The sequence below is a fragment of the Cololabis saira genome, chromosome 14 (assembly GCF_033807715.1).
Source record: "Cololabis saira isolate AMF1-May2022 chromosome 14, fColSai1.1, whole genome shotgun sequence".
In the NCBI taxonomy this organism is placed as follows: domain Eukaryota; kingdom Metazoa; phylum Chordata; class Actinopteri; order Beloniformes; family Belonidae; genus Cololabis; species Cololabis saira.
Genome location: NC_084600.1, coordinates 18,138,965 through 18,283,143, shown reverse-complemented (window position 1 = coordinate 18,283,143; position 144,179 = coordinate 18,138,965). Strand labels below are relative to the sequence as shown.

Below are 144,179 nucleotides of genomic sequence, written 5' to 3'. Positions count from 1 at the left end.
ATGATGACAGTGATGATAAGAATAACAATATCTTTCTTCCACTCCCCTTTCCCTTGCTTTTCAGAGTTTACTTTGCAATTGCAAAATGCTAATTTGTTATGAACTTATGTGCTACACATGATCATTTCTTGACTTTCTTTCTTATCCATTTCTTCTGTGTGAAACAGCTCTCTCGCCATCCCATGTGTCCCTTGTCCCTGTGCACTACCGGTGTTCGTTGTCAGGTAGGCGTGGAACCACATCAGTTACTGCTTTCCAAAAACTACTTAGAACCTTGATGATGATGAGAATTAAGCTGAAGTTCATACTACTTACTGAAATGGATCTACAACTCTGAATTTAGTGGCATAGACCTGCCTATGTGAAGTTTCACCTGCAATGATGTAGGGAAGCTGCTCCAAACTGCAGCTACCTGGCTGCCAGTCATTTTTAACTTAAGTGAGTATAAAGTTTACATACATGCATCAGTTTCATAGGTACCCAAATACCCGATGGCCGGCATGAATGGGTATGATAGAGATCTAGAGTTTTTTTTTTTTTTAATCTTTTTTTTATTGAATTTTTGGCACAACAAACATTAACAGTGGAAATGTACATATGATTTATAATGCCTAGAAAAAGAGAACAAAAAAAAAAACAAAAAAAAAACACACATAACAAAAAAAAAGAAAAGAAAAAAACAGCACAACAATACGCCTTGATGAGTAACCTACAGTACGACCAGATAAAATAACGGAATCCTCCCAGCCAGACTATTCGCCATTTAGATGTATATCACGACATTTATTAGACTGTCTAATCCTCACATCCATCCGGCAGAGTGAAAGCAAGTAAAACATATACATATGTAAATAAAAAATTAAATACTAATAAAAAATAAAATAAAATAAACAAAAATATCCGCGCACAGCTAGGAGAAATAAGATCTAGAGTTTTTTAGACATATGCCATTTATGGTAGAGTGGTCAAACAGAAGGCACACATCAGTCAACGGGAGTTTGTCAAAATGGACCTCAGTGATTCACAAACTTTAAGAAAGGATATATATTGATCTGATGAAACAAATATTCAGAATTTGGTCCAAAACACCCAACAGTGTATTGGGACAAAATCAGGTACTGAGTGTACTGACTGATGTACAGTATGGTGAAGCAGCACAGTTCCTGCAACGTCATGAAAAAAATACTCTACATAGCAATTATTGAGCGAAAACCTTTTTCAGAGTTTTCTGTATTCAGCGCCGGGGCAATATTTTACATTTCAATACACTGACCCAAAGCATATGCGCAAGAAAAAAGAGAGACTTCAAGAAGAGTGACCCAGCCCCAGTGTGGACCTCCACGTAAGTGAATGTCTCCATAGACCGTAAAAGGGCTCTACACTCACAGGGCACAGCTAATCTGATTGAACTTGAATAACAAGAAAAGGAGGACTCTTTAAAACGGGTTATAGGGTCTAAATACTTCAGCGCTTTAACTCACTTATAGCAAATACACTGGATTTAAATACAAATCTGAATAATTTACTATATTTATACGGTTTTAATGCATTAAAGACACTCCAAAGAACAGCTTTTACTTCATCATTGTGGATAGTACTTTTAATTCAAGTTTAAAGCCATCAAAATGACTCATGATTAATTGTGAGATCCATCTTTCTCTCTTTGGAAGGGTAACCGATACAACCGTGGCTCAGGTTTTACACCTGCTTTTCCCTGACATGAGATGTCAGAAACAATTTCCTCTGTCACAGTGGTCTGTCTGCATTAATAAATGAGCTCTCTTGACAGGAATGCCTTAAGCTACATATTGTAAGAGACCAAAGATGTGTTTTCAGAGGTGATGTCCTATTTCAGTATCACCAGTGCCAAACCTCAATAGCCTTTTTGTAAATATAATAAAACAAATTAAATCGGACTTGTTAGTCCTTTGAGGTTATTATCTTGATTTTAAGTCACTCATTAGTTTTATAACCCCTGGTATTACTTCAAATTATTAATGATGATGCTTTTGTTGAATACAACTCTTATTCATAAATACAACTTAGGAATTAGCCTTAACTACATTGGAATCTAATTTAATTCTGTTCCCATATTAGTTCACATATTATGCTGATTTTCCTTTTTTTTAGCTTAGCACCGAGCATATCTTCAAAAGCTTGTAATTATTTCCAGTGTTTTTCTGCACACAGACCTCTCTTGACTGTTGGCAGTCAGACACAGATGTTTTCATCTTACATCTATATTATCAGCTCCAAGTCTTCAATATTTCCTGTAAAACAGTTCAGTCAACCAGATACAGACAGCCCGATGTCTCTGTTCAGTAATTACTGTGCTCATCGTCTGTTACCAAGTAACAGCAGCTAACGTCGTCTTTCAGTCACTCATCACCTCATCACCTATATTTTTTTTCTGGATATGCTCCTGTGAAAGGGTGCAGATGTAGGAAGTGTTGTGAAACGCACATCTGAAAATGTCTCCAACCCGGAAAGAGAAAAGCTAACAATGCTGTCACCAAACTATTCCACACAGTTGCCAACAATCCAGGCTGTCATGGTGTGATAATCACAGAAATTGATTGTTTAGTTTTTTCTTTTTTTCTTTTTTCTTGCATGAGACAAGACATAAAAATAAAAACTACTTGTGGTTCAGACTCAGAAGCTTCTAGTGTTGGAACAACACCAGCGTTCAGCTTTAAACTTTCTGCAAATCCAGAAGTACACTGGGCTTTGTTCATTTAACAGTCACATGAAAAGTACCACAAAAATTAAACAAAAGAATAAATACAAAATAAATAAGAAAATACATTCACCTTGTGAATTGTTCAAAAGTTCAAAAACAAACTGAATCCAATTAGCTATGGTTAGCCAACTTTCCCTCACAACATAGGGGGAAAAAAAAAATCCACATTTCTTTGGAGATACTGTATCTGGGAAGCAAAAGTGCTTAGTAAGATATTCTAGGACTTTTGGAATGGAAAACACACTCGATCCTTGCCGGGCAGTTGTAAACTTCTGCTGAATTGCAAATGGATTCTTAAAACGACCACCGAAGCTCTGGAGAATTTGACCACATGTCCTCTGATGTCCTCAAGTTGCAGTACAACACACACTCCACAGAAGGAAGTCCACTAGAAAGTGAATAGTCTGTACATGGAAATAATAATTTTTTTAAACCTCCAGCAACGTCTGTGGGGATGATTCATCCTCATAATTGTAGTAGTCAAAAAACATGGACATGCACATAATGGCCACTTTAAATAACTGGAAGCTCAGACGTACAGTTCATTCTTCTAATAACACAAAATCCGGTTTCATTTGTGAACATTTGGTGGAGGATCTATTACGATAATGGTTGTCTCAAGGCGCTTTCCAAAGATCCAGAACATGGCCCCCGAGCAATTAAAAAAAACTCTCCTTGCGGGAGAAAAACCTTAAAGCCAAACAGTGGCAGGTAAAAACTCCCCTTTAAGAGGGAAGAAACCTTGAGGGGGGAGTTCTGGTCTGGTCTATTGTCAATATTACATAAGACAAAATAAATTAGCAGTAATTATCTGTTAGCTGGAAAACTGCTGGAGTTTTATGTACGTATGAGGGATACATGGTTAGTTGGTGTACTATGTAGACGGCAGACACTGAGGTGGTCAGAGGGTGAGACTACATGTCAGCATGTCAATAATATTCTAGAGAGGAGGATTTTCCTACACAGATAGATCTTTGAACAAAGGTTACAATATCATTTGAAAATACTGACGTTAAAATATACATGTCTGTTAAATAAAACATTTTTGGATTCAGTTATTTGAAAAATCGTGTTGTGGTTAAGCGAGATGCGCCTGGTTGTCTCAAAAAATCCCAGAGTATATGGGGTCCTTAAAGAAAGCTTCTCATTTTATCAGTCCTTATAAGACTGGTCCTGTTAGGCAAACCTTGCTGCTCTTTCATGCCTCGCTCATATCACCATGGCAACACACCAGCCCCTGCAGGCGTCTGCCAAATTGACAGTGTAAAACAGGGTGCACACATCCACCCATTCATCCAACCCCCTCTCTTTCTTTAGCACTGAGACATTGCTTACACAGTTAATTAGTTTATATATCTATGTGAATCCTACTGATCACTTATCAGATAAACTGCCATATGTTTGCTGTAAAATCAGTGTTTGCTTTGTTCCTTTTTCAAGGGCTAATTTGTTGGAATTCAAGAGAAGCAAATTGTAATAGGTGTTACTGACCAGAAGCCTTACAGGTTGAGATGGAATCAGGCGTGGGAGCAAGATCACAGTGTAGGCGGATTTAATAGACCCTTACCTGCAGGGTACACAGGCATTTTCAGCAATTGAGCTGTAATGTTGGTAAGCTGTTGTAAAGCTGAAGATGACATAAACTCTCTCAGTTCAGCGTTGTTTCTTCACATAAAGACCATCCATGTGCTTACAGCAAAAAGCATGCATCAAATGATATGCTTTTTAACCATTTGAAATCTATTAGTGTTGACGTTTTGCATCTTGGAAAAAAAGGAAAAGTACATTTCATGTGCGTAATTAGTATGACTAAAATACAGAGTTACATGCAAAAGAGAGAGAGAGAGAGAGAGAGAAAACGCAAACGGTGAAAAGCCAAGTGAACGGCACAACCTTTTCTGAATAAATATTTAACCAGATCTGTAAACTGTGAACTGATAGCCTCCAGTCTACGAGGTCCTTCTTGAGAGACACTCTCAGAAGACCATGGTAAGTTAAAATGTTCTGAGGCTACTTGTTTTCAGTGCTGGAAATGTAAATGAATAGAATTAAAATGTCCCTTTTTTTTATAAAAGCTTTTTAAATCAGTGGTGCAAAAGGCACACACTTTCAACTTCCTTTTTCTTTCTTCTTCATAAACGAGAACTAATCAGCAAAGTAAAGACGATCGATAAGTTCAATCAAGCAGCGCAGACACACTTCGAGCTTGCACACAGGGAAGCAGTAATAAAGTCATCCCTTTTAATACATATAAAAAGAGAGAGATTTCACATACATGGTCACAAGCATTTGGTGAGGGGGCTATCAGTGCTAAAGATGAAATGATCTATGCTCATTAACAGTCCCTAGTGCAGTCTAATTAGCATGTAATAGGACACCAAATCCAGCACAGGAGGCTTGTTATTTAAGGGTAAAGCTCATCTCTCATTTGAATGCATTTTTCATAAGCTGCTCTAATTAAGTTTCATTAGCATTATTAATTAAACATGAAAAGCTTCTCATTTCCTTCATATCATGGTGTCTACTTCAAAACAGCATAAAGTGACAGTTCTCATAATAAAAGAAAATCAATCATGATAGTGTCTTAAAAGATGATATCCAATTATTAAATACTTGGCTTGGAAAATCCAGCAAACTTGTTTGTGACATGATTGAGTTTTTAAAATCGACTATTTCAGATTCTAATACACAGAACAACCTTGTGACCGTCTTCCTGAATGTGACCCTGCTGAATGCACTTGTGCTTTAAAACATTTTCACAATGGGTGGCTGACGACTGCAGCAATGGATTTCAAAAGCCTGCTGCTCACAAAACTGCTGATCTCTATCCTCCAAGTTCACCAAGGATACGTCTGAAACTGGCGGTTATGCCTTCTCAGTCAAAAGCTGAAGTATTTGTATTAATTCAAAAGGAGAAAAAAGCCTGTCAGATGCTAATCATATATTTACAGTATGAGTTGCAGAGCCCACCTGGTTTGACCTTGGTTTCAAACTTTTTATTTATTCATTCATTTGTTTACTTCCACCATTAAATACCAGGTGTTATTTAATGAGCAGCGGTGTCAGGTGGCAGACTATATTGGCTTCTTGTTTGCTTTGTTGAACCCTCATATCCTCCACCAGTGTGCTTTCAAAACATGGTAACATTTATCCAAATATAAAAATAATGTAAGATAAAACAACAAAATGATTTGGTTGTCCTAATGTATATGATTCACCCCAGCTCCGCCAGCTGAGCCACCCTCCAGGTTGGCCTCCACCCATTTTTGACTCACTAACTTTGACTGGACCTCTGCCGGTACCGAGCTGTGATGAATCCCTGGGGACTCTGAGGCCATGGTCATTTCGCCGACCGTTGGGTCCTAGCGGTGCTTAAACGGAAAGCCGCCGGTCTTTGTTTTAACTCCATACTCATTTTAGATGTTTTGGTAGGAATTTTCTAGATACTTCAGAAATTGTTTTGGAAAGTTCAAGCCATCTTTTTATTGAGCCCACCATAATTTGTTGCAGCATTCAGTTAGCGAAAAAGGTGAAAAAAAACTATCCTTTAAATACAGACCAGTGTTGCCATATGTACGATAATTAGAGTATTTGTAGAATAATTTCCGTACAATGTACGATCAATAGTCGGAAGCATAATTTACAATCCCTCTCAAAAAGCGAGTATTTCTTCTACCTTTTATTATTAGTGTACTTTGGAATCCGATTCAGCACAGTAATTTGTTCATAATTAATCTGGTGTTTTGTCAAATTGTATTTATTTTATCTTCACTTTTTCTTTCACAAAGCAACACCTTCTTAGCTCCACATCATCAGCAAATTTCTCATTCGGCGTTGTTGTAGTGTGCAATAATTTTATGCAAAATACGATCATTTCGGGCTCTTTGTGCGATAATTTGGGTTTGGGTATTTGACAACACTGATACAGACAGATTCAGTGTAGAATGTGGAATGGGGTTTTTTTGTCTGCTTGATCATATGATGGTATGTTTTTTGATATGTCTTTACACCGATTTCTTGTTTCGTAGTTGACTTGATGCACATGAACAGAAACCATCCCCTGATACTGATTGGCTGATCGGCTTGTTATGGTTTGGTGGACAGGCTACTCCCACTCTATTTCCAGTTTACGTGGCCAGGTCTGTGTATGAAGCCTTTTTTGTCATTGTTTTTTACAGTGTACTTGCTAAAAGGTGCAACTAGCAGATGGTGTCAAGATGCTCTAGTGCTTAAGTGACAAAACATGTATTGTATTAGAATCGTTTACCCTGCCTTTAGTGCATCAAAAAAGTGGGGTATTGTTTTTTTTTTTTACTTGACCAAGAAAGGGATGCAGTGTACACAGGAGGAGCAGAAGAAACACATATCTTCTCTTGTATTAACATAATCCAAGCCTCATTTTGGTAAAAGGTCACCACATTGTTTCTGTCCCAAAAAGATGACTAACAAATACAATACAAGTATAGACGGGACAGAAACACAATGGGCAAGCATAGAAGAAACAGGAACAGATAAGAGCGGGAGGCAAGAGTAAACCCAGAAAATTACTCTATTTTTATGGAGAAATTGTTTTTTGCATTTGGGTGTTGTATTTGATAAGAATATAGTGGGCGCATTGAAAATTACATGAAAAGAACGTTCTTGAAATGAAATGACCCCTGGGAATTATTTCAGGCAGTCAGTCTCTGCAGTGCGTGCGCCTGCTTACATTTGCCATTTTTTAATGGTTCATTGCAATTACTTCATTGGCTCTTTGACCTATATAAGGAACAGTATGTGTTCTCTGCTTTCAGATGACTCACCGACCAAGCTCGCTGTTCTACACAAAGCCCGCTTTTGTTCGTTGCACGTGATACCTGTTTACCTCTTTATTCTTTTCTTTGCGGTGTCCATCGCCAATTTCTTTCTGGAAAGCGACCATCTTCCATCATCTAATGATGTGACTGGTATTATTCCTGATATTCCCCAACCTGTCAACTCTCCTGGCAGTAATAACGCTGTTACTCCACGTCCCCGACGCTGCAGCTTCCACATTTCTTTCAAACATTTCTCTGATTGGCCCGTGCATCACCTGGATCCTGGGTGATCCTGGGTGATCTATACTACAACAGTATTCCTGTTCCTACCGGTTTGTTGATTAATTATCTCCTCCTTACTCACAATACCTCCACCGAGATTCTGTACCTCATCTCAGTACCACCTGCCCTAAAGGAAAAGTAGACGCCACGGCCAAGAAACAAGCCTCCAGTCATTTACGATGTTGGAGTTCCCCCTAAAAAGTTGAGGCAAGTTCATCACGAGTCCTCAGCCGAGACTTCCATCATCTTCCATTAAAACCTCCCTGGATGCAAGGATCTCGGCATTTGAAAGCACAGTTTTGTCTTCCTCTTCATCTCTTGCTGTGCCAGGCCTGCTTACTCTCGGTTCTGCATATTAAATACATTTATTTCATGAAGTACTTTCCTTCCTGGTCATAGAAATAATATAGGTGATGTTCTCTCCCACATCAAATTTCAGGAGTTCAAAACCATGTGTCCACAAGCCAAGCGATTCAGCCAACCCTACCCCACTTTCAAACGACACTAGACAAAGCTCATCTACACATGGAGTTGTTGCAGTCCACTTTCAAATATATTACACTAGGTTTAGCAAAAAGCTGCATTAAATTTTATGACCTTTCATACATTTTCTATTGTTTTTTTTTGTGCCGGCATCCTGGTGCCCCCTTTGCCAGCCAATATTTCAGTAGTCTGTGCTTTCATTGTTCACTTATTAGGGCCCGAGCACTGACAGTGCGAAGGCCGTTAATGCAGCCCGAACCGTAACGTGCACCCAGGTGTGTTATACATCAAAATGTGCGTCTCGATGCTGCGACGACGGGAATTACTTTTCTCAGTCAAAAGCGTTGGCGACGATAGACGCCAAAAAGCGCCAAAAAGCGCGTCATCTGACTCTGTTTTGAGTACTTGACCTTCCTTGGCATGAATTAGCCCCACCCCTTTTTCTGATTGGTCGATATTTGATAGATCCTATTTTCTGCCATAACTTTTGAATGGTATGTCATACTGTACAGCAGGGGTAGGCAACCCTGGTCCTCGAGTGCCACTGTCCTGCATGTCTTAGATGCTACCCTGCTTTAAAACACCTGATTCTAATTAATCATCGTCATCAGCTTGTCATCCAGGGCTGTGCAGCCCTGGACAGTCATTCTGTTGATGACACAGGTACTTTTATCACGGTGGCAGGGTAGCATCTAAGACATGCAGGACAGTGACAATCGAGGACCAGGGTTGCCTGAAGACATCTACATGCAAGTCATACAAGCGCTTCCACTGCAGCACGCCTGAACGTGCACAAGGGTACGAGGGCCCGTTCGTCGCTGCTTGCAGCTTTCATTTTTTTTTAAAACGCTGTTATAAAATTCAAAGCATCAAAACAAACCTAGCAGCAGTCCTTTGATGAGATGTCAAGATCCCTCTTCTGCAAGTCTACTTGGAAACCTTTCCATCCACCTGCTTTTGATGGCTTTCTTAAATTCAATGAATACACTAGTAGAACTCTATTCCTCATGAGCATGAGCATGATCTCACTTTCTCTGATCTTTCATTTTGAGTACTTTTACTCTATCAACCTAAAGCACTCAAAGACTGACCAGTTTTGCAGAGGTACTCAAATATTCATTGCCAGGACTGATACTGCTTTCTGCTGTTTCTCTTCCTTTGAAAATGTCCTGAGTCATCGGCCCCTAAACCTTCTTGGTTCGTGGTCGATGGCTTCAAAACCATGATAAGATCATGGTTGGCTTCCAATTTCCATGACCTCTGCTTATCCTGTGGTCTTCCATTTGACCGTTATTCTCCTCATTCACTGAGAATTGGTGCAGCAACAACAGTGGCTCTTCACATACCCATCTCTACGCTAAAATCTATGGGATGGTATTCTTCTACTTTCTAACGATACATCAGACTCTGTTTGAACGATGTTTTAGATACCCAGAGGTGTATGAGCTCCTGTTACCTTGATTAGCTTGTGCAAATTCAATCCCAGGTGGATAACTGGGATTATATTGTCTATTCTCAGCATCTGTCTGGTTTGTGGTTATTTATTCGACCATCTTATAGCTCAAACTAGTCAGTATGTTTGCTTGGTGTTACGGTTATTGTTGGAAAGCCACAAATGGCAGGTGTCGTCATTAGATGTTATCTTCCCTCTTGACGTTATGCTCGTTGGGAACAGCCTTATGGACAAAAGGTGCCAGGCCACACATAGCAGTTCCCCTAGATACATACTATCTAGGGCCTAGATAGTATGTGCCATTCGTGAAGCTTGGGTTTGGCCTTGGAAGGTAACCCAACCAGCTTGAGTTTCTCTTTGAGTGCCATGCTAAATCCTATTCCTTACATTTACATCTCATTCTGAAATCTTGTTATTCCTATATTTTGTGGCTTTATTTCTACATCCCTGCATTTCTGTGCAAGTCTGATAAACAACAATTTAACTGAGTCAAAACAACAAATCCAAATATGTTTTGCAATTAAAAGTGTTTCCAAACTTTACTGTGTGAGTTGTCTGCCTGATTTTCCATAGAAAGGTTTACACAGATTTTTATGTCATGCATTATATATGTATGTATGTATGTATGTATGTATACATATATATGTATATGTATGTATGTATGTATGTATGTATGTATGTATGTATGTATGTATATGTATGTATGTATGTATGTATGTATGTATGTATGTATGTATGTATGTATGTATGTATATGTATGTAGCCATACATACATACATACATACATACACACACACACACACACACACACACACACACACACACACACACACACACACACACACACACACACACACACACACACACACACACACACACACACAACTATACTATATAACTATATACAACTCCATATATAACAACTCCATTGGCCTCTTCAAACTCAGGCCCTCGACCAGGGGCCTGGGGGCTTCAGGATCCTGCAGCATCTTTGCTCTGTGAAGTACTGCGCTCTTTTGGACAGAGCTCGCTGAAGCTTCTCCTGGGAGCTGCTGGAGCCACTCTCCCAGCTTGGAGGTCAGAGCTCCAAGTGCTCCAATTACCACTGGCACTACTGTTACAGACATAGACAAATTTGTTGGTACCCATCCATTAAAGTAATCAAATTCAACAGTGGTCTCTGAAATAAATTAAAACTGCAAGTCATTTAAAAAAAATACAAATTAGGCACTACTTTTGAATAATGATGCAACAGAATCAAGAAAAAAAGATAAAAATGGCAAATTAGTTGGTACCACAACTTAATATGTTTGTCTAGAATTTTCTTTCTGATCTCCTCAAACAACTCTCCTGTGCTTTTTAGTCTAGGGCTAATCCATGTTTACTGTGGGGAAAAATATGATACCAAACAGCAGAATAACTACTTCTAATCCTTTGAATAGTCAAACTGAAGTGTGAGATTAAAGAAACTTGTGGTGTTAATCATAGGACACACTTTAGTTTAACATGTCACAATGGTCAAATTATTGTCAATCTTTTCTTGGGGTATCAACTAATTTGTCTGTTTAATTTTTTGGGGGTTACAAATGGTTTTGTTGAGCTGCGATTCAAAACCAATGTCTAATTCTGTCAATTTTCAGTAATTTATTACAGTATGTAATTTAACGTTTGCAAGTTTCAAATTATTTCACCAGAAAAAGAAGTTGATTTTGGCTACATAACCCTTTCCTTAGCTGTAGGAGCTTGAAGACATACTGTGAAAGAGGAAAATTTAGTCCCTACCACAATTGAGACCAAACCTACACCCACATGTATTTACACACACTCACATTTTTTAGTCAGGAAATATGAAGCTTATCAGCAGCTGACAAAAAAGGAAATTTATAAAACATAAATTAGCATATTTGTTTTCATAAAAAGCTGAAAAATGGTTATAGAGAATTATCTCTATCCATTTTGTCTGAGAGCACTGCCATGATGCATTTTGCAGATAGAGTTTAAATGATGTCTGGGTGTTGGAGTAGAGGTCCTGCCCACAGCTGGCTGATTCACATAAAGTTAGTGTGAAGCATTCGAGTGGATTTATTTAACCTGCTAATTTCAAATGTCATGAGTGCCTTTTTTCTGTGGATAAGTAGGATTTGAAGGTAACAGTCCAGAGCATTTTATTTTCAGGCTGCCTGTTATGTCATTCACCGCCGCTTTGTGTGACTATTTTATGTCAGTTTTGTTTTTAATAAAAAACTAGGGATATTTTCCAATAGAGTACCTTTTATTTCCGTTACATACATATTATTAAACAGATATTAAACAATATAATTTAAGGCAGAAAGGGGGATAAGCTAAAAGCCATTGCTTATTGCTACATATCCTGCAAAGCCCAGGAGAATAAACTCCCAAATAAAATACTTCAATATAATAAAGATGCACGTTATACAGTACATTCAGAAAGTGTCTCATTCATATCATGCCGGATATTACCAGGGTAGTTACTATTTACAAAATATAAAGTTTCAAACAATGAAACAGAAATGTAGTGATGTGCAATAATAGCATAAATGCATAAAAAGAGATAAGGGGAAATGCATCATGAAGGCACAGGGGGAGCTTATAACAGTGTAACTAATCAATTTATCTGCAACTGAAGGAGGAGATGATTCCCAATGTGTTCATTGACCAAATCCATTGTATGTAGAAATATCACAACATCTAGAATTTGATGCTGACATCATGTTTAAATAAAAATAATGATAATAAAAAAGATAAAAAGAAGCAAACAAATAATATGCAACCAATAATATTCCAGAAAAGTTTTTGTTACAGATTGGGTATCCTTTAAATATTCAGTCTTGTAATGGTGTGTTGTGGGTTTTCAGGAGTGGTTCTAGAATTTTGGTGGCCCTAAAAAAATGTGTTTGTGGCCTTAAAAACCGTAAAAGCACACCAAATCACACACACCGCTTACAGCCGAATGAACAGACATATAAAATATGGACAAATTAATTATCACTAAATCCCGTACTTTATTTGGATATATAATAATTATAACATTATTTACATCTACTTTCCTAAGGAGAGGGATTAAATTAAGTGACCTGAACCCCAGGCAGGATCCTTTTGATCATTTGCCCCCTCTTAGCAGTCGTGGCCCTAAACAACGGGAGCATCTGTTTGGAGAGTTCTCCAAACAGATGGACATAAAGACAATGGACACATATTCGTCAACATTTCAGTTTGTTTGTAGAAAAAACTGACGTCAGTCTCTTTTTGGCTAAAATGAGAAATATAATCCAGATTGGTACGAGCAAAAGGTGCATACATTGAGATTTAGAGATATATGCTACTTACATTGCAACGTCCTTCTCTGTGATGTCTATTGTCATTTTTGAAGAATAAATTCAGACTTCATTATGTTTAATTCCAACGTTGTGGCTTCATATAAACATAGCAACATTTCTTGTGTGGTTTACTTATACAGTAATCTCGATCAGTCTCTAAGGATGGTTGGACAATCGTGAAGATAAGAAAGAGATGATGACAACAAACTCCTGAACAGCTGACATGTGGTATTTTTGTTTTTGTTTTGAATAATTAAAATAATATTTCAACCATTATGCCGATTAAACTCCTTGATGGTTCTTTTCTTGAAGTGGGATATTGCATACCACACAGTTTACTATCAGAGCTCTGATTAAAACTATTAATATTCTACAGCTCGATGCTAATATACCCTTTTTTTCTTCGTGTGAGTCACAGATGTCATCAGTCTCAGCTCACAGATTGGTATTAAGATATTGGAAATGTATGTGGCCTTGAAAAGAGGTGCTTAAACGAGTTACACCACCAGATCTGCTTCAAATGTCTATGGTGTCTATGGTTTTGGTGAGTTTAACTGTCCCACTTTGAAATGGAGCTAACGCTGAAGTTTGTTTCTGAATCACCACAAGAGTAAAACACACAACACTGAAGTTCGTTTCTGAATCTCAGCAAGACCAAAGAACTGTTAGACTAGAACCAGAACCAGTTCAGAAGCCACAATTTATACGTAAACTAGGATTAAATTAAAACTCTAGGACACGTTAAATTTATTTTATTATTCGGTTTTTGAAAAATCAGTTCAATTTCACTGTTTTCATTGATCCCAATATTAAATATTTTGTAAAACCTGATTTAAAAGAAAACCTAACATACAAAAAAACTAACACTTTCAAATTTATATTATCTTAATTGTTTTGCCAGTTTAGACTTCATATATTTGAGGTAGTAGATCTGTTGGTTTGTGGTGTTGAAGTAATCTGATCAAAACCTTCTAAAAAAAGTATTAGTCATATTATTAGTAGTCTGTATATTGGATTTACTGGCTAAATTAAAAACAAAGACGCCTAGTCTTTGGAAGAATATTTTATACTAAATGTATATAATATTCTTTTAGTTTTAAAATCATCAATTAGGTTTTATCGAAGAAAAAAAAGTTGCATATTTTCGCAATCACAATATTGGGGGAAGAAAAAAAACGCAAATTAGATTATTTTCCAAAATCGTTCAGCCCTACTATTAAATTATTATTGATTCTGATAGATTCCTTATAAGAAAACTTCCCCTATTGTTAACGTCACTTCCTAAAGGATTACAAAGTGTTAAAAGTAGGGGTGTCAAAGATTCAAATTAATTTTCAAATGACAGTTTTAAAGTTTTGAAGAGAAGCTTGAATAAGAGAAATATCAGATTCCCTCTTTTTCTAAATTGCACCTCCTACTCTCTTCTCTCCTGTCCCTCTTCTGACTGTGACCTGCAAATTAGGATCAGCAGAATGATGTCTCATTTTTATAAATGCCTTTTCAAAAGTAAGAAGGAAATGGAATGGCAGCTAAAAGGATGTTTTGTAGAGCTATGCGACATGTAGGCGGAGGAGAGGGATGATTACATCCAAAATAGCATACTTTGTTGAACACATGTTCACCATCTTTCTGTCCATCTAAGATGGCTTTAAACATTTACTTTAAATAGGAAAACTGTTGTGAGTTCATGACCTATAACATACTTCAAACATCACAGGAAGACCACGTGAATATGATTATGAGTGGGTTTGTTTACAGCTTAAGACAAGCTTGTTGAGTCTATTGTGAATGAAAGTCAACACTTAGGGCATAATTTTCAACACCTTCAGGAATATTGTGGTCAAACTAGTGAATGTCTGCGTATTGCTCTTTAGCTGGAGTTGAAGATGTCATCATCTTGCTGTTTCAGTGAGTACACTCTCATGTGGTCCAAGGAGGAAGCGCTGTGAGGATCATGTTCTTTCTCCAGTGCATTTAACACAATTGAGTCTGCACTCCTATGTGTGAAGCTCCAGAAAATGCAATGGATGCCTCCACAGCCGCCTGGATTATTGATTACCTGACAAAAAGACCACAGTTTGCAAGCCTTAAGGGATGGTTGTCTGAGAGGGTGGTCAGCAGCAGATGAGCACAGCAGAAGACAAGAGTGCTGCCCTACAAAGAAAAGTGGAGGAAGTATTCAAATAGCATGCAAATGAAAAAAAAAAAAAACAAAACAAAAAGTGCCTTTAAAGTTTTTATACCAGTTAAATTACGTAGCCGGAATACATTCATGAAATGTCTTCTTGGGAAGAAATTATGTATAGCGAAAGCAAAAAGACCACTGATTTGGCCCTTTAATATTAGTCTTAACTCAGTTTTGACCAAATGTCTAACTGCTACACTCTGTCTTTGTTGGTCTTTACAATTTTCACAATGAGCGGGAATAGTTGAACACTCTTAAAAGAAGGGTTGGAAGGAGTCAAAAATTATAGCCACTTGGATGTCCACTTGGACAATAAAGTAGACACAAAATCCAACATGGAGTGTGTTTAAAAGTAGGAACTAAACAGACCTTGTGTTTTTGAACTGTCAGGTCCTTTAAAGCAACATTTTCAATCCAGGTCCTCAGGAACCACTGACCTGCATGTTTTAGATGCTTCCCTGCTTTGAAACACCTAGCTGTAATTAATGAGTCATCAACAGGCTTGTGTTGGTGACAAGTTGATAGTAATCCAATACTTGAATCAGGTTTGTTGGAGCAGAGCAACCTCTAAGATGAGTGGGCGAGTGGGCACTAAGGACTAAGATTGAAGAACCCTGTTTAACAGGAATACTGTAGGTCTATTACTGGATAGTAATGACAGTAAACCTTTGTCAGGGAGCAAAATGAGATGAATCAATGAAGAGTTTGAGTCAGAACAGAAAACATATTTGAGGCAGAATAGAATAGTGATTTATTTATTTTTTTTCCTTGTCTGCACACATATTAATGATTGATACCATGACGGTAGAAACCAAAAGTATATATATGCGCCTGTATATATATGCGCCTGCGAGCCCCCCCCCCCCCCACGGCGCGGGAAGAAGCAGCCAGGGATCCCGCGGCCACCCGGTCCAGGCCGGACACGCGGCCAGGAGGCCCTCACCCTTCAGGCCAACGACCCCCACCTGGCAGGGGGCCAGCCTGCCCGGAGAGACAGACCCGCCCCGGCCGCCGCCGCGGGCAGGCGCACCCGCCCCCCACGAAAGTGGCCCTCCAAGACCAGAGGGGCGCCCCGCCGCGGAGGCAGCGGGGGGGACCGGAGACGAGCCCGGAGAGAGGGAACCCCCCAACAAGGCGACACCCGTGCAGGCCCGACAACAGAGGGCCCCAGACCCAGGCATCCCATTCATTCATCCATTCAACTATCCGGTATCTATACTAATACTAATAATAATATGATATACTATACATAATAGCCTCGGTGTGAATATGGTATCTCACATGAACCAAGGTAATTTTACAGAAATGGTACACTCTCGCTGCTGCGTTGCCACAAGGCTGTACAAGTTGACTACAGAATGTTGGCTTCTGTCAATAAACATCATATATGGCCACCGAGAGGGTAGAACTTCATCACTTTAAGGACATATACAGTATGTGTGCATGTGTGTGATTGTGCATGGTTGATAGTCTTATGTTTTCCTGTGATCCCTTATTTACCTGGTCAGAGTGTACCTTTCTTTTTTGTGATGACAGCTGAGATACCGGGATAGGCCCCAGCCCTCCCAAGACCCTGAAATGCTCCACTGTTAACATGAAACTAATTTCACATTTCAACGAGCAATTAATATTAGACCCCGTCCACACGTAGCCGGGTATTTTTAAAAACGAATATTTCCCTCCTCCGTTTATAAAAAGATTTGCATCCACACATAACCGAAGATCTGCGTTTTCGACCACTTCATAAGCATTCTAACCTGTAGATCATCTGCAGCTCCCGGGGAAGCTGCACCTCCACGGCTCCGCGGCTCTGCGTCTCTGCGTGCTCCGCGGCTCTGCGGCTCTGCGGAGCCGCGGGCCCTACACCTAGGGTGCGCGTCGCCGCGTACCCTAGGTGTAGGGTACGGCGGAGCCTCTGCGTCGGTGTAACGCAGTAAACGGTGGTCAAGAGCAGAGACCATTTATTTAATAAATAGCTTGGAGAACAGATGCTGGATCATCTGTAGTTCTGTAGTAAACAAAAGGCGCACGTCAGAGCAGATTTGTTGTTGTTTTGGCGCATAATGTGACGTTCGAAAACGCAAAACTCCGGTTGTGTGTGTCTACACGCATCTACATAAACGGAGTTTTCAAAAATCTTCACTTTGCCCGGAGTTTTTTTAAACCTTCGTTTATTTGCGTTTTCGTGTGGATGACAGGTCAAAACGGAGGAAAATATCTCCGGTTTAGCAGATATCCGCAGATATCCGGCTACGTGTGGACGGGGTCTTAGATGTCTCTCTTTTGTATGCCCAGTATTGGTGAAAAATCAATGCCCTCAAACTTAGACTTAGACTTAGACATGAATAAACCGAGGGAAGGCTCAAATCACAGAGGGAACACGAAACATGTTAAATAACTCAATTTCCCAGCTGAATACCTGCCAGTTTGGCTGTTGGAAATAAAGTGGTTTTCCAAAATTATTTTTAGTGTCAGTTCTAATATCAAGATCGTCAGTAAGAACCAAAAAACCTACTTTGAACACCACAGGCTCCTATTCCTGCTGGCAACTTGATCAAATTTTACATTCCATGCCCATTACTGTGGCTAAGAGTATAAAAATAAATAAATAAAAACCCAGTGCAAAGAAAATATATTGTTTTAGCAAACATGTAACTGTACATTTATCCTTTTTCATGAATGTATTTCTTTATTTATTTTTTTTTCAATAAAAAATCCTTTATCTTAAGTATCAGGCGCTATGAAATGGCCAGGGACAGAATAAAAGAAACATATTTTATTGTATATCAAAGCATAGTCAGCAAAATAAGAAAGGAGCAGGAAAATGTACATGCCTTTATTCTGCTGACCCACTCATCTTAGCCGAATAATGGTCAGAAAAGTGCTCCCTGTTAAATTTAAAAGCTATTGACTCCTGAGCTCATGCAGATGAAATCATGGCCAATTTTAAGATGAAGGATTACAACCCAAAAAGAAAAAAAAAGGGATGGTTCCACTTAGTAATTTTGCTTTTTTTTAGGACTTTGTTCTTCCAGACAAAAGATCTCTGATGTTCATGGAATCTTCTGGAGCCACTTCCCAGTTTGAGCATCGCAGCCTAGGGAGCTCCCCATACCTCTGGCACCGCTGTTGTCTTCACTTTCCACATCTGTTCCTCTTTCAACCCTTAGGGCCCGATTTACTAAGATCCTAAATAAAGAGTACTAAATTGCGTGTGCACTGAAAAAGTTTGCGCGTGCTGTTGTTGCGTGGTTTGCGGGTGATCAACTAAGATTGCGTGCGCAATTGATAACAGGTGCAAACAGCAGTATTTAAATGAGGTGTTGCGTGTCTTAAGGTTTGCGAGCGCAGATCTGCGCCATGGAGAGTGGATGGAAAGCACAGTCACAAGTCACAAGCGCAAAATGAAATTTGACGAGTTGGAGTTAGAGATATTAGTGGAAGAGGCAAATAAACACATTCATGAACTACAGCAAAGAAATTTAAACATTACCAAAAGAAACGCAATATCGGAGAAAACCTGCGATAGAATAAATGCAGTTGGTAACACAAAAAACGGAAAAACGTCTGGTTTTTCATATTTCAATTTTAGGCACAGATCAAAAATACGAAATAGAAAAACGGGCCACAGGACTGAATTTGATTTTAATATTTAATTGGTCGGGTTTGCGTGACCCGGCGGTGCTCGGCATGATCTGAGGAGAAAAAGACATCAGACACAGAGCTGGAGAGCGCTTTGATTCAATCTATTTATGAGTTAAGTTTTTATTCAGATGTCCACAGTATATTGCAAATATTATATATTATATAGCAAACACTGACAGTAAATGTGTGACAGACGGGACCATATGGCCGTCGATTTAACGCAGAACCATAATTCAGGTGAAGCTGCAGTCTGTCTGCGCTGATCCTGACACAGCGGGTCGGAGCGGATTTGGTCATGATGTTTTGTGATTAATAAGCACGGGTTTTAATTAAATGTAATTTACGAAGGATGATTTCACGTTCAATAAGATAAGTAATCAATAAAATACAAAGTTTTGGCACAAAGGCTTGGCCTGCTTGTGGGCGAGTGGAGGGGGGCACAATAAGAGAAGGTGGCAAGATATAAGGCGAAGAACTAAAGAAAAAGTGGCCTTTAATAAAACTTGTGCAACCATTTTTAAAATAGCATGCAGCAGAATAAAGACTATCTCTCTGCGTATTCTTTGATTTTGGATGTCGCCTCCTTGCCACAATAACGGGAGCAGCAGATTAGCACCTTCCTTTCGAACGTATTAAATACAGACGCAATCACAATACGCGCAATTACTTTCAGGCTTGGTAAATCTCATTGCGCGTGGTAAATGGAGCAATTTGCATCTTCCCCTCCCAGTATTTAGCGCTCTCTGGCGGTTACGCCCCATATTGATTATTCATCAGGGCAAAAGTACTAACTGAATTGCGTGTGCAATTTAGCGCATTTCAGAGACGCAATCCTCTTTGCACGCTGTTAGTAGATCAGCTGGCACTTTGGTTTGCGGGTGCTGTCAAGTTTGCACAGGTTTTAACACACGCAAACCTTTAGTAAATCGGGCCCTTAGTCTTTTTTTTTTTTCTCTAACTTCTCATGCACCTTCTTTATACTACTGTCACTTGGGATTCCTATGCCTATCTTTACTGGGTTAGTCACCACCAGTTTAACAGTCCGGATTTGGTATTCTAACATTATCTTATTTTCTCGAGTATCCTTGGAGGAATCTCCCGTTTTGACTTCCAACCCACACTGTTTATAGTTGTGTATAACTTCAATTATACCACTGTGCAATTAGATGGAGCAACACTTTGTTCATCTCGTGGAGTAAACTTAACTTAAGAGGCCTGATGTTCTGTTTCTTCATTTTTGGTATATACTTTGAGTGTGTAAATGTAATTTGTTGTGCTATTTTCATCTAGAATGTTCCTCAAGATCTCGCTGATTCCCATTCCCAGCTGACACAGGGACGCTGTATTAAAGTCGGTACTTGGTTGGATACGGGTTGCAACGTCAGACGCCGTTAGATAACTAAGTATGTAGTGCTGGCAAGCAACAATCATCCATCATCTAGTCAATGTTACCTTACTATAATTACACGCCAAGCTAACGTTAGATCTTTAGAGTAAACCAAATTTTCAAATCTATATCATAATCCACTTATAATCAAATGTTGGAATACAACATTGCTCCAACCTCACACTAACTTCCAGTGTCTGGTATCGCTAGCAATGATGAACCAATCAGAGAACAGGATGTGATACGATGCTTACCTCCGCCACTTTTTATTTGACCGCAGTCATCAACCAAAACATTTGACCCATGACGGGATATTTGATAAATGTGTATTTTCTTTGGAGTAGTAGTAGTGCCTAAATGAGATCATGTTTTCAACAATGACCAGACCAAAAATCCATACATGGAACATTAGCAATCCAGCTAAAGCTAGAGAACGTTGCATGCTCACAATCAGTTACACATTTCTTCTAAAACATTATGGAAACATAAAACAAACAGTTTGTATGAAGTAGACGTTGACCACCTTCCTTGGTGTGCAGATTTGTTTTTGAAATTAATGCGGATCCATATTTCCATATTATACTACCTACACTGCCATTTTCCATTGGCAGTGCTGGTGACATCATGGCTCAAAGCTGGATGCTGCTCTTTTCCTTTTACTCTAAGATGACCAACCAAAGCAGTGGCCTCTTATAGTATAGTAAGTTACAGTCCTGCAATCAATTATTGTACAGTTAAGTTTGCAATACAGGATCACTTCATACATGATGTTTTTATTTATATCAGCTTAGAATGACATTTGAAAAAGGTTTTATAATTGCAAAACTTTAGATAAACTGTAAGGTACCATACCATAAAAGGATTAGGACATTTTACATGTGTATTATTTGGGGTGATAATTAATTAAGTATCCATTCTTACATACTCTTGTATGGGATTTGTTTCTGCATATCAAACGTTCATTAGGCATAGCTTTTTAAAGTCCTGCCCTGTTGTACAGTAGGAAATATTGCATTGTCTATCCTAATTGGAAAATTAAAGTAAATGAAAGTTACAGGTACGGTGTAAATGTAAATGCAAAGTGTCAGGTATTCTCATCATGCTGGGAACTGAGAGTGTTTCTGTTCTCTGTTCTCATTTAGACAACGTTCCTGAGCCTTAAATTCACTTCTGTCTCATCAGCACTGTTACTTTGACCGGTGAAGTTGATTTTATTTGATTATTAGTATTATTATAATTACCTAAGATAATGTGCATATTTTAGATGCACATGTCACATGTTAGTTTACAGTGGTGTCAGACAAGAACAAAAGCTCCACCTAATAGCAAACAAAAAGGTGGATGTCAGGCACATGTAGAAAAAAAAGGAGCTTTAAGTAAAACTTAAACAAAAGTAAGAGAAAACGCTCCAGGGTGGGCAATCCAAGAGAACAAAGTCAAGACAGGTTGGCAGCTAACTGGAGGACGAACCGAAACAGGACAGGTAGCTACAACATGGTTCTGACAACGAACAAAGACAACTGTATAGAATAATGGCAGCATAAAATAAGAAGAATAGAAACAATGAGCTGCTGTTGAAGTAACCAGTCTGTCGGCTAGCTTTTTCCTCCATTTTGTGAATGTTTAATGGGTGTCTTTGAGGAAGACACAAGAAATGATCATTCTCTGTCATTGGTTTATGCACATCGTGTTTGTCACCTCCTTTTCTACCCAACATCCAGTGCCTTTGTGGTCTGCAACACTGACTTTGAAAATACATAGTATTGCTTCAATAAAGTTGTGTTGCTATTATTATAATGTGTGCGTTGTTGTGTCAACCGATCACAGTATTTATCAGTGACTGTTATGTTGACTTAAACTGAATTGCCTCACTTCAGTATGCAAATTAGCTTTATCGTGATTGAGGTTACCTTGACGTGCCTGTCTGGTCATATTCTGTTTTTCCTGCTATTATTAAATGAGCAGTTCTTTAGTATCTCTAGTGAAAATGTGCAAGATTAAGCAAAATTGATAAAACTATGATGATTTGTTGTCTTTTGTCTAAATACAACAGTTAAACAACAACAAGTGATCATCCAGGTCAAAGCAGCTCTGGGGAAATTCTTGCTTGAATAACTTGGGTCTTCACTCAGGTGCTGGTGACAAAAAAAGTACTGCTTAGGTACAGTATGCCAAGTTTGAGATTTTTATTTTTTGATCGCACTGGTTGTATTTAATTTTAACTGCGAAGGGCTTTGGTCGACACCCTGGTTGTGCCAAACAAATAAAAAAAGGTTGATTGGTTGAATGGACATTGCTAGATAGGCTCCAGCAAATCTCTGTGAGCCTGCATTCGAATAAGCAGGTGTATAAAATGGATAGATGGAGGGATGGATGGATAGATGGGCATGGCAAGGTGAATCATTTAAATGTATTCCAGTCAAAAGGTCAAAGCAAAACTCTAACTACTGTTAAATTGTTCCTTATTTATATCAGCTGACAAACATCTGAGTGTTCAAATGACCATCCTTCCATCCTTCTCTAATTTGGTTATAGGGATACCATACCTTCATGCAATCTACAATTGCAATTACTACAATTAGCTTCATCCCAAATGCTCCATTCAGAAGTTACCACTGTCAGCTTTACTCTCACGTTGGAGGGTCCTCCTTCTACTCGTCGTGATATTCATTGGCTCACTCTCACCTACAAAACTCTCCTGGGACACTTACCTCTGTATTTAGGCCAACTGTTGCATCCAGCAGCTGCAGCTATAAGTACAACACACGGTCTGCACAGTTTGTGACGCGACAAATCCCCAAAAACCAGGTCTTCATTTGGAAATTCTTTTTCATTTGCAGCATCAAATGACTGGAACATATTTCAAAGAACACTGAAACATGGATGCTTTTGTTTCTGTCTCTGCCTTTTAAAAGGATGTCACAAGGCAATTTTCAGTTAACATTTGTAAATGTTTTACCTGAACCTACACCGTCTTAAGCTTCTGAAGTCTCAATCCATGTTTTTTGTGGCTTTACTGTATGTGTTTTGTTTTCTCCCCTCTCCCTTACCCATCAAAGGTTTTTTTGTCACTTGCCAGGCTAGTATTATGAATAAGAATAGGTTTTTAATGTTCTTGCCTGGTAAACTCGAGGTTAAATAAATGAATAAAGTAATAATCATAAATAGAAACATGTTGAGAACATAATAAAAGGGTGTGAATAATGCAGCCATTTAATCCAATGAAACTCTGTGAGCATATTCCTCTTTAACTCTTGTCTGTGTATTCAGATGAATGCACAATGGCTTGAAAAACGCCACTCAGTAAGCAGGCTACCGGAGCTGAAGAGACACAAGCTTTGCAAAGGACGGGAGGGGCTCATCCTTTTCTTTGAAATTATGAGGTGATTCTCACACTGTCTATTAGAAGATGCATTGGCAATATTCACTGGGATTATTACGTTTTTGAGATGTTAATGTCAATTTATTAGAGCTGGAATTCAAGTGAGGAGGAAAAAAACTGCAGAATTTCTGAATTTACTGGATGTTAATCAGTGCATCCTTCAATCAGTCCATCCATCCATTTTCTATACTCACCTTGACATATCCAGGGTCACAAAGAGGCTGGAGTCTATCCCAGCTGTTATCAGTTCAGAGAAAGGCCACATCCATGCAGATGCTGGTCCATCTCAGGGCGCACGCAGGCAAAAAAGAGAAACAGCCATGCACGCTCACATTCCCTCCTGCAGAAAATTCCAAATTGCCAATCGACCTAACATGCATGTTTTTGGTGGGAGGAAGCCTCGGTATTCCTGGAAAAGCCCACACAGACACAGCGCTGGGTTTTAATGTCTGTGATATTCAGATCGTAAGGATCATGGTTTGAGTGTTACCGGCGCAGATGGACTGGTTGTATTTTACTGATGTTTTAATAGCTAAATCAGATGGAAATATAGACCCAACCAAACGTTAATGTTCTCATTCAAATGAAAATTCCCCTTCCAAGAGTTTAATACTGTTCAACTTCATTCGTACTCCTCGCTCCACGCAGCTGATCCGACTCAACATAAAAGTTGAAAAGTTTTTCAACTAGAAAACAGAAAGAGAATATAAGTAACGTTACCCTCTTCTAGCTACATTGCCTTTGAATAAAAAGGTGCGTGGGTGAGCTTCAGAAGATAATTTATTCTCACTTCAGCCAATATCTACAGCCAGCTAAGGTAATTAGTGGATGTAACATTTATAAACCCAATGAACCTGCAAATGTGTCAACTTCTTCCGTCAGTGGCATAGGTCTAAAAGCTGCTGTTCCTCTAGACACATCTCATCTATTATTACTGCCTGGATGTGTTTGCCACTGTTGGAAACACCGTCGACAGAGACAGAGGCACTCAGATAGAAACGTGTCATCTTGTTGTTATGCATCTGAATAAGAGAAAAGACTGTAGTTTCAGATTTTATCATTTGTTTTTCATAAACTTTTTTTTCATTCATAATTCATAATTTGAAAATGATAAAAGAAAAATGATTTCCTGTTCAAACCCTTAGCCAAATGTCCTGAAAAGTCTGAATGTGATCTTGAACATTATTAAGCTCATGGAAATGAGATTCAATTTTTACTAACATCAAATAACAAAAAAATACAGCAGATAATATAGAGGCATGTCATCTGTCTGCTCGCGTCAATCTTTTTGCAGCCCACATATTTTGGAGAATATGTAATGATATCAGAACACAAGGGACTTACAAGGGATAATTCCAATTAAAGTAATATTTCACACTACATTGCAAAGTATGAAGAGTTGTGGAAATCTTGTAGGCACACACATACACACACTGTACAAATATATTAAGATTTTAATTTGTATAGTTGATCAAAAAAGATCAAATAGATGACCCAGATATAGATATATATAACATAATGCAAAAAACAGTCATGGATGGTGTGAAGAAATGCTGTTTAGTAAGAAAAGTTAAAACACATATCTAATGTTAATCACTTTTACTTTCAATTTACCCAATTTAAAGCGTACAAACGGAGGGAAATTATAAATTAAATCAGTTAAATTCCTCAACTTGAAAGAAATGTGGCCAAAAAATCCATATCTGCTATGTTGCAACAAGGTCAAGCAACTCAATTATGCACAAAAACAAACAAACATCGGAACTAGGGTGCAAAAAAGAGACACCATTGCATTTTGCTTATGAGTCAACATTTTAAGTATTTGACTGTAGCAGAAGACACTTTGGAGAGTGGTACAATCATCTCTATAACAGGGAAGTATGGTTGGGCTTTCTTTCATATTTTGGACTCAATTTCTGTGAATGGATTTGGTCAGTGTGAGTGTTGCCATTGGGTAATACAGGTATACTTTTTTTTTTTTTTTATATTTTTATCCCGTTTTTTCCCCCCATTTTATCACCCAGTGCTCCTACCTAAGTAACAGTCCTGGGCATTGCTCACTCTACCCACCCCGGGAGGGCCCTGCACTGAGCTCAGGTCTCCTCCTTAACCTGAGGAGTGAGCAGGCCGCATCTTTTCACCAGACAGGGTGGGGTTTCTCCGGCCGGACGTAGCGCGTGGAAGGGTCACGTTATTCCGGCCGGATCCTCCCCACCCCATCTGGCGCCCCGGTTGGCCAGAGGGGGCATGTATAGCCCAAGACTGTTGCATGTTTTTGTGAGGGTAGCTCACATTAGCTAACCAGGGTGTGGGCACTGAAGACATGGGGGAACTAACACGCACTTCAGTGCCCACAGCGTCCCCGGCAGGAATCAAACCCAGGACCTTCTTGCTCTGAGACGGCTGCACTACCAGCTGCGCATGATACAGGTATACTTTGAGCAAATATCCCTTTGCCAAGGTGGTAAGAAAGGTTTTCTGGACTAGAATACTTCAAGGTGATCAAAATAGACCAAAAAGATCTTCTTTTTTTGAAGTGCATTAGGTAGGTGTCCAGCTTTCTCCACATTTATTCTGCAGCAGAACAACAAACCCAAACATGCAGCCATCATCAGGTCATCATAAGGTCTGTTTTTAGCTCTGTTTGGACCAACGTCCCTGTCATGTTCCTTCAGAAACCTGTATGTAAGTGTACCTCGAGGACTTGATTCTGTTGTAAAGCAAAGGCTGGTCACACCAAATATTGATTCATCTGTTCTTTTTATTTGCTTTCTTTGCATTTTGTAAATTGAATTAAATTGATTAAATCGTTTTTGAAACATTAATAATTAACTACTTCTTGGCTTCTGTCTAAGACTTTTGCACAGTAAGGTACTTTAAGTGCATTCTCCTTTGAGCTGAGTTTTACAGTAAAGGAAATAAAAAAATTCCATACAAGTGTCGGCGGGATCCAGAAATTGCCAGGAAATGAAACCAACATTAATTCATACTGTATTTTTCCAAGAACCCACATAGAATCCAACAAACTCTTAACAGAATACCTGGAAGGCCTTAAGTTTCACCAGCTCACCACCACATTTCTTCCGGAGTATGCCACGTCTCCTCAGGAACGCTTTCACTGCCGTGATGCAATCCTGGGATCCTGGTGATTAGGAAAACACAGTGGGATCTTATTTTCAGTCTGGGTCTTCCGGGTTATCAACAGTACTATTTCTGCTGCTTAACTAGGGTGCTCCATGTACATTGTGAAAAATCTTTTACTCTGCTCCACTGGATTGTCTCAAAGGCAACAACATGCACCAGGGATCTTGCCTGGTGAAGTTGACCTAGGCTTTTATTGCTCATGGGTTTTGTCAGGTAAATCAACCGTTGACCTTGTTTTGTCATTGTGAAACTGTCACATGCTTGGCTAACAGAAGCCACATCAGCCACTTCCTGATCTACTCAGGTTTTGGACTGTCCTGGTGACAGGTGACCACTGTAATGTCAGGACTCAATCATACGTTATCACTTCCACCCATTGTCCACTACCCATTGTCTACTGTCTACTGTTTACTATGCATTGTCCTTATATGATCATTTGCTGTCAAAGTTTCTTAATAAAAGCATCTTCTAGAGGGAGGATCTTTGGGGAAGCTCAGGAGTTCTCAGTGAGGGCTACGTTGCCCTGCACTCCTGTTGCTCTTCCCCCTCCTGCAGGAGTGCGCTAAAAACCCATTCCAAGGTAGTCTCTGTGTCTTTCCTTGTTATGAATTTATGTAATGTTGATTTGGACCCAACAGTTTGTGGCCTGTTCTGATTCCGTTCTGATTAGTGCCTCGGAGCTGTCTTTTGGACTTGTCTTTTTAGACACTGGTATATTTTATCATAATCTTGATGCAATTCTAGATCCTTTGTCATTTCATCCTGGATGACGGCTTTCAAATTCAATAGTCCTTATTCTCCTTCTTTCCTCTCAACGTACATTTTCAGGGACATGGATTTTAAGTAACATTCTCTATCCATTGTAATAATCTTTCTTGACTCAACATCAGCCGTCTCCCTCACCTCCTGTGGTTGTTGTAGCACCTGGGTATCTGATTATCGGCATGGCCCACGTGATCATGGACTGGACTTGTCCTTTTCATTCCGCTGGCCACTCTTCATCTGTCTTAACCCTTTACAGGTACACGGTTGTGGCTGACTTCCTTGCAGCCTCTTCATACTTGTTTGTGGGATTTCAAGCTTCTTGTAACCACTCTGAAAATCTCCCATTTTGCATTTTGCTAGTTTAAATCCTCCAGGATCAAATCGATGTGCTTCATGTCATTAAGACAAAAGATACATTTGTTTATGTTTAATGAACATTGTGAAACTTTACGGAACATCTAGTTGCAATTTGCAGCCAACTTCACACACATCCACCCCACCTCTACTCTTTCATGCAGTGGCTGCAAAGAAAGATGAATTGCCAGTCTCAGTATTGTAGCGTCCCTGCATCCATGTTCAGCTGTGTTAATGACTGTGTCAGTGACTGTGTTAATGTTAAGAAAGTTCTGTAGTTCATGTTTATGTAGAGTTATAATGAATGCATTTAGGGCTAAAGTAGGTGTGTGAGTGGATGAGAAAGGCAAGGGGGCGGGACAAGAGCCTGTGAGTGACAGGAGCCTTTATGCGACGGTGTTGCTGCGGAGCATGAGGCTGGTGGAGCACGCACTGAGGGCGGCTGCTCTCTTTTTTCCTCAGTTGCTGTATGTTTTAGGCGTTTCTGTTTAATAAAGCAGCTGTTCGCTGGTATCCTCTCGGCCCATCCTTTCAACAAGTCCGTCTGGACGCTACAGTACTGTATGTTGTTTTTCTGTTCTGGATTACTTAAGAGACATTAGCACAACAGGAGGAAGATCCATCTAATCTGTACATTAATATTGCTCAATGTAAGTTTTTTTGATTTCTTAAAACTCATTTCATTCAGCAAAAACACCAAAGTTATTATTTAACATGAGCTGTGGGTTGCAGGTTTGAAAACAAGTCAATTTAGATGTTTGTTTTTTTTGAGTTTCTGCCAGCTGTAAAGCAGTTGTCTTGACAAACATTTATTTTCTGCAAATAACACTTCATCTCCACTTTTCCTGAAACCCTGCTGCTGCTGCTGCTCAGTGTTTGTACTTGTGTGTGGGTGGAAAGAGGATCAGCTTCAGCCTGGACACAGAGAGCAGATATGACAGCGACGTGTCAGTGAAATCTCAGCCAACATATGGACTCGTCTCATAACAATGTGATCAAAAGCTAATTTGATCATGTCTTCTTCATGCCAGGCCAACTTGAATTAAGCAGCGCGTGTTCTGTAATACAATTTGGCTCCATTGAAAATGGGGATTGATGGCAAACAGTCTGCCATTAACCTCCATTATAAATTACTTATTTACGTTTTACCATTTTGGAAAAATAATTTAATAAAAATTAAATAAATACATAAATAAAAAGCACAAAGAGCACATCCTTTAAATAATATTTTGATCTGACACAGATATTTCACTTTATAAAACAAAAAAGTCTTGTGGAACAATAATGTACCTGTAATAAAAGCTCCCTGCTAACATCTACACCAACCAGTAAATTCAATTTTGAAATGTTTCCACTTCCACTAAATCAACTCTGTAATTAACTGATTGGTTTGGCTCAAAACATAAGTTTGGATATTTTTACAAACCAACACAATTAATTTTTGAGACCATGATTCACATTGCAGAATTGGATGACTATTACCAGTGGCTTTTTCATTCAGGTCAATAGCATTTATTTACGACTTTGAACATAATTTAATCTTTTGAAAAGCAAATCCAAAAAGGATAAGCAGCTTAATTTCCTGTCTTCCTTTCCTCCCCAGCTTCTGCAGATGTTGTAAGGTTATTAGCTGTGTTCTGCAACAAATGACGGCAGGAGTTTTTAAAGCCTAGTGTTTCACGAATAGAAAATGTTATTGTTCCTACTATTGCATCACCAACTGTCAGGATCATATGAATATAATCCTTGCCCAGTGGCAAATGAAAACAATGAGCAAGAAGAAAGAAATGCAAACTAGATGGGCTCATGGTATGTCAAAACACACTGCAAAGCCATAAGGGAAGAGCTCGCATCCAGCCAGTTACACACAAGCTGGGAAAATGCGCTGATGAGACGCTGTTAGGATGGTACGTAGACTTGTTGGTTTCAAAGTCCAGTTCTGTGAAAATGAAAGAGCTCTTTTTTCAAAGCACCGTTCTTTTCCTTATATTCATATGTTGCACTTTCTACAACAGGAGAGGATGCTGATCCTCCCGCCTCCTCATACTCTGCTTGCTGGAGAGGCCGTTCTGTTAATTAACCAAACCACATGGGGCCAAACATAAGTCCAAATGTTCTGTTGTTTTGATGGAAGTTCACTGTAGATTCCGTCTAAATAAGAGGCAGCTGAGCGTATGCCTATGTGCACCGTATTTCTGGTTGAATTCAAGGTTCTAGAGGTCAGTTATTACAGACGAGATAAATAAATGTATGGTAATAATAGCTTCATTCTAGGACCTCTGACTTTGTCACCTTGTACAACTTCACAACTGCTTCTGTTTTGTAACTTTTTTTTTGACGCATCAGTATATGGCCTGAAATTAATGTCCTCATCTACACTCCAACGACTCATCTCTAGGTAAAATAAGAAAGCCTTGTTTCAAGAAAATGTGTCTCTTTTTTTTCTCTGGTGGCACAACTATTTTGCTAATTTTAACAATTTTAAACAATAATTTTTTTCTTACCCCACTGGCAGAAATATTTCTGCTATAAGACAGCTTTACTAGATCTGAAAATAACATGCTCATTTTTGTTTTTGCAGTGTATTTCAAGTGGATATTGAATAAAAGATAAATGTTCTTGTTATAAAACAATAACAAACTTGACATTTACTGGGGGAAATATTGGTGAAATTCATTCAGCCTTTTGTAATTGCACAAACACCCACACACACACACACACACACACACACACACACACACACACACACACACACACACACACACACACACACACACACACACACAAAGGCACACCCGAACCTAAATCATGACAGAAGTGATAGTAGCGAGTGTTCATGAGCTTCTGACAGCTTTACACATTTCTTTCAAATTTCCTCAAATACCAGTCTACCACCATAAAATCTGTTATCAATTAACACATTTTAATCGTTAGGTCTCACATTTTAACACACAATGGCAGTTTCTCTTTTTTATCAGTTATTTCTTTTCCTTTTAACTAATTTAAGAAGGTAAAGGCAGAGTTCTCAGAGGGGTTATTTTATTAGGCATTTGTTCAAATTAGTGACCAAACTTCTACAGTTACTTTTACAAACACATATGTAAAACAGACATAGTATGGGAAATTCTTCTTGGTTTTTGTTTATTCTTAAAGCTTGAAGATGAAAGTTTCCGACACCTACCAGACCCCCCCAAACCATCTTATTAAACCACAAAGCTAGAAGCCATTTGAAGTGCTCAGTTGTAGGCTTTACACACCAACACGAGCGTTGGATTCCCAGCCATCAAGACACCTCCAAAGAGCTGTGAGGGTGAACTTTGTGCTGCATGTCGGCTGCCACTAGTGGTGTACTCACACCACTTTGAGTCAGACTGCTTCTGAAACCTGGGATTGCCAGAGATTTGTATCAAAATGTATATTTTAAGGGTGTGCAGTACCTGTTGTTCATGGGAAAGCCACACATGACAAACATGTTTTTTCTGTTGTTTTTTATATTGAACTTAATGGAGTTAATGTGGCTAGACAAGTGACCAATTTGCATTTTTAAAAGGGGACAGGCACAGTTATCCTGCCCAAAAGAGGACAGTTTAAGAAGAGAATATGTGTCACCGTTTTAGGTTGTTTTTTTCTCACAGTTTTGAAATTTGGGGTCTGTTTTATTTTGAAACCCTGTGTCCTTGTGTTTAAATTACTCTTGACTTTTCTTGTTCCCCATCTGTCCTGATTGTCTGCACCTGTGTCTCGTCAACCCGTCTTTGCACATCTTGTGTTTCCATCACTCCCTTGTTTAAGCTCTTGTGTTTTTGCAATTCTCCTCAGCAGCGTTCTTTATTTATTTTTATTTTTTTTGAGTAAATAGATTCTGCCCCCTTATCTCCTGCATCTGGGTCTTACTCAGCCTCATAGTGACAAGGCGCTCTAAATGAGAGATTTGTGATAGTAATGGCCAAAACACCCAAAGGATCAGAGATGTATCATTTTTGTGGCGTGTATATTTCACCTTTAGGTTCTGCAAGTCTAAACCTGCTTTGCATCCATTATTCTCTGTCCAAGCATTTTTTTTTTCTCTTTGGATAACCTGATTCAGATATGGACAACAAAAAATAAAATTGTATATTTCATAGATTTCATTTCAGTCTTGTGATTAACTATTGTTTCAGCCTTTCAGTTTCAGTTTTTTTTTAAAACCAGAGTTAACACCTTTTGGATTCTCCAGTATAATATCCATGTCATGTTCTGGGTCTCTGGGAAGTGCTAACTAGCCACCGGGTCTCGCACTCAGAAGGCACGCCGATTTTTTCCAGTGGCCAGCCGCGGTACTGCAACAAAAAATCCCATGGGGCCCAGAAAGCTTTTTTCCCATAGACCGCAATAGTAAAAGAGAAGCCTCTAAAACTGTTCACAGGACAGCTCCAGCTGTAATCACCGCCAATTACTAATCTTTGTATTCTATATTTTTAAGTCATGGACTTTATATCCGTCAAAAATGTTTTAATAACGGCCAGAAAAGTCAAAGAAAAGTCTCTTTCTGGGCGTGACGTCACGGCTGACGTCACAGCCGTGTCCGTGCATTCCACGGATGTTTTATATTAATATATATTATGTAATTATATTATATTAATACATTAATACTATATGTAATACTATACATGTAATAATATACATGAATTAATATATTATATTAATACATATTATATTAATATTTGCGTCATTGCCCCGGGGCATGATGGGAGACCCCAGAGCATCATGGGAGGTGACTCAACTGCGCATGCTCTATGGGCCAGTGTATGCGGAAGTAAACCCGGAAGTCAGAAATTTTTTCGGCGTATGCGCTGGCTGAGCAGAATGCATTGAAATGAATGGGCGGCCATTTTCAATATCCCATCCAGTTCTATAATACATCCATGGTGCTAACACTCAACATTCTGTTGTAATAGATGCTATATAAATAAAGTTGAATTGAATTGAATTAAATACTATACATAGATATCGTCCTAAGACCCAAGGGCATTTTTTCTTGTTGCTTTGGGCCCCTGTTAAATGAAAAATTATACAGTATGTGATGTCTACACATGTGTACACCAGGTCTTAGGAGGTTAGGGATCTAAACCAGAACCCAAAACTATATTAAATCATTGTGAAGGTGGGAACACAAAAGAGTTGGTTTTCTGATAAAACGGCTGCCGATGTTATCTTAGGACTTGGTGGTAAACATGCATTGAGATTAAAACTAGAAAATATAGATTCTTTGAATAAAGTTGCTACGGAAGTGCTCCCAAAACTTATTTGGCTAGCATTCCTTCTATTTGTGTGTATTTTACAAATGTTATCTTTATGGGCACTAAGTAAATCGCACCCTCTAATTGGACACAATTCAAGACTGTTTGGTGCAAGTGTGCAGTAGTGGTGGGTAACTCGAAGGTTACCAGATTGATCCCCAGCCCCATCATGCCACGTGTCAGTGCAGCCTACATTACCCCCACTGAGCTGGTTGGTGAGGGCTCATAAGCCGGTTTTCTGCTTTCCCAAGCTGAAAAATGGGGAGAGTTCCATCTCGTTAATAGGTCTATTTAAAGAAGAGGTACACGTCTCTCACGTGCCTTTTGATGTCCTTCGTCTGCCAAGCATTCTGACGTTCTGAAAAATCCCACACCCTCTCCAACGTCCACCTGTAGACTCCGGTGCTTCTTGGATTAGTGGTTAAATTGTGTTGACTATACCTCTACATATGCCTTTTATAAATTGGAGTAATCATATTGGCACCTAGACACCAAAACCCAAGTGTTTAATCATTAAGAAAGCACTTGAAGTCCTTATTGTATGAGTTTATTGACTGAGCTAAAATTACTGTCAGTTGATTTATTTCAACCATTGGTATAATTGAACTATTTGTAAACCATTAAATCTCCTGTATCTACTTTTAGTCTGTTAGACAAAGTATCTGATATACCAGTTCATTCATTATTCTTTAAGATTTATCTGCTGTTTTTAAGCCAAGGATTTAATAAAACCTGTCCATTTTCACTAAACTATTTAGACCTGCATGCTGCATGCCTACGGTAGAAGTTTCATTGTATTCTGTGATAAAATGCGGTTACATCGCACCTACTCAACATGACTATTTGTTGCATATTTGGATGGAATATATTATTAATTTTCTGCACAAAATAGAAAGTAAAATGCAGGAAAGACTAGAGATGTGTGTCTTCAGAGCTGAAATATGTCACTTCATTATTTATTTATTCCAGTTTTTTCCCTGATGACATTTTGTACTAGATAGCAGAGAGCTGCCGCTGTACTAAAGCCTGTGGCCTTAAATTATTATTCTTTTTTTTTGCACGTCTGTTAATACTCCACAACGTCACAGTGGGTATTTTCATTTGTCATCCGTGGGAAGTCATTTCAAACTATTTGAGTTCCATGAACAAAGTTGGAAAAACGCTTAGCTGCCCCCAGGTTTAATTGTTTCTTTTCTACAAACAATAGACTAGCGTCAAGAGAGATGACGCTGACTTAATTGAGGAAACAGAAGAGCTAAATGCAAAAAGTTCTGACTTGTAATGATTTCATAGACAAACACTGGAGTTTGTGTTTGAGTGAATTTTATGTTTGCTATTCCTTATATACTAAAAAAAAAGTCCATCCGCAGTTTCTTTTGTCTATTTTCATTCGAAATGGATTTCCTCTTCAAACTGTACCGTGTACTATGTTTTACTCCATTCCCCCTGCTTTAAGCATCATTTTGTATTGTATGTGTCTTTCTCTGTTTGTTGCATTGTCTACATTTTCTTTTTCTCGAATATACACCCTGTGAAAGTGAGTATGTTTGCAGGTAAAAAAAAGGTGCTCCAGGTGGGCCTGTCAGAAGCGAATAGATGTAAATGTATACAGATCACATTCACAGCTGCGCTGCTGTGTGCCGCAATAGCAAACAAAGCATGAGCTTGGAATTCTGAAAAAACTCTCTGCTAACAGGGTTTTCATGCCTGTGGAGCCTCCGAGTTTTCGGCCTGAGCGGAAGATGGGGCTCTCAGAGGATATGTCTTATAATATTGGCCGAACTGATGCTTGTTGAATGTGCTGGCTGTAATAGGTCAGCTCCGAAGAGAAAAACAATAAACAAAACTGTGAAGCCATAACAGAGCTTCTTCATATACATACTATACAAAAATATAGGGTCTCCGTAGTCACCAGGGGCCGTTTTAGCCCCAAGTTACAAGGGCAGAGTCTGTATTGTTTTAAATAAATTCTTTTGAAGTCAATTTTGTTTCCGAGTCCAATATTTACATTACACTGTATTCGAGCAAATAATAGTTTTGGTTCAAGATTTGGACATAAACATTTTTCTAACTCAGACGGTGGAAGAGAAGATGCTGACCTGGTTGTTGCAACACCTGACAGCCGCAACAATGGCTCAGGCTCGTAATAGAGCGCCAACCATTTTACTTCCTGGTTGATGCTCATGCGGAACAAAGATCGCTGCAATTCCTCAACTGACCACTAGAGGCTGGCTACAAAAGCATGTCAATCTCCATTGACTCCCATGCTAAAATGGGGGGGGACTTTTCTACAAAGCCAGAAGAATTTATATAAAGCATTAGATTTATTTGTAATATGACTGATTGGCAGTTGGCTCATACAATGGCTAGCCGTTATCACTTCCTCAACCCATAATTATCATGGCGTGCAGCAATGCAACCAGCAGTTTGTGTTAGCCCACCATTGGCTTAACGTTAGTTATCTTCTGGTAATGAGGTTGTTGTTGTCATGAACCTTCTTAATCATTTCGAAGACATTAGCAAGTAACAGCATCGTGGATAGCTGCTGTCAGCATGTAGAGAATATGTGATTACACAACTTATAAATACACATTAATTTCGTTGTGAGAACCACTTTGTAATATGCAGGAAATTGACAACTCTGAGGTTTGAGACTATTGGTATATGCAGACATATTTAATGACTTGATTTGTAGCCATCGAAATAAGCATATTTATTATGCCCCCTCTCTAGCTTGGCCAGCCATCTTAATTATTTTTGATACAACGAATTAGTTTCTTTCTCTGGATTCAACTTTAATTTCACGGTAGGAAAAGCAACAGACCAAGAAACTCTGGACAACCCTGAACAGGTATGTAACCAATCAGAGGAATTAAGCATGTGATGTAGGCAGAGCCACACAGAGACCAGTATCAACAAAAGGCATCCAAAATGGCATCGGACTGCTGGTGGAAAACTTATTTGGGTTGTGCTGTTAAAACTTGTTGATCCAATAGTTTATTTGCAATTCTGCATCCCTCACGGTTGTTTTGGATGCTGTGTGAGTCATCGTAGAAATCCGCCCCCACTCTGTTGCAACTGGTTCAATATGTTCTGTACAGGTGAAGATAGCTGGTGATGGAAGGGGTTCCAGACCCACTTCATGAGAGAGAATTATTGTTAGGTGAATGGGTATACCTGGCCAGGCCACACTGTTTGTGTTGTTGATCTAAAAAAGGGTTTTAACACAAATTTAATAGTAAAGAGAAAATGTGAGTTTTTGAAAACATAAATTCTGACTCTTTTGTCATGTAAATTTACAACTTTAACCTTACAATTTCCGAGTTTTCATTCTCCAGTTTGTGAGTTTATAAGGTTGTGAGTTGTTTTTTTTCCAGGTAATTGTGCCTCTCTTGCTCGCTGCATAATAGTCTATTTTTCTTCAAATGGCCAAAACATGTTGTGCCGGATCAGCTAGCCTCTCACCTTGAATTTGAAACTAACATTCACAAATGTAAACTGTTTCCTTGTTAAAGTGTAAGAAAATTACACTGGATCATCTCAAAAGGTTTGAACCTCTCCACCGCACTGTAGTTTTTAAAAAAATAACCCCAAAACAGAGGAATTACAGCCAAACACTGATCATTGGCAACTTCACACAGTTTGAAGCCATTCTCTGATTTCCTCTTCTACCCACTATTCTTGCCTTAGCCTTGATTTTACCAGGAAGAAAAGAAAAGGAAACCAAAGCAGCCTCTGACAATAGATATATGAATCAGTGTTTCAGCCCACACACGCACTCTCTCACCTGAAGTGGACAAAAGCACCGTCAGTCCCCCGTCTTGCTCTGCCTCTGCTGTCTGATTTAATATGATTGCTGATAACAGATAAAGATCCTCTGAGTGACATCAGTGAGCGAACTACACATGTGGTTAGATTAAGAGGCTCAATATTTAATCAGACAGCAAAATATCATCAGATCTAATTTCAGTCAAGTGCCGAGACATCTGAACCACACAGATGTCACTCAACTGGGTCGGTCAGTCTGCTGGAACGCAACCTCTCCTGGAGAATTCCTCAATTATTTCCTAATTGTCTTTTATTAGTTTGTTTGCATTGAATGCTAATTTGTGTTCCTCCGACATCCTCCTCTCTCACTCTACCTGCTGTCTTGTCAGAGGACTTAGGGCCACCTGTATTAAAAAAAAAAAAACCCAAAGCGACTCCTAAATGTTGTTAGAATGGGCTGTGGGCGCGTGGGCGGGAGCTGTGATCTGATTGGCTCGGGGCCCCTGGAAGCCTGAGTGGCAGCTCCTAATGGGAGCTCCGGAGAGGTAAGCCAACAGCTGTGTGTTTGCTGCTAATGAGAGATGGGGGAGGAGTAAAGCATCACACACTGGAAACACTCTGATAAAACTCTTGCAGGGGAATGGCTGGGGAAGATAGGAGATCAAGTTTTTTTTTCTCGAGAGTGCACTGCTTCAGCTTTCCTTTGTGACAGACCTCGGGTTTGACTCATTGCTCCTGGCCCATTGCTTTATGCTTAAGCGGTTATGATCACTGGCGTCAGTGTTTATGGGAAGAAAGGGAGAGAGTCACTGTAGCATGGGATGGATTTCACTCCCTGCTGAGCCATGCTGATTTATAGCCTTGAGCAAAAGTATTGTTTTCCCCCCATTTCTTCTTCTTCTTCCTCTTCTTCTCTTTTTTTCCAGTACACTGCTTCACTTTTAACAGACCATGTCAGATATGACTCGTGTATTCTAATGTACTCAAAACACAATGCCATTTTTCATTCATCACAGCCTTCAGAGTCTTCAAATGTGAGATGACAGCATTGTAATGCGCATTAGTAATATTCAATTCCTGAATTCCTCATCTTGATATTGCTCGCCTCCCCTATTATAACAGCCTGAGGGTGGCGCCAAATGAATAAATAGTGGCCAAACGCCTCCCATTTTAGGCCACTCATTTTGCTACATGTAATGCATATCAACAAGTAAACTGTCAGTGCGAGGCTACCTGTTACATCAAATGCCGACAGGCTGCAAGGTCTATTTTCATCAACAGAAATTCTAATCGCTTTACAGTAAAAAGGAGAAGAAAAAAAAAGGAGAGAACAACGCGCTTTGGTTGCATGACGCGCTCATTTAATAAGGTGCACCTCCCTTTGTTTGAGATGACCCAGTTTGATGAGATATTCTTAAACAGTAGGAATCACACAATTTTCCGGTATGGCAGCCGTGGCATAATGTGATGTTGAGTGTGAAGTTGCTGTGTGCTGCGGTGGATGGGAGCCCCACCTCCTCCCACGCTCCGATGAGTGGAGAGAGACAGAGAGACGGGGAGAGGGGGAGCAACTAACCTACCCACAGTATCTCACCACTTGCTCTCTGGAAATACTTCAGATGGGCTTTCTCATTTAGGACCGCTTAAAGCTGAGGCGTTTTTCAGACATGGCATCTGCGTTGCCGCCGTTTGCGCATCCTGCGCGTCTCGGGAGCGCGCTCTGAGAAGGGAAGCGTTATTGGACAAACTTGCACCGACGGGATGCGATACGGCGAGTGCATATCTTGGCAGGGATCAGTTATCAAGGTTTGAAAATGGCACACAGCGGGGCATCCCTATGGAGCGACACTCTCCATTCCGCAGCTCTGTTTTAAACCCCCAAACTGCTCGTATAACTTCCCCTCCGACTGGAGAGAGAGCCGCGTCTGGACGCTTATTCCGACAGAGACGACCGTGAATTGGATGAAGAAAGTTCCCACCGCTGCTGGTGGATTGTGTGGATGCTGAAGTGAAGCTGGTGGCAGCACTGTGACGGAGGTTTGAGGGTTGGACACCTGCCTCTGGGAGCACTGGTGAACACTGGTGAACGCACTGGTGAACGACCTGGTGAACGACCTGCCAAAGCGCTCGCAACAACAAGTCTCCGGCTCAGGTACTCACTATTTCCCCACAATTAATCAGCAAAGTTTTTATTCATCTTTTCCTCTTTTTCATGTCATCATTGTGTGGTATTTCAGCATACCAAAAAAAGACTGAAGTTTCTTTTTGAAATGATGTCACATCATCACGGTTGCGCTTGTGTATTCACTCAAACTGCGCGTAAATATAAGAGCTTTTAGACAACAAGTTGTCGGCGGCTTGACTTCAGCCTCCAGTAAAAAAAAAGCGAGCAGCTGCTGGGTGTTACAGGTTGATAGGATGCTGGCTGGAGAGGCAGCCGTCCAGATATGTCAACCACAATAAGGATCCTCCTGCGTGATTGATTAGACGACGCATTTCAATTAAGGCGCATCCGCGGAGGCTGGAGTCGCAGCCTCCGTGAGTGATGGTATGAAGTCATTAAGTGCGCGTATCAGCGCACTTCAGCGACACAACACGAGCGCAGCAGCGCTTCAATCTCTGCACCGGCCGACCGCGCTAATTGCATTTTATAAGTCTATCATTATGGCTCTGTGAAGCAGAAAATGTGATCCAAAAGCATCACGCAGCAACCTCACTCGCCATTTACTTAATTCTCGCCGCAAACACCGCAGTTATCGCCATCATTACAGCATCTTTATGTGGTGCTCTGTTTCCTGTTTCTGCCCTGATATTGCTCCGGTTTTTAGTTTTCTTTGCTGGAAAGATGAAGGTGATGAGGGGTTGGGTCTGGGCTCCACTGGCCACCACGCACATTTTTAGTGATGTCAGTCCAAGTTCCCACACTTCTTACTGCAGACGAGGCTGCAAGACTGTCAAAACAGGGCACACCAAAACAGGCCCGTAACCCACTTTTATCCATCTACCCAGAGAGCTCTAAGGCACCTGCTAAAACTCATCCAAACTCTGAGCTGTGTGTAAGTACAGCCAGCAATGGCCCATCTCTGTGTACAGTCCTCCATCTATGTAGCCTGGTAATTACTGAATGCAGCTTCTTTGATCTCAGTGTGGTTAATGGGATTTTTTCCCAAGCTTTTTTTTCTGATTGCAGTGGCCCTCCATCAGTGTTTTTGTGTTGCTCAGCCTACATATAGCTAAATGAAACGGCTATGCCCTGAGCAAATGTTCCTAAACCAAAGGCCATTGCTTTCTCATTACCACTGGCCGAGGTTTGCAGTCAGTTGAAGTGTGCAACCTAACATTTTGCAGTAAATTGTACTGGTAGATCAGCTGTGTAAGGAGACCCGTGGCTGTGATACTACCCATCATAAATCATGCTGGTGGGAGGGTAATGGACTTTACCTGTTATACTAGCTAAAGGCGCAGAGTCAGCCTATATATCAAATCGCATCAGCTGAGAAAATCATTAAATCAACCGTTATCTCTCCACGCTAGCTAAGCAGCGACGAGCACACCCTACCAGAATTCATGAAGTTGATTTGTAGCAGGTAGCAGGTGAAAATGCTGGTTCTGCAGGGGTCTGCTGGTGCTGAAGGATCTGCCCTGCAGTCCCTGCAACACAAGCAATTAGTTGAAAAAGAATATTTTCATTAATGACCGTTCCTTCTTCCAGTTCCAGTTCTTCCTGACACAACCCCACTCTAACCCCCTCCATAGTTTAGTGATCTTACAGTGGTGCCTCAGTTAATTCATCGCTTCAGTCATTTCTGCTGGACCTGTGGAGCGGCCAACTTAAAGAGCAAATGTCACCCATTTAGAGACTGAGTTGGCTCAGACTGTGGATAGTCTGTCTCTATGGCAACCAGAACAGGCTCATATGCTGTGCAACACAATTACATTGTTCGTTTTTAACTACCTGCATGCCTTAAGAATGATGACATAACACATTAAGTCAGGTATCTCCTCTTTTTTGTGCTTTTTTTAAAATATCTTTTTAAAAAGAACCAGTGAATTAAGTTTTCAAATTTTAGGTTTGCAGTATTAGTAAATGTGTCACTTTAAAGAAACAGGATGAAGAAAACAATCATGATAGTTTTATTGAATTTAGTCATAAAACCTGATCGAATACATGACAGACTTTACTTTCCACAAGTTTACTGTTAAATTACTCAGTTGGCTATTGTCATATATATATATATATATATATATATATATATATATATATATATATATATATATATATATATTATATTACATATTTGACTATAGTCAGGTATAAATACATTGTGTCGATATATAATTTGCATATTCTGCATAGAAGTTCTCTTTAATGAAGTCAGGCATTCATATTTTCTCTGTTATTCATTAAGATAAGTAATAACCAGATAAGATGATAAGATAGCGTCTGCTGGTTCCAACTGTAAATATGAACTGAATTTCATTGATATGCAACACTTCATTCCAGCATTCCCCCCCTCCCTTTTTTTCTCTCCTTTTTAAACCTTGGGTTAAACAAGTGGGGCAGTGTTGGAGAATGGTCTTGAAGTCAGAGTGAATGAATACGACCCTCCACAGAGGATGAGATGTTTCTGTATTGCCCTCCAGCTACTGTAAGAGCGGGTCTGGCAAGTAAGAAAGAAAGGCGCCGTTTTTTTTCCGTGTTCATTGTTATGTACTGCTGCCTCATTAGAGCACAGAAGTGTCTCCTTGGGAACGACTGCACAGTTTGAGCAAGGCTGCGATGTTGATTGCAGACCCACAGAAGTTGAACTGTGGTGTATGGACAGTGGGGTCAGCTGGGTGGTGCTCTGTGTGAGGGTGCCATGTGGGACCAGCATCGTTTTATCCAGTGCTGGCTGTTGTGTCTTTTTCAGAGAAGCTATAGTTATTGTGTGGGATAATATACGGTCTTTAAAAATGGCATTGAAACAAAATTGATAGATTTGTGATTTGCGGAAGAGATCAGAAGGAAGAGGAAAGGAGGCACATTGTTAGGGGACATCAGCCTTTTAATGCATCAGTTGTTAAAATTCAAGTGTCCTGTTTTTTCTTTGAACATTTTTGCACATTTTGTCTTTCCTGCAAGCTTAGTCCACTTTCCTATGATTACTACAAAACAGTGATTTTCTAAAGCTGTTTAACTCGCCTCTTCTTATTGAGAATCATTGTGGATTAAAGCGGGCAAGTGTTTTTAGAACTCATGTAGTTGAATCTGTTCTATCACTTATACTTGTTTTTTTTTTTTAAACAATTTTGTCTCTTTTATATCAGCAGTGCTGGTTGGAAACATGTCCATAGGCAGCTTCCACACTGAAGCTTAGTGAGACTGGAACTTAACCGACAACAGATTCCATAAAACAAGATGGAAATGACTGCACTATTGTGGTGTTTTGCACTCCTGTAGCCCCGACACAGTAGGTTTTTACCGGGAAGTTGTTCTTGGCATTCTGTTACGAAATCGGACGTTAAACATGTTCTCCTTGGATTCATTTTTATTTTAAAACTTTGAAAAGTCTGCAGGACCGAAAGCAGCAGTTTGAGTCTGTATTTAAGGTTCCACTTCTATACCTTGGGGCAGTATGTTCAATTTTTCTTTCCACTGTGTTGGAACCATCCTGGCCATGGCCGTGGATACTTTGATTGAATTTGAGAGGTTATTTCTTCAGAATATTTGTTGCGTTGTGTTATGTGCAATGAGATACCATTAAGGTTGTTTATCAGTTCGAAGCAAATCATAGTATGAGTAAATGTCATTCAGAACTTTAATAGCTCTCCATCTACAGAACTTGTAAAATGGTAAGAGCTGCCCAGGTGTTACTAGGGTCAAAGTTGTCCTGTGGCTACCAGGAAAACTGATTTTATGTATTTATTTATTTATATTCATAAGTCATTCCATCTATTGCCACTCTATTTATGTGTTTAGGTGTTGAGAGGTTGAGTTTTGATAAATATATAAAAGAAATAGCTCTCCCAGTCCCTCACCTCTTGAATATTTGAGTGTTGCATTGCCTGCATCTGTCCCACTGGTTGGCATTTTCATAATGGAATTCACTCCTTAGACCAGCAACAACCTTCAATATGGAAATGACTAAGAAACCCATTTGATTTTAGAGCAGCTGACCAAAACTCTAACAAGGCGAATACATTTGCACTCAGTGGAATAACTAACCTCTTGTTCCTCCATTTGATTTTGCGCTGATTCGTGATCTTCCCATATCAGCTCAGAGTCTTAAGGGTCTTCCACACCATCTGGGATGGCAGATGATAACCAAGTTTTTCAGAGGAAAAAAAAAAAGCGCTGAGATACAGGGAATGTCACCCTTAGTTGTGTTCAGCAGTTCTGTTTAAACATTTTACAGCTCAGGTAGTGAGCTTTCGTGAGACTTGCAGCACTGTTCCAAGCCTCACACAATCCAGCAGAGAAGAATCTCAGCACAAATTCCCCTTCGCCACCACTTTGGAGCACTTTGAGGTGGGGAAAATACATTTCATGCTTCAAGCTCTTGCTATAATATTTGAAGCTGCAAAATGGGAGATAAAAACCACAATATTCAGCTGATAAGAAATTGCCACTGAGTGATGGCAAAAAGGCATCACTCAGTGATAAAATGAATGTTAACGTCAGTGTAAACAAAAGGAGGAAAAAGTAACACAGATTCAGTGGGCTGCCAGGCGCTGTGCCATCTGGAAGACAGGCATGAGGCCAACTGGAAGACATTAAGTCATGAGTGTCATCAACCATAACAATCATGTCACTATCAAAGCGTGCCTATTCATTATAGAAGGGGCTGTAATGGAGGGGGGACAGTCCCAGCTTAACTAAACATTATGAAAACAATTAAAGGTTTTTTTTGTTTTTTTGAAAACATATTTATGTAAAGATAACTTGAGAATGAAAAAGATAAAAAAAAAACCCTACAATATACATGTTAAGTTGGTTAAAAATAATGTGAAAAAAACTGTCCTACACTGTAGATCATAATAAGGATATGATAAATGATTAAAAGAAAAAAAACCATAAAGTGCTTTTAGAATGAAATTTGATTATATATATATATACATCTATTTTTGACGTGACTTGTATGCAAGCACACATGTTTAATATAAGTGCCAAGGAGAACATTTTGCACCGTATGTGGTGTGGCGAGTACATTTCTTTACGTCTTGCACACATGAAGGCACACAGCACACTCACCGTTCACGTCACATTGACTCGACGTTCCACCCGCAAACATGAAAGGGTACGAGTCAATAACAGAGCAATTAGTGCGTCAATATCCTGCACTTCCACTTTTAATGTATTCAAAAGGAATTTGATTTATCCCTGGATTTTTGTGTCTGTGTTTGGCTGCAAAAAGCTTGCTTTATTAATCTCAAACACTGTGATGGGAGAGGATACACACTCTACTTATTCTGCTCAGAATGACAATATTTACTTGTATTTATGATATATATATATATATATATATATATATATATATATATATATATATATATTATAAATATTTATTATTTCCTCCCACATCACCAATAAATCCCAGCCAGCAAGGGTGCTTTGAGTCTTGTTTATACACTAATCCCTACATTTTGGGTGAATATTAGACCGAGCACCTCTGTTTTTTCTACTTTTCTTTTAAATTTAACGTAATGCAGTGCTTCATTTTCTGACAAAAAAAACAGTTTTTACCAATATTCTTTTACAAGTTATGCAAAAAAAAAAGAAAAATCAAGTAGAAGAAAAGTAAGGATAATTGGATTAGCACGCTATTTTTAAAGGTTGGGTAAGGGATTTCTGCATGACTTCATTTCTGTTGATATTTGAAACAGAACATTAACAAAAACACAGTTAGCTCCTCCCTCCCACTCCCACTCAGTAAGGACCCCCCCCCCACCCCCACCCCAGTTCACGTGCATTCACATAAACCCTCCCCCTGTCAGTGTTTGACTGGAGCAATGTTTGTTATGGTTTGTGGGGCAGGGCTTCCCCAACTCTGCTCGTTACTAGTTCTCAGTGAATGAAGATGGTTTTGCTTTTAATAAATACATTTATTTTTACATTTATTTGTTATGACATTGTGCCCACAAGATTGGCAGCTAGCTGATGATAAGGAGATATTCACTGAATATGACAAAACATTTTTTCTGTAAGAAATCCCAAAGAGTTGCTTATCTTGCCTTTCAGGCAATGGCTAAGAAAAAGTATTGAATATGTATTGATCTAGTCTGGCTAATCCCTGGGCTATGGGAGCCAGTATTTATTAGTAAATTCAAAACAGTGCATCAGTAACACAAACCCAATAACCTCAACACACTGCAGCAGTGGAAGCTTCAAAATGAACACCACATCATTACAGCAGTCAGTTCGTTCCATGATGCAGCAAACATGAAAAAGTTTGAAAACATTTCCATCATTACGTTTCCACATACTGTACACTGGACCGAAAAGACTTACCGATAGCATTCAATACACACACACACACACACACACACACACACACACACACACACACACACACACACACACACACACACACACACACACACACACACACACACACACACACACACACACACACACACACACACACACACACACACACACGCACACACACACGCACACACATGCGCGCAGGAAATAATTATTGTCTGAAATCATTGTAGCGTAAAAAAAAAAAAATACAGGATTTCTTTAGCAAGAGGGAATACAGATCAAAGACGACACTCAAATAATGGATCGTAATTGCAGAGTTAAAAGGTTTAAAATCAAACAAAATGATTATAGTGTTTGAGTTAGCCAGTAGCAATGAAACGTGGATGGGGAAAAACAAGGCTCCATTGTGTGCTGCTGAAAGCTGCCAATGATAAATGGCAAAGTTGCATGAATTTTGATTAAAAAAAACAACCCCTCAGTAACCCCAAATAAATGCCCTTCAAGCCCTCTTCTGTAAACAAAAACTTTAAACCACTGATCTCTATATATGGACAGTATTTTGGCTAGTTAGTGAAGATTTATTCTTCTGGATAAGTTTGGTACCATAGGTTATCTTAGATGTGCATTGCTTCCCCACTCAATGTCTAATAGTGTAATTCGGAAATAATGAGTTTCATAGGTTGTGGGATTTCGTATTACATTTTTATTTGATTACTCAGTTGAAACAATCCACCATGGCCCTCTAGTTTGTTTTATGAGTGAGCTCACAAGATATAATTTCATGTTCCAACATTAATTTCTACATAAAATCTGGAAAGCAGAGATGTTTGTTGAAACTCTTGGTGCTGCAAGCATCGCTGGAATTTGAGTATTATTGCTTTTTTCCCCCCTCCTTTAGTATGTCCTTTTTTGTGCTGGCTCTAGCCCTGTCGGGTCTGCTCAACTTATTGATAGAAACAAATCATTTTACAGTTGCAATATAATGATATTTTTCCCCTCTCTCCTTGCTGTAAATGTTGACTCTGGTCCTTTAGAGCTGCTGATGTGGGCTCTATGATTTCATTCTGAAATAAAATATATGTAATTATTGTCTGTTGAAACTCTCAGCTACCATGAGGAAGCAGATATTTTTAAAGAGTTATTTCTTAAAGAAATTATGTTAAGACTTTTCTGTCATTTTTTCTGTCATTTTACAGGCAAATCTTCTGATGACCCAATGGAACAAAACTTACGAGTTGTAGTGTTTTGGGTCGTGGTGCTGCACTGTGGCTCTGCTGAAGGCAGTATCCTCTACCGAGTCCAGGAGGAGCAGCCCCCCAACACTCTCATTGGTAGCCTGGCAGCAGACCAAGGCCTGCCAGATTCAGGTCACCTCTACAAGTTAGAGGTAGGTGCCCCTTATCTTCGTGTCGATGGAAAGACGGGAGACATTTTCACCACAGAGATTCCGATAGACAGAGAGACCTTGAAGGACTGTCGGTCCCTCGCTAAGGGGAAGCCATGCTACCTGGAATTTGAAGTATCGGTGACAGATCTGATACAAAACCAGAGCCCACGACTCATTGAAGGACGCATCGAAGTACAGGACATCAATGACAACACCCCGCAATTTCCCTCTTCTGTGCTCACCATCTCGGTGCCTGAGAACACAATCATGGGGGCATTATTCTCTATACCTCTTGCCACAGACAGGGACTCAGACAGAAATGGGGTGGCTGACTATGCGCTGACTGCGGGGCTAGATGCAGCAACCCTATTTGGTTTACAAGTGGCTGATGACAGGGGAGGGAAGCTCCCACAGCTCATTGTCCTTGGAAACCTAGATCGTGAGTCAAAGGATTCTTATGAACTCACCATCAAGGCGGTGGATGGAGGGAACCCTCAGCGCTACAGCAGTGCTTTGCTTCGAGTGTTAGTGACTGATGCCAATGACAACCCTCCCAAATTTGAAAAGTCTTCATATGAGGCAGAAGTTTCAGAAAATAGTCCAGTAGGGCATTCTGTGTTGCAGGTAAGACACACATATCAATTCACACATATTAAATATTTAACAACAGCTTTACATCTCTGAGTGTTAAAAATTAATCTAAAATATTTCGTTTTTTGGGAAACTAAGGCCAGACTTGTCAAATCACTTTCTTTCTGAAACAATTGAATGAAGTTTCAAATCAATTCAAGCATTCATCTTAAGTCATACTACAAGTATTATGGCTTTGGCTCATTATGCTTTCATAGGTAATTAAGCTGCTTATTGCGTCTTGTTGTGTAAGAGTAACACAATGTCATGGTGTAGGTGTAAGATGCACCGTGTAGGATTTTCTCAAAATACTGCTATGAAATCTTCAGACTGCCATAAAAGAAATAGCAGACCTAATATTTTACCATATGCCTTCCTGTGTTTTCTTGTTAATCCAGAAAGTGAAAAACACAGCAGTGACATAACCATTAAAATCAGAGGAAAAGCAATAAAAGAAATGTTCCAACATAAAGTGTGAATGCTTTGCTTTCAAGTGATCCCACTTTCCTTGATCTGTTTATTCAGTCATTTAATGACCAATAATTAGTGGAGAAAAATCACACACTGGCTTCCTTTAGATCTAACCCCAATTTGTTGCATGTTATTCATCCTTTTAACCACAGACTGTTTTTGATTCTAGGTCAAAGCAAATGACTCTGACATGGGCCCTAATGGAGAAATTGAATACACTCTTCACCAAGCGGTAGACCCAGTGCCGAAACTCTTACGAATTGATCGGTCCACTGGCATTATTTATGTCAAAGGGCCTCTAGACAGGGAGGAAATAAGCAGCTTGTCCTTCTACGTGGTGGCAAGGGATAAGGGTCCTCAACCTAAAAGCTCTAAGACGTTTGTAACCATTGAGGTGACTGATCAGAATGACAACGCTCCAGCTGTGGAGATTCGTGGGATTGGTCTTGTTACTCACAGTGAAGGAGTGGCTAATATTTCAGAGGACATGCCAGTGGGGACAGCTGTTGCTTTGGTGCAGGTGTCTGACAAAGACGAAGGAGAGAATGCCGTGGTCACCTGTGTTGTGGCAGGAGATGTCCCCTTTCAGCTTCGCCCTGCCAGTGACTCCACCAGTGACAACAAGAGGAAATATTTCTTACAAACCACCACTCCTCTAGACTATGAAAGAGTCAGGGATTATAGAGTAGAGATCGTAGCTGTGGATTCTGGAAACCCAGCCCTCTCTAGCACAAACTCTTTAAAGGTGCAGGTGACTGATGTGAATGATAATTCACCAATATTTTCCCCAACATTATTTGAGGTTGATTTTGCTGAGGAAAACCAACCAGGAGAGAAGGTTTTGGATGTTACTGCTTCCGATGCTGACAGTGGCACTAATGCCGAGCTCCTGTATAATATTTTGGCAGACTCATCTATCAAAGGTTTGTTTGAGATTGACCCAAACACAGGTGAAGTAAAAGCACGGAGCCCCCTTGATCGTGAACATAAGGAACGGTATGAGTTTCGGGTCACTGCAGCGGACAAAGGCTCACCTGTTCATAAGGGAACAGCAACTGTTGTAGTAAAAGTCCTTGACTGCAATGACAATGACCCCAAGTTCATGCTAAGTGGCTACAGCTTTTCTGTTCTGGAAAACATGCCTCCACTAAGTCCAGTTGGTATGGTGACCGTCCTGGATATGGACAAAGGTGATAATGCTCATGTTCACCTGTCTGTAGAACCTGATGGAGGGAAGTTCGTCATTCAAAATGGAACAGGGACTATCCTCTCAAGCATCTCATTTGATAGAGAGAAAGAAAGCAGTTACACATTCCGTCTCAAAGCTGTAGATGGGGGAGAACCACCCAGATCTTCATATGTGGGCGTAACCATCAACGTGCTGGATGAAAATGACAATGATCCCGTCATTACTAAACCCTCCAACTCCTCCTTCAGGGGCTTGTCACCTGTAGCTTCCCCAGATAGCCATGTTGAAATAGTGGAGGCTGAAGACCTGGACAGTGGGCCTAATGCAGAGTTGGTCTTCAGTATTGCTGGAGGAAACCCTTACCAGTTATTTCGCATCTCCCCCACCAGTGGAGAGATCACTCTGGCAAAAGAGATGACCCGCAAACATGGTGGTCTACATCGTCTGGTGGTTCGAGTGAGTGACAGGGGGAAACCCTCACGCCATGCCACTGCCCTAGTTCACATATATGTCAATGAGACCATTTCAAATGTCAGCTTAGTGGAAGGTTTAGTTGGACACAGTCTTTACACTCCACTTGACAGAGATATTGCTGGTGATCCTGAAAGTGGTTTTGCGGCACAGCGCAGTAACATTCTATTTGGAAGCCTTGCTGGCGTGGCAGGGGTCGTAATGTTGATCTTGGTGGTGGTGTTTATTCGACACCGTATCCAAAGAGAAACAAAAAGTGGCTATCAAGCTGGCAAAAAAGAAACAAAGGACTTATATGCACCCAAGCAGGCACCAAAGAATGCCAAAAGCAAACGAGGAAGAAAAGGTAAACCCCAGAAGTCCCCAAAACCACTCGGGGAGGAGGAAGAGGTCAGCCTTCAAAAAAGTCTGAAGTTTAACCTTGATGGAGTCAATGATAGCCCCAGGATACATCTGCCCTTAACATATTCACCAGGAAGCCCTGATATAGGTAGGCATTACCGCTCCAACTCCCCTTTACCCTCCATCCAGCTGCAAGCCCAGTCACCTTCTGCATCTCAGAAGCACCAGGCTGTCCAGGACCTTCCTGCCACTAACACTTTTGTTGGAACCGGAGGAGATGACAACTCTACCGGCTCAGACCAGTACTCTGATTACAGCTACAAGACCAGCCAGCCAAAGTACAACAACAAACAGGTAAAGTCAGCCTACCAAAATGTCTTAATTGTTTGTTAGAGGATTGAATAATTGATGGTGACAATACTTTTGTTTTGGTGTAGGATTATTGTGGTTGGGTTTTGATGTGGTTGTTCTTTTGTCATACATGGTTCTTTAGTTTTGATCTTGTGTTTGTGGTCCGTTTCCTGTTTTATTTTGAAACTGTGTGTCCTTGTGTTTTAGTTATAGTTTGACTTCCCTTGTTCATATCAGTCATGATTGTTTGCACCTGTGTCTCCTTAGCACCATAGAGTGTATATAACAATGGACAATGCAATTGGTCATGTGACCCACTGGTTTCTGAAGACTGGTTTTGAAGCCAGTTTTTCCTCATATGAGGTGCAGCCATGTTGCTAAGGAAGCCAACGGGAACATGCTGACCGCTTGTATATCAAAGTTAGCTTTGGTCTCAGCTTCTTCAGCCAAACCCCACTGAAATATCTGCAGAGCTGCTGGCAGACATTTACATCAGAATATAGGCTACAGTTTAACAAGTTGACTTGACGGAGAAATCTGAAATGATTGTCGCGTTCAGCCGATGCCTAGTTTGTATAGGTGGCTGCTTACTCTGCTTAGCACAATAGCATGTAGTTTACGGATGAGGTAATAATGACTAGCCACTGGCTGAGCCGACTGTCAGTCAATTGTATTAGAAATACATTTAATTTAAAATCTCCTGGGGTATTACAAAATAATTCACCCCAATTAGAGTTGTCATGGGTGTGAAATCAAAGGATTGAGATTTAAATGGATTTTTGAACCAGGCTGCAAATATGTTTATTTCTGCTCTAAAGTTGGACATTTTAACATTGGAGTCGATTGAGATTGACTCTCTTTTGGAGCCAGCCACTAGCGTTTAATCAAGGAACTGCAACAAATCTTATTTCAGCATGAGACTCAATGGAGAAGTAAGACCGTTAGAGCTTGTTAGCCCCAGTGAGTGTAAATCTTGTCTTTTCTCATCTTTCCCTTCCTCCCCGGTCCGTCTGTTTTTTTGCCTGTTTGTAAGGACATCCCACCAGTTTTTCAATCCATCTGTTTGGTCTTCTACCTGGTTGGTTTTTGAGTTTTATTTTTCTAGTGAACCCCTTTTCGCATTTTCTTTGTATTCCTGCAAGTGCAGAGCCTTTTGTTTAAAAGAAAATGTCTTTTTTGTTGCATCCTGCTTTAAGGTCCTCACCACAAAGTCACCACACGACAACTTTAGTATATTCAAGGGACAAATTACTGAATTCTGTTGCATGTTTAAATGTTGTTGTTGTGCACAGCAGGTTTTAAACATCTATTAGACCAATTACAACCCACTACAGTTTTCTGTGGTTTGTTTAAAAGACATCAAATTTTCAGGTGAATGGGATTCAGTCTTGTGCCATTAGTTTGGATTGTAAAAATCCCAAACGATGCTTAAAGATTTACTGCAGAATACTCACTGTCATATTTTTTTTATTCTTGATGTAGTTCACAGCAGAGCTCTTTATAATGTGGGACATTACAGAGACAACACATGTCTACTCCAATCTGAAATGCATGTAACTTCATTAAGCTGAAATATATATCGCATTTTCTTAGTTGTTACTGAGAATAAAGATATATGACCAATGTAAACTTGCTTCGGGGATGAAATAGAGATGCATTATAAACCAACAGTTTAACTTGACTGTAACTGCAGTGACATGCTGTTTTTCTCCCATGTAACTTCTCTTGGGGCTAGAATTGAACCCACAGAGTATTTGTCTATTTGTTCTACTACTTGAGGATTGCGATGACCTGTCATATTTCGTTTTTTTCATGGGGTTGCGAGTAGAGTTGGGAAGGCAAGGTCCATTTCTCTGTTACTTACTTCCGCTCTCCTGCCTGACCTCCAGTGCTCTGATCTCTGCAGGTCACTTGCTCTTATCTCCCTGCTCCTTATGCTCTTATCTCCTCTTATCTGTACGACATTTGGCAAGACTTAAATCGCCATGGAAACAGGAATATTATTAGTGTCAAAGGGATTACAAAAAAAAAAAAAATGGAGTCTAGGGATATAAAGCTTGTGTGTCTCTAGGTTTCTGTGTCATTTGTAACAGTGTGTGTGTTGGACTAGACAAGTATAAATGTAAATGCGTATTTTTGCATGTGTGCAAGAAGGGATTAAGCAGACTACTATTATCCTTAAATAGTTTAACGTACTGTATAATACAGCAAAAATGTCCAGATGTCTTGATCCTCCCATTTAGACCACTATATTTAAGCCATTTAAACTGATCTCCCCTTTTCATTAATGCATTCAGACTTCTATTCAACATGAAACAAAAAATAAAATAAAAAATCCTATAGTACAGCTGGCATCACATGTCGCCATGTAAAAATTATTCTACGGTTTGATATATATGTTATTTTCCAGGTCAATACAAACTCAGACACATTGACACAATACTGCATCATTCTTTCTTAAATATATTTTACACGCAAAAGTAAGTACACCTTACCCAGGTGCCGCCAATTACATTTATGGGATTAATTAGTATAACCATCTCTATATAAGTAGATGTTTTAAAAGTTTACTTGTCTGGAGCAATCATGTGCTTATACAACGCCATGGAGGAAGCACTTTTTGCTGCCCATCAAACTAAGAAAGGTTACACATTTCTGACCAAACACTTTAGAAGTGAAAAAAACACTTTCAAGTTTTGAATATCCCAGCAGGTTCATGCCAAGGCCACATTGTGCAATGGCCAAAAAAACAAACAAATAAACAAAACAAAAACACACATACACCCAAAAACAACAACACCTCAGTCTCTCGCAGGCTGTTAGCTTGTTCAATGTAATATAATATAACAGTATGATTTTAAAAATAAAAAAAGACTGTACAAGTCTGGCACATTCAGAAGATTTATCAGAGGAAAGCCTCTTCTCTCTGCTAAGAACATGACAGCAGAGCTTAGGTTTGCATAGTTGCTGCTGAGAAAACCACTAAAATTATGAAACAATGTATTTTGTACAGACAAGACCAAAGTAAAGCTCCACGGCCTTAGTACATAGGACCGTGTCTGGGGAAAAGCCAAGACACCATTAACCAACTGTCAAGCATGTGGTGGAGGGGTGATTATTTGTGCTTTATTTTATTTTTTGGAGCCACAGGACCTAGGCATATTACAGCCACTAAATAGGCCATGAACTCTTCTGTACACCAAAGACGTCTAGTCAAATGTTACACTATTTATAAAGACTAAAGCTTGACAGAAATTGTGTCATGCAGCCCAATTATCTCAATAACACCAATAACTGGACAACTAAATAGCAGAAACATAAAATAATCAAGGCAGTGCAATGTCCAAGTCAACTCAACACTATTTGGAGCTGTGCATAAACAAGTGCTAACAAACCTAAAGGAAATGAATAAAGAAGACTGGGCCAAAAATGTTTCATGATCATATGAGAAACCGGTAATGCCGTACAGAAAATTATTGCTTCAAGGTATTGCTGTTGAAGGTTATTTTACAAGCGAATAAATCACTGAGATAACATAGTTTTAATACATGCAGTTTCTGCATGTTGTCTGTAATAAATATTGATACAATTTGACATGCTATGGTATTGTACATCCGAGGTTGTATTCATCTTTTTTTAAACCCAAGTTGGGAAAAGATTTTTTTCAGTTTTTAATGATATTATAATCCTTTAAACCTTAGAGTTGGAAGAAGATGTACTGCTTTCTTGTTCACATAACTTCAAAAACAACCTCCGTAGCACCAGACCTTTTCCACAACAAAACGACGAGTCGCCGATACAAGATGTCATTTTCAACCTAACATGACTGACACCTCTGAACTTCACAGAGTGATATATTCGTGAATCACACATCAACTCGATCTAGCAACGCAAGTTTCTAGTCGCCGCAGCAGCATTCAAATAATGGCCATTATTTTCTGCTGAAAATATTTGACACTGATGCACACAATTTTTTTTCTCCCCCTTCATCCAACATGAGTTGACATGGGCTTTCAAGATGCTTCCCCACATCGCAGTGTCACAGGTACAAAACAGTTTGACACTCCCCAAGGCTTTGCAGATAATGTTTGCCACATAAAAAAATTAGCAAAAATAGAAAGGCAAAGCATGCAGCTGAGTTCTGAACATGTGTAGGTGACACATTTTCCGTGGAGATATCTTCAGAGCCGTTCTCACAGTTGGCTGGTTGGTAGTTTCAGCAGATGCTGGCTGACAGCTTAGGTGATCACAAGCCTTATGTGGGTGGAGTCAGTGTAGAGAACAGTCACCACTGTCTTGTTGACCGACAGCATAAGGGACAAAAATGACTGCAAGCCACAGGGTGTGTCTGGGTTCTTGTGTGTAGTGCCAATCTCAGCATTTCTGCGTAGGCTTGCTGTTTAGTTGAAGAGTGTTAATTGTAACTGCAGCGCAGCTGTAAGCTCTCAGCGCTTGACAGTACTGCATATGTGATTTCTCAATATGATAGCATAAACGCATACGAGACATGACTCGGGTGATTGACACACCGTGTAAAAACACGGACAGATGTTGAAGCTTATGTGACATACCTCAGCAGATGTTGTCTCATGTATGGCATCCCCTCTCACATGGGGAAGAACAGATTGACCAAAATATATAATTAAAGTAAGTGCCAAGTGATGTGACAGATGTAGAGTGGTACCCTTGCTTTAATTAACTGTGCAGTTCTTGACAATGGATTTTTATTGGGAATGTTAACAGGTATCTAGATTTGTGCTTCAGTACATATTTTAATATGTTTAAACGTTACAGCTCATGGGTTTACAAAATAACCCCTTTTTTGCTTTATAAAAGCTATAATTGCATGTGTCATTGCTTAATTTTCATGTTTTACAGTCTTAATTAGTGAACGTTTCTTTGCAAAGTACTCTTTTGTTGCATGAAACCTGACTTATTTAACTAACTGATCAAAAACTCTGATCATAAACCTGTGACATGGACCCTTTGAGTTTGTGAACGTCTTGGTGAGCACTATATCGAGTATTAGACATTTGTACAATCACAAATGCACCATTGCAAACAATCAAATGTGGCAGATCTGGGATACAATTGTATATAAAATAAGATTATTATATATGCAAATGTATGAATTAATCTACATGGACTAAAAGGCACTGTTAATAGATTTGCTGAGATTTAGAGTGTAACCTGGTGACATCGGACCCCACTGCACTGTTGTCAATGCTTGTGGCGTAACCTGGAGTTGAGGCTGAGGCTTAACTACATCTTTATTGCAGTGTCCTCAAAATCATGTCTCTTTTTTAATGTGTTTACTGAAACCTGAAGAGGTAAGTTTTTAACAAGAGTTTAGACACTTCATTTGACAAGAGAGACATGCATTTCACCCAGCACAGCAGTTTTCTTAATATTTCCTTTTATTAAGTGTCATGCAGGGTGCTGCAACCAACGGGAAAATAGATATTTATGATGCATTATTTATTTTACTAGGATCATTACACAGTGCAGGAAAAGACATGGAACTCACACAAAAACAACAATACACAGTGGGATATGCCTTGCTAGCAGTAGACCATAGACTTCATTAGGAGAACTTAGATAAACCCTCGGTCATCCATAGGCTTTCTTAAGAGTGGTTGTGAAGCCTCTTTTTCCTCCCAAAGTGTGGGTGGCCAGAGCGACCAGGCCCGGGCAACACGCCCACCTTATGTCAACCTAAAAATATCACCAGCATTGCTTTATATTAATTATCATCAAATCCGTCCAAACATCCTCATTTCAAGTCAAACGACGGCCATAACGCGCGCTGACCGAGCTGACACGATGACTAGCAGAGTTCCGCCACGAGTGCCGCAACGGTCACTCGGCCTGTGGTTAAAGGGTTAGTCCAGCTCTAGTCAGGCAGGACCTTCCAACACTGCGAGTTGCAGCCTGGTGTACTGATGTCCCATGGCTTCTGGCTCTTTCAGCCGATCCAGTCCAGTGGAGCTGCAGAGCTATCCCCAAACATTTTCCACAGGACCTCTCATTTTAAATGTTGTTTCAGGGCAGAAGTCAGAAGTGTCAGCTGCATTTAGTCGATGCTGAGTTAACTGAAGCTGCTTCTTCTTAGCCAAGCGCCATCTGTAGAGTTTTCCAGGTCAACCCTCTGCCAATCATGGTGGTCTGTTTTTAAAAATTAATATTACAACAAAACTCTTTTAAAATATAAATGATTATGCTTGGTTAGCACAGTATTTACTTCTGAGCTGTGAATGAAGTCCAAAACGCTAAATAGCAAAAGTGATGACAGATAGGCTTTGGCTGTGCTGGGTGCCAGTCCAAAGACCAAGCTCCTGTTTTTGCAGGGCTTTTTTCTGCTTTTTATTTATTTGATCTGATGTTGTACAGACATATATCCCCCCAGTATAGTTGTCCTGAATGTGAAATTTAGCTGTGGAGATCATAATGGCTTTTGGAACTTAAAAAAAAAAAAATCTGGACATTTTAACACGGGGATCAAAATACTTTTTTTTTCTCTCTCTTTGTGAGCGAACCCCAATGCTCAGTTGATAAACTGCAATTGTTCCTATTTCCTGGACTGCATCAACGTGGATGTGAGAATGTTGGATCTAGGAAGTGGGGAGACTGCCACTGTCCTGAGGGTCTTCTACACACATCACAAGATTCGGCAGGAGCTGTGACTTTTACTGGCTTTCAAGATCCACTTCTCATGCGCTGTGCTATTGGTCACTCTTTTTGCATTATGAAAAAACAAAAAACAACAAAAAAGCAAACGTGTGGGCATCCCTGGAATTCCCAGCCCTAGCCATCGTCGGTAATAATTCTCACGATCTCTTTCCAAACTAATTTTATATGTTTGGCAGTCAATTAATCTGCACCTGTTCTTGTACAACTCTGATTTAATTAAACCAGTTGGTAGACTATGTGATGTCTAACTGACTGATTTCATTGGCACTGCTATGGCATCACATGTTGCTTTTGAGCCTTTGGTAATGATGTTTTGCATAATAATTATATTTTTGGCCTTTCTGCTCATGATTTGTGACATTTTGTGAACTCACAACATCTCGTGACAGATTTCAGTAGCTCATCAAGGCCATTCGGATCTTGTTGTTTTTTTCCCTCTTCTGTCTTGTCAGTCTGTGTAACTTAAAGTGGCTCTAAATGCGTTGGGATGACAATAATTAGGATTTGAGCACAAACAAGTCTAAGTGCTTGATAAGATGATTGTGATCAAATCACCACCCTTTCAAATACTTTCGTAATGATTTGAAATCAATATTTCTTTTAATTATTATTCCGAATGATGGGGGTTTTTTTTGAGTAAAATGATTCGTCTTATGTAGACTGTATTGACTCATAGGGTTCATCTTGATATTGTAATGTTGCTTGTATCTAGTTTCCAGCCTTTTTAGCTGCAGATCACTTAGATCTTTCCATGTTGCACCACTGAAGTCAAGTGCAACTTCAAGCTTAACTGTGGGCTCAACTCAAAATGTTGGGTTTAGCACCATGTTAAACTGCAGCTAAGTTGCCACGTGCTAACTGACCATATTCGAAAATCGATACTGTATTTTTCTACAAAGGTCCACAAAGACCGATATTGACAATGGTATCACACAACCATACTACACTCGTATGTGTTAATACAGTATTATATTGTTTGAATATTCCATTCTTTAAAAATGTACTTATATTCTCTGCCTTACGATAAATATATGTTTTTGAACTCAGTTACCCTAAAATAATTATTTTTTTCAGATAATGGTTATAAAAAAAAGGAGAATTCTCCAATAAATCCTATCCAGAGAACAGCCTGAAGCTAAAATGTTAATTATTTAAATAATGTATGCCCGAGAAAAGGCTTGTTGAGGGTGTCAAAGCTCCCACAGATGTTTGAGATGTCCTAATTAGATCACAGTGCTATCCAAGCATGTGCCGGCTATATGGGGAAAGCAAGTCTTTGTTTTATTTCTCTACACTCAGAACTACTGCCATCAATTTAGAAACATTTTGATCTTCTCCCAAGACGCCGTATAGAAATGTTCAGCCCTCTAATTGCTTTAGATTAACCCACTTAAGCACAGAATTCCTGAATTACAATTTCTGGGATATGGCTTTGTAGAACAGATAAATTACCTCAGAACAAAGTTGAGGAGATCTGACAGAAGAAAGTGTGTGTGCCATTGCCTTAAAGTAAAAAAAAAAAAAAAAATCTGAAATGTTTATTGAAAGATAAAACGACGTTCAAAAATCTCAACCAACCAGTCGTAACTAATGGTTGTCATGTTCGGCGTGCGTGTAGAACAGATGAAATTCAGCTGCGTGGACAAGACCTTTTCTGCCAGCTGTTCCAAAGCTTCTGTGAAAATTGAGCAACTCTGCAGGAACAGCGGAGAGAAAGATGATGTGCTTGTGTGAGGCTCGCCCAAAAAAAAGCAACTCCATGCCTCTATGGTCCTTTATCAAAACACTTCCAATTATACAAAATGCTCCTTATGTGTTTAAAATGCCAAATTTGCAAAAGAGCAGTAAAAGCAGTAAAAAACCACCAACACCCAGAAAAAAAAAAGAAAGACCTGACTCATTTACAAGGTGCTGTAGCTCAGCTGTGATGAATCTCAATAGATGTCCTTAGAGTTGCTTTCATGCCGCCCGCACCTGTTTGAGTAATATTGTAATTAAACTGGGGACAGTGGGAATTTTCCTCAGGGTCTTGGCAAGTTAAACCATTCTGCCGCAATTTTGTTACTGAGCCTGGGCAGACATTTACATCCAGAAACTGTGTCGTTTTCAAGAAAATTATTGTGCATTGCAAATTCATATACTGAATTAATTAATTATGGACAGTACCTTATGTGCTGTGTAGTTAAGCCAAAGAGGTAGAAAGGGAAATGGTTATTTCTATATAAAATTATGATTGACACTTTAATTTAAGGACAGTATCAGTGAACAACACGTGAAGCTACCTGCCTCTAACAGAATATTGAGTCTTGGCTTTTGGCTCAAATCTTGACCACAAGAGACCGGTACGCCAAACTGTTCTGCCCGTCGATCCCATGCTGCACTCTTCTTAAAGTACTCCACTTGAGGCAGCACCTCGCTCCCAACCCAGAGAGGGAACTCCACCCTTTTACTGATTGAGAACCACGGCCTCAGATTTGGGAGGCAGAGCTTTTCATCCCAAACTGCTTCACACTAAACTGTGGACCTCTCCAGTGATGGCTGATGATCTTTGCTCAAATGACACACACAAGTACGAGTAAATTAGTCAATTTGTAATTACTTGATAGATGGTTGCGAAGCCTATGTTATGGCCAAGACAAATCAAACTTATGAGCATTTATAGCGCCATTTCTGCATCAGTCGCCTCTTCAAACAGCTGCCAAACACACTACTGGACGTTACTCCAGTTTTAGTATTGTACATGGGTAGTGACTAAAAGATGTTGACATGAAATTTTACTGAAATGACAGCAACATAGCAAATAAGAAATATGCTAAAGTACAAAGTATGTACAACCGCACAGATCACTGGACTTACCGTAAAACACCTAATAAAGGCCCAGGCGTTTATTTGGGGCCTGCGTTTATTAATTGTGTCTCCATTCAACCCAAATCTTATTGTTCGTCTTCGGACACTGAAGCCGTTCGTCTTCAGGAATCGATCGGTTGTCAGGCTAGCGCCGTTGTATGGCAGCTTCGCCGACAACCAGTGTGTGAATGTGTGAGTATGGGTGAACATCTACAGTGTAAAGCGCTTTGGGGCTGTAGGAGTACAGCCGGAAAGCGCTATATAAGTGTAAGCCATTGGCCATTTACCATTTAGCCAGCCAGCGCTAGCCTCGAACGACTTCTCGTTGTCTATGGTCTGATACAACTCTTTTCCAATTACTCTTATAATCTTCCGCGACTCACGCTGATGTTTGGCACGCTTGTGAAGTTTGCAAGCTAAGGGAAAAGAGAGAGGCAAAAAAAGGAGGGGAAAAGAGGTGAGCGAAGAGCTAGAGGCTACAAGTCCACCTCTTTCCCCTCCTTTTTATTCTCCCCTTTCTCTTCAATACGTGAGCCGCTCAACTTCACACGTCATCAGTGAGGTCACTATAAAATGAAATAGTCACACACTTTTCAATTTGTTTAAGATTATTTGTTTGTGTTTAGGTAAGCTATACGGTAGAATACGGTAGAATATTTTTTTGGCCACCAGAAAAACCCAGCCAGTTTGACCCAGCCTTTATTTGGGATGGGCATTTAATATAAAAAATATTTCCTACACCTGGCGGATAATTGGGACCGGCAGCAAATTGGGACTCGACCATTATTTGAAGTTTTACGGAAACTCCAGGTTCAATAGTTCAAGTCAAGTTTATTCGTAGATGATATCACTCCCGGGCACATGGAAGAAAACATTTCACAAGGACGTTCACGTGTCAATCACGGCGAAATGTACGGTAGCTTTAGTGAGATAAAACTGGTATTAGCAGATGTGCTAAACCAGGAGCATCCAGTTTCAGGCCTCGAGTCTCACTGCCCGGATTTAGACTTGGGCACCACTGTGCTGAAACCGCAGCACAAGTGGCTCTTGTCAACAAAGCAGAGCTGTACGCCACCATGTGGTCAGAAGTGAGAGTGCTACATAGAGGCTTTAAACCGAAGCCCCGTGTGACGTTGAAACAGGCCACTGGAACCTGTTGCTTCTCTGCGTTTCGACTAGTTGGAATCACATTGCAACATCAAAAGGTACGTTGTAGGCTACTTCTGTATGTTGTGTTCATGAGTACAATCTGATGTACAAGAAAAATAAATTAGGTTAAAAGGTCGCTTTTTAAATGTCATACTGTGTGACTAACTGCACATGAATGGCACTTAATTTGTGAAGAAAAAAAAAGGTAAATTTTGCTAATTTTCCAACATTCGTGGTGAAAAAATACAAATTAGAATCTATTAGATGACTAAAATGACTTGGAAAAAAAGTTAAACCAAGCATATCCTGGTATATCAGATAATCTTTTTAGCGTCCCTGCAAACACCTGCTGTCTTTTCCATTTATGTGATGCTCCTGCATTTGTTGATCTCATGAATGTTTGCTGTGTTGCAAGCGCCATGTGTAGTTTCAGCACAGTTGCTGTCGAATTGTTAATGTTTTCTTCATTTGCAGCTGCTTTTGTTGCTTGTATTGTCTTCGGGGGCCGTGAACTGATTTTTTTTTTTTTTTTTTTTTTTTGCCACTGTAAATATTAATTGGCTCAAAGTGTGTTTAAACTCGCACAAATGAGTGAGTCTTGGTCATATTATGTTTATGTGACTGTCCCAGACCTTTGAGCATTGTTATAGTTTGCCCTCTCGATACCCTTGAATGTGTGATATTGCATGATGGTTGCTGAAGAAACCGGTGACTCACCTTAGCCATTAGAGCTGATAATTAGCCCTGTTGGGTCCAAGATTTGACACCTTTTTTCACACTGCACTTAATGAGAATTTAACATTTAAACAAAAGTGAGTGATGTAAAGCATAGAGGAACATGTGCTCCACTGTATTCATCGCTGCTTAAAAAAACTGTGAATGCACTGTCCATATGTACACACAGCTCAAAATGCTTTTATTAATCCACAATGAACAAGTGCGGGCCTCCTCAGGGCTTCTTGTTCGCAGTTACTTAAAGCCAGAAGCAGTGGATTCGTAGCGCAGAAAGCAGGGTCGAGTAAGACAGCATGAGTCTTAATTAACCTGCTTCTTTGTCAAGCAGGGCCCACACTTTGTGAACTTTAGGCATCCCTTTGAGCTGGGATTAGCCCAATTTAGTTCAATACAGCTGTTTGAAGTCAGGAGAGGTGTATTTCAGACAAGGCCAGAGGCAAAATTTGCACTTGTTCTACAAGAATGTGACACATTATTCTCTCTTACTTGTACTCAAGACCAGTGGAACCAAGAAATCATCGGAGAGATGTCATCTACATTTCTGTGAATATCTGGGTACACATGGAGTGCGGCTGACTTATTTTCCCTATCGTCTCCTATCTTCATTCCCAGTCTGCCTTCCAGTATTTTTCAGAGACACTCACATATCTTTGTGCAGCACATATTTGCCCTGGCTGATTACCCAGAAAGGGAAGGCCAGAAGGAAAGTGGAGTAATTTACCCTGCCTGTGCGGCATGTGTTGCTTACTGTTTTATTGGGGCAAAGCGAGATTCAGAACAGTGCATTGGCTTTGCATTACATTGAAAAATTGTGGTTGTGTGCGCATTGTTTAGTTTCCAATTCTGCTGCCATTTCACATCTTAACTCTGTTTCCAATTTCCTGTTGTAAGCTCAAACACTATGCATCTTAGTTTACCAAACCGACTTAAGTATACCACGCTATTATACATACATTAAAACCAACACACACACGCACACCCTAGAAAAGCTTAGTGAAAGAAATGCAGCATTTTTGGCTCAGATCATGTGATGTTTGTGTCACGATAACTAACACTGAAAGGCTGCATTACAAGTAATGGATGTGCGTTTCTTTGATCCAGGCTTAAGGGCATGGCTGGATCTTATCAAATACAAAGATGACAGGAGCAGATTGTAAGTAGGAAGCTTTCACAGTTCTAGTTATTTTTAACTTGGAATCTAGTACCGAAGAAAGAAAACAACAAGAGGCTCTAATGTGATGTACACAGTGGACTTGTTCACTGCTTCTCCTCTTACATCATCTCCCTTTCCTTTCCTCCCACATCCTTCCATAAATACTGGATCTGTTGGCTCCGTAGTGCGACCGGTTCATAATTTCTTCTGTACATTCAGGTAACCGTCACACGGAGGCCAGACTTAAAACGCAGACACCAGTGGGTGAAATAATGTTACAGTCATCAAGGAGTGGGATTTCAGGCATGCAGTAGCCAGCAGTGGGGCAAGCAGACAGGCTTCACATCAGCAGCAGCAACAACAACAACTGGTTGTCAGGAAAACCGAAAACAGGGGGGTGAGACAGAGAGATGCTGGCCAGATGCTGTCACAGACATGCACAGACAGACATGCAGCAAGAGGACAGGCGGAGTAACACATACGGTACATCCCTTGAGTTACTTTCATATTTTTTTTTTGGTGAAACTTCACAGAATAATGAGTGTGCACAAATTGTCAGTCCAACAGTGAGCTTGTGTCGTCTAACAAAACAGTAAATGTCATGTAATACAGTAAACGTTTGAAGTTCACATGCCTTCCAGATTGTTAGGATTTGAAATGCTCTCTTACTTCTTTACTTGTTTTATATGAGAAAACAACACAACAGAAGACTCCAGAGTTCACTTTCATTATTTTGTGTTAAAGCATTGCATTAAAAATACTGGATGCCTTTAATTTCATTTTGTTTAGGATGGGTGAACACAAAGACTCAACTAGCAGCTTCCACTGGAAGTAATTAAATTAAAGCATCCTAAAATATTCTTCATGCATCCTGAGAGGATTTGGTGTGTTCACGGAAAATCTTTTTACATAAAAATGTGACAATTTCACATAAGAAAAAGAAAAGTTGTCTTTGGGAAGATGAAAAACACTCTCTGCAACTAATTTCAGTGTTTGCAGCATTACAGTTTCTTATTATTACGACTAGCTGCTAAATTTGGACATTAGGGATGGACTTCAAGCACTTCATATTACCAAATGTGCGTCTTTTATGAGAAAAAATAAAAACAAGTCAAGGTGCTAATATTGTCTGGTTTCTCAAGTCATGCTCAACTTGATTTTCTCACCTACAGTAACTTCCTGCACTAGATTTTACTTTTTACCATATGAATTACAAAAAAAACCTCATAAACCCATATTTTTAAATCCCAAAAGAATATGGAAACAGTATGAACATGTTTAAATAGTAAAATTACATATATATATTTGGGGAGAGGAATGTTGTCTCATTCTTGAGTAATACATAATACTTAATTGTCCTGTGCATTTGTCATTACGCCCCAAATGTGTCCAGCCTGTGAGCGTTTTGAGCTGTAGGTAGACCAGGTTTGCACACACGTGTTTAGTGTTATCTTGCTGAAAGATGCAACGTCTTCCCTAAAATAAAGAATAGACAGGAGCATGTGTGTTTTTATGAAACCTGCAAATTCCTTTGCTTTCTCAGCCCAGATTGTAATGCACCTCTATATAATCACAGATGGAGCCCTTTCAGCAGGCCAGATGATCCCTTTCCCCTTTCGTCCAGAGGATGTGCTATTCATCTTTTTAGTTTCAATTTGATTTGATACATCTTTCTGACCACAAAACAGTTTTCTACTATGCCCGAGTTTATTTTGAACGATCTTTGCCCCAGAGTGTCTGAAGTAGGTCCACATGTGGCTACTTCTTTGATGGCCGAGCTTTAACCTGCATTTGTGATTTGTACACAGCGAGACAATGATTTCAAAGAGTGTTCCTGAGTCCATGCAGTGTTTTCCATTACAGAATGCTGTCTGTTTTTAATGCAGCACTGCCTGAGGGCTCAGAAGATCATGAGCATCTAATACTCGTCTTCCGCCTCATCCCCCGCACTTATAGATTACTGCAGATTTTCAACATTTTTCAATGATATTATGCATTACTGTAGATTAGGAGATACTGAATGTCTTTGCAATTTTACAATAACGCATTATTTTCTTTTTTTTCCCACAATTAGTAGTTTTTCACAGATTGGTGAACTTCCATCTTTATTTCCAAAATGCTTTATTTATACCATGTCACTGATCAATTTCCAACTGACCCTAATTATCTGCAAGAGGCTTCTTTTAAGCACCACATTAATTTCCGGTCTTTTGTGAAGCATGTCCCAACTTTTTATGGACAGGTCAAATACTTTCTTTTTTTCACAAAATGGCAAAAATGCTCTATTGTAAATATAAAATATTATTTTTATGCGATCATTCAGTTTGACTAAGTGTGTTCAAGTTTTATTTACATCTTACGCAAACGTCCCAATTTTTTTTCTCAGACTTAGATTTGTTGTTAGATTAAACTTGCTAGATGTTAAAATGTGTTTTATGTGGGCCTTGATATAAAAACCCTCTTTTAGTGTTATGGGAATGAAGAAATATGTGAAGTTGAACCAAGTAAGACTGTATATAGCTATATTTAGACTTTTTTCCCCACATCTAGTTTGAGGCCATAACAAAGCCTTAATAAAAAAATGTATTACAAAAAAAAAAATACTTCAATATTTTCACTACACTATCATACCAGTGCTCTGTAAATTTTTAGGTGTTGGGAGTGATAAAGCCATAGCTATGGGTAGATGATTAAGCCATATTTATATACAACCACATATACTGTATTTAAGATGTCTTTGGCTGATGTTCTGAGTTCCTTCGCATCTTCCTTCAAATGAGTTTGTCCCTGACCAATCCTGTTGGAACTGCTGCCATACATCTCCAGCAGCCAAACTTGTGGACGTCTATAACAGACAAGCAGGAATCTTTTCAGATTATTGAGCTTGCTGGCAGAAGTAGTCAACATCACAGCACCAGAAGCAGCTCTGCAAATTAATACATCATCCAAAAACCTGCCTGTTCTGAATTCCTGCAGTGCCTTTTGGAAAAGAATCTGTCTTTTTAAATGGTACGGGGGGAGGCTTTTTCATAAAAAAAAAAAAAGCTCACGTGACATAATTTCAGTAGTTATTCCAGCCACCAGAAACTGTTAAATCTGTTAATTTAAAAATGACTGTATTTAACTGTTTTGCACTCTTGGTGCGTAAAAATAACTGACTATTGTATAGCATTACTCTGCTCCACTTAGTTTCCTCTTCATGTGGATAGCTCTTCACTGCTTTAAGGAAAAAAATTAATAAATAAAAGTCCTAAACAGGTGGAAAAAAGGGGCAATATTATTCGTGCAGCATCTGCAGACGTCCTTTGAAGTAGGCCATCATGGCAGAATTGAGAAGGTGTGTGTGTGTTACCTTGAGTGTGAGTAGATGGAGATGGATGTCAGCTAGGCAATCTGGCTCTGCACGGTATAAAAGATGGCACAGCTCAATAATCAAGGTTTATGCGGAAACACTGGATGCATACATCACCAGCTGTATTCAGGACAATTACATTTCCTTGGCACTGTGTATATGCCTCTGTGACGGTGTCTGTGTTTTTGCACACTTTTAAAAAGCCTACTGCATTCCAGGACGTCTCAATTAGGAAGGCGCTGAGGGATGTTATCTTTTTTAATTTCTCATGACTTAAGTCAAATTCCAGTTGATGCTTATCGTGCTCATTAAAATGCATGTGTCAGGTTTTTCCACTAGCAGTCAAGTGGAATCCCTGCTTTGTTGGTGGGTTTGAGAGAGAAGCTGAAATGTGATTAGACTCAAGATCATCTTCCTGGACCGTGACATAGATGGACACTTGCGTAGCACTTGCTCTGCATCTCAAGTGCACATATGGCTGCAACCTGCCTATTATGTGGCTGAAATGACAAAAAGTATAAAATGATGAGCTTGAAACACACACGCACGCACGCAAGCGCGCACGCACACACACACACACACACACACACACGGTTGATGAAGAGATTAAATCCTTTTAAAAATGTTAAAGTAATATTTTTATCCTCATTGGATGAAATCTACCTTTTAAAAAGAAACATTTGTTCAATATGTGGTTTAGCTAGACTCACCATTCACAGCCACTTCCACTGATTCATGAGTATCATGTGATGTCACACGGGGTTGTGGCGCCATCATTACGACCAGATTCCAATATGCCTTCTATCTGCTGTGATAACAGCAAATCTAAAAAAAATGGCTTAACCTTTTACAATATCCCCAAAAACCCTGAACGAGTTTGCTGCCACCAATAAGGATCACCAGGATCACACAAAAACCTTTTTATGCTTTCATGAGATGGTTTTTCAGACATGTCAATCCAGTTTATCGCCAAAGTGGAATGGAAACACTTGCACAGCTACGGCAGCACTTCATGTGCCGTAGCTGGTCAACCTAAAGAATCAGATTTTAGTTTCCAGTTGTTTTTGGCCTCATTGATACGATGTAGTTGTATTATAACTCAATCATTTGGCATTACGCTTTACTAATAAATACTCATTTGAATCGTTAATATCACTTGTTTGACAGACTGCTACTTACCCTTCCTGTGATTAAGAACATCTTTTTCGCATCAAAATGATACATTTCGGGATCATCATGCTAGCGGTAGGCTTCGGTGCTTTTGAATGCCTCACGGGCTTTCCCGGTGTATGGAAAGGGATTGTGGATGAGGAAAATGCAAATTTAGTAGAGTTTTACTAAAATTTAGGGCAGGTCAGCTGTTGACAGCAAATATGGATAAAAATTCTAATGTATCCATTTTATTGGAATACTGGTGCTTTTTTCCTCAGCGGTAAAGTCTGCTATTTTAGGGTGTAACACCATGCACTCTTCACCAACACAATGGGGCGGGGGGAGCTTTATTTAATTACTCATAGCATCCAAGGACCACTACTTTATTTTGTTTGTTTTAGATACTGCAAAATTGAAGCAAAGTCATGAATTTGCAATCCTATTTCATGCCCGTCATTGTGGATGTTATTTTGATGAGTAGTCTGGTCACACTGTGAACTGAAGGTCAAATCTAGAGAAACCAAATAAATTAATATTTTGAATTGTTTTACAATTGTAGTTTTTTTTTAACTACATGTTCAAAATAGACTGTTGTTCAGCCTTTTTAAGCAGTAAAAAGCCATAAACCTGTTCCAGGAGTATTTCTACAGGGTATGTAATGGGCTCTGTAGACAGGAAATAGCACAATTGGAAAGAAGATGCTTCCTTCTTCTAGAATTTTTCTATTTTTAAAAATAAGCAGCACAAGCCATTAATTTGCTACTTTGTACACTAGGAATATACTCCGATTCAGCTCCTTTTTTCCATTTCACATTTGCAGACAAATGGACATTTTTGCCACAAAAAAATTAAGCTTTTCCACTTTTCATAGAGTTAACAGTGGAAGCATGAATTCAGCATGCTCCCAATAAAACTCTTTAGATAAAAGAAATGATCAACACAGGGAGGCAGGAGATAGAAGGGATGCAAATGACTTCAATTAGCAGGCCTGTCCTAATGAGTGAACTATCCGCTGAACCCGGACACGTGGATTGATTCCATTTGCGCCTCGCTGTTGGACTGAATTATCACGGTCTTGCCCTCAGAGACTGGCTGGCTGGAAGTCTTGATGAAAAATTGACAGGTGTGTATAATTTGTGAAAAAAAAAAAAAATTAATATAGCACATGTAATGCCCGAGTAAACAACAAAGGCTGGAATCTGATTATGGCCACATGCAATTATCTAGAGAAGCAACATGTGATTTCCTCCATGTGTTTCTCTCCCTCTCTTTTTTTTGAAAGCGAGGGATTGCAAAAGTTTGAGGATGTGCCAACGTAGTGTGCTCACACAATGTGATACTTGTTATGTGTAGTTTGCCTGTTGTTTGAACAGATTTTTCTGGGATGGTGCAGTGACACGAGGTGATTAACTTTATAACAGCACAAAAGTGTCTCCCTTTCTCCAAAGGAGGGAAATGTCCCAGCAGCCATATGACACTTAAACATATGCAATATTATGTGTAGAAGGAGAACAAGGAATCGTGGTTTACACTTGAGCTAATTTATCATTCTTGGCACTTTACATAATTTAATTTATTATATTGGCTTGTAACATTGGTGTGATTTAAGGGCATTTGGATCAGTGAATAAAGTCTTCTAAATGAATGGCATCTGTAAATGAACTTCCTGCGCAGCATCCTGACCACCAGCTCTGTTAATGTCATGGAAAGGCTCAGAAATGCTGACTTGCTCCTCGATGAGATGGAAAATAATTAATGTGATGCAAGTGATCGAGATTAAAAAGTGACGGTCTTTTCCTATTGATCAAGTCTGATGAAAAGCCAGCAGTTCAAAACGATGTGCTCTTACTTTTCCTCAGGCCTGTATGCTTTTGGTCAAATGGACGTGGCCAGATTCGCTTTTATGTAGAAAAAAAAAAAAAGAGAAAGAAATGAAATAACTCCTTTGGGTAAAGCTGTGTGTGGGCTCAGCTCCCTGATGGCATTGCCTGTAGCTAAGATATTATATCACCACACAGTCCAGCCTCCTTACCTTCTGCCAGGCAGATTAGTGCTTTTATCAATAAGCAGCTTAGCACCAAAGTGTCCCTCAATAATATACCATGCTATTTTTTTTTTTTCTTCCTTACTGACTCCTGGGCTTTTTTTCCGCTCTTGCATGGTCTACCTCTCCTCACTCCCCAACATCAACTCCTAAATCTCTCTACTTTCTATTACTCGTACTCAGACAAACAGTAAGACATTATGTATTATTCTCTCCTGGTCACGTCAGGAACCCAGACAGGACCCAGGAGGAGCAGAGAGCAGCATCCCCATCAGACATACTACGCCATTAGAAGCCTGTAGCACACTATAAAACCCATTAAGGTCCATTAGGGTAGTGCTCTGGCCCACAGACACCTCCAAGGCCAGTCAGCCACAAAGGTGCACAGTTACACATGCTATAAAAACTTATCTGATTCGACCATGTGTTCCTCAGCACACATTCTTAGAGTCAGGTATGGTGACATGAAAGGCAGAATAAGTCATTATTAAAGTCTACATGGCTGTCTTTTACCATCAAGGAATTCCCTGATGTTTCGTGACATGTGTTCAATACACTCTCTGCATCATCGCCAGAAAGGCACGTAAAAGAAAGTATCACAACAGTGTGGGAATTGGTGTAAGGGTTATTGAGCATAAACAGATCCCGGCTGAGATTTCTCTCAGGCTTTTGTAGCTGCTGCTTGAACACGTTCTCCTGCTAATGGGAGCTCTTTCACCCTCTTTCGATTGGAACAATTGCATACAGCTGTGAGGTTTCTGCACACTGCCTCTCATGTGATTAGTGTGCTGCTTATTATGTTTGATGAGCCTGACCCAAATCCTTTGGAGGCAGAGACACATATTTATTTTATTTATTTTTTTACATTCCCAAATCCTAAATCAAGTCAAAGGTGAATCACCGTCTGCTATTTCTTGGGCCTTTAAGCTGGGAAATGGGCTCAGGACGACTCCAGCAACATGCCTGGGAATGTTTGGTCTTTGCAGACATCTCCATGACATTTAATAATATTATCAAGGGCTGCAGATGTGCTTGCACATTCAAGTAATACCTGTCTACGAGTCAAAGTTTGCCAGATTCAGGACCGCCTAACATATGGTTTTTAATTAACATTGTAGAAATGTTCATTAATGCGACAAACTGTGGAATTGTATTTTCCACCTTTTTTCACCTTGTTAAAAGCAGGAAACAGCAAAGTGTTGTAGTAATTTACACCAGTACATACGCTATGTTCGTCTTGGTTTTTTTATGTCTTGTTCTTTTACAATTTAACTGGACAAAAAGACATAATGGAAGAACCTATGAAGCAAAAAGAGGACTGCTTATTGCTTATTATACTGTTCTCTTGCTTGAAATTTGCACTGCATGACTGCAGCTGTGTGTGAAGCATGCTGGGGGCATGTTTGGATTACCAACTGGGCAAAGCTGCCAACTGCCTAGGGCCCTTCAAAAGACCCAAATTTACTACATATCATCTGAGTCTATGTACATTTGCAACACATAAACAACTACAATTGACCCTTCTGGTTTCAGAGCTTAAGTGTTTTCTCCAACTGTCTTTGTAGAAAAAAGTATATTTAAACATGATTTGTGGCTGCAACAGTTATTTTTCCTTTTTGGCAATTATCATATTGGTTATTGTTTTGAATACTTGGGTTATTCATTGTTTGCAGATAATAGAAGTATATTTTCCCAGAACCCCAAACATTCTGGAATATCTTGACACAAAACTACTTAAGGTTTTGAGTTTGCTGTCAAAAAAAAATAAACAAAATCATAACCATTCAGATGTATTTTTTTTCCCAAAACCATTCAATATTTAATCAAGAAACACTATTATTGTAAGTTAATGAGCTAATCAAATATTCAACTAATCAGTTCTCTCCAGAAATAATTATTTGAATTTTTGCCCAAAAGCCCCAATAACAGCAGAATGCTAAATAACTACACTGGTGAACAGCGCAATGTGCCACACTTTCAAAACAAAGTTTCTAAAAATGTATGATGTTTCCTCAGTCATTTCTCCCTAAAAATACAATTGGATCCAGAAGTATTTAGCATGCTTTTATCTTTAAACATCCATCCATCCCAAACATCACAACAATGCATTTCAAATAAAAAATGAAGGTGCGATGTGAAGTGTAGAGCCTCACGTTTAATTTAAGAGGTTTCACAAAAATGTTAGTATTAATTAGTGCAGTTCATTCTCACATGTTGTCGAGACAAATGCAGCGGGTAACATGTCTGGAGTTAATATCAGGTGTTGGCGTTGGCCGACAGCTGTTTGACTGCAGCGATCACTAAGAATACCAAGAAATTGCAGTACAAGTAAAGGAAGCGATTATTAGGCGGAAAGTCACTCATTTGGTACATTCTTAAAAAGAAAGTGCTGGCGAGCTAATGGGAAGGACTAGAAGACCACAGAAGACATCTTAAATTAATGATCACAGAATCCTTCCCTTGGGGAAGAATCATTCTTTTACAAAATCTACAATCAAGAGTGCCTTCATGAATGATACAGAGTGCAAAGCACTGGAAACATTAAAGAGAAAACCTCTGTAATCAGATTCTTTTGGACAGATGAAACCTAGATAAGGTTGTATCAGAATGATGAAACGAGAAGAATATGGTAAAGAAACTGACAACTTCACGATCCAAAGCAGACGTCATGTGTCAGGCAGTGTCATGGTATGGGGATATATGGCTGTCAATAAGTAAGATGTCAGTAAGATGGATTATGAGGTGTATAGGACTGTGCTCTCTGTCTCAGTCAATTGTTCTTTACAGTTCTTTACAGTGCTGGTGTATTAATGACAGCCTGAAAAATCATTTTAAGATATTTTGAAGGCAAATAGATAGAAATACCTTCATTAACCAAGTCAGTCACCTAATTTAAACCCAATAGATCATGTTTTTCAGTTACTGAAGACGAAATAGGTAGCAGAAAGATCCATAAACGAGCAGCACTTGAATGTTGCTGCTGTGAACACCTGGTGAAGTATCTAGGGTACTATTACTGAGTTTTGTGATGTTCATGTGCTCCAAACTTCAGACAGTCATTGTCTGCAAAGAATATTAATTTGTGTCAAAAATGAATGGTCACATTCATAATTATTTGGAAAATTAATGTCTAAATAATTTAGAGCCCCTGAAAATGGAGGCGCATTGCTAAAAATGTCCATAATTCCTATTTTTGTGAAATCTCTTGAACGGAAGCTGAAAGTCTACACAGCACAGGAGCACATCTTGATTGTTTTCACATCCACTGTGGTGCTGTCTAAAGACAAAACCAGAAAAACCTCTGTCGTACTCCTAATTCTTCTGGACCCATCGGCATGTAGATGGAACTTCCGTGTCCTGATGGATCTCTGTTGTGGTTTGACGTCTTGCAACTTGAAGATGTGTTGCTGAACATCTCAACATAGTATCACATATGATGGTGTTCATGTGTGACACCTCGCCAAGTTTGTGCAAATGGTTTTGCTACATGAGAATCTGAGTCAGTTGATTTGGAAGCTTGCAATGGTTCAAATGTGACAAAGTACATAAAGTTTGAAAAACCTCAGTATTTATGGATTCTTGAGGTTGGATTGGCATGGTGGTTGCTCTAAACAGAACCACCGCCTGTGGATATGCTGCCATCTTAACCATGGATTTTAATGCTACTTTGTTTTGGAAATAGATATGCTAAATGTATTAGTAGCAAATTGTATTTTGAGGCTGTGCTGCCAACTACTTCTACCCAGAAGCTAGTTAAAACAATATATATATATATATATATATATATATATATATATATATATATATACATATATATATATATATATATATATATATATATATATATATATATATATATCTTCAACTTCCTTTTTTAGTCAAGCTCTTTCACAATCATAATTCAAACTAAGTTATGAATATTTCCCTCAAAATATGTTAAGTAAATGGACATTTTTATTCAAAATTTACATTTTATTCCTATAATTAACCAGGACCTTTTTTATAACCTTGAAACTTTAAATGCATTGTTTATTGGTAAAAATATGTTTTTTTTGATAGAGTGCTTCAAAAATAGAAAATAATAGAAGGCAATGTGTTCTAAGCGCCATTATGTTTGTCCTTGAATATCAAATGACATTGAAGGAAAAAAAACCTTGATTGACTTAATTGTTGTTTTTTTTTTTGTTTGTTTTGCTTTCTTTCATCAGAGAGTAATTTATTGTAACTAATACAGCTTTTGGCTTTGAGCTTTGGCTTGGGCAAAGAACATGTTCCCCCTTTGATTAGAAAACTTTTGTGCTTTTTATTGAAAGGGGGGAGAGATGAACAGATAAAACGTTCAGATTGGAAGGTTAACAATAAAATAAAATAATCATGTTAACAATTTTTGCAATTTTTTACCTGATAAATGACAAAGCAGAGAAATCCATTAACATTTCTGACATTGAGTGGAGGTTGTGTTGAACTTTTCCATGAGTGGTATTGAACAAATACAGATTGTTTGAAATTTTTGCACAGGAAGAAGTTTGAACCTCCCTGAGTGATTTGTTCATACAGTGTCTGGAACCAAAAAATAAAAACCTAACAAAAAACCTGCTCAAGCAGTTTCACAACATGTATGTCAGTCCGGAGGTTCATTCATTTTTTTTTCTGTAAAATTCTTGTACTGATGATTGCAGTGTTTTTTTCATTACATCCCAAGATTCTCTGTTGGGATAAAGTTAAGGTAAGCAATTCCTGGATGATGTCATCTCTGCTGATAGCTGAAACTTATTAATCACATTTAGTGCTCGCTGCACGGTGAATACAGAGTGTGTTTTGTACAAGGGGGAGTGGCTGGCATGAAATAAATGGAGAAATATCCAGAGACATCTGGAAGAAGACTGCTTTAAACAAAAGACAGACTCCAAAGCGAGGAAATGAATATCAATCACTGCTATTCTGATCATTCAGTAGCTCGTTGGATAATTGCACGAGCAGCAGAAATACCTCACAGTTAGATTGCAGACTTACCTACGCACCCTAAACAGCTCAAGTTAATTACACTTGGTGAAGGATGCTTAGACACATCACCCACTGGAGACTGAACATCCAATATGATTGCCAACCACACTATGCTTTCTGAGCCAAAGAAAGTGTTTTCTAGCCTCCAACTGAGAGATTTTCACTGAGGAAGCAGCACCATGGTATTCATTAGGAAGCCCGGGTTGGGGTAGAGATTCAGCCAATAAAAGTTTGTTGAATTCTGCCTGTGATGCATCCAGGAGTGCTATATCAGCATACTGCCTCCACTTCATTGCAGGAGGTCTGAATAAAGAAAAAAATAGGGCCATGGTCAAGCAGAGCTATAAGCAGCTGCTCTTTATTGCATTATGTTGGGTCTAAAGGAAACATTAATCTGCCCTATTGAATGTACATTTTCTAAGAGCCTATAATCGAGCTGGCTCACCATATGAGTTGTAATGTTTGAAAAAAAATAAATAAATAACACCACCAATGCCATTTAGACTTCCCTTTGGATTAGGGATGGGCGGTATGGACTAAAAAATGTATCACGATAATTTCTGGCATTTATCGCGATAACAATAAAAATGACGATAAAAAAAATACCAATTCAACTCCACCTTTGTAACTATAAATCTATCACCACATTCAGTCTTTGGAGCCCCCAAAACACTGCTCTAAAAGAATACTAAATGCTACTAAACTACACCAATTAAATTGAATTGATAAAAACCAATTAAATTAGTTACACCTGTGCAAAACTGGAATGACTCAGATCCGCCATGTTTGTTACACAAACATGTATCAATGGGAATTTCTTTCTTTCATTCATTCATTCATTCATTCTTTCTTTCTTTCTTTCTTTCTTTCTTTCTTTCTTTCTTTCTTTCTTTCTTTCTTTCTTTCTTTCTTTCTTTCTTTCTTTCTTTCTTTCTTTCTTTCTTTCTTTCTTTCTTTCTTTCTTTCTTTCTTTCAGGCTCATTTCTTTCTTTCTTTCTTTTTTTCTTTCTTTCAGGCTCATATCTTTCCTTCCTTCCTTCCTTCCTTCCTTCCTTCCTTCCTTCCTTGTGAGATGACAAATTCTTACCGTGGGGAATTTTTTTGACGCTATATCGTGAACGGTAAAATATCGCCCATTCCTACTTTGGATAGATAATTTTACTCCAAGCTATAGGTTGCTAATGTTACCAGGGCACATTTTTGATGAATCTCAGTGAGCATTGCCAACACATGCAGACACCATTGTGTGTGTGTGTGTGTGTGTGTGTGTGTGTGTGTGTGTGTGTGTGTGTGTGTGTGTGTGTGTGTGTGTGTGTGTGTGTGTGTGTGTGTGTGTGTGTGTGTGTGTGTGTGCAGTGCACACTGTGGCATGGGAGTATCTTCCTTTCCAGTGAGGGCAGGTGCTGGCTGGGGTTGGAAGAAGAAATGGTGATGGGTGGTTGGCTTAGCAACGGAGAGGATCAGGGCCTGGGTTGTGGGCCAGATCTCGCCCTTGCAGTTATGAAGGAGAAACAAACTGATCTGACAGTGACAAATGAACCATCTCCTCTTCCCCAACTGCCAGTTTTATGCCTCTCAGACTCTTTTCTCATCCCTGGTCTCTTCCCCATTCCCCCACACCCACCCTTTTCCTCTTAAGCTTCCTCAGCCTTTATCTTATTCACTCTCACCTACCAAGCGCTTTCTCAGCTGCAATTTTTCTTGTCCCATATTTTTACTTTTGTTTTCTTCTCTCTTTGATGCTCACTGAGTTCTTTGCCTCCCACTATTACCTTCCCCATTCTGTTTTGTCCTCTGATGCTTTGGAAGTATTTCAGATTTTTGCAATTAGAGGAGGTCCCAGCTCCATCCTATTATGCAATAATCTGCATGGATTATTTTGCCCTTTTTTACTTGATAGATTGATTCGAGAACACCATAATTACTTCCCCAGTTCTGCTTCTTGTCCGCATTGCAGCCAACACGACATCTAAATGCTATAAATTGCCTTACTTGTAACAAAGTTTTATCATTTTTGAAGGGAACTGCAATAGCAGCCAGACACTGAAGTAGCGCGAGGATGAAGGCATGGCTCAGCAGTGATTATTGTTGAGGTTTAATGACTGTCTTGCTCCTGTAATAGACCTTCTGCAGTGTTGAAATGAGATGCCAAGCAAAGAAGACAATTAATTGCATGGCTTCCTTTTGTCCCCACCCTCATCCCCTGTGCATTGGACTGAAACCTGATAAGATGCTGGCTTAGGGGCCACCTTAATACCTTAAGACACCCGTCTGACTATCTTCCCTTTATTGTGGGTCCTTTGTCTGTGTTAAGTTTTCCTGTAAAACTATACAGGAAGAAGCTTATGAGATTTGATACTCTGCATTTCCCTGTTTGGGTAAATATATATATATATATATATGTATATATATATATATATATATATATATATATATATATATATATATATATATATATATATATATATATATATATATATACATATATACATATATATATATATATATATATATATATATATATACATATATATATATATATATATATATATATATATATATATATATATATATATATATATATATATATATATATATACATAAAAATAGAGAGAGTGAGAGAACTGACAAAAGGGTTAATTGAATGAGTCTTTTTGCAGGACATCTAGATATTAAAACTATTATGGCAGAGCAGTACAATAATAGTGACTTATTCGCACATTTGCTGCTTTTCTCATAAATGGCTAACATGGAATTCTGCTCCAAATATTTATTTATGAAGTAGCATACAAAGCAATTGCAAGATAAATGCATCATGCAAGCACCGTCCTTCTTTGTGCAATCAGTACAAGTGTATATCAGTGACTTACACACTATACTGTGACGCAATTTCAGTGCTCAGAGATGTTGCTGAGGCTGCACACCCACATTCCGTGCAACTTGGTGTAGAGACATAAGATTTGCAAAGGAAGAACGTATTAAATCATGTTGCAGATCTAGATTTATTTCTTTATAGTTCGGGGGGGAAAGGGGGGGCCGGGGCCTTGGTAGTGGACTGTGTGCACTGAGTCTCTGTCTAGTTAAAACAAAATAATCTAACAGCATCATCTGAAAAAGAATACATCTTGAAAAGAGAAAGAAAAGAAAAAGATATTGCTCAATTTTTAAATAGTTTAGTGAGTGGTATCAAAGATAACAGTATGATGCCTGAATGAATAAGTAGTGCAGCATGTGGCTATCCTCAGAACAAATCAGGCATTTTTTTTCTTTGAGATGGAAAAAAGGGCTCAAACTTGATGAAAAGAATTGAATTATTCTGACAACACAGAAGAAGACTTTGTTAAAACTTTAGATTTTCTTTTTTTTTTTAACTATGGCTACATTCATACTGCAGGTACTACCTTCACCACATTCAAGTGGGAATGGTAAGTGGCGCTGAAGTGAGAGGATATAGCACAACGCGTAGCGCATGGTGTTTACCGAAGTAAATATGGATGCTCCACATGCTTGTCCTGCAATTTGGAAGTACTTGCACGGTTGTAGCCAACAAAATGATGCCCAACTGATGAGGAAAAGAAGGAGGTTGAGAAAAAGGAGAGCACAAATATTAGCGTCAGATTCGCAGTTTTATTCAAAGATTACAAGAGGAGCTTTCAAGAGGAATCCAAAATGACCCCGGTGGCTGCCGTCACATGCTTTCTTTCTCTGATTTGTTGTATTTCTTTCCAACAGCATCCAGGGGGAACTTGCATCCCTGCATCTGTTGGAGCTGCACCCTTGCAATCACAGTCAAATCCAGAGGAAGCAACGTAATTCCTTCCACCAAAAAGGAAAAAAAAACTAGGATGACTAGCCAGGCTATTTCTTACTGTATACAGCTACGACCAGAATCATGCTATCTGCCTGAAGTGACCTTTCTTTTTTCTCACTTATGTGACCCATATCTGTTTGTATTTTTTCCTAGAGCTGCTTGAATACAAAACTGAGATCGTCAATTCTGATTTTCAGATCCGAACTGTGTCACTCTAGTATGTATCATGTATCGTACATAGTAGGGCTGGGCGATATGGACCAAAAGTCATATCTCGATATTTTCTAGCTGTATGGCGATACTCGATATATATATCGATATTTTTTCTGTGCCTTAATTGGGGTTTCCCCCAAAGCTTTATAGCATAGCATCTCTGTTAGCTTCATTTTTTTCTGAGGCAAACCCTTAAAAAAACAGTCAGTTTTAATACAAAGCCTCGTGCCAAATGTCACACAGGTACCTTTGTTAACAGAGGTCTGCACCATATCAAAATGTATAAAACAAATGAAATAATAATTTATAATAATAAACTGCCTGCATATATAGAATAAAAATGCTTCTTGAATAAAATAAAACAAATATCCCTTTCCTGCATAACAATTAAATTAAAATACACTGTGCAATTAATACAGTGTAGACAGTAACAGGCAGAGTTTTCCACTGAGGTTGACAGTTGTGCAAATAACAAAACATTTGTGCAAATCTCAAATAAAACATTCAAGTCAATTTGTCACAAAATAAGCTATATCAAAATCATTAAAAAAAAATGTAAAAAAAAATATATATATATATATTTTTTTAAATCGATATAAACGATATTGTCTCGTACCATATCGTGTTTGAAAATATATCGATATATATTAAAATCTCGATATATCGCCCAGCCCTAGTACATAGATATCTTATGGCCAATGGAGACAAAGGAGAACTGAGGTATAATTCCTGTGTTTCTTTTCTTTCACCTATACGCATGCACTGAGCATTTTTGTCATCAATCCATAAATGGATCAGCTGTCACGGGAACAGATATACTTTCCTGTTTTAACTGAACATCGTAAAGAATCGAAGGTCCATCAATTCTGAGCATTTAGAGGCATTAATGAGGAAGACGACTCATGTTCTTGATCGATGTATGTTTTAGACCGTTTGAAAAGCATTTTACATTTTTTCCAAAGACTTTTCAATGTTTGGTGGTCACTTTTTGCTGTTTGCGTTCCCAGGGGGGAGTGTTGCATTTGTCAGCAGGCACGCACAATTTGGCAGCAAAAATCAATCTTCTTCTCCTTGATCTTTTCTATGTAGCTGGGCAAGTCTTTCTGGTTCTCTGGAGCTAAATGTCACCAGTAACAGCTGCGTCTGCCTGTTCTGGACTCAGATTTCGTTCAAATATGGTCCCACAGTTATGACGTCTTCTGCTGTCGTTGATACAAATGACACGCTGACAGGTATCTGCTGCACATGCATGTTGTTTTATGGGGCTGTCACATCCGAAGTATGATGCAAGACCCTTGTAGTTATAAACACGAACAGTAAAATCAGACCTTTAACAAATCAGAATCATAATGGAATTAGACAGCGTGAACGTAGTGGAAACGATCTGCTGTGCAGCTCGTATTGGGCGCCTCCAATTTGAGTTAAACATCTCTCTTTTGTGTTTCATGATGGTTTGTCTCATGCAGGGAGAGCAGCAATTTTCTACCACGGAACGTAAACATGCTGCAACAATGCACAGTTAAATGGTTGAGGATATATTGTGTAAAAAAAAGAAAAGAAAAAGAAAAATCCACAGCTCACACAGTTGTTTATGAGCATTAAAAATGCATTGGTGTTCTAAATCATTATAATGCAAATTCTGAGTCTGTTAAGCAGCAGTACACTGCACACATTAGATGAGTGCAAATCCATCAAGCACAGCTGAAAACTACAGTGTACTCAATGTAATTGGAATAACAAATAGTAGGCTATGTTTTTTAACATATGGTCAATACGGTGGAGATTGGAGCTGGAGCAAATTGAATAGCAAAATGTGCACGTTTGCCACACCATTTCCTTAAGGCAGCCACAGTATGTAGTGCCATTAAGAGAGCAGCTCGCTAGGGGTAATGGAAAGTGTGATGAATAATACAACCTTGAATAAGTGCTGTCACTCAATTAGAAGCAAAGATAAATGGCAAACAAGGCAGCTCATCATGTCTTCATACAATTTCCATATATTATGTTTTGTCATTTTTACATATATTAGGCAAGATTAAAAAAAAAAACAACCCCGTGGGCAGCGATGATTGTAAAATTTCTTTCTCTTCCCGCTTTCTGCTAAGTGTCAGTACAAACACAGCTCTCGAAATGAAGACTAAGGCATAGCAGTGTGGAATTTTAGTTCTCAACATAATGACTCTCTGAGGCAGCAGCAGCTCATACGGGGAAGGATTGTTTCTGGTTTGCAGTCATATGAAATGTCATCTGGAATTTGACAAGATATGAAGAAGCAATCCCCTTTGAGAGCTCCACTGAACCGCACATTTTCTTATATTGTTCTCATGTTATAATCAAGCCCTTACGGGTGACCCATGTCATTGTGTGATAAAACTAATTATTTGCCGCAAGAATTATTGTGGGCTCTGCTGTCTCGAGGTCAGAGTAACTGGCAGCCTTCCTTACTATTAAAGCGATTATTCTGTGTCATTGGCCAAGACTGTGCACGTTGTTGTCGGTGTAACATAGTTTCAACAGCTTGTTTCTTTTTTTTTCTTTTTTAATCAACTCCGCATTGTTGTTTTGCCATGCTAGAAAACACTATCCATTGTGATCATAATTGAACACCGGAGAAAAAGATCAGTAAAATATGTTTGCAGAAAAGCGTTAATCTGACAGGAAAATATCATTTCTCCACTTCATGCTGTAAGACACTTTTGGCGACACATCTGCTCATGTATTTATTTGCAGCTACGTTGGGTTTTGCAGGACATCTGGCTCATTTTTGGCCTTTCTAGATCACCCCCCCAGGTGCATGACATTTCTTTTTCTTCGACTTTATTACCAAAGCTATACCAACTAAAACACATAACTTCAATGTAATTAGGGTTAGTGAGGAACCAGAATGGTGAAACCTTTCTTTTTTATCCCTTTGATGTCTTGCACAGAGTTGCGCTCAACACTGGCAGATGAAAAGAGCTCTGATCACAGTGCCCACTTTGGATCACAGCATAATAGCTTCTTTCTGTCATAAACATTGTGGTGTCAGTAGCTCAAGCTTCAGCTTTTTTACGATAATTTAGAATCCATCTATTTACAAACTGACCTGCTTCTAAATAAATCTCAAAAACCTTGTCAGTGAAATACAAATTATTGGTGAAGACATAGATCTGCGACACCCTGAATGCTGGGCTCGAGCTGAGACGTTTGGTGGCACAGCTGGAGTAGTTTTACACTGAAGGCTTCTTTGGCTCACAGTAATCCGTCGATATTTCCATGGCTGCATAGTTTCAGCCCCAGGGCAGCCTACAGTCGGACAATTGTCCGGCTTCCACTTCAGTTCAGACAATATGCATTGATTGCAGCTGCATTCAATGCTGCGGCCTAAAAAGACACGTCTGTGAATTCCCTCACAGAGAGGCATCTCATACTGTCAAACTGACACCGCATCCGTCAAAGGGGTTAACGTGGCGAGCGTGCTGTTGCTGTTTTTAACTCAAAACTCATGCAAAATGTATTCAGAATCACAGAAAGCATTCGACATCCTCCAAAATGGGGGTTCGATTGAGACAAGCCGCAGAAAGAGATATTCCACCACAAAAGGCAGCTGATTTCTTTCTTTCATTTCTTTTTTTTTCAATGCACGTTGTTCCTCAGCTGCTTCTGGCCCAAACCAGTCGTGAGAGCAGATTGAGCCTAATGTTTACCTCATAAATGTTTAACATTATGATTCTGGGGTTTAGAAGTGTCCTCAGTTGCCTGTAAGGAGACTCGTTTTAAGTAATCACAGCGTTGTCTATAAAAATGTATGTTTAGCAACAGATGAAACTTATTTCACTTGATTACACTTTGCTATAAATTAGGGCTGGGTGTGAGGGGTTTATGGAAATCGATTTTCACTTTAATCTGTGTAATTATGGTATGGAGGCACTCCCTCTTCTGGGAGCATCTGTAACACCTCCCCCTTCCCAGTTGTCTTCAGACGCAGACAAATCCTCTTAACGTGAATAGTTTTCTAAAAAAAAATGTCCAAAACAGGCCGTTCCTTCGTTAGCGAGGACGCAGCTCGTGTTTGCAATGTCTGACACCAAACCCACTGCTGCCCACGGTCAGTGGCAGCTGAAGGTGTCAGCACAGCTAATTTATTTTAGCTTCTTATGAGATGGAAGTATGCAGCTGAGTGGTAGAAGTGCATGTCCGTTGTAAAGTTTGACTATGTTCTGTGGCTGCTAAAAGGCAGCGGCCCGGCTGATTTATTCCAAACTGTTAAAGGAGCGGTAAATGTGTGTGACATTCACTGTGAGGTGGTTTTTAGGCAGGATCCTTAAAACATGTAGCATCATTTTTTTCAGCGGCATCCCAAATGATGTGAGAGATCTGGTGGAAAGACGGTCCCAGCGGCGTTTCACATGAGTAAAAGTATACCGTCCGTTTACAGCTGAGAAGTCTGATTTCATCCAGATGCTGAATAAAATCAGCCGCAGGCACGACAGAGCTTATTATGGTGTATTTGTATGTTCTTATGTATATGATTATAATTTACTTTAGAATGATATCCACATAGTAAGATTTCTAGTCAAAATTGCCCTTTATTTAAGATAAAACTGTTAAAAAAGGAAAATCTTGCTATGCAACCCCTTATTTGGACTCACTTCACCAAAACCTTTAATCCATCTCCAACTGTTTGGTTATTGATTCCCTCCGTTCCAGGAAAACAGGTGTGGCTGCTCTCCCTGAGCCCTAAAAGCTCATATACAATGTGAATGTTTTGTGTTGGAGCTGGTGTATAAAAAAAAAATGAAAAGAGAAACAAAAGGGAAACAAAAAAAAAAAGATCTCTGGTAACTGGATTTACACAGCTGATACACGCTCACTGCGGTGTATTTGTTATCTGACGGGAGCTGTGTATATCCCCACTCACTCGTGTACTTCCTTTGAGTATTTCCACCTTGTTAACTGGGAAGCACACAGTCTGCAGACATGGATAAGCTCAAATACAATATAACACAATCCTGAACATTTTGGGGTCTGGTTTGAAAGCCTTAAGAGTATGTTAAAAATAGTCTCCGCATTTGATAGTGACTCTGTATGAGCTGGATAAGCAACTGCTTTAAATCAATGCGCTGCAAGTATGTGATAAGACTTACATTTGACTGTAGTCCTTTATAAAAGGTGTTGATCTTGTGTTCCTTGTGCATGTAACACCCAGATTTTGTCCCGTGTACCTATGAAGTTTCTTTAAGCTGATGGATTTTTGTTTGTTGGAGAGTTTCTTTGTGCTGACTGCGCACCTGCGAACCTATTTACGCAAGGCAGCGCGACACCTCACGACGGGGGTTATGAGACTAACTCCTTTTTTCATTTGTCACGTATTCATAAATGCCTTACCGATGCATTTTAATGTCATATTGTGATAGCAGGGACAACTTGTGTATGGTTTTTTGTAAAAATTAATTCAACAAAACCGTAAGGACGGCTTTAAATGTTTTTATCCATTTAAAATTTTAATTAATTCAGATTTTGTAGATGTGTCTCTCCTGCTGGGAGCTTGTTTTTGTCTTTAAGCTTGTCTGCCTCACTGTCAGAAACATTCATTGTCTCGAAAACAATTACCCTTATGACTTGAAAATAATTCAATTAATTTCCTTCATTTCCTAAGTAATAATGCATAACAGAGTTCATTTTCCCCACTCCTATAAAAGACATAAGGCTTTCACGAGAGAGCCCCGTTGCCTCTGGCTCCGGTTTTTCTGCTTTCCCGGAGACACAGTTCCTTAATCTTCTCCATTCATTTGAAAAAGATTTATGAGATGGCAGCGAGACCTCACTGCGTTTATCAAAATGCCCAAATGTGAGGAGTAAACAACAAAACAAGTGCACTCAGAATCGTCACGCGTGTTTCTTTTTGTTGCTTCTGCCGCTTTTAAGGGGTTTCTCTCCTGCCACTCACAGTAATGATGATTGAATAGGTGGGGAGAGAGAAGGCGCCTCACACTTTCAGGTTAAATTTGACATGTATTTAATAATATGCCACAGCCTCATTGCAGACATCTCGACACCTCTAATCTACATCTGGATGGCATTTGCACTTGGATAAAGAAACCCTGCACGGATGGAAAGTGTTCATAAGAACAATGGGATTCAAGGCTTTATGACGATATTTAATTTCATCTTGAAAAGAAATCAGAATCATACACCTTTCTCTTCCAGAAAAGTGCATTTTTCTCTCATCATAGTGGTCCTTCAATTTGAGATTTCCTCCAGGATAATATTGGAGGTTACATGATGTTTCTATGATGCTCACAAGTTTTGGTCCAAAGTGCTTCCTTTTAAAGAATTTGGCCTTGGCAGCCTTGAGCAGTTCACTTTGGCACTGATAGAAGTACTTCCAGGGGTCTGTTCTGCTCTCTGATATTCAAGGCTTTCCAGAGTGTTTTAACCTATTTGGTCCAAGCACAAGCATGAGCCTCAAGACATCTCACGGTAGCAGTTAAGTCGCCGTGCTGGTCACGTTTCCTTTCATGAGCATGTCAAACCCATTCGGGGCCCATTTGATTTCCTTTAAAAAAAAAACAAAAAACGATGTACCTTGAGTAACAGGTGCTACTAAATGTATAGAAATGTTGCACCAATTGATGGGTTGGTTAGGGGAATAGACCGATATATTTGTTACCTTTTTTAAGTCAATAGATGAATCCTATCAACAGTCTTACATTTGTATTAAATACATCATCTTAGATGCTACTGAGGAATCCCTTCTTTTTTTTCTCTTCATTATAAGATGATGAAAAAGTCACTGGGAAGCATATTGTGCAAGTTATGTGAATAAATAAAAGGCAGCGAAAGCAGTATGTACAATGTATATAGTGAAAATACATTTAGCTCAGGAACAACAACTAAAATGTGTGGTGCAACGAACTTAGTCCAGTCGCTAAGAAACAGCATCTCCATGTTATAGGCTAGCAAAAGACTAAGAAGCTAAAAATAAAGCTATTGGAGCCCATGAGTTGGAGCATCCATCAAATATCCTTGTTGATTAGGTTAATATATACAATTGATAATGGTTTCCAGAAAGATAACTGGAATTGGACTAAAGCAGTATTGGCTAGTCTGACCTTTTTAAAGGAGCTTGAGGCCGGATTGTGGCAAGATTTATGAAAAAAATCTGTATACATTTTAAGTTTTCTAGTAATAATGTCAGATGAAGCGTTCCAAACCCAAAAGAATGACCCCTCTAGTGTATCTCTCCGTTGCCTTGAACAGGCTGTGTGCTGCAAAATGTGCTGCAATTCGGTCCCAAATTTCCTGCGCTGTCCTGCGGATGTGACGTCACATGACGCTGCATGTGCGTTCTCCCCGTTCTCCTGTGCTGGCTTCACTGTTGGCTGCAGTACCCCCAACGGCCGTCGTGGTGAAGGGTGGCGCTAGAGAGTCTCATTTCTTAAAGGAGCCTTAAGCTCCTTTAATGTTAAAATATTGGCTTCAATTGCATTTAAAGGAATATTGGATTAGTTTTAGGAAACTCTTACAATCGCTACGCTGCTATCGGCAATAACCAGTAACTTTGGCCTCATGTCTTGGTCGCCTTTCGTGACGGCCGTGTATGTCTTGTGTATCCCTGTGTCACTAGCTCACAGAGCTACACCTGGACTAAGACGCAACTCAAAGAACCAGAAGAAGTCATGACGGAGGTGAAAATGAGAGAGCGGCCTACAAAGAGACCCAACAAAAGTAACTTGACCTCCATGACTACAGGGGGACCCTCAAAACTTAGGAATGCCGAAGGCTCCATTTGGCCGCTTTAAAAAAAAATACATAAATCAGAACTGGGAGGAAAATTGGAAACAACTTTCTTTTTGTTCTTTTCTTTGAAAGGGAGAATTACTTGGGGCGGTGTGCGTAGTTTTGTAAGTGTCATAAACCTCTCTTCATATAACGTGTTCTTTCTTTTCATACCTGGAAAGAGGATGTAAAGCTGGAGCACTTGAGACGCCCATTACATGAAACGGCTCAACTACTGTAAGTGATTTTGCTTTAATAAGATTAGCTGTTGCCCGGATTGCTGTGCATGTTAGTTGACACGGGCACTCAAGTTACGACACATGAAACTCGGTATCGAGCTGCTATCGAACATCACACACCAACAAATGTGATATGAAACTTTTTTTTTTTTTATCTAAGATTTACAATTAAAGAACACACCTTATCTGTTTTCAATTTGTACACTCTGTGACTCAGTTAGCAAATCGGGAGACATCATCTCCTTCCTGTATTTAAGGTTGCCTTTCAGAGACGGGATATACAGCGATCGGTCTAAGCTTTTCTCCAGGTGCCAATTAATTGCTGGTTTTCTTTAATGATTTTATCTGTTCAAATGCCTTTTTGGATTAAGTGTGTTTCAGAAAAATCTATCTCAAAATGTAGACGTGGGTAACTTGTACCTTATACATTTGCAACATTATTGGCCACATGGGCACATGCAGACCGGGCAGGACAAACGTGAAGCTTTCAATTGTGACAGCAAATAAATGAGGCCTTCACCGACTGGCTGTATGCTGGTAAGAACATCAGTGAATTTTATATATCAGATATCAGAGAAGGGCTTCAGAAGTAAACGATATCCTTGATTTAAAATGGTTAAATGAATAGAAGTTAAAAAAAAAGTGGGTGTCATCTGGTGGAAGTGTAAGTTTAATAGTTTTCAAGACCTACGAGCAATGTCACCTTGAAATGATTTGTTATCAATTATAAGTCATCATTTATCTACTATTAAATATGCATTATTTAAATGAATCACATGGACTTTCAGTTTCATGTGACTTTTTCTTACACCTTCATGCATCAGTGCATCAATTTTTCAGTGCACGGCCACCGCGAGTCTGTGAGCAGATTCCCCCATTAACCGACCCTGTTTGCTCCGCTTTCATCATCTAGTTGTAGTCGAGGACAGAAATTGTTAATTTCAGTGGCACAAAAGAAAGAAATATATTTTTTCACAGGCCACAAAAGCTCCACTTACTCAAAGGAGAGCGGCGTACCATTCTGCATTGTGCAAAAACGCATCTGCTACTTAAAAGAAAGCACATCATTTTGTTAAGTAAAAGGGGAGGGGGAAGAAATGGAGGGGGATTGAGGTTTGTCTTTATTCTCCTATGCTTCTTTCTCTGTGGAAACTTAAATAAATAGTAAATGAGTGGTTACGATGGGGGTGGGGGGTATTGAGGCTATTGAGTGATTGGAGTTAGAGGGTCCTCTGGGGATGGGGTCAGGTCAGAGGCAGGAACCAGGGAGTGGTACTTGGGATTGTTAAGTAGGAGTTAGTCTGAATGTCAGAGTAGCATTTGAAATGGAGGGGGTTGCCGGGATACGAGGGAATAAATCAGATGCGCTTTGAGAGCACACGCAATTTGTTGACTAGATTTGGTATTAAAGAAAATTAGAGCCAACTATTAATGCTTGTTTATGGAGAAAAAAAAACGACAGAAGGTAAGCACTTTTATGATCACAAGCCTCCCTGAAATATATCTGCGGGTTACCCCTTAAAATAATGCCTCGTATATTGTGTAGTTAAGCAAAATTGATCATACTCATATTGAACTCTGAAAAAAAACAACAAAACAAACAACTTATTGGAGCTGAATACTATATTTCAGCGGCATGGCCTGCAGGTACGAGCCGCTCGTGTCCAACGCGACTGTGAAGTCTATGTCCTGTAACTCTGAGACAGCAGAACGTTCTACCAGGTGTCAAAAGGAGAAATCACTACACACTACCTTATCAGCTCAGTATATGCATTATTTAAGGGGGAGATGTTCAGTAATTGGCAAGGTTTAAATATCTTGAGCTATGGTAATTGAATAGTCTCCCCACTAATGGAAATGTGTCAGACACGTGCTTACACCCAGCAGACCGCAGACAGTGAGTGACGGAGCACCAGGACAAGAGAATGAGGGATGGGGAGAAAAAGAAAGGAAATCCTCTCATTGTTTGCTCGATTGTTGAGAAGAAGATGTCATGATGAGAAAAAGAGGATGGGTCATGTTGCTCTGTTGCCATTAAGCCTGTGGAATGATTCCATCTCTTACTTTTAATATTTATCTTGACAGACTCACTGTTGGCTATTGTTGGTGTTCTCATCATATCCATCCATTTAGTTTAGTTTAGGTCTCATATTTTACTCTGGTAATTTAATATCCAAAATATAAACTCCCTTTTATAGAAACTTTTATAGATGTTTCGGGAACCACTATGATTTCTATTAAAGATACGCCAACATTTTGGGAATGAGCTTATTTATATACAGTTGTACAGTTCTCTTCTCTATGCATCCGGTACCCCGGTACCCCGGTCTGACAGACGCCAGATGGCCTAGCCTACAGTTGCCACCTTTCAGAAATAGAAATAAGGGACGCTCCGATTTCAGCAACGCAGACCCCCAAAAAAGGGACATCCCCAAAACTTCTAAACTGCATAGAAATGTATTTATTTTATATGAAAAAACTAAATGCTTTGATTTAAAGTTTAAAGTGCTTTAATAGCATTTAACTTGCATGACTGTACAGACATCCAACCATACTAGCAACTGAAATATCCTCCCATGATGTGTACGTCCATCAGCCCAGATGTAACCTACAGGTGAAGGTCGGAACATTAGAATATGGTGTAAAAGTTAATTTATTTCAATAATTCAACTAGAATATGGTGTAAAAGTTAATTTATTTCAATAATTCAACTAGAATATGGTGTAAAAGTTAATTGATTTCAATAATTCAACTAGAATATGGTGTAAAAGTTAATTTATTTCAATAATTCAACTTAAAAGGTGAAACTAATATATTACATAGTGTCATTACATGCAAAGCAAGATATGTTAAACCTTTATTTGTTATTATTTTGATGATTGAATTGTTTATTGATTTCATAATATAGAGATTTTTTCATTTGGGGTTTTCATAAACTGTGAGCCATAATCACCAAAATTATAACAAATAAAGGCTTGAAATATCTCACTTTGAATGTAGTGGGAAATAATATATTTGTTTCACCTTTAGTTGAATTTACTAAGAATGAAGTTTTGCAATATATTCACATTTTCCGACCTTCACCTGTAGATTATTACATCAATAAATAAGAGCATAATATGTGTCCGTATTGGTTCAATATGGGATGCAACTTTTAATTCCCAATTACGGAACAATTCCGTATTTTAAGGGACGGGTGGCAAGCCTAGCCTAGCCTAACATCGTTGCAGGACGTGGATTGTTAAATGTAACCAAAGAGAGAAGTAAACTCCCAAACAACTCCTAAATGTTCTTATTTACAATAAGATGAGAATTTTATAAGCGGATGCAAAGCGTCCAAGGACTGTGGGAGGAAGCCGGAGAAAAAGCTGCCAAAAGACCTCTGTCTGGATTTGAACCAGTAACCTTCTTGCTGCTAGGCAACAGCTAACCACCAAGTCCACTGAGTATGCTTATATACAGTATGTAATTTCAAAAGAAAGACCAATTACATCCACTAGTCACAAATATTTCCCAAACACTGAGTCAAAGATGTGGGCTTTGAATCCACCATCTTTCTGTTCCCGTCTCTCAGTCCGTAAACAATATTGCCCACACTTGCTCAGACAAAGGTTATTTTTCCAAAGTTTTCTATAAAAATTAAACCTGTCTTGTCAAATCTTACTTTGTAATAAAGAAGTAATCTCCAGGTCACGTCTCTGATGTGGCAGAAAACATATATTGATGCCGCCCACGTGCCATCCAAGAGCCTTTTTGAATGCCATTTACGCCGGGGTAACACGAGAAAATGGGCCTAATGCATTGCTTTTGAGGGTTGTTAGCTCCACTCTCCTGCCGGCCAGCAGCTTATCTTGTGATATTTACTGTGCAAGAGAGGTGTATCAGGATGCTTGAATACTTCATTTTCATTTCTAAAGCCTGTTGCCGTGACCTACATTTTTGCAGTAAATGTCAGAAAGGACAATTCGGATCCGAGTTGAGAAATGTTGATACAGTGAACTTTTGGAAATGCTGTGAGTTAAAATAGCAAGATTTGATCTTGACAGTTGATCTACGCCACAAATATGCAAATACTAATTAAACCACAAGCTGGTATTAAAATGTACAGCTATGTGCTTAGCTGCATGTGTTGTGAATCAGAGCTACATTGAGTCAGAAAATGGCTTTTTGTTGGTGTGCATCGAGCGTCTCTGCTGTCGTTTGTTCAGTTCCTAGTAATTGCTAAGTTCAATGCATCTTGTTCTTTATAAATCAAATTAACACATTGATCAGCCAGGAAGCTATCTAATAACAACACAAAGTAGACCAGTAGAAAATAGTCTCATCAGTCTTTTGAAGTCTGCAGTGCTTGCTTCTTTTATAATTAATGCAAATGCACTTTTGGCCTTATAGAAATCCTTTGTTCTGCTAGATATCATTGGTTGAAGCCGGTTTATGCACAGATATCAAAAACAGTGCAAAACAGTTTCAATGTGCAGGTTAAAAAACTAATTGCGCTGCTGTGCATGACACAACGAATGCACAGCCAGTGATTCACTGGCCTTTTCATTTTCCTGAATTTTTTCTAAGTTTGCTCAACTTGAACAAATGACTCAGGGTTTCTAGCTTTGTTAAAGAATTTGTCTTTGTTGAGGTGAAATTCAGAATGTCAGCAGCATCTCCTGTCAGACGGCAGGGGTTGTTTCAGAATCTACGTGGGGAGGAGGGATCAAAATATTCCTGTTGCGATTGACTGGCACGCCGGCAGCTGCACAACTATCAGCAGCTGCTGAAATAACCCCACATGGGGTTATAGCTGTTTGTTTTATGGTTTGGTTTTTGTGGGTCAGGATGCCGAAGAAATATTGCATAGAAAGGAATATTTAACAATCTGCCAAAGAACCGAATGTCTGGGGGATGCATACTGTTGAAATCAGGACATATTCATCTATTTCAAAGATTTCTCTAGACACCTACTGTGTCACTGAAAGTAGAGACATGGGGCATATTTCAGATGTTCTGTCGAGCCGTTCCAACTGTGACAGAAAATTGCATGATTTTTAAGATTTAGGTCAATTAAAAGAATGGGATTTCCCAATTTGATCACGATCAGGAGAACGTGGTTCAGTCAGTGAGAGAGAATATGTCCGGGACTTGCTTCTGGATAAAAGCGAGCATTGTTTCATGGGCACCGCTAGAGATAAGGTTTCATTCACTCTTTGAACCTTTGATTGCATCATCCTGCAGGATAACAGACCAACTGTTCTTTTTGACTTGGTTCACAGTGCACGTAATGAATCTCTACAGTAGATGTGCTTAAAAAACGAGCTAGATTTTGACCAATTGTATCTAAATCATCACTACCGCCAACAGCATAATATTGACTACAGCATAGCGTATGAGAGGGAATGTCTGTCGTAATGTTTGGACTGTGTGTCAAGTAGTTGATAAATAATTGTGCATGACACTATTAAACTAAGAAATGAGAAAGCTGCTGTAGATAGAGAGGAAGAGAGAGATGGATTTGATGTTGGCTGGGAATAACAGTCTGACACGAAAGAAATTAATCCTCAATATCCACTGCTCCCAGTGCACCTCCACAATTGCAGGCTCAGGCTGTCTAGTCCATTCATGAATCACTGGGCTTCGGAGGCACGCAGGAGAAAACCACCAGCTCTCATAAATAAAGCAGGAGCCTACTACTGTAGTGCCAATGAGTCATCCAGGTCTGTTCTCATTCACTTTCGGAATGGGGAATAGCATGACAAACTGCTTCCAAGCCTTGCAAAAACCGTCCACGCCTACAATTATTCCCAAACTTAACCTCCCCGACACCGTTTCTATGAGCCCGGGAGCAGCATTAGCCAGCAGCACAATGTGAAAGCACTCTTTGGTTATGAGAGAATGCCGACCGAGGTCTGATAAGGAACACGCATTTAATTTCCTCGTATTGATTGAGGGTATGCATGTGGATTTTGCATTCCGTGGTCGATCTAAGATAAATGACACAAACGGTGTTTATCAGGCGCAGAGGATTTTTTTTATTTGAACATATATAGTAGATTTCTACCCAGCTCACCAGAGATGCTTCACATCAAAATGTCACTAAAATGCCACCGGGGATATAGAGCTATTTTTTTCCTCATATGCCTCTAATGTCTGAAGGAAGAAAGCCCAGCTGAATTCCTGGAGTGGTTGTTCATTATCTCTGTCAAATAACATGGTTATGATGATCCATGGTATTTGGATTTTGATGGCAGTGAATCAGCGTACAGTAGATGCAGAGGAGGAACAGTACTTCCACCCTTATTTCATTGAATTCTTTAGCAAAAGCACTATGCTGTGCAGTACAAAACTATTACTGTACATGTCATTCTTGCTAAGCATGCTCTACAAATCCGGTCATCTTAAAACCTTTGTTAATAGTTGGAGTTTAGGAAGTCTATTTTGGAAATCTCAACAAAAGAAAGAGCTTTTGAATGGTAAGCAAACAAGACCTCATTATTCATATTGTCTCAGGACATTAAACGTGACAGCGTTCACTGACACAGCAATTCTAAACTTACTCTACTGAGAATTCTCTTGAATCAGTGATCAATATGTGAAACGTATTACAGAGCTCAAAAAGGCTCGTGCCAGGGACCACTTAAGAGTTGATTTGGAACCGTCTCTGAAAAATGGCCGGCCAGCTTTCCCTTAACTTTTGCATCTTTAGTTTTGTGTTCCTCCACTTATCTTTTTTCTTTATTTTTTTAATTATCCTTTTTGAAAAGTGAGATGTGCATTATTTATCGCGCTGTGTATGCATTTTTTAAATTCCACCTCAGGGTGAGCTGCATGTTGCTGTCGCAATGTGCGACATTACTCAGGTGAGTGGATTATCTCTTCTGTGTTTCTGTCATAATAATGATAATAATAACAACAATAAGAACCATACGTGGGTTTTTGACTGATATTTGATTGGGCGTGTCCAACCGGACAGAGGCCTCAGCCACGACACGCTGGAAGAAAAATATCTCTGGGATGTTCTGGGAATGCCTCGGCATTATCTCGGAGGAGCTAGAGGAGGTGGGGGAGGGAGGTCTGGACTTCTTTGCTCCTAACCTTGCAACCTGAACTTGGATAAGCGGAAGTTAATGGATGGATGGATGGATGGATGGATGGATGGATGGATGGATGGATGGATGGATGGATGGATGGATGGATGGATGGATGGATGGATGGATGGATGGATGGATGGATGGATGGTAGGGATGGGCGGTATGGACTAAAAAATGTATCACGATAATTTCTGGCATTTATCCCGATAACGATAAAAATGACGATAAAAAAAATACCAATTCAACTCCACCTTTGTAACTATAAATCTATCACCACATTCAGTCTTTGGAGCCCCCAAATCACTGCTCTAAAAGATACTAAATGCTACTAAATTACACCAATTAAATTGAATTAATAAAAACCAATTAAATGATTATACCTGTACTGCAAAACTGGAATGACTCAGATCCGCCATGTTTGTTACACAAACATGTATCAATGGGAATTTATCTTTCTTTCTTTCTTTCTTTCTTTCTTTCTTTCTTTCTTTCTTTCTTTCTTTCTTTCTTTCTTTCTTTCTTTCTTTCTTTCTTTCTTTCTTTCTTTCTTTCTTTCTTTCTTTCTTTCTTTCTTTCTTTCTTTCTTTCAGGCTCATTTCTTTCTTTCTTTCTTTCTTTCTTTCTTTCTTTCTTTCTTTCTTTCTTTCTTTCTTTCTTTCTTTCTTTCTTTCTTTCTTTCTTTCTTTCTTTCTTTCTTTCTTTCTTTCAGGCTCATTTCTTTCTTTCTTTCTTTCTTTCTTTCTTTCTTTCTTTCTTTCTTTCTTTCTTTCTTTCTTTCTTTCTTTCTTTCTGGCTCATTTCTTTCTTTCTTTCTTTCTTTCTTTCTTTCTTTCAGGCTCATTTCCTTCCTTCCTTCCTTCCTTCCTTCCTTCCTTCCTTCCTTCCTTCCTTCCTTCCTTCCTTCCTTCCTTCCTTCCTTCCTTCCTTTCACAAATCCGGCTTTACAGCTTTACACAAAAACGTCATCAATGGGAATTTACCGTTTTTACCGCGAGATGACAAATTCTTACTGTGGGGAATTTTTTTTTTTTTTTTTTTATTTTTAATTTTGTTTATCGTGAACGGTAAAATATCGCCCATTCCTAATGGATGGATGGATGGATGGATGGATGGATGGATGGATGGATGGATGGATGGATGGATGGATGGATGGATGGATGGATGGATGGATGGATAGATGGCATTTAATCAAGCACTGAGCTGGTCTTGAGATGAAATCATAATCATTCAAATGTGCTGACACTTCTCCTCACTTTCAGTTACAGAGACTAACGAGACACTAAAGAACATCTTAATAGCCTTGATGAGCTGCTAAAATCTGCATGATATTGCATTTTAACAAAACAGCAGAGTCATAAGCAGAAACTTCATTGTTAGAATGATTTGGCTAAAACGCACACATAGGCCTCAAAAGCAACACATGAGGCCATCCCCACGCTCATGACAGCAGTCAGTCAATGATAAGACAATCTATCAACTAGTTAAAATGTGTGTTGTAGCAGAGCTGGTCCATGCCCGGTCCGGAGCGGCTTAATTGACTTATGCACATATGAAATGAGCTTTGAAAGATACTGTGATTATCATTGCTGAGGACTGGTTATGCTGCAAATTACAGTGATTTCCTTGAGTTATTATATTTTTACATGAAAAAGACACCACGACCATGCTCAATGATGCTAACAGTGTCACTGACGCCTGTGAAGGTTAGTGCACAAAAAGCACTAAATGGCCAAATAAATAATTGACTCACTGGACTGGCCAAGTGAATCGTTTGATGGTGATAGAAGGAACTCAGGGCAGTGATAGTCCTTCCCCATCAGGCAAAATCCAGTCAGGCGTTATCCTTAAAAGTGATCACTTCTGGGTGTGTGATTGCATGCATATTTATGCAATGTGTAATTATACTGCAGTTTAAAGAGTCGGCACCCTACGTGGTGTGTAAATATTAACAAAAGAAGTGTTGCAGCGTGAGAAACAAAGTGCTAAAGAAATTATTTAGGCATGTGCTAAAACCTCCCTCAGCGACACCGGCAGGAGAAGAAACTTCCAGTTGTCAGGACTTTTTTTTTTTTTTTTCTTTTAGAACACAACAGTTGAGGTCAAGCTCACTTTCGGCTCCAGATTTAATCACAGGCACAGACAACAGTACACTGGGGTTTAGGAGGTTATATGACTTACTCTGGTCACACAGGACACGTTAAACTCCAAACTTCAGCTGAGCCAGTGACGGTGCAATTGGCCCACTTTGTCTCCCACTGTATTTTCCTAAAGATGGTAGTTCTTGTTATAGTCTGGAGATTTCATGTTACTTTTCTCTTTTTTTTTGACGTTGTGTGTCATGGTTATTTTTGCTTCCCTTAGGTTTTATTTCAAACTTTCTTTGTTTTAATGTGTGGTTTAATTAATTTTGCGTTTTGTCCTTGATGCTCACTTCGTTTCAATGTAACAACTTCCAAACGCCTGCGTGGTGTTTGTAATTACCTCCCTCAGTATATGTACTGTTTGTGCTTTTCTTAATGTTTTTCCATGTTTGATAGATGCTCATCACCATTGTTGCCATTGTCGCTACTAATTACCGTTGGAGTTTTATATGTTTTATACATTTTTATATGTTTCACAAACAGTTTCCTTATCCGCCTGCATCGTTGTGTCTATGTGTGGATCCTCCAACCATCCATGGTGACAGTTGCTGGACTGCAGCGTACTAGATTAGGGGGACAAGACAATATTTTCCTTCTATGGCACTTCAAGGCTGATGAAACACCAAAAGTCACATCCATATCCATTGATTGTGTCCATTGCAGCTTTAAGTGGTTTCTCTCCAGCAAAATAGAAATAAGAATTGATAAACACTTACACACCTTGAAAAAAACCCAATGCCGGAACAAAAGTCAGCAACTTAACTATCTGAAAACTATTAAATGACAAGATGGCATTTTATTCTTCACAAAGACGCAGGCAACCTGTTCATATTATTAGGTAAAGAGCCCACTGTGATGCACCGACCCAATAAAGATCTAATTTCTACGGCATCCAATATGGTCTTAGGTAAATGCTGGATATCGGTAGTTACAGCAACAGCAAAATTCCCACACAGAGCCAGAGCAGGAAGATCTATGAACGTGCCTCCGTTACATTCCTGTAATCCACCAGTGTTGATTCACGTTGTACTGAAAATGTCTTGCAGATGGCGGCCACTACTGACATTTAAGGTTCCTGTTGAAGATTGTGAGGGAACACATATGGCACGCTGGCTTTTAGGAAGCTTATTGATTGGTGTGACAGACAGCACTCAGACAACTCTCATGCCTGAGGGTTGACAATAAGAAGATGCTGACCCCCCCCCCAAAAAACGCCTACCTCCAACCAAGGTTTAGGAAGAAATGTAAAACAATTAAACATTAGTTGGAATAATTCAGGACTCCTTGTTGACTTGGCCCCACTTTAATCTTAGCTCTCACAGACTGGATCCATTATTCACAGTAATCAGAGTGCAGCCTTGAATCTGCTGGTGAATGAGGTTAGTTTTTTCCTCTATGGTATAGAAGCCATGAGCCCTTCAATGCACTGATGGACTGGGTCAAACACCATGATCTGTATTTATCAGCGGGATGCTGCCCCTGTGCTGTAAATGTGATTTTAAAGCCTCTTTATCCTCTTTTTGAGGATTTGCAGTATAGAGGATCACATGTGAGTCTTCCTGCACTTAAGCTACACTATCAGCAGGGTATCCATAACACATGCAACCTCTTTTTTCTTTTTTCGCATTTATTGAGGAGCTATGCACATTGGATACAGTTCAAATTCATGAAGCAATCTGCTAAGTGCCTTAACGTTACTACTTTAAGCCAATGAAACTATTGTGGAGAAATCAAAGTGCTGAATCCGTCTTTGTGGCCCAAGAAGCCCATTCATACATCACTTGTTCACTCTATAAAAAGGATCTGATAATGAACCTTTGCAGATAACATTATAATGGGCTTCGTAGAGAAGTAAGAAATGTATTGCACTTTAAATTTAAACACTTTTTTTTTAAAGCAATTTGAGTTTATAAAACAGATGGTGATGCGGGAGCTGCATGTTTATTCACTTGGTGGCGAAAGCCTCAGAAAATCTCCCAACAGCATTTATGAAGACAGGCAGTGCCTAATGCTGCCTTTGTGTTTTAAGGCTCATTACAGGATATGCAAAGGCTCCTTTTAAATAATTCATGCCCAGATCTCTAAAATCAAGTTCAAATCAATATCCTGCTGAAAGCACTGTAAAATCAAATGGGGACCGAATGCAGGGTTGCACTGCAAGGATGCAGCCTCTTGTGGTAATTACACAGCACTTTATGCTAAAGATGTACTAATGAGTGTCCATTTTATTAGACAGTGATTCAATGAGCCACCTGCTCCTTCATTCACTGAGGATTTATTGATGTTATATTATGACCAGCCAAAAAAATAAATAAATACAAAGGAGCAGGGCATAAAAAAACAAAAAAAAACCTATTTGAATTGTAAAGGTTGGATTTGAATGCATTTGATGGCTTGTTTGTTCAGATGCTAATCTTGAACTCCGTTTCATTTCCATGATCTGATGCTGATTTATTTTTATTTTTTTTTAAATGATACAGAAAGAAAGAAACCCTTTCCTGGATATGTGAAGACACATTTCAGTAGAAGATATAGAAACCTTACAGAGTAAAGAGTTCATTGATCGGGTTTTGCCGTTATTACTCATACGTCTGCCTTGCCTCCTAAGCTTCTCAGCAGTGTCATCTTATTGTAGAGATGGCTTTCTAACATGACATTATACAAGCTTACAAAAAGCAAAGGTAATATGTAAGTGAATCTATTTTGGCAGCGTGTTCTGTAACCACCCAAACAGACTTCATAGGGAATAAAGAAAGTGGGGAAGCTGGAGGGGGAGGCAGCCAGTGAGGAATCATGGCTTGTCAGAACCGTGTCTGTCTAAGCTTCAGGAATCCAGGAAGCTAATGCTGTTTGATGTATTAACCATGATGGAGGGGGCAGTGTCTGCGTGTTCATGCACAGTCCTGTAAGGATTCGGGTGCATTGTGTCTGTGTATGCGTGGGGGGGTGATGCTTGCCTGTGCTTGCCCATACGATGTGCGTGTGGGCGTGTACAAGTATGTGTGTTCTCATTGATGAGTGCAAGAGGATGGAGAATTGATGTTGTTTGATGTATTAATCATGCATATGTGGGATTGAGAGACTCTGCGATGGGTTGCTTGGGCTCTGATTCTATCTTCAATCAGTGGCTCATTTGGGCCCCTTTGTGTAAATGCTTAACATTGTTTAGCAGAAAATAAGCAGTCTGCTTTATTTGTGTGTGGCATTCAAGACAGACAGAAGGGGATAAGGGCTTGAAAGAGTGTTTCTAAGATTTTTCATCTTGTTCGTGCATAAAGCACATCAGAAGCATTGTTTTCTATGAACCCGGTTCTTGATATATCAGTCATGCAGCTTCTAGTTGCTCCTCAAACCGCTGCTTGTTTGTGGCTGAGTTGATTTCATAGGAAAAATGTATGGCAATGATTTCTAAGCCGTTGTGATTTAACAACTTCACGTCAAGCCTTGTGACAGTCCCGAGACTCCGGAGCTAAAGGTATAAATAACCACATACATTAAGACAGACCACTCTAAAACCATACCGTTAATTAGTCGTGTTTATTTTGTGCTTATTCAAGCATCCACATTCATGCACGAACAAGTGTCCAGTAAGTTATTAAGGCTCTGAAAATTATTTAGCCTTTTTCCAATTCACTTCACCCCATCTTGGCTATTGAAATCTTGTCCAAGAGGCACACCTACTGTCTAAAATTTAATCCGTGTTTCCTTTGGATTACAAATGTATTTCATTTGACACTTTAATTCACTGCAGAGCTCCAGTTCTGTTGCCAGGCAACTCTGTTAAGGAGCACACAAAGGATCATTATAGATTTCTTGGGTGCAACTGTTAACTTGTACTTCTTTAAAAAGACACAGCACCATTCTGTGCCCTGATAAGACCTGTTTGTAGCATTTTTCTGTGCTTTTTTGCTTTACTCCAGGTATGCCATTCAGCATACAGTACGGGAAAGGAGTCAATTATTTATTCAGCTAAACTGCCGGCTTCGCTCAAACATTCCAGCCAGTAAATTTAGCAACTTTAAGCTTTTCTGCATCTCCGGAACGCTATGAAAGAATCAAGTTGAGTGCCTCTTCTTATGCATCTATCAGACATATGTTACTAACAGGGGATGACAGCATGGCCCTCAGTATTTAAATGGTTCATGGTGCTTGTTCTCTGATGGCTACGATATGACATGATGAGCCATAAATATGTCAGATATGACTCAAATTAGCTTTGAAAGGATAAAGCAAGTATTCATACTAGATATTTTGCTTGTAGTCCTGTCTAAACCCCATTGTGCAGCACTCCGCAATAATTCCATCAGTAGCTTAATGAAACCTGTCTTGAACATCATGTCATATCTGTATCAGCCGTGTCTAAAGTTTTTTCCCGCAGTATTTTCAGTGCTTTGGGGCAATGGTGACATACGTGTGCTTGTATCTGGTCTCAGAATGAAAAGTCCTTTCTTTGTTATAGTTTTTATTACTGCATACTGTATCTTCAACAATGGAAACTTGGGCAAGTCTCAGCGTTCAGCCCTGCAATTGCGTGCAGGTTGAAAATGTTGTTTTCTTGAGCTCTAAGTCATCCTTTTTTTGACCTCTCCATTGTGTGAGAGTGGTAGTACTCTCAGCGGTAGAGTTTTACTCCACAAAAAAAGGGCGAAGACGGTAGCGAAATGCAAAGAGAGACGAGATAGGAGGGTTTGGAACTGAGAAAGCGGCAGGATTACACATGCAAATGGGTGGCGAGGCAGAGGACAGAAGTTAATACTTATGTGTGAGTTTGTTTACAGAATGATTGGGATGCGAGGGGTGGATTACCAAGCCATTTTCACAAAAATGCGCCAACCACTTAAAGGCCTCGACACGGAGCAGCTCACTCAAACAGAGTAATCTCATCATCTGATGGTTTTCGATATGTTGTTTTTCTGCCTTGTTTCGCTGTGCCGTGGCCTTCTCGATCCCTAGGTCTGCAGAAAGATCAATGTTGAGAACACATTTTGCTTTGGCAGCCACTGGGCGCTTGTAGCCAGAAATGAAAAAGGTCACTATGAATCTAATTAATCATGATTTTTCACTTCTTTGACAAGATGGCAGCACACGATGGCTCCTCGTCCAGTTGCATCCAACAAAAATGACTCTGACTGAAAATATGAGATGTAGTCCGACACAATCCAGCTCTTTGAAAATATTTCCAGTTGGGCTTCTTGATTTTGGTTTATATTTATCATTCATCATTCATTGTTCTACACTGTTGTACTATTTTTTTTTTTACCTGAATTGTAAAACCTGGTGAGAACCAGGTCATTTTTCTTTTAATTCTGTAATTCCTAAAACTTTGGAGTTTTAATGTTTTTAACAGGGTCGTATATTGCTTTTTCCAGCCAATGCTGGAGCAAGAGTTATTTTAACTCTGAAGATGGGAAATTTGAGAGGCAATATGTATCAAAAAGATAGACGATAATCTAAAGCCATGTATCATTCTCCACTTGTCCATCAGCACATCCTCCTCGCAGCTTCTCTTCTCTAACGTTATCAACTCCTGGCATGTTTCCCAAAGAGAGAGTTGGAAGATGTGTATTTTTGCCCATTTTGATAAAGTCGGAAATAAATGTATGAACAAACCCAGCAGACAACGGACAGTCCAGCTTACTTTAATTGTTTACTTAAATGCTAGGTTCTTGACATAAAGCTTGTGCAATTGAGCTTGCTATTCCTTGCTGACACGAATACACTGACAAAGTGTATACTGGCCCACAGACAGCTATTAAGGTGTGGTGACTGTGCAACTTCTGCTCTGGGCCTAAATATTGATTAGTTTCTCAGAACTTGATGTGACTGCTTGCAAGGTTAGACAAACAGAAAATGCTTTGTAAAGTAAGAGTATCGGTGGTAAGCCATGTAAAAACAAGGCTGTCATTTCCTATAGTCTTCACTTTTGGAAAAAGCAAACATACGGTATGTATGTCAGCAGCAAACACGGCAATACTCCAAATCAGCTCCAAATTCATTTATTTTGTTTTTTCTATTTTTTCGACTCTCAACAGGAAGTTAAGTTTTTTGACATTTTGTCCATGTATGAAATACAGTCGAACATTAGAGGTCTCTCAACCCGAACACACACAACCACTGCAATTTGCAAAGCTGCCAAGGCATCTGCTCAGCTTCATTACAGAGTATGACCAGATGTGATCTGAAAAACTTTGGGGCCAAGTTCCGACACTTATGTAAAATTTGTTTTCCCTCGCCTTAGGCGTAGAAAAGTAGAAACTCTACTTTAAAGTTCTAACCCAAATGCTGGCTCAACCTGCTATAATTAGAACACTGCTCTTCCTACATTAGATTTTTTTATCCATTTATTTATCTACTTTTTTTTTTTTTTTCCTACCTGCAGTACACTTACAGGGGTATGATTAGGATAAATCACAGATCGTGTTCAATCTTGAAACCACTTATTTTAATTTCCATAAAAAGCAGCGAACTCTTCGGCGTCAGAGAACAGAATGTTTCTCAGGGAAGATTCGCGCAACAACCAAGTGATGTTCTTGTTTCAGAAGTGCCGAGTCACTCGGTGCAAATATGTGCGTCCCAAAATATCCTGCTGAGGTCAGATGTTGTCAGGTTGTAAGCTGAAACCAAATTTCTGTAAGCATTAGAATCAATGCTTTTCATGTGCGCTGATGTCAATCCATAGTTATGAAGGTGGGGGATACTTGCTCTCACTACACGTTAAGAAGGCTGCTCCTGCTGTTTTTGTAGAGTTTTAGATGTGCAGGGCGTTTTTTTTTTCCGAGGTCAATGCTCAGATAGGGTATGATATGCTACAGTTACATAGAACCCCAGTCTAGTCTGTACTGCAACAAGACGAAGGATTGCTATTCGTCATTGAAATAGCATAGCTTTTTAAACATTTGTCTCCTTCTCCACCGCCTCTGCTCACGTATACCTTTCTGGCCTGCTTCCAAGGTACACTGTAGCCACTCTCATTTGCAAGAGTTCACTTAAATGCAAGCGTTGTGGTCTGTGAATATTATTAAGGCTGCACATATAATTTGGTTAAGTCAGAATTAACGTCTGCATCAGCGGATCGCCTAAAACGTTGACAGTGGAAATATGAAAAAATAAAAAATTAATAATGACATTTGATATCATATATTAATTATTAAATCCCAGGGTGAAGTAATTACGTTTTCCCTGCATTCACTTGTAAATGTTATGCTTGTTTCTTGTCTGTGTTGTGTCCACCAGCTTATGTAGTACCGCCAGTGAAGTGGTCATTGAAGAATTGCCCTAACCCGTTTTATCCAGCAGAACTGCTCGCAAACCTCCAACCCTAAAAATAGCCTTTTTTTCTTATTAACTGATCAGTATTAGTGTATGTAGTCCCCAGAGTTTGAGACAATGAGAATTACAGTGGAAAGACATCACCTTCTTAACCCTAAACCAATCAAAATTTTAATCCTGTGCCCTTCTCCATTAAGTTTTACCGCGGATCCGTTCTCCGGATTCCCCAAAGCTTATCCCTCACCTCTAAATCTCTTCTGACGCCAAAGAATATTATATTCCCATTTCTACATCCCATCAACTTATTTCATTATGTCCTTATGTACATTGTAAATCAACTATGGTTATGTGAATATTATGTATGAGTATAAATGGAACCCCTGGAAGCGCAAATATATCCTCTGTTATCGATTGGATCTTACCAAAACTCAAGGATTATGTGGTCAGTCGAGTTAAAGTACACATCAAAACACATTCTACTATATTTTCTATACCATACCCCGTCTTTTTTTTTGCAGGGTAAAGTTTTATGTGGCACTCGGGACTGTAGCTGTATTACGGTCCTTGAAAAAGGGTTTCCAACGTAATCGCTCCACGTGCTTATATCAGTTATTAATGAATGACAGTTATTGATGCAGCACTCGTTGAAGGATTGAAGATCTCAGCTGTCAAGTTTAGGCATGGGCCCTAAGAGAATATGGAAATGCCTTCCAATCTTTCTTTGAGGAATGTCATGTTTTAATCATTTAAGTGATTGTTTTTACACTGTTTTTGACAAAATATAGATCCTCTGCCCATCTTTCTTCATCAAACACTTAGCGTTTGATGGATGGCGCATTTACCACATCATGAGTACAATCACCTGTTGATGTCAAATAATAATTATTTTATTATTAGGGCCCGAGCACTTACAGTGCGAAGGCCCTATTGTATCTGTAGGAATTTTACTTCTTTCTTCTTTCTTTCTTTCTTTTTTATTTTTCCGACGAAATGAGGGCCTTTTTGCCCCCCTAAACGTGCCCCAAAAGTCACCAAATTTTGCACGCAAGCCATGCCTGGCGATAAATTTGATATTTAACGGTTTGCATTAATGTGCGTGGCCTAATGGCTCAACAGCGCCCCCTAGAAAATGTTGTGCCTCAAGCCCCACAATACGGTTTGATGTATATACACGAAAATCAGTATACACCTGTATCATGTCGCAACTTAAATAAAAGTCTCTTGCGGCGCCATGGCCGAAACCGAACAGGAAGTCAGCCATTTTGAATTATTCGTGTAATTTTGGTGCAATTTATGCCATTCCTTCGGCAGTTAATACGGCCCGAACTGTAACGTGCACCCAGGTGTGTTATACATCAAAATGTGCGTCTCCACCCTGCGACGACGCGCATTACTTTTCTGAGTCAAAAGCGTTATTGTGGTAACGATAGATGCCAAAAGGTGCGCCACCCCTTCATCTGATTGGTCCATATTTCATAGTTCCCCAAAAGTCACCAAATTTTGCACGCAAGCCAGGCCTGTTGATAAATTTGATATTTCACCGTTTGCATTAATGGTCGTGGCCTAATGGCTCAACAGCGCCCCCTAGAAGAGTTTGTGCCTCAAGCCCCACAATACGGTTTGACGTGTAGCATGAAAATTGGTACGCACCTGTATTATGTTGCAACTTAAAGAAAAGTCTCTTGGCGCCATGGCCAAAACCGAACAGGAAGTCAGCCATTTTGAATTAATCGTGTAATTTTGGCGCAATTTATGCCACTTCTACGGCCGTTAATACGGCCCGAACCGTAACGTGCACCCAGGTGTGTTATACATCAAAATGTGCGTCTAGATCCTGCGGCGATGGGCATTACTTTTCTCAGTCAAAAGCGTTACCGTGGCGACGATAGACGCCAAAAGGCACGACCCCCCTTAATCTGATTGGTCCATATTTGATAGTTCCTACTTTCTGCCATAACTTTTGAACGGGTTGTGATAAAGACATGTGCGTGGTGTCATCGGACTCGGTATTGAGTACTTGACCTTCATTGGCCTGAATTAGCCCCGCCCCTTCTTCTGATTGGTCAATATTTGATAGTCCCTATTTTCTGGCATAACTTTTGAATGGTTTGCCATAGAGAGTCGTTGGTGGTGTCATCTGACTCGGTTTTGACTCCTTCACCTTAATTGCTGCAAATTAGCCCCGCCCCTTCATCTGATTGGTCGATATCTGATAGTTCCTACTTTCTGCCATAACTTTTGAATGGTTTGATATAGAGAGTCGTGGCTGGTGTCATCCACTAAATGTCCAGGCCTGAAGAATCTACATGCAAGTCATACAAGCTTCCACTGCAGCACGCCTGAACGTGCACAAGGGTGCGAGGGCCCGTTCATCGCTGCTTGCAGCTTTAATAATTATTATTATTAATATAAAAGCATGCCAGACTTGTCATTAGTTAGAAGTGCTGCCAATAGGTTAATATATGATGGATAAATGTGGCAGAAAAGCCTGAACTACCTTCCAGGCAGTCTGCAAGAGCAGTGTCCTGTGGGAGAGCATAAGTCTCTTTTGTGTGGACTTGTGGGCGTAGTAACTTTGCAAATCCCTTTCATGTTCAAGAAAGTCGCACAACGCACTCATGGGAAAGGGGGGGCATAACATGACTTCTTTAAAACAGCACATAACATCTTCACGTGTTTAGAGTTCAGCAATTTGTTCTGCATAGACACGGATCCACTCCTGTGTCAGAACGAACGAGGGCACCGTTGGTGTGGTCTCGGCATGCCCCAAAATTACCAAAAGGGTGCAATCAGGGGGAACAATTTCCTCCCCGGACAAGTTCCTGCTTTGCCAAGAAGAGTTCTGCAGGGAAGAAGATTACTTTTAAGACTATGATTTGCTTTTGACATTGTGCGCTCAAAGCATTTTATGTGCTTATAAGACAGTAACGGAGCATAATTTGGTTCAAACGAGGCCAGTGAAAGTGGAAGGTTTATGTGTGGTAACTGTGGCACCGAGACAAGATCATTGCTGGAGAATGCCTCGCAGCTGACAGCAGTGAACCCACCAGAATCAGTTTTATACACTGACTTGAAATGTGCTCCATTGTGAGAAGTGTTCTTGTAATGGAAAAAAAAAAGACATCCATAACTCATTGTGGGACAGCAGGGCTGACGGAGAGCTTTTTGTCGAAGGGTGATGCATTCACCCCAATGCTCGCACATCCTGTAATGTGGAATTGCATGAACGGTCAGATTTGTCATTAGATGTGGCAGCTATATTCACACTCGGTAGGTCCTGCTGCAGTAATACTTGGTTTTACTGTGACAACATTATGGTATTTCAAGGCTAGTGCTCCCATTGAAATGAAATTCTCTCAGTAAAGGAAGAAAAAGAAAAAAAAAGCAGCACAGAACAGTGAAGAATGCAAATCCAGTCGTGCTTATCAAGACCATTAAGGTCTATGTGATTGTTTTTTAATGCATTCAGTCCTGCCTTTTTCTCTCTCTCCATTTATAGTATGCGAACAAAGACGGTGACTTCTGGTCTTTATTCACCCCTCACCCCTACCCATCCCTTGTCTGATCACTTCATCCTCCGCCCAAACCCGTGATGACTCCTCTGCACTTTCCCCCTCCCCACCTCACGCTTATGTTCTTCCCTCCCCCTCTCCAGCGTGTCCCCTAGTTTTCTGGTAGCTGTGTCTCTTTGATAATCCAAGACTCTTTGAAGACTCCAATTCCACGCTGCTTGCCTCGGAGCTATTGCACCTACAAAAACAACCGTGTGTGTGTGTGTGTGTGTGTGTGTGTGTGTGTGTGTGTGTGTGTGTGTGTGTGTGTGTGTGTGTGTGTGTGTGTGTGTGTGTGTGTGTGTGTGTGTGTGTACAATGAGAGAGAGAGAGCTGTAGATGGGATGAGAATGGGGGACGCAATGGTGATATGGGAAATAAAAACAGTTCCATATGCATTTCCTTTGCCAGCGCTCCGGTCTTTATGGTTTTATGCTCGCTGCATACACTGAGAGGTGCACTTCTTCATTGTCATATTTGTTGGTGCGCCTCATTTTTTCTCTGTGCCTTCAGAGGCAGCAGCTCATTGATTCCTGCATACACGCCAAAATGCCAGAGCCAAGATGTACTCGCAGACATGGCAACTAAATGGAAACTCCGAGTCCCACATTGGGCTATCAAAGACGCGCAGCTTGTCGCGAATGTGTACACATTATGTGCAGGTGAAGTTTGTCCTGTTAGCTTCCAACAATGTTTTTCGCTGTTGTCTGTCAGATGCCGCAGATAAGTAGCTGGAGAAATTAGTTGGCTTCAAGTAAAATGCCACCATGATTTTAATTAAATAAACCTTTCCTTACATTCTGTTTCTCCTCTACTTTGCTTCCTGTCTGGTCCTCTTACCTAAGTGTGCCTGCTCTCTTCCATTCCAGCTTCATTTCTCCATTGTCTCAGTCCCAATCTGTTGTGCCTCTTCTTCCATCTTAGTCTCTGGCCCTCCCTTTTTGTCTCTGTCATCCTGCCTCTCTTTGGCGGAGGATCTTGCCATTGGGATTTAGAAGAAATTGAATTCAATTATGAAGGAATTTCTCTGCAGTACGATTGGCATCATTTCCTCCACACAATAGAACATCATTCTCATATCTCTCAGTGTGAGGGAATGAAAATAGGCCGTGCACCATTCTTTCTCTCATCCTTTTAAATTGAATTTTTCATATCACAGGGGCACTGAGACATCAGCCGTTTCCTTTAACATGGGCCGAAAACCCATTTCATAATATCAGGGAGGCGCATAACTGTGGTTCAATAAGAGAAGTTGAGCTTCCAGCACCAGAACACATACGATATACCTCAACTCCGTATTGATAAACACGTCCACATGGGTTACCTGCAGCTTGAAGACTTGAGGGGCATTCCAGGAGAGTGTGCTATTGGCTTCACGACTGCTTCAGAGCATTGTAAAATGAAGTAAAAACCACCTCACCGTCTCAACCAATGCATTCATTTTCCCCCCGCCTGTCTCTGCGTGAGACATATAGCCTACCACCTGAAGCCCCCACTTTATTAGCCCACTGTTATTAGAAGAAAAGCCACCGTTCTGTGATTATCTCTGCACAAGCTGTATTTTCCACCTCGAAATTGCACCCAAGATGCTACTGTGAAGCAACTGGGGCGTTCAGTTTTGGTTTTATCCTCCTCAGTTCAGGGCCTGTGTGTGCTTCGCTGCTACATGCGAAATAGTGAATATTCAGCATATTTCCCTGGCCGCGGTGGCTCGGCTTGAACAACACCTTAGTGTAATAAAAAATTTAACTGAAAACATTTGGCAACACTTTAACTGTGACAAATACATTGTTACTCATTACACATGGAAAACAACAAGAGATTTCACTTATCACTCGACGTCGGGAGGCAGCTTGCTTCAGCTTTCAGGGAAACAGGGAGAATTTTCTCAACATAGCGACAGCACACACTCGTTGCAAATTTAGATTTCCTTCTGATTTATTTCCTATCTACTTTTCAACTCAACACCAATCCAGCGCATGCCGGCCTGAAAAATATGGATTTCTAGTTAGATTAAAAAGGATTATTTGAAAGATTTAATTAAAGATTAATTCAAAAGGATGATGCAATCCTTGACTCTCACCCAGATATGTTTTAGCAACGAATCAGAACAGCATAAAAGCTGGAGATGTAACCAGGGTAAGATAAATGGGGTAATAACCACTTTTCCTGAAAAAAAAGCAGAGGTTTTGGCTTCTAAGACAAGATGTAAGCAAACTGGGGGTAGTTGAGTTAGATTATTATTACTTAATATTAACAGCAACAACAGGAAAAGTAACAACAATAATTAAAGCTGCAAGCAGGGATGAACGGGCCCTCGCACTCATGGCCACCGCCCCCCCCATAAGCCCCCAATATCAGAAATGACACCACCCACGACTTTCTATGTCAAACCATTCAAAAGTTATGGCAGAAAATAGGAACCATGAAATATCGACCAATCAGAAGAAGGGGCGGGGCTAATTTGCACCAATTATGGTCAAGGACTAAAAACCATGTCCGATGACAACACCCACAAGTCTTTATGTCAAACCATTCAAAAGTTATTGCAGAAAATCAGAAGTATCACATATCCACCAATCAGAAGAAGGGGTGGGGTTAATTCATGCCAATGAAGGTCAAGTACCCAATACCGAGCCAGATGACACCACCCACGAGTCTTTATGTCAAACCATTCAAAAGTTATGGCAGACGGTGGCTTAGGGGGCCTGCCGGCTGGGCCCCCACGACACGGGAAGAAGCAGCCAGGGATCCCGCGGCGGCGGACTGCGACCCAGGCAATCCCCGGCCACCCGGACCGCGCCAGACACGTGGCCAGGAGGCCCTCACCCTTCAGGCCAACGAACCCCACCCGGCGAGGGGCTAGCCTGCCCGGAGAGCAGGCTGGTCGCCGACGCGGGCAGGTGCACCCGCCCCCACGAAAGTGCCCCTCCAAGACCAGAGGGGCGCCCCGCCGCGGAGGCAGCAGGGGGGACCGGAGACGGGCCCAGAGAGAGGGAACCCCCCAACAGGGCGACACCCGCGCGGGCCCGACAATGGAGGGCCCCAGACCCAGGCATCCCATTCATTCATCCATTCACCTATCCCATATCTATACTAATAATAATATAATATACTAGACACAATAATGATGATAATATAATAATAATAATATTAATAACCATCTTTGTATAACACAATTAATCCAAAATGGCCGACTTCCTGTTCGGTTTCGGCCATGGCGCCAAGAGACTTTTCTTAAAGTTGCGACATGATACAGGTTTGTACTGATTTTCGTGCATGTACGTCAAACCGTATGGTGGGGCTTGAGGCACAAAGTTTTCTAGGGGGCGCTGTTGAGCCATTAGGCCACGCCTATTAATGCAACGACTTTTGGGGCACGTTTAGGGGGGCAAAAAGGCCCTCATTTCGTTGGAAGAAAAAGGAGAACGAGAAAAACAAAAACATTTCCTACAGATACATAGGGCCTTCGCACTGTAAGTGCTCAGGCCCTAATGATTAGCCAGGGCAGGCATGCGTGGTTCTTCTGCATTGGACTTTGACTCCCAGCTGGCTGTAGCTATGGATGCAGAAGAACCTGTATCTAAGTGCCATTCGATAGACATGCAGCTCTGAACGTGATGTTCACTGAACCTGCTTCAACTGAAGCTCAGTTGTCAGTTCCACACCACTAGTCATGAATTAGTTCAATCCACTCGGCAGTAGTTAACCCAGGGATGAGCGCCTTCATACATATTGACTATCGAGTGTCATAAACCGCAGTAATGATGACAAAAAATATTCACGTGAATGGCACAAAATACACGAAATGAGTCTGAATACATATTAGATTATTCATTTACTTTTGGAATTAATGTTTATGATGTACCTTTGATGGATCACACAGCGTGCACTGTTTAATTTCAATTAGATGCAATCCATATGTTTAGATGCCTATACATCTTTCTTTTTGGATCAATCGTTACTTCTTTCAATAACATTCATTTCCAAGCCAATTGGAAGAAGGCAGATGCCTGTAAGACTGATGGGTGACCAGCGTCGCCCCATCACTGGAGTGGAGGAACGGGATCTTAGCATCAGTGACTGGTGGGTCGTTATGGAGTTCCACCGAGCTAATACTCTCTCAGGATACCGGTGTATGGGTGTGATGTGCCTTTTTCCCGTTGAGCATGCTGTTGCCTTTAATAAATACTATACCCGCTCTTCAAACACATCCCGTGTGTTTGTTGTTTCCTGTGTGCAAAACAAACTTTGCAAAACAGAGAATATAATATAAAAAAAATAGTGAGGCACAGTGTTTGTAGAGATGTAAGGGCAACTCCGATATAATATTAGAAATGTTAAGCTATAGAATGCTGTCCAAATATATTAGAAATGTAGCCAAATACTATATTACTCAACCCATAAACAAAATACTGTATTTTCACGACCATTCGGCGCACCGTGTGGAAAGGCGCACCCTCAGTTTTGTGTGTCATTTTTGGATTTAAAACACACATACGGCGCACCGACTGAAAAGGCGCCGTCTACACACACGGAGCGCGCACACATGCGCGCCACAAAACACATGCGCGCCGCAAAACACACACGCGCGCCGCAAAACACACACGCGCGCTGCAGAACAAACACACACACAAGCACACACGTGTGCTTATTTAAAAATAGAGCGGGAGCAAAACTTAGTTTGATTGTATTTTATTTCAATTTTTACATTAATCAAACCCTTCAAAGTCCTCATCCTCTGTTTCAGCATTAAAGAGATCCGCTAATTCAGCTGTGCCAGTCCGAATTTCCTCGCTGTCATTCACTTTCCGTGCCGTGCGGCGCCTCGGAAATGCCGGCTTTTGCAAAAGCCCGAACAACAGTCCCAGCAGACACGTTAGCCCACGCATGTGTGAAAAAAACCACCGGGTCGCCGCACATAGACCTGCCTCAGCCACTCGATCATCATCCCTTCATCCATCCAGCCCTTTTCATTTGCCTTTAATGACTCCAGCTGGAAAAGTCTCTTTAGGCAAAGTTTTTCTTTTAAAAATCACCATACAGTTTCTGTCCATCAGCGTGGCAGCAAAGCACAACACTAAATGAGGACTTTTCATACCCCGTTGTGTGGATCGCTACCGTGCTGGTCCCCGTCCTCTCCACCGCGCCGGACGGTCCCTGTCCTCTCCGCACATAGACCTGCCTCAGCCACTCGATCATCATCCCTTCATCCATCCAGCCCTTTTCATTTGCCTTTAATGACTCCAGCTGGAAAAGTCTCTTTAGGCAAAGTTTTTCTTTTAAAAATCACCATACAGTTTCTGTCCATCAGCGTGGCAGCAAAGCACAACACTAAATGAGGACTTTTCATACCCCGTTGTGTGGATCGCTACCGTGCTGGTCCCCGTCCTCTCCACCGCGCCGGACGGTCCCTGTCCTCTCCACCGCGCCGGACGGTCCCTGTCCTCTCCACCCCGCCGGACGGCCCCCGTCCTCTCCACCGCGCCGGACGGTCCCCGTCCTCTCCACCGCGCCGGACGGTCCCCGTCCTCTCCACCGCGCCGGATGGTCCCCGTCCTCTCCACCGCGCTAGCCTACGGCATAGAGTACGGCGGCGACGCGCACCCCCGTCCTCTCCACCGTGTGTTTCACCGGGATGTGGAACGTGAGCGGCACCTCGTCCATGTTAGTTTTGTGGCTGGGCTGGATGCGTTTGTCGGTGATGTGTCGGCTGCAGAATGAGCGGAAGCTCGCCATCTTTTCCATATAATCCGCCAGGTGCTGCTGCTGCACTGGCACCGTTTCATGAAGCAAAAGCACCAAGACGGACCTCCATGAAAATGTTAAATTTTCATTTCTTCCGCCAGCGCTACTCCTTCCACCCGCTCTGTGCTTCCCTTCCCCCTTTAACGTCTGTGGATGGTCTCTATCACGTCCGCAACTCACGGGTGCTTCACACACCCCCTTCTCCCTTTACCGTTCTCATGGTGGCCGTCTGCCTTACATTACCGTAATACAGGTAATAGATACGACGCACTGTTTCATTGGGCGCACGGCACATTCTTTAAAAAAAAAAAGAATTTTATGTGCGCCTAATGGTCGCGAAAATACGGTACTTGGGGTACGATGAGATATTACTCTGTTTTATTATCACCATCTCATGGTTGGAAGCAAGTAGCAATCTTCTTCACATAATCTAAGTAAAATTAACCACCTACCAGGTTATTTTCAGAGTGACCCCATAGCCAGGTTCATAGCCAGGTGTATCCGTCTACTATGGGCACCTACAAAACATCTACAATCATCTAGCTTCCTTTTCCATTACAGGCCATAAAATACAATCACAAGCTTGATTATCAAAAGCTGAATCCGAGATCAGTCAAACCACAATTGCAAACTTGAAGGTACAAGCGAGAGACTCAAACATTTAATCTCTCTCACATAAGTCTGCTGGGACTCGACTCGAAAGTGACCGAGAGGATGAACGAATTTCCCATTTTCATAAATTCCAGCCGGGCCGTCTACTGGCAATCAGTGAGGTTTGGCCGGATGTCAGGGCACCTGATGGCAGCATGGTCTCAGGTAACTCCAGGCCAATCTGAATGGAGGGGAATGAACACAGTGCAACATGAGAACGCAGCACCCCCGTCCCATCAGGGATTAGTAGTACAAATCAGCAGTTTTAATAGAGATACAGACACCAAGATGCTCTCCCTGTTGCTAAAGTGTATTGATTTACCACTAAGTGTCTTCGTATTCTTTCATTCAAGCTGCAAGGAAATACATTGAAAAAGAATGAAATTCAATCTTTATGACAGACTGTCCAGACTGTTATTCACAAGTGATTAGATATAACCATCAGTGATGACCCATTTGCGTCTGTTGCTGTGGAAACAGCTGAGGAGTGAGCGCAAACTGGTGCTGCATCTTTCCTAAGGAGTCACAAAATGGAAAGCCAAAGGCTGGTGAATAATGGAAGTTTCCCCGCATCCGACACCCCGGCAATATCTCGTCTCAGTCCAGAAGTCCTCCATCACACCAGACAACATTAGGGACACAGGTGGTTGATATACTGTATGTGTTATTTCCGGCCTCGCGTCGTGCCAACAGCGGTAACAGCTCTCTGGACGCAACGTCACTGTCATGTGTCAAACAGGGAGCGATGCAAAGGACAATTTAAAACCCAGTTTTTAGGTCCCCTCGTGAGCTTGCTTCAAATCAAATATTTGTTTGGCTGTCACAGTGAGAGGATATTGTAATATGCGCCGCAAGTCTCAAAATAACCTAAAATGCATTTTAACGTTAAGTCATCAGCTTCTGTTTTCTTAGCTTCAAGGTCAGGAGTTACCTAACATCGATCATCACTTAAAGTTATACTCAGGTCTATTTCACTCTTTGTCAAGTTACAACAACTGGTGCTCATTTCAAATGCTCTGCAACTGCAATAAAAATAAGGGAATCGGGATCTATGCATCATCCATGTCATTTTGATAAACAAGGTCCGAAGTGAGTTATGCAACACTGACTTGCAAGTTAGTTTTTCTGAATTGGAAGGTAGAAAAATGTTGGTACGTGAGTTTATGGGCCGATTTAGCTATCAAGCTATCTAGGATTAACATTAGACAATGTGGAGTTATTTTACCCAAATCCCACCAGCAAAATTGTAACATGCTGATTATAAAGAAATCTAAAACTATCTCACAATGTGTACAGCCTACCAATCAAATGAAACAGAACTTTAGGGAGACCTGGATTTTTAAAGTATATCTAACTTTTCTGAATATGTGTGTCATGTAAAAAAACAATACTTTAATTTGGCACCCATTATTGTTCACTAAAATCAGCAAACATTTACCACACCTGAATGAAGACGAGCAGTCAGTCAAGAGAAAGCTCTAAAAAATGTGTCAATCACTGTTGAAAGCAGTTTGAGATGCAAACCACAATTCCTGTGATTACTGGCAGAAACATCGCAGCTAGTTTTGGAGGGATTTGTTCAGGTTTTCAAGCCAAAACTACCTTATTCTCAAGGTTTCCAGGTTATGTTTTAAGAGGCAGGAGCGAAAAGACATGTTTCATGTATTGTATACACCGAGGGCTACAAAAGCAGCTAGTATAAGAGATCGATTTTATTTTCATTGTGAATTTTGAATCATGAAAACAAACAATACCAGTAGAGTCCCAGAATAGTAAGTTTAAGTTGGATGTGAGCGTTATATGCTCAATTTTTCTTGATGCATTTAAGTACCTCTGGTTGGCTTCAGAAGTAAATTTCACCTGCGCGTTAATGTTTTACTTGGCCATAGTGTGTTGCATATAGTCTTGAAATTAAGTAAGTAATGACAAAACTGTAAGGTTATTTGCACGTTCTATTTCTGACTAGATATCAAGAGGCTTGAAAGTAATCTCTGGCAGAAAACTATGCCAGATTTTATTTTTTGGGGGGGTGGGGCTGGTCTTGTGCTTCTCATGATAATGACAGAATCTTATTGTATCTTCCCATCTGCTTTAGGGAACTACACTACTATAAATAAGGTCATTTTAGGCCAATCTGTAAATGGGGTTATGAATTCAGATGTGATAATTAAAGTCCCCTCCTCCATCGTCAGACCCACAGCTCCTTACTCCTGCAACAATGCCCAAACAAGCCCAGTCCCAAGCATCCAGTCTCCCAGAATCTAATCCTTCTGCTCACCCCCTCCAGCCAAAGCGCTGTCCACGTCTGTCTGACCAACTCACCACTCCTGCTCAGCCTCCCCTTCCACCCTTCCATCTTCCCATCCTCCCATCCTGCCATCCTCCCATCCTTCCATCCTTCCATCCTTCCTCGTGCTTCATATCTGCAACCCCCAGGCCTAGCATGGGATTTTCACTCTGACTAAAAGGAGAATCTATTTGCCATCTCTGCAGCCTTAGCTCGTTATCATATTATGATGACTCTCTCGGGTGATGCCCAAGGAGAAGTTTAAGTAAGAATCCATATTTGGACAACTAAATTCCCCCTCGCATTTATATCGCTTTGGAGTCTTGAAGAGGACAAAGCATTTTAAGAACATACCACAGGCATATATCCATCTTCATCTGGATTGGTCACTTAAATAATCTCTAAATGTACTTCTGCATAGCAGTAGAACTAGTTTGTAGCTGAAAATGTGGTCAAGTTTTGTTCTGAGAATTCTTATTACTCTATTTTTACTACTTTGCTGTTTTTATAAAGCTTAGCTCAATTAGTGTAATTCAGGATAAGAGCGCTTCCTTCAGTGTGATGCATAGTTAATAAGCACATATTTATAGTCTATAGCTGAACACGTTTAATGTGTTGATCCAATCAAAAAGCATGTTTAATGAGAAGAAAACAAACCAACATCTCCCAGTGCCCTGTTTTCCTCATTTCTTTGCTCTCAGTATGAAAATAACTATCTAAGTAAAGGGATAAATTTCACTGTTTTAAGTGTTAAATAATCTCGTTTGAAAAATTAACCGGAGTTTTACTTAATGTTCCAAAAAACTGTGGAGTTATTGTTTTAAACTTTATTCATGGTGTTATTTTTTGATTTAGCGATGTGGTAGAAAGAAAAAGCAAAAGCATTAGCCATCTAATACGTATTATTTGGATGAAATTCCAGGAGATACATCAGACCAGTCACACAAATATGATGGGTTGAGATCACTGGGAAATGAGCGGGTTTTCCGGAAAGGCTACGGATTTTACTGATGGTATAAAGGTGTTGATGGCTCTTACCTAGGCTCTAAAAGCATTTCCCCTTGTTTTCTGTTCGTTAGAAAAGTGGTTGAATGGTTGAAAGTGCAGGCCAGTTGCATTGATCGGCGCTGACTAGCATAGCAGAGGTGGGGCCGTTCTGCTGTTTCAGTGCGTTCCTGACTTTTACGAGTGGAGCTCATGTGTGATGGGGTGGCTTGAGGAGTGAGCTTGCATGTGCACCAGAAGGAGTCATGTTTCTGTTTTGGACGGGTGGTAAGTAGCCATTAGTAAACTGATCTTTGGATGGGGAAATTTAATGGTTTCCTAAATGTATTTACAACATTCAATTTGATAAAGGGTGTGATCTCCAATGATTCATTACATGCAGCTCTGCCTTACTTCTGGCAATCAGATTCACGATTGTGTCAGTATTTTCATTCATTCATTCATTCATTCATTCAACTTTTTTTATTCTTTGAACAAATCTCATCCGCATAAAACAGTAAAAGCAGATCTAACCCTTGAAAAAAATAACGCCTGTTCCAAACAATCTCTTCAGCGCTCTGTTTTGTCTTTTTGTTAAACTTATTTAGACCCTCTTGGGAATCCGTTTTAGTCAAATTGATAAAATATTGTCTCCGTTTCCACTGGGTTGCACATCAAAAGCCGGGGAAAGAAAAATATTAAAATATGGAGATAGAAAGGAGCTCACTGGGGCTACTGATTATGGCACCAATCTTTGTCATCAGAATGTATTTGGTGGTGACAGATTGAGAAAATTAAACTTCTGTCAGACTAATAATGGTAATAATGTCTCACACTCACAATTTCTCTGAAACCAAACCAAAAAATTCTTGTTATGTTTGCATCCACATTCATACATTTTGCTTCTATACCAGAAAATCTATGTTGTCTATGCAAGGTCGTTTTCTGTTCAGCTGCCAGATCGTTGAGATGGCAGATAACGATGCACAACACACTGAAATATCACATTTCTATACACATACTGCACCTCTGAACTTCTTGATAAGATATAATGGAAATAAAACAAGTCTGTGTAAATTAAATGCACATTTAATGATTGTTCCTCACAGGACACCTGCTACCATACTGTTTTATTTTCAATTATGTGGACAGAGTTCAACACCCATGGGCAATATAAACAAGCAGGATCATTCATTGGCACGTTCTTGAACATGCAGTGTTATAGTCATCTTTATAGACTACATTGAAATGATTTGACTCATTCCCATAAGCAGAACACCATCACAGCACATGTTTAAACTTTATTTTGCAGTATAGAGTGTATTATTCTAAGAATATATCAACATACATTTCAAAATACAGTATGACAAAATATTAAATATTTTTATAATTTTTATCTTTTGAAAATCCCCCAAATGCTTCCCCAACGATGCTCCATCGTTGCTTGGCAGCAACAGTGGCTTTGTCAGCTTTCAAGTGAAGGAGACCCAGATGCAGGAAGTCAGGAGGCAGGAGTGGTAATGATGTCCTTTATTTAAACCAAAACCGCTGTCACAGCGGGCTGATCCAAAACCCAAAAACAAAGCTCAAACAAAACTGACAAGGGCACAAAAAAACAAACCGAGAACAGAGAAAGTACGGGAAATACATGACCAGGCAGCAAAACAGGCCGACTGACAGGGAAATGACAAAAGACAAGACAAAAAATCACTGGGATGAGACACGCGTCTGAATAATCAGGAGGGATGAGAGCAAAGGAAGCCAAACCTGAACTTAACACAAAGAAAATCGACTTTCACACTAAAACAGGAAGTAAAGCAAGCATGAAACAGGAGAACAACGCCCAAAAGAGACGAGACTTCAATAGGACAGCAGAAAAACGGGGCTTGTATGTTGACTTTCTTGCCATCTGGACAAGTTGTGAACGCTGGTTCAGGGGCTGCATGCATTACGTAACAGACATCACAATCAGTACAAACTACAAAATACACACCATAGAAGTATTTTAAACAATATATCAAAATTTTTATACCTCAAATACTGAAATAAAATTACAAATATTGGACATTTCGAATACATATTTCAACTCAATTGTGTCAAAATACAATCTATCCAGAGTTGTAGTTTTGTACTTTGTGTACATAGCCTATATATATATGTATTTTTTTTTCAAAAATGTTGTAATTATCAGAATAATGGTAATAATGGCAACAATACTCCAAAAGAACATTCAGTGTCTCAAGGTTTTTCATATTTGATGCAGTTTACTAGCTTTATAGAGCCAGCAGTACCCAGAGAGTAATCCTAAATTGGTGTGTATTGAGCTGTAGCATTTACCTTTGGGGGGACCACTAAACACACAGAAAATGTAATTGAAAAATGTGGTTAGGAAACTTGTTTTTTGATCTTGAAGAAAGCCATTTGTCGTCTCTGTTTTTTTTCCAGCATCCCCATCGTCGAGTGACCTTTTCCACCGCCAACCCCGTGCAGGACCTGCAGGATGCTTCTCAGCACAGCTATTATGACAGCGGCTTGGAGGAATCGGAGACCCCCAGCAGTAAGTCATCGTCCGGTCCTCGCATTGGACCCCTGACCCTGCCCGAAGACCACTACGAGAGAACCACTCCAGATGGCAGCATCGGGGAAACCGAACACCCAGAAAATGGTACGGTGACAATCCCTTGCATTCGTTGTGAATACATATGTATATGTATTGAAATGTAAATGGCTCTACTTGGCCTTTGTTGCGCCGTGTGAGGTCGTGTCGGTGATGGAAGCGTTCGTGGGGAGAGCTGACCATTCTTGAGTAGAGACTCTGTGATGTTCTCTCGCCGTGTTTGCCGACGACTGCGTGAAATGTTATGGGTTTTGGAGCAGCTCTGTACTTGTGTGAGTGTGCTGATGTGTGTGGCGTCGGGGCCGGAGTAAGCAGCGCCTCCAGCCCCCTCATCAGCAAGTCCTCTGTCAGACTTCCTTAATGACCCTCTCTCACAAGTGTGCTAATTAAAAAGCCCAACTAATGGAGCATTTGCCCTCTAAATAAATCTGAACCTTGACATCTGTGCAGACAACACCCTATTTGCTCTAAGCATTTCCTTATAGCTGGACACGAGCTACACAGCATCTTATGTCTGCAGGTGCCATCATTTCTAAGCACCGTTATCCATCCAAAGGCTGATGGTCTCAGTAGAGACCCATTCTTAGGGAAAAAAGGCATAACCAAGGCTCTAACTCCCATTCTCTGAACTGTTTATCATAATAGCATATATCAAATCATCATATATCATATCATATCATTTTGCTGCTTCAACACGGGAACATGAGCCATTACCTGTTTTGTAACACACTCCAGAGAAGTGAATCACATGGTGCGCTTCCAGTTATCATAGTGTTTCACATTGCACTACTTTCTGGACTAAACATTTTGCTGCTCCCGACGAGCGTCTCACCCTTCTCATTATATTTGTATCTCATTAGTCTGTTGCATTAATGTGACATTATCTCTACAGCATACGGGGCTGCGCTTTTTTATGCAGAAGGTGTGGATTTCAAGGATAAGGCTCGAACAATATCATGCCAGCAGGGAGTCAGCGGAGCTGCTGGTCAATGATGACACTAATGTTGTCACGCCGTGAGTGAAAAAAAAAGATACAAAGGCTTCGACTATCAGAGAGATTGTGCTTCACATCAAGAGTGCAAAGAGATCTCTGGCTTTTTTTTCTTTTTTTTTTGAAGTGAGGAACAATAAAAACCTATTTTAGAATCAAAGGCCAACATGTGTCACCATCGTACCATCAGATGACAACCTTTTATCGTTTTTGCACCATCTCGCCAGCTGACAGTGGTGTTGGGTTTAATTAGTCCGCTTTTTCATCTCTGTTGCAAATGTTTGATTGTGTCAATTAGCGACTCCGTGCTTGAAGAACGGAGTTGATTGTGAGTTCACGAGAGAGGACAAGTCTAGCTAATATTGCCTTTCCCCCAGGCCCCGTTGAGGTCAGAGATTGCTTCGCATTCTCTTAAATGGATAAAATGGTAAACGGTGTGCAATTACAAAGCTCCTTTGAACCTTATCTGGGCTCTACAAAGCACTTTGAAAGGTGTTACTCATTCACCCATTCGCACAAACACTGCACACTGCACTTCGGATTCTCACACTGTACGTGAACTCTCTATACAGTACGCAGTGCTGCGCGGCGTGTGGGTTCGGTGTCTCACGCGAAGACAGTTCGGCATGCAGACGGCCGACCTACTGACCTTCCAGGGTCGAGGGCGGCCACTAATCGCTGAGCCGAAGCTGACAGATTAAGTCATTCCAGATTCAGGATGGTTAGCCACCCAGGAGCCAGTAACTGACCATTTCCATTATCTCCCCACAGTTATGGTGTGAAACCCATGCACCCCCCCCACCTTCCTCCATAGTTTCCGTTGTTGTGGCTTTTTTTTATTGTGTTATTTCCGTCTGCAGAGAAGTTGTTTGTTGGGAGATAGGCTGCTCTTTGTTGTCAGCAGCAGGAGAGCAACATTGTGAGTGGAGATGGAGCAGTTAAAGGATCAAAAGGTGGCACAAGATGGGGGAGATGTGAGACGGTGACAGGGAGCGGGAACTAAGAGCCTCTGACAAAAGCAGCAAAGCCCACAGGATGAGAACACAGGACAGGGAGATGCAAAGATGAACCGCTAACCAAGGATAGACCTAATTAAAATGTGATTCCCACTTCAGGGAGATAACAGAGAGCCCACATAAAATGAAAGATTAGACAGAAAAATCAAATGAGACAGAGGAATTCCTCCCCAGCTCCTCTTGAATAGTGACATAAAGTCTTTTTTAAGCATCCGAGTGGCAGAGTGACAGGTTGTACTGGTGCACTGCTTTATTCATTGCAGTAAAGATGACTGACAGGCAAAAAAATGGGGAGGTGAGCATAGCGTGTCACTCTATTTAAGTTGAATTAAAAGCAATATGTGAACCCCAGACTGTCAGCGTTTGCATCACCTGGCCCTGGAAATATCGACACGGATGTGTGTTTTGTCATCCGAGTGGAGTTTTGACACCAGTGAACCTACATTTGGAGGCAGTGCTGATGGCTTACTGTAGAATGTGATGTTCTCCAGCTCGGAATCTCTTTTAGTTTGGCTGTTTAACAGAATAATATTGGTTGGAGCCCCGTCAGATATTAAACTGGTATTACATCAGCTTCACGGCCTCAGTAGAAGACAAGTCTTTATCCGTGGCACATATCTATTACCGTATTTTCTGGACTATAAGCCGCACCTGTATATAAGCCGCATCCGCTCTATTTAAAAAAAAATAATAAAAAAAAGATATACAAGCTGCAGCCACTCTATTTAAAAAAAAAAAGATATTTTAGCCGCAGATATTTGTTGTTAGATCAGATTTTTATGATGTTAGATTAGATATTTAGATATTTCTGTTGTTAGATTAGATATTTCTGTTGTTAGATTACATATTTCTGTTGTTAAATTAGATATTTCTGTTGTTAGATTACATATTTCTGTTGTTAGATTACATATTTCTGTTGTTCGATTACATATTTCTGTTGTTAGATTAGATATTTACTACATGTACAGAAGGATTCTGAACTGTAAATGATGTACATGTTTGTACCTAAATAGATCCTTTCCTAACAGTGTCTTTTAACACGGCAGCAACTTTGCTGATTAAAACGGGACAGAACCAAGAGAAAATAACCGCTATTTATTTATCTGTTTGAAATCTGCTTCTACTTCTATCTGCTAAAGAAGAAGTAGCGTATTCTTCTTTGCATTTATTTTGTCTTAGTTTTGATTCTAATTCCGGTTACAGCGCCCCTAGTGGTGGAAGAAAAATCCACAGAATAGAACCTTTGTATAAACTGCTGGTTGAAAACCTATGAAAAAAGTAGCGGCTTATAGTCCAGAAAATACGGTATATGTTCAGCTTTTTGTGGTAATGATCGGATTGCATGATCAGTTATGACTTTATCTTTACCTTGTGCCTGTTTTCAATGTCCTACGTTTGCTTCCATTTGGAGACTCTTGCCGATTGATGTGATATGACCTTGGTTTCTTGGACCGGGTAGCTGAAAAGAGTGTGTGTGTGTGTGTGTGTGTGTGTGTGTGTGTGTGTGTGTGTGTGTGTGTGTGTGTGTGTGTGTGTGTGTGTGTGTGTGTGTGTGTGTGGTCTATAACTATCCCTCAGCTTCATTGAAGTCGACATCAACATATTCTGTTATGGTTCTTGGCTTTGGAAGTGAGAGTAAATTCAAACTACGGTCATAAAATTTGTGATATATGACGTGTACGCCGCCTGATCTGCAGCAATTAATTTCTGGAGTTCCTTTTTTTTTTTCATGTGCCTGAGCAGCTCCTCCCTCCTCCCACTTTTCTACTAATTCCTATCTCCAGGCTGATAGAGAGCAGTCTCCTTCAGTTTCCCCCTTGTTTGTTTTCCAGCAGGCAGCATGAGGAACTGTGTGACCGTCGGACGCGTCCCTCTGCGCGCGCGTGTGCATTGTTTGCCGTGGAGGTTGTTGCATCACGACCCAAATCTCTAAATCATTTTGATTACAGTGCTATTTTACTTTAATCGACTCTCATCATAATCACTGAGCTCTGTAATTCCCTTTAAATTGATTGCTTTACACAGCATGAAAAGTGCTTATCTTATATGTCTGGTTGCTGTCAAGATGCGTGATTTGTCATGCACAGTGAAATCAAAGGAGGACCAGCATGTTCCATCTGTCCTTCAACTGTATTTCAGACGTCTCTTGTCAGATTTTGTTTCGCACTGATGCCAGTGTACAGCATTCGTTCATCTTTTGGTAGTTTTTATATCTACTTAACACAATTTTAAGACATAAAAAAGGAAATCAGTATTTGCAAGTATCTTTTCCACAAGTTGATGAGGGAGTTCCAGTTATATTTAATATCACATAGTTTTCCTAGTACTTCAATTTGCATCCGTAATGTGTCATAGAGGAATTCAGTATCATAAGGAATACAAAGTGTTGTACTTTCTTCCCCCCCTTGTCTCTGTTGTGCATCACTGCTGTTACCCCAGGCCTGTGAGTGAATCTTGAGCGCCGGCGCACACTTGAAGTCACAAAAACGCACAACAACGAGTCGTGCAGGACCCGTGGTTGTCTCACCTCTCTTCTCAACATGAACCGCTCTTCCAAGGATTAGTGGTTAATCATTTAGTCCATGATGTGAGGGCTGGACTGCAGGACGCAGGTGGACTGAAAACAGGTGCGAGCACGTACAGTTATGCAGACGCTCAAAGTCGCCCGGCCACAGAAGGAGGAATTTTGATGTGGCCGCTTGCCCAGCGTGAGGTCTCCCTGTGTCTTCCTCAGTGCGGACTTGGAGCCATATGGGCTATTGAGAAGGGCAAGATAAAATGGAATAAATGGCATTTGCATGATAATGAGGTTCTTTAGGAATGCTGTCTGATTTCCCTGCTTTAGATCTTGCAGATTACGCTTTTTAGCGTCATTTATTTGTTCCCTTTGAACTCTTGTCAGGGGTTTTCCTCATCTTTCAGTCGTTGCCATATCAGCATCAGATAGGGGACTGCTAATTTTTCATTTATTAAAACTTTCCTGTGAACATCTGCTTTGCACGCTCAAACCAGGAAGAATCATTTGGACAAATAAAAGACTTAGGAAGGACCGTGCACAGAGCGAGAGGAAGAATGTCAACCTAATGGGTGTTGTTTGTCCCAGAGTGCCAGCTTGGGCCCCTGCCTGGATGCCTGTACAGCATGCTCGTGCAGGGTTGTGGGTTTCCTCAAACAGATGTCACTGTGCCTGCCTGTTAGTACTACGGAGTGGAATAGTCTAATCGCGCCTGAACCAACATCGTGGCCGATGCCAGACTCTGCTGGAACTGCCACCACCCAGAGAAGAGACAGGTCATGAGAGTGGCAGTTTTGTGGAGGCGTCTGTAGAAAAAAGGTCCATACAAGGGTCCCCTGAGGCGAGTTGTCGTGAGTAATGTCCCTGTAATCCAGCGCTCATTCCAGCACACCCATTATGCTTTGCTTACATTAGCTGCTGCTGTTTTTTTTTTTTGATTGTTTGTTAGGTTCGTTTCGGTGCAAATAGGTCAGTGGAAGAGTCTATCTGGAGCAGAATTAAATTCTCTAACCTGGATAAAGCTTTCACACCATGGGCAGTGGATAACCATGGCTCTTTTACAGATTACTTTATGGGACAGTGGTGCTGAATCCAGCGTCAATGATGATGTGTCAACATGGCATCGTTTTGAATGGGTCTGCATTTCCCTCTGCCCAATTTGAAATGGAAAATGTGCTTTCGCTTGTGTGATCACCAACAATGAGAACAAAAGCAATCCCTCCAAACTTCAACCACACGCATTACAGTATTTGTCAAATAACAGCGGACAGGCCAGACCTTTGAAACAGCCTCCTTTGACATGTTATCCCATCTCAGGCCATTAAGTAAAGCAAAAGTATGGAATTGGCTTATTGTCTTTCAGAGCAAACTGAATTATTTTGTGGCAGAGATTGCAACCACATGTGAAATCGAAATGTAACCACAGCTGAAGTCCCATTATCCCAATAAATCTACCCCTTGCATTTCATACCTTCTTTTTACACATAAAAGTGATTTCTGTGCTGTTTCATCACTGCGTCCAGATGACTTTAAGTCTGTGGTAACATCACTGATAAAAGGAAGTTTTTATCTGAACTCAGAATTTATTGGGGGGCTTTGTTGCGGCCTCATTAGCTCTCAGAGCGCTGCTTGAATGGCTTTATCTCTATTAATGTTTTCAAGTTTAATTCACATGCTTGGCCACTTTTTTAAAATCATTATCTTCTGTGATATGACTTCTTAGAAAAAAGAGATCTTGTTTTGGTGATTAAAAAGAAGAAATTTGATTTTTTTTTTTTTTTTGAAAGAAAAGGAAATGAAGAACATTTCCTTGCGACTCATTCTTTAATACGGAAATTTCAATCGAGATCTACTGTACAAAAGCTCCTCACGTCCTTTTCAGCTGCACCAAATTCAGATGAAAACCCAGATAAATGTCCAGAATTAAAGGCATAAAGAAAAGTGCATGCATATGATCTTGCATACGATTCCACAAATAGTGCTTTTAACACCACATGGCCGCGGAACATGTCTGGTTTTAGCACTAAGCTTTTAAAATGAATGAGTTAGTCAGTGTGCCTAAGCCAGTATCCCTAAGCTTTAGATGTGCTCATGTATTACTCTAACAAAAGTGGATGGCTCTCTGTACTTGGGCAAAAATTGGATAGTACGTTGTCTGCTCCTGCCATGCCAGAGAGAGCTGGCAGCAGGTTGCTGAAGCAGCAGGTTCGGAGGTGGTAATGTGTGTGTAAATTTGGACCTGAACGTACAACTTTATAAAGACACGTTGAATAAAAATTCTTTATCAGCCTGTCACCCCACAGGAGATGCCTCTTTTAGCTGAGTGTGTAGAGGAAGGTCCAGGGGATCTGGAGTTGAAACTTTAAGGATAATTACAGAGGCAGAAATAGAAAAAGGAGGTAGAGCTCTGTTGCTCTCAGTGGGTCTTACCCGGTCTCACCCCAGATGTGATTCGTGGAGCAGGTAGGGCTTTGTGCAGAGGGGGAGGGGCTCCTGGCTGGGGGCCAGTTCTGCTCCAACCTCAGATGGCTGGGTGGCTGGAGCCAGCGTCAGATGAAGGCCCTGGGGGTCATCTCTCCATCATAGTGTGCGCTGCAGAACCTCCCTCTAACTAGTGTTCTGCCCTTCAATGATGGATGGCACTTGAGGGACTGGAATTGTACTGTACGGGTCTGACATGCATTTCCTTATTTCCAGTGAGTCTCGCAGGAATGGAACCGCTCCGGCTTTAAGGCTTTCTCGCAGATATCTCAGAAGTCCCTGCAGTCCAAGGGCCTCACAAACTCAGTGAGGACTAAATCCAGCGAAACTGAAAATGTCCTCTTAAAAATAAAATGGAAAGAAGCAGTCCTTTTTTCCCCATCCCTCTTTTTTCCCCCTTGTGAAAGAATCAATTCTTAATTTGCAGTTTTGAGTTAACATGACATATCATGCAGTCAATAGTCTGCATGCCTAAAGCTAAATAAAACGACTTAAACTAGTCTTGTTTTGTTTGCCCAAGTATATTGAAATATTTTGCATTTAAGGTGGCATATCTGGCATTTTACTTTTTTTCTCTAAAGAAGGAAAAGTATTATTTTACTGAAGCTCAACATCTTTGTTCATATCTCAGGGAATACTTTAGCAAGTCAATACATATCTGCAGAGCCTTCTTAAATTGAAAGCTTATAGTTATGTCCGAGTTCTTGTTCTCAAGTCATGAGTAATTCTGACAGAATATTGTATTACAGTGCAGCTTGGTCCCAGCATGCATTTTTGTGCACTAAACTGCAGATAAATGTATTTTAATCCATCAGAATTCTCTTTTTTTGTTGAATATAAATATGACATGATTTGCTCTTTTTTCCTGTGGGTGACTCCCTTTCGGATGGCCATGTCATGTGCAAGGCCCCAACACTTGTCACTTATCTTGATGAGCTGTCGACTAGAACAGTGTCTAGCCTGGAGACGGGGTACTCATCAAACATATAGCCACCGCAGGCACGGGGAAAAAAACTAAAAAAAAAAAAACAGATGGTGAGAGAAAGCGCTTGAATAAAAAAGTAAAAAGATAAATAAGTAAACAACACAAATTTGTACTCCTGTTTTGCATCTGCTTCCCACCCTGTTGTTGTTCCTGCTTTGTTCTGGCCTCCTTACGTTTGAGTCCTCCAGTCCAGTTCGCAGCAACTGCCGCACTTCTGTAGCAGAGCCCCACGTAATGATTAAAAGGTAACAATTTTTAAGCTATAACATTTCAAAGCCATCATTTTTCCCAAAAAAAAGGGATCCAGACTGACCCAGACAGCTGCTGTGTGCTTGACCCAATTTTTATAAAGGTGCATTAAATTTTAATTTTATTATCGCATAATGCGGTTTTTGTTCTTCCCCATGTATGACATTTTGATGAAATATTTATATTAGTTTTTTAATGCTCCTATAATACACAGGGCTGCAGGTCCTGTGTATTATAGGAGCCTGTAAAGTGCAGGTTTGGTCTCCACTTGGTCAGACGTGTCCAGGAGTTCCTGTTGTACATATTCCCACCTCTCCCATGCAATTCTTCCATATCGGAGCGAATATTATTTTAATGGTGTTTATTGTGCCGAATGACTGGACCATCTTTGACAACTTCGGAGAACATAAATGTTAGCCATTCCTCACCAAATGCTCGCAGGCGATTACAACAGATCGGTTCGGACGACTCGTTGCCTGGTAAAATTAGACACTCCACCGTGTTTTTGATCCCATCTGCTATTTTCTCCTTCCCCTAATCAAAGCTGCTTGGCAGAGGGCATGGCGAGTAGAGCAGCATAGGGAGACTACTGCCGCTGCTCTGTTCTTTTTGCCTCCCTGCGACACAAAAGGCAATTTTCATATTCCATAATGTCGTAAATTTGAATCGTCCTGCTCCAAACCCATGGCTCTATTGTTCAGAGTGTTGTGAGAAAGGGAGCTTTCCGTCTGACTGCATTAGTGTGCTGACTTTCCCAGAGAATTGTCAGTCATGCAGCAACTCTCTATCAGCAGTAAATGGTCAAATAAAGCTTTGCCTCTCCAGGGTGGTTATTTAGCCGCTGCATGGGCTGCTTACATGACTTTCCAGATCGGATTTTGTGAGATTACGCTGATATTTGTCCATATCGGCCGTGGAAATGATCTACCTCCTGTGCTCGTATTATCTAAATCTGTTTGTGTATTAATTTTACCACTCTTATCTTTTTGTGTCACTTGTGCTGATGCATGCATTTTGCCTGCAATAGGTCCAAGACAGCCACAGGATGCTGATATAAATCTGCGCTTGACCACTTGCTTGGTAGTTGAAGGATATGATGTATGACCAAATGATAAAAGCTGTGATGGAACAGCCACGGCCAAAGGCGAGGTTGCCTAGCCCACAAAACATGGAAAAATGTGTCGCAAGACGGCAGACGGACTCTGTCGATGTTCTTTCCAGAATTCTGTGCAGGTTTAAGCTAATTAGATGCGAATGTTAGTTCTCCCAAGTCAGCCATGTTTCACATAGCAGCCTGTGGAGATCAAAGGCAGAATTAGCAGCGAGATAACGTTTCGATCGAAAGGGGAGGAAGAGCAACAAACAGATCGTGGAAGACATCCTTTTAACATGTCAATAAGATCAGCCGGTTAAAGATGGTGGGCATGAAACTCATTTATTGGAATGCGCTCTAGGGGAAAGTCCAGACAAGAATATAAGTTATTCTTTGATAGGTTAAGATGGAGATCATGTTTAAGGGAAAGTTTTTTTAAATTGACAAAAACAACATTTTCATTGTACGTTTATTTTAACCTTTAATATTCATCCTATATATTTAATTTGCTGTCTGTTAAAAGCAGGAGGAATTATCTTCAAGGAAATGTATCGAACATTATCAGAATGAAGACTGAGTGCTTAGGTTTTTTTTTTCTTTCAGTTTTTTTGCAAAAATCCAACATCTTGTACCTGCTACACAAGGCCACCGAGAGCTGCCATTGTGTGGAAGGGCGACAGAAAGGGCCTAAAGCAGACAGACGGCTTCAAAGGCACGGAGACAGTCAAACATGAAGACGGAGAAACCTTTGGGTGTTACAAAAGAACAGACAAGTGTCTCTTCAAGTAAATGTCAGACAACAATCACGCAATGAGTTGGGTGATAAAATGTTCTCCTGATTTATCAGAGCCAGATTTCTCATCACATCTGTCATGAAATTCTCCCCCCAAAAAAGTATTTTTGGATTTCATTTTCCTCATCGCCATCTCTACTTCCACTGTTAGCGCTGCCCCCGTTTATTAAGCTTTGCTCTTGCATGTTTTCTATGAACTAATCTGCAGAAGAACCAGACTTCTGCTGGTCACTGATACAGACATCCGCTTTCTGCAGCACAGACGAAAGGAGAGTACGACAAGCAGTTCTGCTCTAAGAAAAAGTACTTCAAACATTTTGTTTCAGGCCAAATCGTGCTTTCTTTTTCTTTCTCACCTAAGTACAAAATGTGTAATGGTAATAAAGGGTGGTAAATGTATGAATAAACACAATGCAAAACTATATTGCATCCAGTTGCAATCCTGAAGAACTGAGATTAAGTTTATACGTCCTTGAGCATTCCTAATTAGATCACCCACAAAACTTGATAGGAAATAAAAGTTTCCTATTTCAGGAATGAGACAGGAAGAGGCAAATGGGCCTAAATTTAATTGCAAAGGCAAATGTCAGTAAATGTGTGTATTTACACAGTATAGGCCTACTGTATATTAAAAACAAAAATCCGTCGTCAAGTTAAATAAACGTCCACAGTATTCCATTCACCATATTGTTGTAGCAATAAGTGACAACATATGTACTGAATATATATGAAGAACTAAGTGTTTGTTGAAACCCCTTCAGCATCCCTCCGTGTAGAATTACGCCCTTCATCAATTGCAGTACTCCCCCCAATGGAAATTTAAATGAACCCTATTAATAAAATAACTTGATTAGCCTCGAGAACAAATGCAAATTGGTGAATTTAGACTAACTCACTGATGGCTAACTAATGCTATTGCAGGTCAACATTCACCTTCAGCTTGGAAAGAAACAGGCTGGGAATCGTATCCAGGCTGCTCCAGCGCAAACTCGCAGTGCAGCTACAGTATATATTCAGATTTTTTTTCTCACTAAAGCTGTTATTTTATTTGACTAAACAGCAGGATGTAAACTGTATGTGCCAGCGCGAGTAAAAAAATGAAATAAAATAATAATTTGTCTTTTGAGAGGTGGAATAATTACAACATGCTGTGATATTCATATTACGGAATCTTTAATGTTTACAGTATAGGCATTATATATTTTTTCTTTATTTTCCAAAAGCTTTAAATCAATATTTTGTTGTGAAGCTTCAGAATGCAATTTCCCGTCAGTAATTGGCCAGCAAGCCTAACATATAGCTGTAGTGAGAGGCATGAAGTTGGTTTCCACTCATGCATTTCACAAACACCTCTGTGCACCAGCAGCGAAACGATTATATTACCCACAAAAGGAAATATATCATCATTTAGCACACTTTCCTCACAGTTCTCCACTGATGTTTTGAATTGCTTTTATCTGAAGATGCCTTGTGCATGTGTCACAGTTTGACAAAGCCTTAGTGTTGGTTGACATATCACACCGCATATCAGCTTCTCAATTGGAGGAGCTGGTGCATAGCGTGATCTGTCAGCAGGTGCTAAGGCTTTGTCAAATGCAGTGATACAAAAGGCGGTCTTCAAATAAAGGAGTTCTAATACAAAATGGTGGTTGGTGAAAGATCTGACAGGAGGTGCGCTAGCACCCACTGAAGCAGCTCCGGCATCTTTTTCCTGATGTGCCTCTGGCCGACATGTCCACCCATCAGACTTTGTCAGCAAGAGGCTCACCGGCTCACAGAGCCGGGAATTCAGATCTCACCGAGTCTGTGGGGGAAACCCTGACACTTGCGCTACAAACCAATTCTTATCCTGCCATCACCTTCTGGACAGTTTGATTGAGGATTGATTAACCTGTGTCCAACATAACATTTAACCTTCTCCACCTCAAAAGACTGAATTCCCTTTATGGCTTTTATGAAGCAAGACCGCTAGTTTTGGTTTAGTTTTTTTCTTAGAGAATAAAAAACCTAAGACAGGCTTGCCTTTCTATGACTTTTCAGCAAAAAGACGGGCTTTAGAACAAATATATACCAATTATCGACAGAACAACACCGGAGCGTAGTAATGCTTTTGTAGCGCTTTTGTTCACACATCATTTTCTGTTAAGCTGAGGTGAGAACGTTTCTTACACATTCTAATTTTGCTGGCGAGATGTTAAAGTGCACAGTGAGATGTTAGAGTGCGTGTCCGAGGCAACAAACACCCCCGTTGTTCTTCTGGCCTCCATCACAACGAACAAGGAAAATGTGCTTGTCAACACTACCCTTGTGCACATGTAGCAGGCTTCCTTCTGTTAAAGGGAAAAAAAGTACCCCTATAGAGGGGGAAAGCGAGGAAAAGAAACTATGTATGGTAGTTTCTGCTCACTGTGCTTACTGAAAGCAGTTGAAAAGAAAGGCTTGACATGTCTTAGATAAATAATTAGAAAACCCAGATTTCTTGTTGCTGTTCTTTACAAAGGACGCCAACCGCTGAATACATTCACACCCAGTTATTATACTGATTGTCACCACAGATGCTGCTGTCTGCTCAGATAGGGATATTTTGTCTTGTCCCTTTTGTTCCTAGGAACGTCTCTCGTCGTTCACGGTGCACGACTGTTTGCAGGCGGCACATAAAGACTATTTATGTCCATTCTGCTCGCCGGAACGTCAAAAGCCGTTCCTCCCCCTGTTATTCCTCTGCGAGCTGCAGGTCCCTCATATTTGTTCGCCATCGATCATATTGGTGTGGTGCACGCGCTGGAAAGCAGCCGGTGGGGAGAGGCAGCATTTGCAATCAAACAGAGAGGAGCAGTGTGAAATCTCAGGAAGAGGCAGCTTCCCCCATGCCCGTGGGCAGGGGATCAGACGATGAGGAAGCCTGCCTCAGACATTCAACACCTCCCACTGGCACCCTGATGCAAGCGGCATGCAAACCCACCCCTCACATGTATCTGTCAGCCGGCGGGTTAAGCTCTGTGTGTACCCCCACTCTGCCACTGCACCGTGGAGTGCATGTTATGCCGCTGCGAGTTGCTGATTCGGTGCTCAAGGTGGGAGACGGTAGAAGTCCCTGTTTTCTTTTTAATGATGTTGCTTTAAGCAAGCAGATAGTTCTGACCCCAATAAGAGGAAAAAGGTCCAGGTGCAATTTATCTCCAAGTCTACAGGAAAAGAATTCTGCTGTGCAAAGAGGAGGAAATGTCATTGAGTCACCGCTCTTCAGAATCAAATCACAGGCTCTCAAAGTCCGATCGGCCTCTTTCAGTCGCATAATAGTGCTGTCGTTGGTCCATCTGTTTTTTTTACTGTCCACACTGGCTCTCCATCCATGAGATGCAAGACTATAAAGTTTAAAAGGGTTTGTTCCAGAGTGTGGGCACATTTATTTCCGGTATACGTACAGCAGGTTTACAGGGTTGAGTGGGTGAGAAAATTCCAATTTTCCCACAGCGCCTTTGACCGGTCTTTAACCCGACAGTGACTTATTTGCTTCATAACGTCTACCAAATATTCAAACAATGATTATTTCAGCTCAGTGTGGGAGTATGTTTTTATTTGCAGAGCAGACAGGATTTTGCTGCCCGCTAAGTGGACTCCACTACAGATGGGTAATGGCCACGGCAAAAGGCAGGCACAGAAGTATAATTACCAGTATTGATCTATTTTGTTTTTTGTTTTTTATGTATGTGGAGAAATGGATTTGAGTGTGGCAGAAAGGTCTCTGCAAGTTGTACTTTTATGAAAGATGCATCCTTTCATAACAGGTTGTCAAAACACCCCGATTAAGCGGATCCTTGTTATTACATGTTGCAAAACTGCTCCGAGCTGATGTGCAAATGGAACTAACGCACACTAAAAGACATTAATGACTGCATTGTAGCAACGCGACAGGCTGCAGCTCACAAGACTCCTCATCTGTTAAACTGTCTTTTAAGAACTTTTTTTTTTTTCAAAGCCACCATTTTCTTAATACAATGAGAGGGAATGTGGACGACACAAACAGACAGGGTAATGGCCTACTAAAATCTCTGGTGTGAGAGCATCGATGTTCTCACTTGATGTGCGATTTGTGCTTTGGCACCAGTGGAAGAAAATGACATGTCTTTGGCATGCTTCTTGTGTATTTAGCTGTCATTGCTGATTTTCTGGCCCTTGGTGATGATAAGCAGGGTTCAAAATGTGCAATGTGCACGGTATAATTTATCATAACACGTTTGCTTTTACTTGGCATTCCTTTAAATAAGTCCATGTTATCTTCTCTGAAGCTCACAGTTAGTCAAAATTTGGCAATCACTGTTGAGTTCAAATACATCCTTTCTTTTGTAGGACTGTACAGTTAGGAGAGAAGTCCTTCTTCCATAAAACATTTGTGCAAAGAAAGGGAAGGCACATAGGTTTATAGCAATAGGACAAATATAATAATGAACACTATTGATTTCACGTAACCCCAACTCCAAACACTTCTAAAGGAGCAAAGTGAAGTACTTTTATCCCTAAAAACATAAGGGTTAGGTTACATCCCAGATAGGAAAGGATGTTTGGTGCAGACTTCTACACTTTTGTTTCATCCACATTTGGCTTTGACTGACACCATTGACTCTGGGTGAGGGTAGATGCCTACACTGCTGCTTTGGACCACACCAGGGCCTCACAACCGTTGCTATATCCCATGGCAAGGCTCGTACGACACATGCCAAAATCCGCACTGGACCCATTTCATGAACTTTGGGAGCATATCTGGCCCACACAGGTCTTTCTAATGCCATAACTGAGTCAGAAGTGCCAAATTTAACCCAGATCAGGCCTAGATGTTTCTGCTATGGTGGGAAGGGGCAGCGTGCTCGCCATCTTCATTTCTTCATACTGCCGCCCCTGGGGTAAAGTTTGGGTAGGAGCGAAAGGTCTGCTTGTATTCTCACGGAACCCAATAACACATGCACATTTAAATGGTACTTTTTTAATTCATAAAGATAGAAATATACCCAAGTGTGGCATATAAAATGCTTAAAAAAAAGGTTTTTCTCTTCCTTTTCTCTCCCACTACACTGATTTGTAGATGCAAAAGTGCACTGATTTTAAGATGGGGCCTCTTCATGAGGCGTAAACCTCCGAGAAGCCGTGGAGAGATTTTAATCAGGTGTGAAATCCTTTTGAGGTAGATGCCTACATGACTGCGCTTCTGCTTGGAAACTCGCTCCTGAAGCCGCCCCGCGACTCCTTCCGTGAACATCTTTTCCAGCATGAGCTCGTTTCACTGCCGTGATGCGTACAGACAATGCTTCCAGTTGAGCTGAGAAAATGAAACTCAACCCATCATGCATGTGGGAGCGCACGTGCACACACGCAGACACGCCGGGCTTCTCGTGTCTTGGTTTTCCGTAAGCGCCGCATTTACTTTTGTTGTTCTAAATTAAGCATAAAAGTGTAGTACATTCATTTAAAAATAATCTTTGCTCACTAGCATTGACCTGGTAAACAGGGGGAATTTTTAAGCATCGTGATATAATTAAGCACAAATAAAGGCACATCATTGCTCAATTGTGAAGAAAATGCGTTAAATAGCCCAAACATAGAGCTGATTAGGATTACAGGAACAATGAGATTAACTGCAACAATAGCTCAAGCTATGCATTCTTCATTGTCTAATTATTATTACCGTAATAAACAATGGGAGAATTGTGTATGGATTACTTGTGAAAGATAAATAGTAACAAGCAAGGATGATGCAATCAAAATAAATAATCTCAATTATGCATATTTAAAGTATTTAAATGTCTTGCTTTGTCTTATGATTGACTGAAGCCTTGGTGAACCAGATGCAGTTTTTTTCACCCTCAAAGGTTTGACATTTTCTGGGCTAATTATCTCGCCACTGGTCATGAGTACAATACTGATGATACGTCTTATAGGCTTACTGTCAAGCTGGCATTCTCTTTATTCGCTGTGCACTCTTACTACTGCCTCCACCACATCAGCGCTAATGGTTGCATCTTCCTGCAGCAACATCTCTGTGTTTGTGTGCGTGTGTGTGTGTGTGCGTGCGTGCGTGCGTGCGTGCGTGCGTGCGTGCGTGCGTGTGTAGCATTGAGCTCTCAGCCCTCTCTGTGAATACATTTGCTCTCATTCACACCCCGTCCACTAAAACAAGGCAGAGCATCCATGATAAACATGCTTCTCCACAGCGTGGACAGCCTTGCGCCTTACAGTAATGCATTTATCACAACAATCAGAACTTTATACGTCGGTGACATCACAGACATGCAGACATTAGCTGTCTGGTCCTCTCTCACGCATTGATCTGGCCTTCCCCGGCACAACTCTGAAGGGATAACAAAGATGAATTGCGTGGTATTTCCATTTAATCTGGGCTGCATGTGTGGCTTGTCAACAGGTGCAGTGCTTAGCAAGTCTGCCGGCAACCAGCTGCATGTTTGCCGTGAACAAATACATCAGTTACTGGATGCTTTTAGATGCATGGGATATAATGAGTGATAGCTTAAGCAAACATGTTTTGGAGCTTTCTCAGCTCGTACATTTAAATGGGGTCACTGGGTCATGGACCCATTTATTTAATTAGGAACAGTTGAATAAAACGCGGATGATAATCAAGGGCAGGGAACTCATTTCATGACTGTCAATCAATAGCTCATTGAGGAATGGTTTACTCCCTAAGGGATTCGTCTATGCCCTGAGTAACCAAACTGCATGTTTCTAGTATCTGTGGCTGTTTTCCGTTCTTTAAGTTTATTATTAGTTACAAGATCCAAATCACATTAAATAGTAATGAATTGCTCTTGAAAATAACAACACGGATGATGGATCACACATATATCAGACAGGGGTGATGTAGGATACCTCGAAATGACGGGCACAGCACACCATCTCTTGCATCCACACCGGTTTGTGGTCTGCACTCACAGTAGCACTCAGCACACAGTGCATAGCGACAGCTACATAGCAACTGCTCCTGACTGCTTAGCAACAGCTGCAAAGACCTCAAAAGGGCGTGGGGGGGGGGGGTGGGGGGGATTCATGGAGTGTTTCAGATGACACCATTTCTGTCCTCAAATGCCATTTTTTTCACTATTTTTCTCATGAAAATTGTACAAAAGATGTTTATGACCCTGAGAATCTCTCTGATTGTGCCCACAGACATCCGCTCCATCCCTGACGTGGCGATGACTGGAAACTGTACGACCGAGTGCAGCGAGCTGGGCCACTCAGATGCCTGCTGGATGCCCGGCCATCCCTCCCCCGTCCGCAAGACCAGGAACCCACCGAAGCTCTCCACCTTCGTGCCTTACCAGGAGAGAGGGAGCCTGGGACGCCTGGCGAACGGGAGTGCCAGAATGGGCGGCGAGGAGCACCGGCCGCGACTCCCGCCCTCCCGCAGTGCCTACTCCAACAGTGGCAATGATGCCAGTCAGGACTGCCCCTTAGAGGAGATGCCCCTGAGCGTGGCCTCTGAGTTCCAACCCATGTCCCCCTCTGCCCAAACTCCCAAACGTGAAATTTACCTGTGAGGAACATAGTCATCAGATTTGGTACACAACAGAGGAAAAGATACACCCACTTCAAAAGGAGAAGCAGGCTTACCATGTGCTGACGCCAGCAGCTGTTGTGTAGGTAACAATAGGCTGTGACTCGTTCAACCACTGGCATGAACACTTGCTTTTGTCATTTCCAAATTGAATTATTGATTCATCAGCATATTTATGAATGATACCACAGAGTTATTTGATACATTCACTCATTTATTTAATCGAAAATCTCAAAGGCTACAAATTCAGACAGACAAAACGGAAATGCAAATGGAAATAGCTACTTTAGAAGTGACTAATTATTGTTGTAGTTAGGCAAGTCCTATTCTGTGAAGTGATCTCTTGAATTTGAAAGTTGTGATCAGTGCTCTTGTGCCATGAGTAGATATAAATGAATAGACAGCCCGTCTGGCCATATCAGAAGGCATAACACTTTTGACCAAGAATCCAGTGAAATGGTCGTTCTTAATGTACAGTGCTGTAAATACATTTGAATGGTGTGTTCTACATATATTTTTGTCTGGTATAAGCTGAAAAAATGCCTCAGAATTTTAGCATATTTAAGCTTTTCTTTACCGCTGCTGTTTAAACTTGATTGAAACCATCTCCTGGAGTGGAGCTCGCTATCGTTGGAAGGCATTTATCTGCTCCACACTATCGTACACTGGCGCACACACACGCACACACACACCTTTGACCCCTAATCATAGTAGAATGGCCTTTACCTCCGCTCCCTGTAGAGCTCTGCCACCGGTGGGGGGGGGGGACTGTGTGGCAGCATTTAATCTGACATTATGTTCCACTGACTCGCAGCACTGTGACCTGCCGTTCATCATGAAAACGGTTGACTTGGCCACAGAACCCCAGGGTCACGATGACCAAGCACAGACCACTCACCGGACACATTCTGATTGGCTTTGCGCTCCGTGGCTGAGAATTTACTGGTGTGCCAGTGTAGAAAGTTCCACTCTGTTGAGACAATCAGATGGGCTTGATGTGTAACCCACAAACCGTTCCTCCACAGCTCACGGTCCTCTCCCCCTAACAAGAGTGAGAGCTGATGTAGATCTAATGAATGCCAGAGGAACTCTTTAAAGGAAAACGCACTTCTGTTGCTGAGAGCCACTGAGGAGATTGAGTACTTATGGAATTGAATATCCTGTTGATCTAAACTAGATATGCGCTCAACATTTAAATGATTAAATGATGAAATATTTTAACTATTCAGTCATAAATACACGACACAATGCACTATAATAGGTGAAATTACAATGTGGACCTAACAAAATAGATTCTAAAAACTCCATTTGTGATAAATATTAGACTTTATGTTAGTAATTGATGTTTGCAAATACAAATTTCAACATTGAGGTCAACTCCAGGATTCAGGCCCGGTTTAAGGCGCTTGTTAATTATAATTTTCTTTGTATCGAGGACAACATGCCTAATAAGTTACAAGGCATTTTTGTTCCTCTGGCTATTGAACAGAGAATAAAAATAGGCTATGCCTCGGGGATTCATTTATCTTTACAAAGATTTTCCAAGTGAATCTGAAGGATATGTCTGAAGGACACTATGTATTAGTCTGTAATTGGATCTTAATGATGACTCCACTAGCCTGCGTTACATCGTAGCACCAGTCGGCGTCTTTGATTTAAGCATCGATTTGATTAGATTTGTAGATACCTTTCACCTCTGCAGACTATTTCCATGGCGAGATTGTGTCGCTGAGTGAGGGTGGAGCAGCGTAGAATGGACATTTCCTAATTAAGGTGAGTAATGAGTCCTGAGCTGGGGCATGTGTGAGCACACCCCCGGGACGAGGCACCCACCAGATAAATGCAAATCCACCCACAGAGCTACAATCAGTTAAAAGGGGTATTTTTATCAGCACTTACCTCATCACGCCACCGCTGAAAAGAAAGCTTGGAATAATTAAAGCGAAAAACATACGGAAACTACTGGACGCGGCCATGATTACACAAGCTTGGCAAATATCCTGCCTTGAGGGGGGAAGAAAGCACATTATGCCATTTTCAGAGCCATTTAGCGACTGGAATAAAATTCAAACAACAAGCCATGATGCACTGTGATTAACCCCCCCCTCCCGCATATATATTTCGGAGCTGTCGATAGCTCTCTCACCAACTGGATGCAGCGGGTAGGATCACTGACCTGGAATTAATGACAAGTGAGAAAGATAGCAATGAGTGATAAAACCAATGTCACACAGCCTCTATCACGACTTTATCTCTCGGAATGATTGGACTTGATTTAGATTCACAACTGCTTTGCATCCAGATTTATCTCTATCTTAACCTGATTCCAGCCTACGTGTCCCTTGAGCAGATCTGGAAAGCATCCTCTGATTTGCCTCTTTGATCCCGAAGCCATGAAACACACAGAGGTAACTCTCAGCAGATAAGTCACATTTGTTGGGTGTTGGTCCAAATGGCACGACAGGAGTTTGATTTAAATTTCCTGCAAAACAAAAAACAATCTCGGGCACATTCCCTGCCCCCTCCCGCTCGATGAGTCGTATTCTTTTGCTCCGGCCAATAATGACCTCCTGCTGCTCACTTCTGCAAGAATATATCACCAAGTTTGCCCTTTCTTTTGAACTTGTGCTGAAAGAGATGTGCATACGTCTCTCTCAAACACAGAACTATTCTAAAAGGAGCTTGCGAAGCACCCAAACACACTCCAAAGTGTGATGAATAATGTTTAATTTGTACTTAACATTGATTTAATGTTCACATGAGTATCTTTTGCCTCTCTGTAGTGTGTATTGTATGGTGATCATTTCTGTGGACAGATGGACAAATTATTGTAATGAAACTGGAAAGGGATCTCTTTTTCTTTTCTTCTTCTTCTCGATGATTAAAGACTCTCGGCAAACTTGGTTATGTGGAAATATACAGAAAATCTGTTTGGTGGTATGGTGTACATAGATCTTCACAACCCCGTGTCTGCTGTTAAGCCGGCGGTGATTTTAGCATGAATTCCAAAGATGATTGGTAGAAACTGTTTACTCGTTTAATTTTCATTTTACTCTCTGAAATGTCAGTGCCGGTTCATAATCAAGAAAGGCCCTCTCCGAAACGAACTGAAATTAACTGATCATTTCATCTCTTTTTCCACCGTTCATCTAGAAACAAAGACAATTGCCTTGAAAATATGTCTTTGCAAGAAAGAATCTAGTTGTTATCCTAATTGTTGGTATATTTATATAGGATAAAAATGCTTGTGATGCCATGTTTTTGTACAGTTTTATGTACATACAAGTGAAGCTTTCTAAAAGTTCTGAGAAAAGCCAATGGCATATAAAAATTGTAACATGTTTTTCTTGAGATGTGCACATCATGCCTTGGTTGGGTTGACCTTTGCTGAGTCGGTGTGAATGTGGCCGTTCTATGCCTGCACTGTAGTCATTCACCGGCTCCCACCTCCTGAGGACTTTAACAGTTTTTATGTTTATTGTGAACAGTGGATCGTCTTATCTTACCAGTTTGTTAAACTCCTGTGTTCTGCTTCGTTCTGTTTCCGCATGTTGACAAATTCTCTTGTAATACTGTAAGTCCTCATGAACTTTGTAATAAAATCACTTCAGGGGAAAAAAAAAAAAAAAAAAGCAATACAGTCAGTGTTTTTCTTGACTCCTATTATTATTCATCACTTTTGACTGTTTAGTTGTTACATTTTTAACAGGTTTTGAAGCCTCGGAGCTACATTGTGTGAAATGTGTCTCAGCGTCGAGCTCATTAGGAGGAACTAGTATTCTCGTCATGCAGGGACCAGCATCGCGTTTCTGAGTCCACGGGCCCAAGAATGTTGAGAAAGTAGCAATACTGAGCTTGAAGTAGGAGAGTCCCAGGACCTGTGTTCAGCACTTCAACGAGGAAAACAATGCACCACAAGTACACATTCCCATCGTGCTCAGAGCTTAATACACGGTGTTTCTTCAAAGCACTGATGAGCTGCCCACTGGTGCACTGTTCGTGCAAGGCCTACTTACAAGGCAACTGTCTTGTGATGTTAATTTTGAGATGTCTATGCACGATTGCTTAAAGCCAGAGAGAACTGAATCTTTTTAATGGTAAATGAGGCGCGGTTGAAAGCATTCAAAGAAAAGAGGACCCATCCGATGCCAGGACGTTTATGCTCAGTGCATTCCTGCTGCATTGGATTTTAAGCACATGAACTGCCACTTTAATTGACCTAATCATTGTTGCACAGATACCATATTAACTATTCATGTGTGAACTGCAGTAATGTAATGTGAGTGATTAAACTATGTAAAGATCTTTTTCACAAATGGCCATCGAATGTCTAATTATGCGTTTAAATCTTAGTTACTTCTACTTTGCACCCTAGACATTTGAAGGACAGCCCTCTTTTTAGATCCACACAGGTTTGAAAACTCAAGTCCATACAAAGTTGGAATACTGTATGAAGTGTAAAAACCAACAGACTTCATTTGCATGTGCCATTGACCCACATTTCTTCAAAATAGCAAAAAGAAAACAGAACAAACATCCAGTTTGAAAGTGATCAAATCTATAGTATTAATAATATTAACAATTATAACAACAATTTTGAATGTGATGGTAGCAAAATGTCTCAGAAAGGCAGGGTCACGCATCCCCTAATTTTTAAACCAGCATCCACATACAGTACATGTGGGAACTGAGGAGAGCATTTGGTGGAGCCCTGGCTGAGGAATGTGATCTCAGGCCTGTCCTATAAAGGATAACGCTGATTTACAGTCCTGGCTCTTCTTCGCCGTATTTTTTTCTTTCATAATACACTAAATATTTTAGTTGGTTGTTTGGACTGCAGGTGGACCAGGTCAGCACTTTGCCATTTCTCTTACAAAGCCATGTTTTTGTAATTGTTCTTGTAATAAATGTTGTTCTTGGTTTTGCACAGTCTTGCTGAAGGCTGCAAGGCCTTCCCTGAAAAAGACCGTATGGTCTCTTTATGGTGTTCTCAAACCAGAATATTCTTTTCCGCCCTGACGTTCTCCTTTCCAAGCATGCCAGCGCAGCCCGATACCACCAGAGATGCAGACTTTTGAACTGAGCCCTTATAACAAGCCGAATGCCCCTCTCTTCTTCTGTCAGCAAGATAGTGTCTAACTAAACAGAATTTCTAATTTCGTCTGACCACATGACAGTTTTTCACTTTCCTTCAGACTTCAAATTACATTTGGCTCTTGATTATGTTCACATGAGGCTTCTTGTGCACGTGGTGCTTTAAAAAACATGTGTTGACGTTCTCAGGCATTAGTCATGTATGGAAAGTCTGTGCAGTTATTCCATGGCTGAACCCTCCCTGTTAGTGATGCAGCACTGCCTGAGGGTCCAGACCACGGGCATCCAATGCTGTTTTTCATCCTCGTCCCACATGCACCCAGACCTCTTCAGAGTCTATGAATCTTTTTTTAAGGTTTTTGTGGTTCTAGTGGCCTTTGCTGTGTAGACACAAGAAAGGGGGCGGTGGTGGCACACAGCAAAAGGCCGGGACTCAAACCCGGACTGCGTGCAAGGGTGCGCTGCTTGCTGTGCACTGACAAACATGATTTAGATTTTTTTTTCTCACTATTTGTAAATGTAGTTTTTCACCGACCGTAAAACGTATTTGTTTCTGAGAGGCTCTGCCTCTCTATCTTACGGTGGCCGACAAGGGCCAAACGCACTGCAACGGCCTAAAGGCTCAGTTATGGTTCTGCGTCAAAATGACGCCGTGCCTACGGCGTGTGGTTTGGATCGACGCAGAGGACACGCCGTCACCTGCACCGTCTCTGACGTGCACCTCCTGAAAATTGTAACTACGCGTCGAGGAGACGCCGTCCACACGCAGACCGAGAGGGCTGTGATTGGTTCGTTTGAAAGCGAAGCATTTCCGGTTTCCGGTTTGAATCAGTAGTGAACTTCCAGGGCTCTTTTCTTCGTTTATATGTGATTTTTTTTTTTGTTTTTGTTTTTTGCACAATAGTTGTCCTTATCTCTTTGATTTACTGTGACCGGAAAAAGTCGGATAAACCATTCAGAAAAAGATCGCTAACTAGTGGCCGCGGGGGGTACTGCACCGCGACCAAATGAAGAGACGGAGAAGTCCGAAGGGTTCAGCACGGCGTCACGGCTGCGGCGTGTGCTCTGCGTTGGTGTGACGCAGAAGCATATTTCAGCCTTAATGCGTCTCAGTTAAGGAAAACGGCTTCAAGTACAGAAACGATTCAAATTCACAAACTCAAAACGAGGTACAAAAAGAGGAACGTGGTGCAAATGAAAAAACGTGCTGCAAAAAACAAAGACGAATGCAGCATCATCAAACGCGCTGCAAATAGAGAAACGATGCAAAGCACAAAGCGATATAAAACGAGAAACCATCTTCAAAAGAAAAACGTTTCATAACCGGTTACCAAACCTGCAGGGGGCGCTCTCAGCGTAACAGCTCAATGGACAGACTCACGGGATGTAGAGAGAGACCGAACAGCTCGTTTTATATCGCTTTGTGCTTTGCATCGTTTCTCTATTTGCAGCGCGTTTGATGATGCTGCATTTGTCATTGTTTTTTGCAGCACGTTTTTTCATTTGCACCACGTTCCTCTTTTTGTACCTCGTTTTGAGTTTGTGAATTTCAACTGTTTCTGTACTTGAAGCCGTTTTCCTTAACTGAGACGCATTAGGCCGTTGCAGTGCGTTTGGCCCTTGTCGGCCACCGTACTATCTCACTGCCCTGCTGTCAATTAACCTTAAAATCCTTAACCTAAGAAAAACCTACTGCGCCGCCCGCCAATCAAGATTGACCATGGTTCATGTAAAAACATGCCTCACAAAAGATTGTGGCGATCATGAACATTGCATTCTGGGAGCGTGCTCACCTCTTCCTTACAAATTAGCAGAGAAAACAGCAGCCAGGTGCTGCTAATTAAATGGACTTTAATAGATTATCAGTGTGTGACAACGTCTAGAAAAGCAGATGTTTTGGCAGCTTGCTGGTCTGGAGTATCCAGGTTTCTGTCAACTCAATGCCAAGGAGGAAAGACATCAGCAGTGACACCCAGGAAGCAACTGCTGTGGCCCATGAGTCTGGGACAGGTTATAAGAACATTTGCAAATGATTTACACTCCTCGTTTTACAACTCTCTGACGAGAGAGACTATTCACAAGTGGGAAGGATTCAAGAGAGAGCTCCCAGCAAGTTCACCCTTCATTGCTCACAAGTAAAATAAATAAATAAAGAAGCAGAAGCTACATTACAGGCCTCACTGTGCATGTTAAATGTTAGAGGCAAAATTACAAAAAGACTGCCCAAGTGAAGCTCGCCAGCAGAATGCTTCTTTCTAAAAATATTATTTTTGCAAAGTTCTAAACAAGCCACAGGAGCTGACCAGCTTGCGTCACTGAGTTGACCATGATCTCCTGCATGGAAAAGTCTTCTTGAGTCAAAACCGACACCATCTGAAAAACAGATACGTTTAGGCAGAATCAGATTTTTACAAAATTCACATAAATCCTTGAACTTAAATAAGGTTCAGATTATACTGTGTCTTTTTTGCAACTAACCGATCTGCTGTTTTTGAAAAAAAATCTAACTAAAATCTAATTTAACCTTTAACATTTTACCTTTTAAAGTATTCTCTAAGAAGCAATGGATTTGATCCTCCCAACGGCCGGGCTTCCCCACCATTTGAAAG

The 144,179-nt window shown here is 40.3% G+C and overlaps 1 protein-coding gene across 1 annotated transcript; it reads left to right on the top strand.

Annotated features, from left to right (window-relative positions):
• The first annotated feature begins 38,595 nt into the window (after positions 1 to 38,595).
• pcdh1a (protocadherin 1a) lies at positions 38,596 to 140,085 on the top strand. The gene is made up of 5 exons (XM_061740024.1): positions 38,596 to 39,153; positions 46,668 to 47,482; positions 48,129 to 50,315; positions 118,618 to 118,837; positions 136,089 to 140,085. The coding sequence occupies exons 2-5, from the start codon at positions 46,688 to 46,690 to the stop codon at positions 136,457 to 136,459; spliced, it is 3,573 nt and encodes a 1,190-aa protein (XP_061596008.1). The 5' UTR covers positions 38,596 to 39,153; positions 46,668 to 46,687; the 3' UTR covers positions 136,460 to 140,085.
• Positions 140,086 to 144,179: the final 4,094 nt, after the last annotated feature.

Bases quoted from the DNA above. Each gene is read 5' to 3' on its own strand.
- pcdh1a (XM_061740024.1), top strand. From the start codon at position 46,688: ATGGAACAAAACTTACGAGTTGTAGTGTTTTGGGTCGTGGTGCTGCAC. The intron at 50,316-118,617 runs GTAAAGTCAGCC...TTTTTTTTCCAG, and splicing joins CAAAGTACAACAACAAACAG to CATCCCCATCGTCGAGTGAC. The intron at 118,838-136,088 runs GTACGGTGACAA...TTGTGCCCACAG, and splicing joins AACCGAACACCCAGAAAATG to ACATCCGCTCCATCCCTGAC.